General features: G+C 49.6%; 5 protein-coding genes and 2 long non-coding RNA genes across 10 annotated transcripts in view; 4 read left to right on the top strand and 3 right to left on the bottom strand.

Annotated features, from left to right (window-relative positions):
- Nucleotides 1-24,401: 24,401 nt before the first annotated feature.
- On the bottom strand, nt 24,402-66,402 carry LOC113958978. Its single transcript, XR_003531668.1, has 4 exons — nt 66,283-66,402; nt 52,270-52,384; nt 50,327-50,416; nt 24,402-24,680 (listed from the first exon to the last, which is right to left on the bottom strand). It is a non-coding gene; the product is annotated as an uncharacterized LOC113958978 (long non-coding RNA).
- On the top strand, nt 41,905-60,570 carry LOC113958979. Of its 3 annotated transcripts, XR_003531670.1 has the most exons (4): nt 41,905-42,045; nt 55,590-55,685; nt 57,463-57,537; nt 58,392-60,570. It is a non-coding gene; the product is annotated as an uncharacterized LOC113958979 (long non-coding RNA). The 3 variants fall into 3 exon arrangements; XR_003531671.1 differs by lacking the exon at nt 57,463-57,537; XR_003531669.1 differs by having other exon boundaries at nt 57,463-60,570.
- Nucleotides 65,458-85,794, top strand: DELE1 (DAP3 binding cell death enhancer 1). Its single transcript, XM_027667649.1, has 12 exons — nt 65,458-65,637; nt 65,719-65,815; nt 65,959-66,079; nt 66,400-66,543; nt 73,248-73,303; nt 75,029-75,122; nt 75,816-75,958; nt 76,841-76,999; nt 77,963-78,055; nt 81,408-81,564; nt 81,974-82,235; nt 85,680-85,794. The coding sequence occupies exons 1-11, from the start codon at nt 65,531-65,533 to the stop codon at nt 82,225-82,227; spliced, it is 1,425 nt and encodes a 474-aa protein (XP_027523450.1). The 5' UTR covers nt 65,458-65,530; the 3' UTR covers nt 82,228-82,235; nt 85,680-85,794.
- On the bottom strand, nt 83,993-95,738 carry PCDH12 (protocadherin 12). Its single transcript, XM_027667650.1, has 4 exons — nt 92,871-95,738; nt 92,299-92,393; nt 90,997-91,148; nt 83,993-86,057 (listed from the first exon to the last, which is right to left on the bottom strand). The coding sequence occupies exons 1-4, from the start codon at nt 95,736-95,738 to the stop codon at nt 85,693-85,695; spliced, it is 3,480 nt and encodes a 1,159-aa protein (XP_027523451.1). The 3' UTR covers nt 83,993-85,692.
- Nucleotides 95,739-103,901: 8,163 nt separating this feature from the next.
- Nucleotides 103,902-104,303, bottom strand: SMIM33 (small integral membrane protein 33). Its single transcript, XM_027667648.1, has one exon. It carries the CDS (start codon nt 104,301-104,303, stop codon nt 103,902-103,904), a length of 402 nt encoding a protein of 133 aa, XP_027523449.1.
- Nucleotides 104,304-107,224: 2,921 nt separating this feature from the next.
- Nucleotides 107,225-128,802, top strand: ECSCR (endothelial cell surface expressed chemotaxis and apoptosis regulator). Of its 2 annotated transcripts, none has more exons than XR_003531674.1 (11): nt 107,225-107,345; nt 118,544-118,585; nt 119,115-119,165; nt 120,784-120,906; nt 121,387-121,440; nt 123,261-123,329; nt 123,870-123,956; nt 124,695-124,790; nt 125,401-125,437; nt 127,338-127,514; nt 127,972-128,802. XR_003531674.1 is itself a non-coding variant. In XM_027667654.1 (11 exons), exons 1-11 carry the CDS (start codon nt 107,294-107,296, stop codon nt 127,978-127,980), a joined length of 720 nt encoding a protein of 239 aa, XP_027523455.1. In that variant the 5' UTR covers nt 107,225-107,293; the 3' UTR covers nt 127,981-128,802. The 2 variants fall into 2 exon arrangements, 1 of the variants encoding a protein (XP_027523455.1); XM_027667654.1 differs by having other exon boundaries at nt 127,338-127,437.
- Nucleotides 128,803-131,317: 2,515 nt separating this feature from the next.
- The window catches only part of DNAJC18 (DnaJ heat shock protein family (Hsp40) member C18), a 14,593-nt gene continuing 5,932 nt past the window's right edge, over nt 131,318-139,978 (top strand). The window contains exons 1-6 of the mRNA XM_027667653.1: nt 131,318-131,435; nt 131,512-131,657; nt 133,003-133,188; nt 136,152-136,264; nt 137,526-137,635; nt 139,490-139,662. Of these exons, the coding sequence (XP_027523454.1) occupies nt 131,398-131,435; nt 131,512-131,657; nt 133,003-133,188; nt 136,152-136,264; nt 137,526-137,635; nt 139,490-139,662 (766 nt within the window). The 5' untranslated portion in view covers nt 131,318-131,397. The remainder of the gene's footprint in view (nt 131,436-131,511; nt 131,658-133,002; nt 133,189-136,151; nt 136,265-137,525; nt 137,636-139,489; nt 139,663-139,978) is intronic.

Below are 139,978 nucleotides of genomic sequence, written 5' to 3'. Positions count from 1 at the left end.
GACAACACTCCTCCTTGGGACAGTGAGGAGAAGCAATGCCAGAATTAATCCTGAGCAGGCCACAGGGCTAATTTAAAATGCTGTTACTGAAGAGCCCCTCTGTAAAAGTATCTGCAATGGGCTTAAACTCAGTAACATTGTAGGAATTTAAAAATAAAACTGCAAAAGTTCATTGCAGCTTCATTTCAAAAAGGTTCTCCACATAAAAGGGGAGAGACTTGTTAAAAAGAAATTAAAAGCAGCCACCAAAAGGGTGACATTTTTCCAGGGGACACAGACATTGTTTAAAGATCTTCTATTAGATGATGAGAGCAAATCTATGCAATTATCAAAAGAGACTTTAAAAGGGCAAAAAATTAGCTGTTCTCATTAAAGGACCAACCAAAAGAGCCTGTCAGAGGTAAAATAGCATCCTTCAAACAGCAGAAGTAGTGTTCAAATGAGGCAAAGGAGGAAAGGAACGTGAGATGACAAATTAGGCGTAAAGCTATGACAGAGGAGACAAACCCTCTTTTGAAGAGAAGCTTTCTAAGGTGCAAAAATCTAATAGTAGACCCTTTTTGTCAACCCCCTCAGCAGCTGTGGCTCTTCCCACTGTAGAGGACTCATCCCAAAATCAGGGGGTCGAGGAGCAACCTGGAAAAATTCAAAGTATTACAAGGAGAGGATGGAATTCACCCCAGAGCCCAGAGGATGTCTCGTGTGAAGCAGCTGTTTAGTGGTGGTGAGAACTAAAAAAATAAAGTTAAAAATAACGTGTAACCAGAGGAGCTGGAGATGGGAAACAGATTGATGATTCCAAGGAATCCGGGGGATGGCCCAGCCCATCTCTGTGCTATGCAAGCACTCAGAAAAATATCACAAAAACAACAATAAGCACAAGAATAAATATGAAAGAGTGGGGAGGAGTCACTGCAGGTTTTGCAGAAGAGAGTCCTGCACTGTGAGTTCTTGGAGCTGATGAGCTTCCAGAGCAGGAGGTGCATCCAGCAAAAACTTTGGAAAAGCGTCTTCATCAGAGGTTCTTAAAGGTGTTAAACCTCGGTGGTGTAAAGGAGAAAGTCTTCCTCTGTTTAATAACTGTGTAAGAGTGTGAAACACAAATAAGGAAAAAATTAGCCCTAAACAGGGTCTTACTGCTCAGGAAAGGGAACATTTTCCTTTCAACCCCACATTGCAGGTGGTGTTAAGAAAACATTGCCTCAATGATCTGTGATGGCCTAAAAAGTAAATTGAGTGTGGAAATTTTTAAGGGAAAAAGTGTTAAACAAAACAGAAGAGATCAATTTGTCATTGCACAGATCAATATTTCACCTGCTACTTAACTACTGTTTGCAGATCTGTTCCCTTTACTGGAGGAGAGGAAAAAAAAAAAGGGGGAAAAAAATAGAAACTAGAAAAGATGAAGAGAGAAGTGGGAAAGATAAGGGTTGAGGAACAGCCCTGCAGGTGGAGAGATTACATGGATTGGAATTCTTCATCCTGAGGGAAGTGTGAGTGATGGGCAAGGGCTGGCACAGGAGAGATGACTCACAGTTCCCTGCAGCACAAAAACTGGGGGTATCACCCACTGGATCAGGACATTCACAGGATCACAGAATGGTTTGGGTGGAAAGGGGACTTAAAGACCATCCCATTCCACCCCCTGCCACAGGCAGGGACACCTTCCACTAGCCCAGGTTGCTCTAAGCCCCCTCCAACCTGGCCTTGAAAGGGGCGAGAAGAAATGTCTTTGTTCATATTTTGTGTCACTAAACCCCCTCCCCAGCTATGGAGAGGTTTGGGTGGGCTGCAGGACCACTGACAGCTCGAGGGGGAGCATCTCCTGGGGGACACAGAGAGGTGCTTTGGGCCCCACTGGCCTCCCAACACCTCCCCAGGGGGGTGGTTTTTGCTTTCCTGAATTGTATTTCTGGGTTTGAAACTCCACGTAGGAATTCTTCGGGAAAATCCTGAAACGGGTGACCCGGGCCAAGCTCTAATTTGAGGTCAGAGGAGGATGAGGGGGGGTCTCCATGCACATTTTTCTGCATACCTAGTCCAGCCTGGAAACTCATTCTGCCTTTCATGTAGGACAGTGGGATTTAAGGTTGAAATACAGGATTTTCCTGACTGTAGGGGACACCCAGCTGCTTTTTCAAGAGGATTCTGCACTGTACATCATGCTCACCTTCCACTATGGTAAAGCACAGAATGAGGATGATGGTTTATATCCCTGAACAGATTTAAAATTCATCTCACGCTCCAGGGAAGCCCCAGACGAGCATCAGTGTTGCTGCACCCACGGAGGGAGGTGGCATCTCTGGGATGATCCTTCCACCTCTGGGATGAGGTTTCCATGGGATCCTCTGTGGGGCTGTGCTTGGTGCCAGCTGAGGGCAGGAAAAAGAAAACAGGTCACAGCTTCAAAGCCCATTTCTAAAGCCAAGAAGAACTCAAAGCACATTTCCACTGCAGCACTGGAGGGGGAGGAAATAACTCTATTTTGCTCTCAGCCTGCAGTTCTGCCACGTTCAGGTTGGAACCCTCGGCCACAGAGCACTGGGGCATGAAGGCAGCACTGCCATTTGTCACCCAACTGTCCTGAAAATGGTTAAACCCTCATTTGTTCAAGGTGAAACAACCCAACAAACGTTCCTCTTGTGCTGAGTAGAAATAGGCGGATTTTCTGCATGAGAAGTGAAACCCATAAAGTTGTGAACAGTTCAAATTTGAACGGAAACGCTCCTGGATGCCGAGCCCCGCCGGTGACGTGCTGTGCCGGGGAATCGGGGCCTGGAGCAGCTCCTGCCTGGAGCCCACGGGGGAAAAGAATTTCTTTTCTCAATGGAAATTCATTTCAGGGAATGTCATTATTCTCAAATCAATGTAAACAAATGGAATGGCAGATGAGAGCAACCCTGCAGCATGAGGAGCAGCAGCACGGGCAGAGCTGAGGCAGCCGGGGGGACACGGAGGGCACCGGGGCAAAGGTTTGGCTCTGTCCTTCTGGCCTGTGGATGTCAAAAAGCACATATTCTTATTTTACCTACTTTTCTGAACTTCCCAGAGCATTTCATGGCATACTCTGGACAGGAATTTCAGAGAATTATAGAAAATCTTGGGTTGGAAGGGACCTTAAAGTCCATCCAGTCCCAATCCGTGCCATGGGCAGGGACACCTCCCACTATTCCAGGTTACTCCAACCTGGCCTTGGACACTCCCAGGGATCCAGGGGCAGCCACAGCTTCTCTGGGCAATCTATGCCAGGGCCTCCTCACCCTCACAGGGAACAATTTCTTCCCAATATCCCACCTAAATCTCTCCTCTTTCAGTTTAAAGCCATTAAAGGTGTAAAGTCTTGTTTTGCATCCACTCTGCAGGGTAACACCCATCCAGATATATGAATTTATAATCACTCGAGATCATGACTGAGGAAATGAGGGTGATTTTTGGTGCTGAGCCCAGGCCAGGGTGCAAGAGAGCCCCCCCTGGATTAACCATCCAGTTTGGATGCAGGAATTAGGGAGAAGCCCACGGCAAAATCTGCCCAAATCTCACACACCCAGCACTTTTTTATGGCTCTCTCCACTGATCCATTGGAAAGCAGAAATTTCTCAAATTCTCCCCGAAATAAATGCCTTTTGTTTCGCCTCCTCCTTGACAGGTATATTTATGATGATCACAAAGAAAAGATCACAACAGAGTCAAAAAAAAAAAAAAGGCAAGATGAGCGAGCCGACCTCCAGATAATAAGTAAGGGAGGAAGAAAATGGCTGTGATTAAAAATTAGACACTATGAAGTAAAGAACAATGGATATGAGAAGTAAAAGTATCCATTAAAGAAAAAAAAATCCATATCTAAATGTGTTATGGACAACAAGAAAATACTTTGCATTAGCTGGAACAAAAGAAATTTTAGCAAAATGACGATGTTATAGATCTGTCTTTTGATAGGTGCAGTAATGCCATCAATAATGGTGCAGATGATGCAGAGGAGGCCAAAAACCTGCTCTGTGAAACAATGAAGAGAACAGATTTCCAGCTCTCATCCCCCATCATTTTCTATCCCAGTGCAGCAGCTCCCAAATTGTTAATGCTTTAAAAAATGTTAAGCTGCAAGCTTAATTAACCGAAATAATTATTAAATTTTAAAAGCTTGTGATTAATTTTTAAACTAGTTTTCACCTGCAAGATCAGCCAAGTTGTTGCTGAATTTCTGGAGAAAAATCACTAAATATTTTAAAAGAATAAAGCTGGTGTCATGGCAGTGTTGAGACAGTGAAAAATGGGGCTCTGGTGTGTCATCAACCAGCTTGGGTGTCACTGTCCCCCTAAGGATTCTCCCCCTCCTCCTACTCCCCTGCCTCCTTAGGCTGGGTCTATGTTATAAACTCCCCTTCTTTGTTTTCCCCTTGGTATCAAACATATTTTTTTATAAGCTGTGAAAAAAAAAAAAAAAGTGTTTCCAAAAGCATCTTGTGTTCCTGGGGTTTCTCTTTCATGCAGAAGTTTATTGTCCTTGTTATTCCAGGAGAAGTTTTGAGCTGGTTCAGTTTGTTGGCTCACAGTGTGTAAAGGATGATGCAGAAGGTTTGATTCAGGATTTGTGAGATTTTGGGGTTATTTTGGGCATTCTGGGGGTTGCTCTCAGTTAAATCATCACAACTCCAGAAGAATATCAGCAAAATAGTTGCGGAGTCACTGTGCCCCTAATTTTATTAATAACCCTGAAGCCTCCCCAGTGAACTGATGTTTAAACAGGAAGATGATGAGTTCTGCCCCTGACTGTGAAACACGAGTAAACAAAGTGAAAACCAAGTGATCTGGATTCAAAACCACCATTTTTAAGGAATAACTCCCTCGAGCCTTCACAGAAACACAGAATGGTTGGGTTGGAATGGACCTTAAAACTCATCCCCGCCATGGGCGGGGACACCTCCCACTGGCCAGGATGCTCCAAGCCCTGTCCAACCTGGCCTTGGACACTTCCAGGGATCCAGGGGCAGCCACAGCTTCTCTGGGCAACCTGTGCCAGGGCCTCCCCACCCTCACAGCCAAGAATTTCTTCCTAATATCTAACCTAAAATTCCCCTCTGGCAGTGTGAAGCCATTCCCCCTTGGCCTGTCTCTCCATCCCTTGTCCCCAGCCCCTCTCCATCTCTCCTGGAGCCCCTTTAGGCCCTGGAAGGGGCTCTCAGCTCTCCCTGGAGCCTTCTCTTCTCCAGATGAACCCCCCAGCTCTCCCAGCCTGGCTCCAGAGCAGAGGGGCTCCAGCCTTGGCAGCATCTCCGTGGCCCTCTCTGGCCCCTCTCCAGCAGCTCCACATCCCTGTGCTGTTGGATCCCAGAGCTGGAGGCAGCTCTGCAGGAAGGGGGGTCTCTTCCTCGAGCATGTCCTTCCTTCCAGCACAGCACTTCTCTTGTTGGCCTGGCTGGGGAGGTTTTGCTGTAGGAGAGGAATGACTGGCAGGACTTTGCTTTGCCAGGGCACTTATTTGGGTGAGAAGGAACATTTTGTTGCTGCTTTGTTTTTGCCCGGGCGAGCCTGGACTGTCCTGTGACCATTCCAGTGTGCCCAGCTGGAATCCAGCTGCCAGAAGGAGCACGTTATTTAAGATTTGCCTAATCTCAGCCTAATTGGGCCGTGAACTGTTCTGGAAGGGTCCCTGCACTGCTGGAGAAGGAATTAACCCCCGCTGGCATCCGTACCTGGAACAGGAGGCTCTTGGCATTGCCTGTCCTGTATCTCAGCTAGGCTTTGCACAGCAGGTCCTGCCTAGGAGCACCATGTGACACCTGGAGGGACATCAAACATCCCCAGGGCAAAGCCGGGGCTGCGGGAGGGCACCACAGGGAACACGGAGCCCTCAGGACCTGGTGATATTCCGTGACTCGGGCAGTACAGACCCAGCAGGGTCTTTGCCACACCTGCCCTGAGGTTTTAGATAAACCTGAGCCCGGGCCCAGCTGCAAGTCCATCCAGGTGAGTCCTGGAGAGATCAGAGCAGGGATGCACATGCTGACACCAAAACTTCAGCACATGCTGGTGGGCCAGACCTGCCCAAAGCACAGACAGGACAACAAGGCCCACACCTGGATCCCAAGTGGCCACCAGCGCCGTGATCAGGTCCCCAGCACCTTTAAATCAAAGAAAAATGCACCAAGACCATCATTAGCTGGAAAGTTTCTCTGGGTTTTAGCAGCTGGTCGCTCTAAGTTTATGCTGAAGACATTCAACTTCTTTTGGCAAATGTGAGCTTCCCAAGGCAGCCCGGGCACGTGACATCCTTCACTTGGGTGCAGCACAAACATTAGAGAGTTTTTTCCTTCCTTCAACATAATGGGTTTCATTTGGAATAGAATTTGCTGAGTCAAAATATCATTGCTAGCAGGCAGAGATGTTTTAGTGTGCAGAAGGCAGGAGAGGAGGGGAGGGTGCATTTCATGGAATCTCAGAATCCCAGAAACCCAGATGTTGGAAAAGCCCTCCCAGATCATTCAGTCCACCCTGTGCCCCATCCCCACCCTCTCCCCCAGCCCAGAGCACTCAGTGCCACGGCCAGGCCTTCCTTGGACACCTCCAGGGATGGGGACTCCAACACCTCCCTGGGCAGCCCCTGCCAGTGCCTGACCACCCTTTCCAGGCAGAAATTCCTCCTGATGTCCAACCTGACCCTCCCCTGACACAGCTGGAGGCCATTCCCTCTCCTCCTGTCCCTTGTTCCCTGGGAGCAGAGCCCGACCCCCCCGGCTCCCCCCTCCTGTCAGGGGGTTGCAGAGCCAGAAGGTCCCCCCTGAGCCTCCTTTTCTCCAGGCTGAGCCCCCCCAGCTCCCTCAGCTGCTCCTGCTGCTCCAGCCCCTTCCCAGCTCCATTCCCTTCCCTGGACTCTCTCCAGCCCCTCAGTGTCTTTTTTGAAGTGATTTCAGCACCTGCACCCTGGGCTGATGCCTGGAACTCCAACTGTGGCAGAGTGGGGGTGTGTGGTGGGCAGAGCTCTGGGGTCCCCAGTGCTGGAGGGGATGGATCAGCAGTCCTGGCCAAGGGAGTCATGGAGATGCCACTGGATGAATATTTGATAAGGAACTGCACAGCCTGTGTGCTTCAGCTGGTCCCCAAGGAGCAAATTGATTTCCCAGGATGATCCTCAGTGTCTATAAAAGAGCTATTTGTCATTATTGCAGCTTCTCCTTGCAACTTGCAGCACTCTCCAAGCTCTGAAGGCAGAGAGGGACATTTCGTGGTGCAGAGGGACTGTTTTTTGGTTTGTGGACCTTTGTGCAAGACCCCTGTCCTCAGCCACCTGTAGTGTCACATCCCAGTGCTTTTCTAGAAGACACAGGCAAGGCTGTGTCCAGAGTCCTTCCAGGTATGGAGAATCCCAGTTCTTTGTCCCCAAACCTGCCCCTGGGGGGAGATCTGCACTAAGTCTTCCCCACAGTAAAACCTTATTTCAACCCCTACCCCACTGGTATTTGAAAAGTGGACTGGCTTGGACTCTCATCTCCCCACTTCTAGAAGCCCAGGAGAAGAGCTCAGAACCCATCAGCTTCTGCACTTCCAGCCTGGCCAAGCTCCTGGAAAAAAACCAGCAAACCATAAAACCCATAAAAATGGCAATAAAAATCAGAAGTTATGCAGCCCCTGCAGCAAGGGCTGTTCCTCCCCATCCCCAGTGGATACCTCAGCCCAGAGGCCCCTGCTCAGGTCACACTCCAGCAGTGCCCACATGCAGCACCAGGGAGAGCAGAGCTGGCAGAGGGCTCACACCATGCACAGTGCCACACCAGGGTCATGCCAGGGACATTGCTTTTCCCTGGCACTGCCTGGGCAGGGTAGGGGTCTCCAGCTGGGAAGGGTGAGCAGGGGGCACTGGTGCTCAGCAGAGCCCTTAAATTCCCACCGGTGGGGCACTTTGAAGTAAGTTGGGGCAGGTGTGGAAGGACATGCTCCCCCTGGACGTGCTGAAATATTTATTTTGTGCTCACAAGGACCTGGCCTGGCTCGTTGGCCTGTTTGCCCAACTGATGATGCCCTGATAGATGCAGCAGGGATATTGTTAATTGAATTCCAAAGGGACTAATTACAGCAGGAATAACAGAGCTCTCTGTCATCTCACAGGTTTTTCCACACATCTGGATTTGAGGGAGCTGCAGGAGCTGGGACCTGTTGGCAAGAGGAGCTGGAAGAGCTGTGCTGCCCCAGCCAGTGGTGCTGGGCACCCACAGGGGCAGATGATTCAACCCTTTCCCTTCTCCAGGCACTGCAGAGGTGCTCAGCTCACTGGGAACACTGTGGTGAGTGGGAGGAGGTGGGTGCAGCACACAGACCCCTCCTGCTCTGGGGCATTCCAAGTCCTGTGGTGCTGTTGGGGCTCCTGGCCAGCTCCTTTCTGCTCCTTTCAGCTCTTTTGGCTTCCTCAGCTAAAAGCAGCATGAGAAAAGCAAGCAAGGAGGTGTGCAATGCCCCAGGTTCAGGAGAAAGGGGACCTCTAGTCAGGGGGATTCCTGGAACCAGCCTAAAGCACAGGCAAATCCATTAAAAATTGATTTCTTTTGTATCTCTACACCTGTCTCTAACTTTAGTCCCTTCTCTGTTAAATGTTAGCTGCAAGTAAATTCACTCTTTGCCTTTCTTTTCCCCAGCAAGGTGTTTCCTACAGGTTTGGGATCTATCCCTCTTACTGCCCTCTGAATGCAGGAATCCTTTTGGGACACAGCCCTTGGCTCCTGGGCAGGGCTTTTGTGGTGCTGAGTGAATGTGGGGGGCCCTGGAGTGAGACCCCTGGGCTGACCCTCATGGTGACAACAACCAGCCCCATGCAGATGGGTTTGATCCCCCCTGGAATGACTGAGGGGTGACTGGATATGACATAAGGACCCAAACAACGACAAAGACTCATCCCACTGGATCACTGGATGTGGTAGAGAGTGTTTGCATGTCCATGAGCTCCAGTGTTGCTGCTCTCCCAGCCCCTCTCCTTGCTCTGCATCCCACCCAGCCCAGCTGTGGAGCTGAACCCTGGGGATGCAGAGAGAATTCCCTGGGTTTAAAAATACTTGTTTTGTATGTGCACATATATGAACACAATCATTCCTTCTGCTCCCAGCACTCACCACTGACTCCAGCTGTGCCAGTGAGGCAGTCCCAGGGCAGACCTGCAGGCACAGATGTGTTGCCAGGGAAGCAGGGGAGGGGGGGAAGGGTGTGCCCAAAATCTACAGGGCTGCTGCCTCCTAAAGCAACCCCTGGCCCTGCCTGTTTGACAGCTGTACTGACTGACAAACCATGCAGAATAGGATTCTGGGTCATCAAAAGGTTTTACAGCAGTCAAGGGGTCAAATCATACCCAGGATATGTGTTTTCACCTGGTCCTGACTGTGTTTTAGGGGTATTGTGGCAGTTTGGGTGCCTGAGGGCAGGTGCCCTGTGGACCAGCCACAGAGTCCTCATAGAATGGTTTAGGTTGGCAGGGACCTTAAAGCCCACCCAGTCCCACCTCCTGCCATGGGCAGGGACACCTTCCACTAGCCCAGGTTGCTCCAAGCCCCGTCCAACCTGGCCTTGGACACTTCCAGGGATCCAGGAGCAGCCACAGCTTCTCTGGGCAACCTGTGCCAGGGCCTCCCCACCCTCAGAGGGAACAATTCCCTCCCCACTACCCAGTGCTGCTGCTGAAGAGTGCAAAGGGATTTTTTCCCATGGGATAAGGAGAAGACTGCTCCTCCCATATCACCAGAATAAAACTGAATTTCACCTCCTTCCACCAAACTCTGTGGCAGCCTTGGCCATGATCCCACTCCTGACCCTGGGCAGGGTCAGCTCCTCTGCCAACCTCTGTCTGTCCAACCTGAGTGTGCTGAACACAGCAGATTTTGGGTCCTCCCGGTGACTTCAGGCCTCTGGAAGACACAAAAACCTTACATGATTTTTCTGTGTCCCTAGGAGTGACAGCAGGGCTAAAATATGGCTCCCTTTGTGCTACTGTCATGTCCAACCTCATTCAGTGTCCCTGTTCCTCTTAAGAGCAGGCTACAAATGTCTAAACAGCTTGAAAAGTGAGTTGCTGGAAGGTTTTTGGGGTGTTTGGCAGTGGGGATTGTTGTAGGCTGCTGGTCCCCCTGATTTCAAATGTTTGGGAAGAGAAGAGTGCACAATACAGCCCAAACCACCCCCAGCTGTGCTTCCCATTTGCATGACCATGGTGGATTGGAAGTCCCCAGAAGAGGCAGATTCCAGGCTATGGAAGCAGGGTGGGGAACTGCAGCAGCTCTGGAGAAACCTCAGGCAAGAGGAGTTCTCCCCAAAGGTTCAGATTTTGGCAGAAGGAGCTTTGGTGCAGTGCAACCTCCAGCAAATCCCCCAGACCATGGGTTTGGAGTGCAGGAGTGTCTAGAATTGCCTGTTTTGTCCTGGGGTAGAGGCAGAAGGAGCTTTACAGGCCCGTTCCCAGGAGCTGCAGTTCCCAGTGACTCCAGGAGGCTCAAGGGTAATAAGAGGGATAAATCCTAAAAATATAGGAAACACCTTGCTGGGGGAAATAAGGCAAAGGGTGAATTTACTGTAGTCAGAGTTTAACAGAGAAGGGACTAAAGTTAGAGACAGGTATAGAGAAATACAAGAATTTTTTTTTAATGGATTTACCTGTTCTTTAGACTGATTCCAAAAAGCTTGGAGTGAGGCAGCAAACAAGGTAATAAGTTGCTGAGATATTTTTACTGCTGGACAGGACTATGGCCAGGATATTCATTGGATTTGGAAGCAGTGAGAACTGCGGATAAGCTTCCATTCCTTGCTTTGTGGTTATAAGGAAACTCAGGTTATTTTTTCCCCAAAGGTTTCCTGTTATTTCTGATCCAGGGTTTTTGCTCCAAAGGCAAGAAAGCGGCTTTTCCTGGGAGCCAGCGGGGCTGTGTGGGCACCCAGAGGGGGTTGCAGGATTGAAAACCAACCTGAGAGAAAGGACCTTCCTGCCAGGGGAGAATATTCCCTTCTGTCTCATTCTGTGTTTTCTGTAACTGAGGAGGTTCAGGCGCTCAAATAACCCCCAGCTCTGGGGTTTTGTGCTTTCCCTCGGGGAAAGGTCCAGGCTCAGGGACCCAGGGGGGTTTGCTGTTGGGAATCAGTCACAAAATTATGGGAATGAAACATCTCCAGGAGCTTCAGGTTTCATTGCTCCTTCAGCCCTCCTGTCCCAAAGGTAAACTGAAGCATTGCCAATATTGAGAGTAGGGTTGTTTGAAAGTATTAAGGCTGCAGTTCATCAGGGGTCAGGTTTTATTGGATTTGGGCCAGTTGGCAGTTCCCTGTGTTTGCATCTCCTCCTGGAAGTAAATGTCTCCTCAATTTCTGTGCCAACGCCAGCAGCAGCCAAAGGCTTCCCTTGGGTGGGTGGAGGGGGATCTTTACTCCCAAGGGTGTCAAACAGGAGATCTGAGCCCCAATTCTGTGTCAGATCCTTTCCCAGCACCTCTGGTTTCCAGGCTGGAATACCTGAATCCAACCCTCAGATGGAGCAAAACTCTTTGAAAGCAGCAGGAAAACTCAATTTTGTGGCCAGAGCCCTCAGCTCCCAGCAGGAATCTGTGCCAACACAGCCATCTAGGGACCTGGCTTGCCGTGGACATGCAGCCAAAGCTCACAGGCACCTGGAGGAGGGGTTGGGATTAGGAATTTTCAGCAGCTGTGAAGGTGCCTTCCAGCACCCACAAGGGTCTTGGAGGTGCCCAGCATGTTTCCTGTCCCGGGAAATGCTGGAGTTTTTCCAAGCCAACTGTCTGTGAGCAATAGTTCCAACCCGAGCGTGCTGAACTCATCAGCTTTCGGTCCTGCCAGAGAAGTCAGTCCTCTGGAAGCCAGGAAAACCCTACAAGATCTTCTTTCTATGTCCTTAAGAGTGATAGAAGACCTAAAATAGATCGATCAGGAGCCAAGAACAGAAGTGTTTCTGCCTCTCCATCTGAAGAGGATGGTTTCCAAGCGTTGGCTTTCAGATTTATTTAAAAAATCCTTATCTGAGAGAGGGCAGGTATATTCCATAAATTCAGTATTGCCCAAAACATGACAGGAATTCTCCATTTCAAATAACCAGCACAGACCACTCTGGAGCAGCACTGTTGTGTTCCCTCCTCACAGGACTTCCTGAAATCCCAACCACTGCATTGGGAATCACCTCTCCATCTCCATCAGGGCTCTTTTCATGACACAGGTTATTGTCAGGGCCGCTTTGCATCCCTTGATTTCTGACTGATGGTTGTTGCTGTCAGCTGCTCTTATCCCATTTGTTCTATGGGTTGTATTATTGGGTTTTATGGCTTCTTCCACCTCTCAGCTCATCAAGGTGCGTTTCCTCATTGTTTTTGCAATCAGTGTGGCTTTTTGGAACACATTTGGGGCATCTTATGAAGAGGTCTTCAACAACTCTAAATTAATCATTCCAATTACTCTGACAATTTCCCTCCCAGTCCCCAGATGTTCTCAGCAGGGCCTTTCCCTGGATGTATCAGAGTCCAGGCACAGATGTGTTTGGGCAGAGCAACAAAAATCATGGGAGATAACTGTGAATAAAATGTTTTGGTGATCACTTCACCCTAAATCATCAATACCCTGAAAATAATGAATACTTTGAGCTGGAAAATAATCAGGGTATGTCTCTGAAGCTTCAAGGGGGTGGCATTAGGAGCCACCTCTGATGTCCCAGGAGCTCTGCCTGGAGCCACCACAGCGAGGAGCCTCTTTATTCCAACCTCCAACCACAGTGAGAGCAGAGTCAGTGGATCTCCACCCCTCCCTTTAGGCCACAGTGTAAGGACAAGGAGGAAAATCCTCCTCCTTTGGAAGAGGTCACTCAGACCTCCCCAGCCCATGGGTGCAGGCTGAGGAGCTGCACGTGCCTGGGGGGTGTTTTAGGGGCTATCTGGGTGTTGTCTCCTGGCTTAGAGAGAAAATAACTCTTGAATTACGTTGTTTTCCTTTCCAATAAAGCTGCAGGTTCCCAGATGCCTTGGAGCTGATAATCTGCCACGGTGCTGTGCTCCTGTGAGTGTCTGTACCTGGGTGTGCTGGCTCTGCTCTCCACACTGACAGTGTTCTGTTGTTGTTTTCCTACCACTCTGGTGTGTTCCCAGAGCATCACAATAAAAAGAAACATGAAGGTAGGCAATTCATCATAATACAAAAATAAAAGGCATAATAATGTAAATTATGCACATCGTTAACCCCAACTGTTGCTCTAAAATGGACACAAATTCGGCAGGAAAACCATCTTTAGGCTGTGCTGTGACAATTTTCTCTGAAGGGTTTTCTTTCAGAGCTGGAGGAGTCCTGTGCCCTCTTCTCTGGAGGTTTGGAGCCCTGTTAATGCGCTCACAGCAGGATGAGGTGCCTGCTCCTCCTCGGGGGCTGCTCTGTGATGCCCTGGAGGGGCTGCAGGACCCCCAGGAGTGTTCCTGCTGTGCCAGTACATCAGCAGCAGCTCAGGGAGTGCAGGCAGTGTCCCTCAGGCTGTGGTGGCCATGGACCTGCCATCCTTATCTTGTCTATTCGGGGTAGATGAAGCCACCCAGCTCACCCTGCAGGAGGTGTCAGGTGAGGACAGGTGAGCCACATCCCCCTAGAAAGCTGCATGTCCCCTCTGGCCCTGTAGGAACCCCAAACTCAGACCCCTCATTTGATGTCCAACCTTGCCAAGGTGAATCCCAGCCCACGCTGACGTGTTCTCCAGAAATATCAGAGGAGGAGCAGAGGGGAATTAGTCGTGAATCCTTCCTCCTTTCCAATTTCTCCCACTCCTTTCTGCTCACCCTTTTTCCCTCTTCAAAGAAGGAAGAGTCGTTTTAAACTCTTTCATCAGCCTTTTCATCAAAGGCAAATGGGCTGGAGCCTGAGTGGGATTTCCCAGCCCCCTCCCATTGCCCAGATTCCTGAAGCTGGTTTAAAGAGACTTAAAAAACCTTCCTGTGTAGAATTTTTCCTTGCAAAAAAATTAGACCTCATGAAAATAAATAATTCCCAGAGGAAATTTCAATTTGATTACAAATATTGACTTGCTTGAGGAAAGCTTTTTTTAAACAAAAATCCATTTGGAATCAACATTTTCAAATTAAACATGTATGTTCGCTCTGTTATAGTACTTAACTAGGAAAAATACCAATTTTCTTTCCAGTGGTTGGGGATTTTAGGAGTTTCTTCCATCCATATTTTTCTGCAAGAGCTGAACAAAAGAGAGGCCTGAAAATTGGGCAGAGCGGGGAAAAGATTTGTTTTAATTTTAAAGGATTAAAAAAAACGCAATATGAAATGTTGTACATCATTTTCACGCTTCTAAAAAAACTCATAAAAATGCATAAATATGTTGTATTAAAGCTGTAGCCCCAGGAGATGCCTGAGCTGCAGAAGCACCAGGCAGAGCAGACACAGCGGGTGCTGTTTCCTCTTGGATGGTCTCCATCACCTCTCTGCTCCCAACTCCAGCAGGTCAGGAGGGATTTTGCATGGATTTGGAAGCCAAGAGATGTGGGATGTGAGCAGACAGGTGGGAAAACTTGGTGGTCCACCAGCTTGGTGGTGACATCAGGCTTTGCATGGGCTGGGTTGAAGCCCATCAGCATCCATGGAGAGCATCCATGAAGACCATCAGCATCCAGGCCCACAGCTGTCTGTGCACAATCCCTGGGACTCACAGAATGTTTGGGGTGGAGGGGACTTGAAAGCTTATGTCATTCCATGGGCAGGGACACCTCCCACTAGCCCAGGTTGCTCCAAGCCCCATCCAGCCTGGCCTTGGACACTTCCAGGGCTGGGGCAGCCACAGCTTCTCTGGGCAACCTGTGCCAGGGTCTCCCCACCCTCACAGGGAGGAATTCCTTCCTAAATCTCACTTAAATTTCCCTCTTTCAGTTTGAACCCCAAATGACCAGTCTGAGTCACTGCACTCGGTTCAGGCTCCACACCCCACCCCAGGTACTTCAGACACCCCTTGGGCCCTTCTGGACTTCAAAAGAAAGCAAATCCCAACTGCTTCCAACGTGTATTTGTGTATTTATTTCTCTCCAGATTCTCTGTTTCTCTGTTGGGATTGATCCTTCTGCTCTTGGAAACAGTGAGGCTGAGCTGAGACACTTGAGATACCTCACACACTTCAGGACATGGGACTCTCAGGTGTGAATATGCTGCCTTTGTCACTTTATGGATTTAAAAAGAAGAAATTGGCTACATGCGACGTAGGAGCTGTGTCAGGGGAGAGGGGCAAACTGTGTGTGAGAAGAACATGGTGAGCTCTGTGTCCTGCTTATTTTTGGAGGGGAAGCAGTGGGTAGGAAGAAGAAAGATCTGGAGGAACAGCAACTTTTGGTCTAAACAAGGTTTCCACACACTGACACTTGTCCTGAGAGAAGTAATGAGGGGATCCAGCTTTCAGTCATTGCCTCTGCCAAAATAAAACAAACCCCTTGATTTCAAAGATGAAATATAAGCATCACAAGTGAGCCTGTCCAGATCTGGGGGCTTTGTTGAAGCCTGAATTGAGTGGCATAGGGGTTAAGTGAGGGATCACCCCAGCTCCCCATCATCCACAGTTTCTCTGGACCCTGCTGGGGATGAGCTTTAGCAGAGATGCTGCTGGCTGGAGGCATCCAGGTATCCACCACAAACGACTCCAGACAGCAGCAGTGCTTTTAAAGAGCATTTTATTAAGAGATGCACATGAGAAATAGCTGATAATAAATGCAGAAAGCCCTGGGACTAAAGGCCTGTTTGCCCAGGCAATATCCCCACGGAGAACAGCAGCCAGTCAGCGCAGCGGGAGGTGCCGGGGGCAGCTCCTTCTGCATTCCCACATCCGAGCAGGAAAACAATGCTGAGCTGTTTGTTTACCACAGCAAAGGTGCAGTTTCGGCACCTTCCCAGCCATATCTTACAGAGTCACAGGATATGCTGAGCTGGAAGGGACCCACAAGGATCATCCAGTCCAACTCCTGGCCCTGCACAGGCCCATCCCCAGAAGTCAGCCCCTGTGCCCCAGAGGATCAGCCAAACCCTCCTGCAGCTCTGGCAGCCTTGGGGCTGTGCCCACTGCCCTGGGAAGCCTGGGCAGTGCCCAGCCAGCCTCTGGGGGAAGAACCTTTGGCTGAGATCCAACCTGAACCTGCCCTGACACAGCTCCAGCCATTCCCTGGGGGCTGTCCCTGGTCCCCCCAGAGCAGAGCTCAGTCCCTGCCCCTCCTCTGCCCCTGCCCAGGCACTTGGAACTGCGCTGAGGTCTCCCCTCAGTCTCCTCTGCTCCAGCTGAACCCACCAAGTGCCCTCAGTGTCCTCCCATGGCTTCAAATCAAGGCCCTTCCCCATCTCCCTGTCCCTCCTTTGGACACTCTCCAATGGCTCAATCTCTTCCTTCCATTGTGTTCCCCCAAACTGCCCCAATATTGAGGTGAGGCCGCCCCAGGGCAGAGCAGAGCGGGACAATCCCCTCCCTGATGCCCCAGGACAGGGATGTCCCTCCTGGCTGCCAGGGCACTGCTGACTCAGGGACAACTGGGTACCCACTAGGACTCCCAGGGCCCTTTCTGGCACTGCTTTCCAACCTCTCATTCCCAGTCTGTCCATCCAGAGTTGCCCCATCCCAGGGGCAGAATCCAGCACTTCCCCTTGTTGAACTCCCTGTTGGTGATTCCCAGCCCTCGGATCTGTCAGCTGTGAGCCCAACATTCAAACCCTTCTGCTCCCAGGTCGAGCGATGCCTGAGCCTGTCTCACACCACAGAGGCCCAGCAAAGCCTTGGGACCCATTGTGGTCTCTCATGGTGCTTTCTCCATGATTCCTCAATACTTTTCCCAAACAACTGTGCTTTAAATACCCCCTGCAGACATGATGAAGCTGTTTAGGACAACGGATGTTGCCAATGAGGAGAACCTCTCTTAAGGTTAATTAATCATTTGTAAACTGACCTTTGGGTGGATGCATTATTCATCAGTGCTCCTCAGCTAACGCAACACGGAATTTTCATCCACCTTTTATTTTTGTCAAAGTCTTTAGTTTTTCCATAACTGAGGTAGAGGCAGAGCAGTGCCCCCAGGTGCCACTTCCATTTGGGATGCTCCTGCTTGCCCATCATTTAGACCACAGCCAGGGCTTAGGTTGGATCACAGCCAGGGTTTAGGCTGGTCTGCCATTGCTCTTCCCCACCTGCATTTTTCTTCCTTGAAGCCTGACTGACCTTAAACTTGCTTGAAGACTCCTCTCCAGGAGCCTGACATTTAAGAGTGCAGTGACAGGAAATAAGTTCCTCTAAAAATACGTGTAACTTATTTACCAGCACAAGGAGAGGGGGAGAGGAATTCAGATGAAGACATACATATACATCACTCTGCTTGGTTGTGACTTCTCACTGATGTTGTGTGGTAGCATCACCTTGTCCTCCAGCAAAGCTGCTCCCTGTGTTGTGGTGGCATTCAAGGCCTTTCCACCACATCCAAACCTGGGACTGGCTGAGCAGGAGCAGGGATAAGGAGAAGAAGGGTCCTCACGTCCCATCCTGGGCTCAGGCTCCAATCTTGGGGGACCAAGGAGATGATTTAACATTTCACAGCCTCCAAAAGTGGAAGGTAGGAAAAGACAAGCCACTGAGAAAACATCTCATGCATCATTCTTTGTCAGGTTACATAAATGAAGAAGGAAAAAAAAAGAGAAGAAAGGAATCAAAGATTAAACACTGCACAAATCTGTGAGCGCAGTACACAGGAAACTACTGATTTCCACAGGGAACAGCTTCCTGCACCCCATATTCCCCCAGGGGAGAAGAGACCCTGCCCAAACAGGCTCTTCACCCCCTTCCCCATCCAAAACTCCAGTGTAGCCCTGGGGGTGTCTCCTGAACGTGAGGCGTTCATGTATCTTTAATTATTGTTTCAACCACATAAATCCAAGCCGAATTAAAATTCATGATGGTTCTAGGGTACAAGTGCAAACAATTTGTTCGGTAAACTTTGCTCTAATTGCTATTCTGAAAATTTCCCGTTAATCAAGCCCCTTGGGCTCGGTTTACCAGTGTAGTTGTGCCTGGGAATGTCAGTGCTCGGAGGGTGCAACGCGTGGATGCCGATTTCAAGGGTCTTTATACGATATTAACTCGTACACTTTGTCCTCACATTAATTTGCAAGTAATTTTTTAACAACCTTCTGTGGCCCTGTCTTTTGTCTCGCTGCTTCATTACTCGAGGTGGGCGGGCGAGCGAAGAGCATTTGTAAAACCTGAAAGGAGATTGCACTCGGAAATGTTTGGGATCCCAGAGCGGAACGCCCCCGAGGGCGCCTGGAATTCCTCCCTGTGAGAGCTGCCTTTCCAGTGTCTCCTGACTGCAAGTAGTGACAGGAGACATGAGAAGATATTTGGGCCAGCCTGGTAATGTCAGGTGTGTGAGCGGTGACATTGCAGGGACAGTCCAGCCAGGCCCCCCCAAAAACATGGATACAGAGGTTGGGAACACCTTGGTCCTCCTGAGCTGAGGATACATGAATGTATCATGAAATGTAACATGAAAAGCCAAGGCATGAGCAGAGCTTGTTTCTCATCCCATCTCCATGTGCATGGAGAACATCAGAAACAACTGTAGGAGATGCCAGGGGCAGTCCTGCTGCAGATCCCCACTTCCCACACATAGTCCTACACAGTCCAAGTGGTCAGTTCACAGAATCACGGATTTGTCAGGGTTGGAAGGGACCTCTGGAGATCACCCAGTCCAACCGCCTTCCCAGGCAGGGTCACCCAAAACAGGTGACACAAGAACATGTCCAGGTGGGCTTGGAATGTCTTCAAGTTGGAGACTCCACGTCCTCCCTGGGCAGCTGTTCCAATATTCTGCCATCCTTAATGGAAAGTTCTTCCTCATGTTGAGGTGGAATTTCCTGTGTTTTGGTTTATGGCCATTATTCCTTGTCCTCTTGACACCTGACTGGATCCAATTCTGGATCTCTTTCCCCCAGGAACACCTCTCCAGAGAGATGCCCAGTCAGTCCCACCCAGGAGGATTCCAATAGTTTTCAGACTCTTTAGTTTTGTGCTGTTATCAGACTAGTCCTTAACTTGAATCCCCAGAGATTTGGGAATAGGAGAAGCTCTGAGACCTGAGTGTCTCTTCCCACCAGCAGAGTAAGGTGGAAGAACAGAAACAACAAAATAATGAGCATCTGACAGCGATCAGGGGCACGGTGGAGGAGCTCTCCTGGATGGAAATATGCAATAAGGAAACATCTGAGAACTGGCAGTTCCCAGAAGAGACCAAAGATGGTGCACAACAGCAAACTGCTTCCCTGGGAAAGCAGATAAGAAGCATAATTAGGCGGCATTACAGCAGCAGGGCCTGGAAGCTGGAAAGCAGTTGTATGGAGAGTGGAAACTGGCACATGCCTGGGGGGGACAAGAGAGGGATAATCCAGGTTCACAGCGTGAGAGCAGTTGAGATGGGCACACAAGGTTTGGGAGGGTCTGCAAATACATTGGATGCAGAAGGAGAACAGCAAGATGTGGAGGGGTGCACAGAGAGCAGACTGAGCACTCAGAGCAGGGATCTCTGCTGCTCCATTCTCTGTTGCTCCATTCTTTCTAAAATTGTTAATTGTGGGTGAAGCTTAATGAAGCAGACTTTGAAGGAGAAGGCCAGTGTAAGGAAAGGAGTTTAAAGCCATTTGGATATGTCAAATATATTCAAATGAGAGGATCTGATGAAATTCACTCAAGAACACGGAACCCTTGGTCGTTATCTTCCAAATTGATGAAGGTCCCTTGAGATGAGAGAAAGCACCTCCCTTTGAAGAGGATACTTGGAGTTAAAAAATCCTGAATAATCATCTAATATCAATTCCCTAAAAGAGGCTGGAAGAAAGTCTTAAATGAGCAACTTGTAAAAGGATGAATAAAATCAAAGGACATGAGTTGGTCAAGAGCCAGTTGTGTCAACCCAATTTAATTTCCTTCTTTGATAAGGCAACAGGGACACTGGATGATAGGGAAGGAGAAAACAGGAGTGGGGAAGTCTTTTTCATTTTCCCACTGGAAAGGGAAAAGAGGGACAGGGAAAAGAGTCAGGGAAAAGAGGGACACCCTCTAAAACCAGTCACAGCTCAACTGGCACAGAAACCACTCTCAAAGAGGAGGGACCAAGGGAGAGGGAGGTTTCTGCAGCCTCCACCATGGCTTGAGAGGAGGGGATGTCAACCTTCCCCTCTTCCAACAGGTCGCCTTTCTCCAGTTTGGCAATCCACAGCTTTGCCCAAGGACAGCTCCTTGGCCAAGGAAAACTGAGATTAAACCTCAGTTATGCTGATTTCCAACATCCAGTATCAGTTTGCCCTTAATTTCTCCATGGCATCAACACCCCTCTGTGTATTTAACTAGAACCACCCCAACACAGCATTATCATGTATTAATCTCAGATACTTAGCGTAGAGAAGATGCTTTTGGTGGAGCTTCAGTCACTCCACCTGGTTTGGAAATGGTACAAATCTCTACAAAGAGCCTGTGAAACCTGAGTGTGAACCTGGAGGCTTTGCCACCCCACTCCTGGCCCTCTGGATGGACCGATGGACTCAGGGATGGGGACTCTTGCAAGCCCCAGCCAAGGGACTTTGGGAGCTGTAGGAATGGCTGCTGGAGGATTGCAGGAAGAAAAGCTTTTGATGTAGTTTCAAACAATGTGTAATTATCAGGTAGCTGAAAATTAGCCCATCTGTGCCTCGGGAGAAGACAATGTGAAGTTGTGTGTTACTAATGGCTGAAAAGCGCTGGCAACACAAGACAGGGAATTCTCAGGCAACTTTTTTCTTCAGGTAATGTAATTACACGGCATAATCCCCAAATCTCCTGACTTTTTGGTGGGTTTTGATAAAGCTTATGAGGTCTCCATCCTCCTTTCTTTTCCTCTCCTCATCAGCAGCATAGTTCTGGGTGTCCTGGGCAGTGCCACCACGTGCAGCAGATGTGACATAAACTGCCTTTAAAATACACAGCTAAACACAAGTCCCAGGTTTTTCTAAAGCAGATTGTAGATTCCCACTTTGCCTTTGCCACAGCCTCATCATCTGAATGCAAAGCACCAGAGCCTGTAATAGTATTTGGGATAAAATTTCTGTGCTGGTGGAGTTGGCTGGCCAGAGCCCGAGTCCCCGTCCAGGTCAGTGCACACACAAGCAGCAGCATGGTTGAAGATTTAGGACCCAATTGTTTTCTCTGCTTTTGGTCCCTGCTGATCCAGCATGCAACAAAAAAGAAAAGATAATCCCCCAAACCCCATGATTTCTCAAAATGCCTCGAGGATCTGGTGATAAAGGTCTTTGGGGGTCAGTGAAGCAAAACTGGGATAGCACAAACCTCGTGAAAACAGTCCAGTCAGGGTAAATAGCTCATGATTTTTTTTATTCATACTTTTGTCTGCGGAATAACTGGGAGCAAATTGCTTTTTCCTTGCCTAGTCCAAATTATTCAGAGAATTTTTCTGCTGATTTTTACTCTTCTGCCTTTCGAGAGCCTTTGCTCTTGAGCAGGGCCTGCTTAGCTCTGAATGGAAAGCAAATGTTGCCTTCACCTTCGGTGAACTTCGAAGCAATTGATTTTTACCAGTGCGAAAGAAAAGCTGCGAAGTGACAGCTCATGGGCTTTGGGAAGGATGAGTTTTGCCATTTCAGGGCTGTTTGCAGGAGGACTCAGCCATCCCAGCAGCAAGACGACAGATGCTCTTTGCTCTCCTCCCTTCTCAGCCACCAGCCCTGGCCTCTCTCACACGTGGGGTCCCCGGCCTGGCAGCGGCTCCGTGGCCGCCCAACAGAAGCTTTAAGCAACCCATAACGGGGAGGACTCTGAGGGAAATCATTCCTGCTCGCTTTTGTCTGGTAATCTGAGGTCAAGAAAACAAACTGCTTCCTCTCCAGTGCCGTGGTGAGAAATGCAGCCAAGCCCCGGCACCCAGAACAAAAGCCGAGCTGGCACAAACACAGGAGCTCCTTAAATGGTTTTGCCATTCGCCGGAAGGGCTGCAAATTGAAGCGAAGATAAGCCCCTTAGCATTTCCCTTCTTTAATCCCGGCTTCATAAAAGCGGAGATGTGTTCCTATTCAGCGGGCTTTATACAGAGGCAGGTATTTCATTTACCCAAAAAACCCCTGGATCGGATAAATTATTAATGTTATTTATAAAGGCAATTCTGCCATTCAGCAACTTCTTTTGGATGCCTACGCTTAATCTCGCTGCTTAGCATAAGATACACTCCAGTTAAAAGGCAAAATCACATTCTCTTACAAGGCCTGCAAAATAACGGAGCGCTGAGGTGCCTGGAAAAGGGTTGTAGTTTAAATTCCGCTCTAAAGACTAATACATTTATCAGTGGCAAACATAAGCCCTGATTTCCACTTGCTTGTACCCTCCCTGTGCTGGATGGGGCCTCACTCACACACGTCGAGAGATCTTTAAGCTACTCAGCAACACAGTGGTGCTTATAGAGCCTCTGCAAGGCTGGGTGGTGGCTGGGTGGAGCCACAGGGGGAGAGGGGAATTGTGGAATCACAGAATCACTGAGGTTGGAAAAGCCCTCCAAGGTCACCAAGTCCACCCTGTGCCCCATCCCCACCTTGTCCCCCAGCCCAGAGCACTGAGGGCCATGGCCAGGCCTTCCTTGGGCACCTCCAGGGATGGGGACTACAAACCTCCCTGGGCAGCCCCTGCCAATGCCTGACCACCCTTTCCAGGCAGAAATTCCTCCTGATGTCCAACCTGACCCTCCTCTGGCACAGCTGGAGGCCATTCCCTCTCCTCCTGTCCCTTGTTCCCTGGGAGCAGAGCCCGACCCCCCCCAGCTCCCCCCTCCTGTGAGGGGGTTGCAGAGCCAGAAGGTCCCCCCTGAGCCTCCTTTTCTCCAGGCTGAGCCCCCCCAGCTCCCTCAGCTGCTCCTGCTGCTCCAGTCCCTTCCCAGCTCTGTTCCCTTCCCTGCACACGCTCCAGCCCCTCAGTGTCTCTCTTCCATGAGGGCCCAGAACTGGACACAGCCCTGGAGGGGCCTCAGCAGGGCCAGCACAGGGACAGTCCCTGCCCTGGTCCTGCTGCCACACCAGGGCTGGCACAGCCCAGGGGCCATTGGCCTCTTGCCCCCTGGGCTCACCTGGGCTCATGTCCAGCCCCTGGCACTGGCACCTCCAGGGCCTTTCCCAACAGGCACTTCCCAGTCCCTCTGTCCCAGCCTGGAGAGATCCATAGGGTCCTGCACAGGACCATCCCCAAGAGTCCCGCCCTGTGCCCCAGAGGATCAGCCAAACCCTCCTGCAGCTCTGGCAGCCTTGGGGCTGTGCCCACTGCCCTGGGGAACCTGGGCAGTGCCCAACCAGCCTCTGGGGGAAGAACCTTTTGCAGAGATCCAACCTGAGCCTGCCCTGACACAGCTCCAGCCATTCCCTGGCTGCTGTCCCTGGTCCCCCCAGAGCAGAGCTCAGTCCCTGCCCCTCCTCTGCCCCTGCCCAGGCACTTGGAACTGCACTGAGGTCTCCCCTCAGTCTCCTCTGCTCCAGTTGAACACACCAAGTGCCCTCAGTCCCTCCTCACACCTTTTCTAATTGATGCACGAGGTCCTGGCAAGGCACTTTGGAGCACAACCAAGATCACAGATTGGAAAATACATAATAAAATAATAACCCATGGATCTTAAAGAGAAAGGAAGAGGAAAAAAGTGTGGTCGTCCCTGCCTTGCCTGGTCTTATTTTCAGAAAAACCACTCACAGAGGACAAGGACTTTTTCACAGAGCAAGGAAGAGTGGGAGGAGCCCAGGACAGGAAGGATTCATTTTGGGTCAGTGCCACTTTCCTCCCTCCAGACTATATGACATAAAAGAGGGAGAGCTCACATTAAAGAGTCATGAACTAACCCTGATGCTGGAAAGAGTAACACAGGGATTTATTCCTAATACCCTTCTTAACAAATTTCTCAAGCTTGTCTCTGTGGCACTGTTGCAATTCCATGTTTTAAGCCGCTGCGGTTTTGTTTGCTAAACTCACCCAACCTTCTCCCAGCAGGGTTACGACAGGAATATGTGTTTTCCATCAATGGCATCAGCCCTTGGGATGTTCAGGATCCTGTTTTTTCCCTGGGCTGGGTGGTGGGGCCGAGCAGTGGCTCACGGGTGGTTTGCCTTTGATCAGCCCTGAGCAGGGAGGGCTCCTGCAGCTGCACTCCGAGCTGGAGATGTCTCAGCCACGGGCACCACAGAGAAACACACTTTCATGTCAAAATGACTTATAATAAGATTTTAAGTTGGTTCAGGGAGCTGGAATGAAATATTTAAACCCAGCATCACAGTAGCATTTTATTCTCATGAAAATGCTGAAATGCCATTTGCAAATCAGAGACGTTTTAAAATTTTGCTTTGAAACAGCGGCGTCTTCGTGCAACTGTTTTGTGGCTTTTTTTTTTTTTCCAGGAAGAAACAAATTGTGGGGAAAAAAGCTGAGATATTGGCCATTTCCTCCCAAATCAGATGTCTGCTCTTCAGTCTGTGCTGGTGAGTCTGTTTGGAGCCATCATTCCCATTTGGAGCAGGGAGAATCAGCCCAGACAGCAGCCTATGCTGTTGCATCCAGCATTCAGATTACATTACCTTTGTTTCTTCCACTGACAACGAGACATTTAGGCTGGAGAACTCCACTGGGCATTAGTGCTGCTCTGAAGGGTCTGCATGATATGAAATAAATGTCATAAAAGAAACAGCGAGTTCTGGTATAAAAGCACAGCTGTCCTACTTTTTTTTTTTATTATCGGGTTAGTTTTCCCTTTCTTTAGGTACAGTTTATTCATTTGCAGTCCTTCATTTCCCTTTATATATATAATATCTTGTTAGACACAAGAAACCAGTCTCTCCTCAAGGCTCAGGTAGTTCCTTATCCAACTCCTTGCTGTCCCCAAGCAGCACATGGCTCTGGGCAGGTGATCCAGAACCACCCAAACTCTTCAGTGCCTGGGTGAAGATGATGTTTTGGGCCATACTGAAAATCAGTCTCTGTAATTGTCTGTATTTTGAGACATAAATTAAATTATTTTCAGTGAGAAAAGCAGGTTTTTAGGCAGTTATGGCCAAATTCAGCATTTGAGGTTCAAACTGTTATTAAGAAAAGGTTGTTCTATAACAGTGACCAAAATATAGTCAAATTCAGTATCTTAGGATCAAAAAGCCCCAAATCCCTTAAGATGATGCCTGACTTAAAAAAAAAAAATAAAAATCTTGTGGTTTGTGTACAGTTTGCTCATAGGGAGGTTTTAATACAAAATTCAAAGAACTGTAAGGAGAAAATGTTGGCAAGCAGCATAAAAAACTGCTTAAAAATAACATATGAATGTGTCAGAAGAAATGTGTATCATTTATCCAAAACACTAAGGACCCAAAATAGCTGAAAGAGGAGCACAGCAGGAATAAGAAAAATCCTTCCAAGCTGAAGGCAGGTCTAAACAGAGGGTGTACACATGCCATGATAGGATAATGTCATGACAAGATAAGATTTTAAGGCACAAAAGGCCGATATGGGAAGGACAGAGCTGGGAATTTTCCAGTTCTAGGAGAAGCTCTGGTGGTCCAAGGGGGTTCTCTTTGGATCAAGCTGTTCCATACAGAACCAACATTTAGGAAGGCAGCAGATCTCCAGCCTGCAAATGTTGCTCTGCTAAATCCTCCCTCAGATTTGATCCAAATGAGCCATTGTGAAGTCTCTCAGGAGTTGTAAATGCAGAGAAATAAGAGAAATAAGAGAAAATCATAAAATCAGCTTCTTTGAGCAGTGCAATAATCAGGAGCTCACACTGTCTCCAGCTGATCCCCATTTCCCCCTTACTTCACCCTTTCCCTGAGGGTTCAGGCCCTGCTTTTCTGATGATGATGCTCTCACAGCTCCTTCCAGACCGCAAACCTGCACCAGCCTCTGCTGCTGCTTCTCTCAGAGCCCACCTGCACAGAAGGACCCCAAGGCAAGTAAATTCTCTCAGCCTGGAGAAGGGAAGGATTTGTGGAGACTCTATAGCAGCATTTCAGTCCTTATGGGGGGCTTCCAGGAAGGCTGGAGAGGGACTTTGGACAAGGGGGAATGGCTTCCCACTGCCAGAGAGCAGGGTTAGATGGGATATTGGGAAGAAATTCTTCCTTCTGAGCTTGGTGAGGGGCTGGGATGAAATTCCCAGAGAAGCTGTGGCTGCTCCTGGATCCTGGAAGTGTCCAAGGCCAGGTTGGACAGGGCTTGGTGCAACCTGGTTTAGAGGAAGGTGTCCCTGCCCATGGCAGGGGGTGGAACAAGATCATTAGAGACCATTCCAACCCAAACCATTCTGTGATTCCATGAAATCTGGCTGTGATTCCTTCTGCCCTAAAAGCAGACCCTGCTCAATATTCCCACCACACTGTTGGATCAGCATTTAAGGCACAGCCACACCTGGAAAGCTCCACACAACTGGGGGGTGTTTGCTTCTGTGCCTTCCTCCCTCACCTGCCTCTTGCTGCTCCAAGCAGGGAGGCAGAACCCTTGTGAGCCTCGTGCAGGTGATCAGAGGGAATTGCTCTTCCTGGATCCAGCTCCTGCCTTTTGCCTGCTGGGAAGCTGCCAGGGAGAGGGGAGTGTAGGCACAGAATGAAGAGCAGAAGAGATTGCAGGTAATTATGTTTCTTAAGCTGTTAACAGGATTGGCTATTTGATAAATGAGAGGATTTGGGAATGTTTTGTCACTGACAAGCCATTGTAAGATCCGAGTGGAAAGGGGAAGGTTTCTCTTGCGTAGCAGGAGCAAGAAGGAAATTCTCCCAGGATGTTTATGCACCATGAAATCCAGCTGAAACCTGGGTGCCAGCACATGGAGTTCAAAGAAGAGATACAGGAATCCTGCTGAAAAAAACCCACCAGGTGTCTTCCATGTGCAATTAATTTGGTTGTGGTGCCCCTCCCTTGCCCCCAGAGGCTTCTGTTCTTTTATGGTGAGCCCCCACCTCCCTCCGTATGGAATTCGGTGACACCAGGGCCCCTCCAATCCCTCCATCTGCTTTTCAGCACTCTGAATCCCTCTGTCTTCCCTCTGGTCCCCTCAAGCTCTTGGTTTGCTTTTGTGTTCCCAGCTGAGCTGGAGAGGCAAGAGGGAAACCAGCCCTGCTCTGTTGGTCCAGCTCCAACAATACCCCTCGGGTGGGTTTGGGCACCTCTGGAGCCTTTCTGTTTCTTCTACAGATCTCTTGTTTGATGTGACTTTCAGGGGGTCTCAGAGCTTTCAATCTGATTCTGGTGCCCCCCACCCCTGGAAATCCTTGCTTTGGTGTTCTCAGGAGCTTTCCGCGTGCTCCGTGGGCCCTCGGGACTATCGGTCTCATCTCTCAGCAGGGAGGGAAGGGCAGGACCCAATGCAGCTCCTGTTTGTGTGTAAGAGCAAAGGAAAAGGGGAAGGCTCTCCCAAATCTCCACCACAGCTTTTGACTTCTTTGCTTCACCTATTTTTTAGCAGCCAAACTGATGCAGGAGCTGTGGAACAAGCCGAGGACGAGGAACAGGGCAAGTCCTCTCCAGAGATCAAGTAAACAATGCCCTGAATAAACTAAAAGTCATCTTGTCTCAGTTGTGGCTTGCTCTACTTCTGATTTCCAAGAAGAAAACCATCCCAGTGTGATGCCAGCACACTTGATTCCTGCTCAGCACTTCCTGTGGTGTGACCCCCCTGCAAGGGCTGCAGGAAACAGGTTTCACAGACCTTTCCTCCTGTGGCAGCTCCTTAAGGGGTAAATGAAGGCAAAACCCAGTTCCTGCCCCTTCAAAAAAGGTCTCTGGAAAACAAGGTCACTCACTCTGTGCAGCTCAAGCTGAAGTCTGAAATGCTGCCCCAAGCAGCTGGTGGAGGGCAGGCATGAGGTGAAACAGCAGCTATTCTTAGTAAGAAACACTTAGGAAAGCAGAGAAACAGCAGGAAAGGAACTCCAGGCACTTTTCCTCTACAAACCATAGGACTCAAAGCCCTGTTTTCACCCAAGCAGGAGCAGATGTGCCCACTGGATTTGTGCCCACTGGATTTGTGCCCCCTTGCTCCAGCACCCCCCAGCCAAGCCCAGGGTTTCCCTTCTGCCCACACAGAGGAGACAGAGCTCCAGTCACAGCTGGGCAAGGCAAAACCTCTCCCAGGGCACCCATGGGCACTCAAGTGCACACTGAATGGGCTGTAGTTCAAGCACAGAGGTGACTGTTCTTGCCAGCAAAACTGGGAAAGGAAGATGGTTTGCCAATCCTCTCCTGGGGCAGCACATGGATGAGGGAGAATTCCCAAAGTAACCTGACCCACAGGGGCAGCCTTGGCCATTTATAAAGCCATTTATAAACCCCTTGCCAGCCTTGGAAACTGGAGTGATCAGGAAAAGCTTTCACCTACAATGAGGAGCATCTGACAAGGGAGGCTGAGCCAGTGCCACCTTTGGTCAGAGCCAGCCCAGGACATTCCACAGGTACCCCCAGTCCAGGAGATGGTCCCAGTCCAGAAGGCAGCTCCAAACAGCCCCAGTTCAGCAGCCCCCACCAGGATGTTACCCCCAAACAGAGACTGGGAAAGGAACTCTTCAGCTCAGATTTAACTCTGCTCCTGCTTGTTTAACCCACACCAGCTTTTCCCATGGGGACAACACAGTCCAGCTCCCACAGCTGCAGGGCAGGACTCTGTGATTTCACTGCAGAGACCTGGAAACAACCCCAGTGCCACCACCTCAGTCGCGGGGGGCCCTGCAGAGGCAGCTGGGATCCCCCTGCCTCTGGCACCAGCAAGGGATCCCCTCCAGGTCCCCTCCTTCGGACCTTCTGGGCACAACTGACTCCCCAGCAATGGGGTACAGAGGCCCCCAAAGCCTTGTTGATGTTTAGTTTTGGTCACTCACCACTTCAGGACACTGACGTAACGTTTCCCCTGCCCAGATCCTCCCTTGCTGCCCACATTGCCAGAGCTCTGCTCCCACCAGGGATTTCTGAAGCTTTGTGGCAGCAAAAAGCATCATTTGTGCTGGAAGAAAAGCTCTTCATCAGTAAATGAGGGCACATCAGAGCAACACAGGTCTCTCCCACACCCCAAGGCCCAGGTCAGCCTCCTGCCATGCAAACTCCAAACTAAAAAGTGCTTTTTGGGAATGGGACTGCAGGTGAGGAAGAGCCTAAAATCCCAGCAGCTTCCCCAGATGGAAGGAGCTCTCCCACTCCAGTGCAAAGGTGCCCATGGCAGCTCCATTCCCATCTCAGGGACCAGACCAACACCCTTTGGAGAAGAGGATGACGCTCCTGGTGCAGTCACTCCTGGGCTCATCCACCCTCTTCTCTGCCACTTATCCCTGCAACCCAAAAGTGCCACAGACCCTAAGAGAGCACCAAGCATCACACACAGAGGACTTCAGCTCCCCATGTCTCAAGACAAGTTGGGAAGAGTAATACACCAGCAATCTCTTTGCAGCCCCCCAAACCCTGGCCCTACATTCCCCACACCCTGTGCCAGCACATTCTAATTGTGCTGTAGAGTCCAGGCACCTTCACAGCCCCAGAGAAAATCCCTAGAGAAAAATGTGAGGGGCTAAAGAGCCTCAGGCAGGGAGGGAGAGCCTCAAACCACAACATTAGGTGAAAAATGGGAAGAGCCTGTGCCAAGACAGAGGGATGTCTGACCCTGGGAATGGAGAAGCTGCTCCAGGTCCAAGGTGAGATAATTAAAATTATTGCATTTTGCAGAGACAGAAAGAAAAGGACAAGCACAGACCCCTGATGCTGTAGCTGCTCCAGAGGGGCAGTGGGAACCTAGAGAGGGCATGGAGGGGAGAAAGGAGCCAGCCAGCAAGGCCTTGGAGGTGAGACAATTAACTGGTTAATTTTTCACAGAGGAGGAAAAGGCAATAAAATCAAACTTGCTTCCAACAACATATAAAGATAAATATAAGGACTTGAAAGGGCACAGGACAGACTTACAAACATCAGGGCTCTTTCCCTTCAGCAATTGTTTCTGGAAAAGAAGGAAAACCCCCTCACCTCCATCTCTCCCACCAGCAGCTCTGCACAACCAGAGCAACAAACCCCACTGGAGGATGTGGCTGCTGCCTCCAGCCCTCAGTGCTGCCCTTGGCCTCTCCTCAACCACAGCAGCTCTGGCTCCATCCTGCTGCAAAAATCACACGGTCACATTCTATTCTCTTTCAGTAAAACTGAGGTAGCATTAAAAAAAAAAGAGCTGCAATTAAACTCCTTCTTTTTCTCCCTCCACATCCACCAGCACCACCGCCAGTTCTGGTGCTGGAAACCTTCTCTCTTTCAATTCCCCCTGTGGTTCAGTTCCAAGATGTGAGTTCCCTTCCCTTGGAAGTGCTCAGTTCCAGATCTGTGTGTGTGCTTTTCCATACCAAGGTCTGTAAGTAACTTTACTCCAATCTATTTACAGTTTTTTGAAGTCACTGCCCAGGTTAAGCTCCATGTAGTGGTCAGAACTGGGCACTGAGATTAAGGAAGGACTTTGGCTTTTTAATGTTTACAAAGAGAAAAGGGAGGAATTCAAAGTATTTTCTTAATTTCAAGTGACTTTTGGTGCCCCCCAAGCCTTCTCTGAGGCTCTGAGCACAAAGCAGAGCCCTCTGTCTCAGTGTCTACCCCTCCAAGGCTTCCGTGTCCATCATGGGTTCCAAAACTTGCATATGAATATTTTTATGCCCCATGGAAAATGAAGGTATCACAGAATTCTGGAAGGGTTTGGGTTAGAAGGGACCTTAAAGACCATCTAGTTCCAATCCCTTAATTAAAGGGCTGTCTTAGCAAATAGACACCGAGTTGGAAGCCTTTAGTGAGATCATGAGGCAGCATAATCTGAGGGATGAGCAAAATGAGACAGGAAAGAATTACAATTTCATAGAATCATGGAACGGTTTGGGTTGGAAGGGACCTTGCAGACCATCCCATCCCACCCCCTGTCATGGGCAGGGACACCTTCCACCAGCCCAGGTTGCTCCAAGCCCCATCCAACCTGGCCTCGGACACTTCCAGGGATCCAGGGGCAGCCACAGCTTCTCTGGGCAACCTGTGCCAGGGCCTCCCCACCCTCACAGGGAAGAATTTCTCCCAATATTCCATCTAACCCTGTCTTCCCTCAGCTTAAGACTATTCCCCTTGTCCTGTCCCTCCATCCCTTGTCCCCAGTCCCTCTCCAGCTCTCTTGGAGCTCCTTTAGGGCTCTAAGTTCTCCCCAGAGCCTTCTCTTCTCCAGGTGAGCCCCCCCAGCTTTCCCAGCCTGGATACACAGGAGAAGTGCTCCAGAGGAAGGCCCAGCCAAGGCAGCATTCCTGGTGCACCAACTCTTTTCCAAACACTCTTCAGCCAAGGCTAGAAAGGCCAGGATGGTCCCTCCCTCCGGCACCGCAGCACTCCACGGGATAACTGAGATTCTCGATTTAATCTACTGGAAAGAATTTTGAAACAACGAGAAGGGAGCCCCATGAATATGCAGCAAATACAGTGGGGCCCTGCTGGCTGCTGCAATGGCTCATTACTGCTGCACAGCCCAGCCAAGGATCCTGAGCTGCTGCTGCTGCTCTTCCCAGGGAACGTGCCTCGGTCAGACCATCGGAGCAGCACGGAATGTGTCACCCCATATGGTTTGCCTGAAGAGGCTGTTTCACTTAATGGTTCTCATGTTTCCATGGAGCCTCAATATTCCCCAGCAGACACTCACTGGAGCACTCGGGAGCAACCTTGGTACCAGCAGAGTGCTGGGTACTTACAATTAAAAGTGGATTACAGAAAAATAATAATGAAGTTGATATTTGAAGAGAAGGATGCATGAAATGTTCTCCCTGGAATAAGGTTGGTACACCTAACTCCCCACGATTTTATTTTTTTTTAATGGCAAGTGTCACTCACAAAATAATTTTATGTGCCTGAAAAAAATTAATCAAAATCACTGGAAGGAAAGCAGTGCAAGATTAAGTATCCACAAAATACGTCTGGGAACCAGAGACCTCTTGGCAGAAGGGATGGAAGGAAGGAACTGGGACTCACATTCCATCTGCTAATAATGAAAATGAAGAGATACACTGGTGTGAGAACAAGGGAAAGGTTCACTAAGGAAAAGCCCTGCAGCTTGGAAGTTATAAGAAAAGAAAGCCATGGGGCTTTAAGGTATAAAGAACACAAAAATCATCCTACTCAGGCAAACCAAAGGGCCTTGGACTCTCTTTGCTCACACCTGTAGTGGCTGCTATGGGAAAACCTTAAAGCAGAGGAGAAAAATATATCCCTGGAAGTGTCCAAGGCCAGGTTGGACGGGGCTTGGAGCAACCTGAGCTAGTGGGAGGTGTCCCTGCCCATGGCATGAACTTGGAACAAGATGAGCTTTAAGGTCCTTCCAACCCAAACCATTCTGTGGTTCTGTGATTGTCTGGCAGTGGTGTCGGGTGGGAACAAGAGGTCACAGCTCTGATCAAGGAATGAGGCCCCTGCCATGTTGTGAGGAGGCCCCAGGCACAGGAGGGCCTGGGGAGCAGGAATGGCTTTGGAAAGAGAGGGCAGATGGGCCACCTGAACGTCAGTGATCACAGTCCCTGTCCTGCTTGCCTTCCCTCCAGCCTGCTGGTGTTGTCCCAGGGTGTCTCTCCGGGTGGGGGAGCACAGGCAGCCCTGCCTGGACAGAGCTTTCCCCACCTGCTGCTGGAAGAGAACAGCATTCCAGGATCCTCATCCCCTTCTGTGGTGTGGGATCTACAAATAATGAGGTTTATGGTAAGAGCATGAGATTTTCATCCTTTATAGAGACCTTAAATACACTCAGTCTGAGCACACAGGCTGTGCTGGGGGTCTCATGTATTTACTGCCAGCCCTGGCTGGTGCTGGGCTCCATTCCACCCTCTTAACAGGCATCACTCTTGAACAAGCACCAGTCTCTCCAGCTCTATTTTCCCTGGTCCCACCTGTGCCTGTTCAGCTATTTCTGCTTCTCTTCCTACCTTGCATCTGTTTGCCTTCCAAGTCCTCCCACCTGCCTTGGTTCTGAGCTCTGGCAGCACCAAGTCTGGCTCCTCTGCTCAGCACTGCAGGTAAAACCTGCACCAGGAGTGGTGCCCGTTGTTGGACAAGGTCTCTGTAGGTACAGAGCTGAACATACTGACACAGAGGGAGACTCAGGACACAGCAGATTTCAAAGGAAAAGAAAGAAAGGCACATATTTTTCACTGGGGTTATTCCCTTCTTAAATTTCAAGCCCTTAATTCAAATACTAAGACTCTGATTTGTCAAAAGTGGATTATATGGCATTGCTGTTGGGGGTTTTATTTATACACATATTCAACATTAAACATAGAATCACAGGTTTGGGTTGGAAGGGACCTGAAAGACCATCCAGTCCCACCCCCTGCCATGGGCAGGGAGACCTCCCACTAGCCCGGGTTGCTCCAAGCCCCGTCCAACCTGGCCTTGGACACTTCCAGGGATCCAGGGGCAGCCCCAGCTTCTCTGGGAAACCTGTGCCAGGGCCTCCCCACCCTCACAGGGAAGAATTTCTCCTGTATCTGACCTAAATGTCCCTTCCTCCAGTTTGAACCCATTACTCCTTGCCCTATAACTACAGTTCCTGATGAATGACATATAATAACTTATAATACGAAGAGATATATATGTATTTAAAACATTGGGAAAATGGTATCTTTCTCCTAATCCTCTTGCCATTTTACCTGACACTCTAAAAAAAATATGAAAAATATCACAGAGTCAAACACTCAACATGAAACCTTAAAAAAATTGACTGATGTAGTCAAAGTTTTGTAGTGACATCAGCAAAGGAAAACAAAGCCTGAAATGTCAAACAGCAGAATGACACAGAACTGGAAGTAAATCAATTGCCAGGAAAACTCCTGACCTATATGAACAGGAGCAGGAAACAAAGGAACCTCAGCCTAAAATCCATGGCTGACAGAGCTTAGCACAAGAAAGTTATGTTTGCAGAAGAAATCCTAGCAACAGTACGGGGTCACTGCTCGGTGCAGGCAGGAGAATTGGGGAGGATTATGCAGAAAATGCAGAAGTGTTCAAACAGACTTTTAGTCGGTATTTGGAAAGAAGGATGATTTGCTTTCATTGCTTGAAGATGATGAAATACTTTCCAGTCTATTAGTAACCGAGAGAGATGTTGGAACCCGTCAGCAATGAACATTTTTAAATCAGCAGGCTCAGGAGCCCCAGCACTGTTGGCAGAGGAGCTCTGGGGCTGCTGATGGTGAATGTTAATCGCAGCAGATCTGTAAATGCCCAACTTATCAAAATCTATTAAACCCGAAGGGAATCAATGAACCGTCAGAGGAAAGAGCAGCTCTGGGTCACAGCAAGGGAGGGGATTTTTTTCATCTTATCTGTCATTAGTGCAACTTGGAGTCACAGAGAATCACAGGCTGGGTGAGGCTGAAAGGACCACAGTGGGTCATCTGGAGCCACCTCCCTGCTCCAGCAGGACCATCCCAGAGCACACGGCACAGGATTGTGTCCACATAGGTCTGGAATATTTCCTAACAAACCAGAGCCACCGTCTCTCCCAGGTTTGTTTAACCTGACAGCTCTGAGGTACAGAGGTGTCACTCAGACCAAATTTTTTTTCTCCAAAAGACAACTTTGACTTCTGGGTTGGACTGAAACCCACTGGAGGCAAGAAAGTCAAAAAAAAAGGGATCTTGGCTCAAGCCCTGCTCCATCACTGCCCACATGCCAGTTTTCTCACCAGGATGTAGTTTTTGTGAAGCTTTTCCTGAGGTGTGACTGGGCACAAGAAGAGCTGGATTATGGCCATAAAATGTCCCAAAAGGACACACAGAAAGCCAGGAGTGCTGAGATGTGGCTCTCCAAGCCAGGAGCACTCCCTGTCCCAAACACACAGGGATCCACACCTCTGTTGGCTTCAAGTGCCAGCAGGAGATTTACATTAAACAACCTTAACTCCCTCTTCTTTCTAGTAAGCAGAATTAGAAGGGAAGTGAATTAAATCAGTGTATACTTTACACCACTGTGTGAGTTACTCACAGGTCTAAATGGGGCTAGGAAGCCTTATTAGTACCAGATTGTCTTCCTGCTTCAGGGGAGCACCACAGACATCACAAAGGCACAAAACTTTGTCTTTGGAACACAGTGATGTTTTCAACCCCTCCCAAAGAGCATTGTGCTAAACAAGCTTGCTCATAGCAGAAGTTGTAATACTCTGTTGGATCTCCCATTAATGTAATGAGGCCTCACTGGAAATAGAAGAGCAGGAAAAAAAAAAAAGATTAATCAAAATCCTACGTGAATTTATTTATGGATCACAAAAAATGTTTCTGGAATATCCAAGACATGGTCGAGGGATAAAGTTAGATCAAGTTCGGATTTATCTCGATTACCTAACCTGGCATTAAAATCCTTTCCACTGATCAGCAAACAGAGGGATAAAAAGATTTCAGAGACATTATGTAGGTCTGGAATAATTCCCAATACGGGTTCCTATAAGAAGAGGAATTGTGGGAGGAATACAAATATTAATCAGAAGAAAAGGTTCTAAATTGGGAAACTGCTCTGGCAATGAGACAAAAGGCTAAGTCATTAGTGTAACAACCTCTAATCCCTATCAGAGCAGCCAGTCTCATGACAGAGATGGACGTGAAATGGCTTTCTCCATAAATATTTCAGTTTTGATTAATTCCAACATTCTATGTCTGGACGTAACAAATATGTTGTGAAACATATCATGAAAAAACAGAGACATTTGGCTGAACAATCCGAAACCGTGTAGAAAACTCATTTTCTAGGAAACGGAGAAACACATTTTAAAGCTGTTTTCTTCTTAACTTGATGCAGAAAATTCCCCGGTGCCCAACTCTTTAAAATAACTTCTGCCCAAAAAAGCAGCCTATCTAATTAAGTCCAGAACCACGCTACCGTTTTGACCCTGATTTCCATTGGCAACTCCCTGACAGGCACCAAAATACCTTATTAAATTTTTCTAGGGATGGCAATTTGGATTTATAAAAAAAATAAAAATAAGTAAATATTTTCTAGGTCAGAAAAGGCAAGAAATGGCAGGAACAGTCCTGCAGTCCCAGAATTCACACTGAGCATCAGGCAGTAAGCTCAGAGTCCTGCTTTGGTGACAAGTACTCATGTAAAGCAGATCATCCCTACCCAGAGACTGAAGCACATCCATATGCATAGCAAAGCTCCCAGATTACTCCCAGCACTCTCTTTTTCGCCTGTAATTACAAATCTTTTCCTTTCAGAGGCTGTGCCTGTCTGAGAAGCTCCTGTGACAGTACAACTGTGTTGGGGCTACAGACGGAAGTGGATCCGAGTGGATCCCAGGAAAGATTATGTTTTGGGAAGAGTATTTTTTAGGCAGCTCCCCCTGTCCCAGGTTCCTGGGCATGATCGTGATCCAAAGGGACTGGGGACAGAAAAGGGTGAAAACTGCTGGATTCTCACCCTGGCAGTGGAAGAAATGGACCTGTAATCGTGGTCTGTGCTTGAGGTGCTTAATAAAGCAGGAATTTCCTGTAGGAGAGGGAAGCTGCAGTGCTCTCTGTGACCAGGGACAGCAGCCAGGGAATGGCTGGAGCTGTGTCAGGGCAGGCTCAGGTTGGATCTCAGCAAAAGGTTCTTCCCCCAGAGGCTGGTTGGGCACTGCCCAGGCTCCCCAGGGCAGTGGGCACAGCCCCAAGGCTGCCAGAGCTGCAGGAGGGTTTGGCTGATCCTCTGGGGCACAGGGGGTGACTCTTGGGGATGGGCCTGTGCAGGGTCAGGGGTTGGACTGGATGATCCTTGTGGGTCCCTCCCAACTCAGCATATTCCATGATTCTATGGTTTTACCATGTTGCAACTCGACCTACTTTACAATAAAGGATATAAAAGTTGCCATCAAATTTTCCCTCACTTAAAGGTTTTCCACTTCTGACGTTATTATGGGTTTCTTATGTAATGCTGAAGTGTATTTTGAAGACAGATGCATTAGGTTCCAATTTTGCTTTTAAGTAGTGCTCCCAATCTAATTAAATCATCATTCCCTGAGATTGCACCTTGCAGATGAGCAATGCTGCTTTCCAGAGCACTCCATGTCCTGAGCACTGTGAGCCAAATTCATGGCTGCCTAAGCACACAGAAAATACCTGCAAGCATTTAAGAGCCAGGTGGAAATACCCTGGGGAGAGTCAGCAGAGTAACTCAAAACAGAAACAAGTGTTTCTCTAAAGCATGAAATGAAGGAGGAAAATATATCTGAACAAACTGGAAAATGAAAGCAGGATTGAAAGAGGAAAGTTTGGCACCACTACACACAGTTTTATACCAAACTAAACTGAGCTACAGGGGCAGCCACATTCATAACTCAGTTGTCCCCCATATCAAAGAGCTGCCTCTCCACAGCACTGCATATCTTGTCAGCTACTCCTGAGAGCCAGTTCATCCAAATTCTCCCTGTTTGGGTCATTTCTGATGGCATTCAGGATCCCCTCAGTAACAGGAACTTCAGGACAGGCTCCCCAGGGCAGTGGTGGAGTCACCACTCCCGAAGTGTTCAAAGAACGAGCAGACGTGGTGCTTTGAGACATGGTTTAGTGGGCATGGAATGGCAATTCTGGGGCTGTTCAATCAAAGGTTGGACTTGATGGTTTTGGAGGTCTTTTCTGCCCTTAATGATTCTGGGGTTCAATGACTGAAACACCAGAGAAACCCAGAGAGTCTGGACAGAGGGAGCTGACTCAGCTGAACACAGGTTTTAGCAATTCCAGCCTGAAAAACCCACCAGAGCATTGCTCTGGCAAAGACTGGAGTCAGCAGGGGATTCCAGGACCTCCATTTCAAGCCCCAGGCAGGAGTGCATCCAGGCAGGAGCCCTGGGAGCAGCTGGACTGCTCGTGGCCTCCAGGACTCCTTTCCTTCAGGGAGCTCTGAGGTGCTGGAGATCATGAGCTGCAAAAGCTGTTCCCTGTTCTGGGCATTACCTGTGCCAGTGAACATTGGTTTATGGCTATCAGCAGTCTTCCCTCATTTTTTAAAATTTCTGCACAGGATTTCTCTCCCTCCCTTTCCTTCTCCTTCTTCCAAGTCCATGTTGGAGCATCCCACACTTCTGTTCCTGAGATCCCAGTCGTGGTTCTCTCCTTGTGGTGCCCCACTGATACAAGGACAAATGGTAGTTGGGTGCACACCAGTTTCAGGCTCACAGTCTCTGTTCTGGCCTAGAAATTGCCTTTATTGTCCTCCTTACCTGCCTGGAAGTCCTTCCCAGGTACCTCCACCTGGCTTTTGACAGCTGAAGGAGCCTCCCTAATTCTGTTTGGCAGGACAGTGACTTCCCAGCAGCCTCCCAGCAACTCTTAATTCATTTATACTTTTGACCTCCACAACAGCCTCAGGCAATAAGTTCTGCAATTTAATAATCAGTTATATGAGAATTTATGACTTTCTGATTTAGACCTGATGCCCTATAATTTTATGGGCTATCCTTAACTTCTCCTATTCTTAAAAAAAATAGCCACCTCCTCTTACTGTTTCCTAACTCATGGTCTCTGTCCCATGGCTGACTGTTTTCTGTCCTGATACAAAAACCATTCTGTCCTCATCTACTTTCTGTGGGTGGAATTCAGATTAAAAAAAAATTGATTTAGTGCTGGAGTTTAGGTATCTACCTCATAGATTGACACCTACAGGTAGAAACCTAAATTTAGGTGTCTAAATCTCTGAGCTAAATAACTCCCACCCACCCTTTTTTGTTCTATTTTGTTCTGTGTGAAGACAGGATGAACAGAACTGTAGATATTAATCAATAGGTGGGCTTGCCAAACATTTATACAGTGACATAATCACATAATGGTGTTTTCCTGTTCCTTTTTCCCTTTTCTAAAAATGTCTCTCATTCAGCTGGAATGTTTTATTGCTGTGGCCGTTGTACCAATCTTTTCATGGAGTTTTCCTACAGCAGCTCCATTTCTGGGTGATAACAATGTTCTGTCCAATCCATAATTGAGGGAATACAATATAGGATTGAGTATGTATATTCCCAGACAAACTACTTTGCATTTATTAGCGTTGACTTTCCCATTCTCTCCTGACACGGTCCCTCACTGCCACGAGAACCATCTGCTTCTCTTCCCAGGGTCAGCCTGGGCTGTCTCAGCTCGTTTCTTGTCATCCACAAACTTTATCACTGCAATATTCACCCCCCTTTCCGAATCCTAAATCAAAGAGTTGCATGACTAAGCTGCAGAGTTCCTTTCACCAGGAAAACCCATCTTTTCTCCCACTTTTTGTACCATTTTGTCTCCATCTTATTTACTTACAAGAGGACATCTTATTATCCCAGCTTAACTACTTTAAGAGTCTTTGAGGAAAGACTTATTGACATTTGTTTGGGAGTCCATGAGCACTTTATCAACAAGATCAGCCTTACCTACAAGCTTGTTGACATCTTCAAAGAGTACAAATAGATTTATGAGACACAGGCTCCTTCTGCAAGAACTGTAATGACTTTTTCTAAATAAATCACACTTATGAAATTGCCTACTGGTTCTCTTCTTTATTATTGTAGTTTTTACCCACTTATTCAGTTTGGAAGTGAGATTTACTGATCTCTGCTTTTCCACATTTGTCCTGGAGACCTTTTTCTCAAGGCTGAAGACACATTTGCCACTTTCCATCCTTCTTTTAGTGTGGTCAACTTAAATGACACTTTTCATGCTACATTTAGCTTTCTCTTAATCTAGTGTTTGAGGTCTTTCAGAACTCTTGATTGAGTATCATCTTATCTTGGTGCTTTCTGACTGCTCATTTTATTGATTTGTTCCAGAATGTCCTCTGCTGGAACTTCATTTAGGGACAATTCCTCATGCTCTCCACGGCTTCACCACTAATGCACCCCTTTCCAGCCTTCCTCTGTAATTTGTTCCCTATTATTACAGTTTCCTACCCTTCTGCCAAGTTTCTGAGGCATTTATTATGTCAATAATTTCCTTTGAAATCAGTCTAGTTCACCTCTTTTGAGCTTCAGAGTTACAGCCCTTGTATAGATATACTTTTACATTTTTTATTGATCTAATTGCCCATTTTTCAAGGGACCTGCTTAGCTGGGGCTTTAATTGCTGAGACCATTCTTTGCTATTTCCTTCCTGCATGCTATTGATTTCAGTTCTTCCATTTTTCTACATTACATGAATTTCCTCATTTCTCTGGAAGAGCAGTTGGATCTGGAGCCATGTGCAGTTGTTTATTTGGTGAGTTTCCACAACTGTCAACTATAAAAATACCTCATTGCTTTTGAATGTTAAAGCCTAGTTTGCAATCTAGTCCATGTTGATTTATGTAGCTTATCTCTCTTGTAAAAGCCACCTCACCAACGACTCGGAATCTGCTCGTCTGGTACTGTGAAAATTTATAACAGTGATTCCACTTTCAAGTGTCTTTCCTATTCACTCCTCTCCTCAGTACCCACATCACTCACACCACCAGCTCCCTCTAGCACCAAGTGTGGACACAAAAGTCCAGCAGAGCCCTCAACAGCACTGCAGAAAATGAGATTTTCTCCCGTGTTTTATAATACATTCCATTAACACTTCCCAGTATGAGATTTTTGTGATTGCTCACTAATTTTTTATTTTCTCTAATTCCCATATCTGTTCCTGGCAAGCTTCAGGCGGACAGTTGTACCTTTTTTTAATACATTTTGGTAGATGTTTGCTCTTTCATAAGTGTGCCACAGAGCACTTGTTTCTATTTATTTGTTGATTTCTGCATCACTGTCTCTGGTTTCTCAAGCTCATTAGAAATCTGATCTTGACCTTCAAAGTGCACCCCGGTTTCTCCAAAAATTTTATGAGTTAAAACATACAGGTCATTAATTAAAAAATTGCATAGAACTGGGGACAGGACACACACAGGCAGGGCTGCAGTAAAACAGCCTCCCAGTCCCAGGGACACGCTGCCACCCACGTGATCACCAACCATGGGAAGGTCAACAGGGGGAAGTGCCAGATTCTGTCTGGGATGGGGCAACCCTGGGTGTTTGTACAGACTGGGGATGAGAGGCTGGAAAGCAGTGCTGGGAAAGGGCCCTGGGGGTCCCAGTCAGTGCCCAGTTGTCCCTGAGTCAGCAGTGCCCTGGCAGCCAGGAGGGACATCCCTGTCCTGGGGCATCAGGGAGGGGATTGTCCCGCTCTGCTCTGCCCTGGGGTGACCTCACCTCAACATTGGGGCAGTTTGGGGGGACACAATGGAAGGAAGAGATTGAGCCATTGGAGAGTGTCCAAAGGAGGGACACAGAGATGGGGAAGGGCCTTGATTTGAAGCCACGGGAGGACACTGAGGGCACTTGGTGTGTTCAGCTGGAGCAGAGGAGACTGAGGGGAGACCTCAGTGCAGTTCCAAGTGCCTGGGCAGGGGCAGAGGAGGGGCAGGGACTGAGCTCTGCTCTGGGGGGACCAGGGACAGCAGCCAGGGAATGGCTGGAGCTGTGTCAGGGCAGGCTCAGGTTGGATCTCAAGCAAAGGTTCTTCCCCCAGAGGCTGGTTGGGCACTGCCCAGGCTCCCCAGGGCAGTGGGCACAGCCCCAAGGCTGCCAGAGCTGCAGGAGGGTTTGGCTGATCCTCTGGGGCACAGGGGGTGACTCTTGGGGATGGGCCTGTGCAGGGCCAGGAGTTGGACTGGATGATCCTTGTAAGTCCCTTCCAACTCAGCATATTCCAGGATTCTGGTAAAATCACACACCTTCTAAATGATGGAGTGCAAGCTCTGAGCTGTACAGGGCAAGCCTGGACAAGGAATTTGGCTGTGGTTTCTCCCTCATTCCTGGATCCAGAGTCCAGCAGGGGGGCTGCTGCTGGACGGGCTATTTTGAGCACAGTGCAGAGCACTGTTGCTGGGAGCTCACTCAGTGCCTCTGATCATGGCACTGTGAATCTGCCCACACAACTGCAATAAATCTCCTTGCCCCAGGACACTCTGGCTTTTCTCTGCTTGCACAATGCAACCATCCATTAGAGGAAGGGCTGCAACAGATGGGCTCTCCCTTCTCCAGAAACAAGGTAAGTGTCTCACCCAGCCAGAAATACTGGGCGCACTGATACAGACCATATTTCTTTAGTCTGCTTCTGAGAGAATCATGTGGAACAGTTTCAAAAGCTTTCCTAAAGCAAAATATGTCCCATCTGCTGCCTCATCTTCATCTACTAGACATTATTTTCTCAAAGAAGGAAATTACAGTAAGATCGCACGATTAATTCTCGGTAAATCTATGTCCTTTTTTCCCCCCCTTTTATCTTCTATTTGCTTTAAATTGATCATGTAATATTTTTTCAGACTTATTTCTGGGAAGAGTGGTCTCTCATTCTCTGGTTTCTCTTTTTTTTCAAGAGAGTTACACTGTGTTTGCCTCTCGACAGTGCTCAGTGATCTCACCTGCCTTCCACGAGGCAGGGCAGTCACTAATGCTCCAGTAATTGCTTCAGCTCTTGCCTGCACTGCCCACATGGCTCTCACAGCACATTCCCAGAGCTGTCTGAGGCCAGAGCTGCTAATCCGGAGAGACAAGGAGAGAACAAATATAAAGCACAAAACCAGTGTAAAAGGACATGAGGGATAAGACTCAGCTCAGAATATTTGCTCTGCTCTCACAATTGATGGTTTAGTACAGAATCATGGAATGGGTTGGGTTGGGAGGGAGCTTAAAGATCATCTCTGCCATGGGCAGGGATAACTTCCACTACGCCAGGTAGCTCCAAGCCCCGTCCAACCTGGCCTGGAGCCGTTCCAGGGACAGGGCAGCACATCAGGACACTGTATTAACACAGCAGGACGGTGCCTTCCAGCCCAGGAAAATCAAGCTGCCAACTCCAGGAAGGCTCTACCTGAAAACACATTTTCAGCTGAGAATCTTCGCTCCCCTGTGCTGCTGGGGGTTTAAATACCAGGAGCACAGTGGCAGCTGCACACGTGATGACAGATTTGCTGACTTAACAGGGAGACGACGCCGGGGCCTCTCACCAGACACCCGAGAAGTGCTGGGGAGGAGCACGAGGTCCCGCTGCATGTCACACATTTGCAAGGGAAATGCGAGTGAAGGATCCTGGAAGGCAAAGTCAGGCTGCTGGCTGGAAGATTTAGCCCCAGGGTGCTGTTGACAGTTCCTCTGAAATCCTTCCACTTCAACACGCAGCTCCAATTAGGCACCGGGGAAGGAGCCGCTACCGGGGGTGATGGGCTCCATCAAAACTCCGCAGTGAAATCAGGCTTTTCGCAAGGAAAACATGCATGATGAGTTTAATTAAGTGGGAGCTGGGGGAAATCTGTCATGAGTTAAGGGTAAACAGATTGCTAAGGGTTGGTACAACACAAACACTCTTTGTATCCCTGTAGTTCAGAGGAAGAGCTTAGTACAGGGGTGGAAGAGCTCCCAGGTGAAATTTATTGTATCAAAATGGACTAAGAAGCTAAACAAAGCTGCCCCCCAAATTAAGAACTATAAATCTAAAAAATTGAGGTGTGGGGGGGTAAATTAAAAAAAAAAACCAAAACACACAAAACCAAACGAAGTAAAACACAGGTGATAAAATCAGCGGCAAATAGTAAATCCCAGTGACAAAACTAACAATATACTACAGTATATGGCCATAAACTACAGAAAAGAGAGTATAAGTCATAAAAGGGAAAGGTTCTTTTTTTATATCAAAGAGAATGTTTTAAGGAATCTAGTCAGGCTAAAATTCTTACTGGAAAAGACTATACACTGAAAGTGTCTGGCAGTAAGAATGTAAATATATGAGGCGAGTTATCCCATCAGTCACCAGAGAAAGAAGACTGAGTGCTTAATGCTGAGAGGTGAAATACTAAACATGGGCACCTCTATTATTCATAAAATAAATCGATATAATGGCACAGAGGGAAAAAAAAGGTTAGAGAACCAATTTATAGAAACAGAGGCTGGCTGCTCTGCAGAGCTCTTGGAGCCTGAGCAGCCACAGAGAGGCTGCTCTGCTTAATCTCATGCAAGGTACAAGAGGAGGGAGTTCAAGAAGAGGCAATCAATGAACCAGCAGAGAATATGGAACACAAAACTCCATCCTGGAGTGCAATGGTTATGACTCGAGAGGTCTCAGTGGCCACAGAGCTCCCCACAAATGCTCAGGGAAAGCGCAATGAGACGGGAGGAGTGCTCAGAAATAAGGAACCCACTCCCCCAGCACAGCAGCACTGAAAGCACCAGTGGATCTAATTCTGGTGTTCCCATTCAATGCTGTTGAAAGATTAGACTGAGGGCAGAAAAGAGCCATAAAAAGAATATGAAGAGAGAAGAACATGTAACTGGGAAACTTAAACAGCTCAATTGAGGGGCCACTCGATAAACACCTTCACAAGGGGGAAATATCAACCAACGCTTTTTAATCTCACAGAGACAGAAGAAAGACTAAGGGCTGAAAAATGAAAGTGATTCAAACCAGAAATGAAACACACATTTTTTAACAGCAGTGATGATTAAATTTGGGAACAAACTACCACCTGAAGTGATGGATTTTGCAACTCTTGACATCTGGAACATATGTTCCTGTGAAAAGTTCAAGTTTTGATAAATAAGAATTTTTTCTCCCCTGAAAAACAATTTTGTCAGAAAATTCCTAGCCACTATTCGGGTTTCTTGTCTACTTAAAAAAGATAAAAGATGAGACAGAGAAAGAGCTTTGTACATTGAAAGTTGGTCAAAATGATAATAGAAGCAGAATAATGGAATTCCTAGATAAGGAGTATGATATGGTAGGAGTTAATTATCACAGTGTCTCTAATGGAAATTTTGCATCACTAGTATTTCAGAATTATTCGAACATATCTTTATAATAATGATCAAAAGGGAACTGCTTGACATAATCTACTTGAACACTCAAGAGCCTCCCAATAGCGTTTTTCAGGCAGGGCCTATTCCAGAAGAATCCTGCATGGATATTGGGGATGCCCCAGAAAGCCAAAGCACAGCCCAGTCCCCTGCCTGGTGTCCCAAACAGGTATTTCCCTGCAAGCTTGGGCTGTTCTGGGGAGGTGCTCAGTGGCATCATTCCAAGTCTAATTTCTGTAATTTCAATCAAGGCCCCAAGAACTCCTGCAGAAGTGCTTTTAATACACTACAGGAATGAAATATGACACAGAAGGTGCTGACAACTTGTAGAGCATCATTAAACATACCACAGCCATTAACAAATGTGCCAAGGCAGGCTGGTACATCTGTATGGAAGGCAGGCGGAGGAGCTGGGCTCCACATTGCTTTATTTTTTGACTAAAAAACACTTTAGAAGTCTCCAGCTTATCCTGAATCAATAGAATGTGAAGCATCACTGCAAAAAAAAAAAAAAATCCTCTTGGGAATTTTTAGTGGACTGAGAATTGTGGCACTTCTCAGTAAATGTCAGGCTTATCAGAGTTGTGAGTAAGCATCAGTTAGCTCTCAAACAAGCTGACTCTGTTCATTTCTCTCAGAACTGTGTGTAATATTCTCCTGGCAAGGAACAGCTCTTTTAGTAGACTGCAGCACAAATTTGTAAAAGAAGCTTGTCTCAGCTCTGATCCAAAAAGCAAAAGAGATCTCGATTAGATGCCTGTGGAAGGAGCTGGTTTTTGACTACAAAGCCCAGATCATTTGGAGTTAAAGGGATGCAAGAAATACAAACTTCTCCTTTTCAGATCATAACAGATGCAGCAATTGTAAGAAAACTTTCTTCCTAAGCCTGGTTTACCCACTTCAAATTACATCAGTAGCTTCAAGTATATTTTGACCCAGGAGTGGTTAACAACATCAATCTTTACAGCACACATTCATCCCTTTCTAAAGCCCCTCTCTTTATTTCTACCATGCAGCTTTTCTCTTTATATTGCTGGATGAGACTCTGCAGCATCGTGGTGAGATCTTCATTAGCATTCAAATCAAAATGCATTGTTTGCTGATGGAGTGGGGAGAGCAGTTCAGCCTTCCCTGCTCGTGCTCGCTGTGCTCACCGCTACCATCACAAGTGTTTACATCCACAGATGGGTTTCATTTTCTTTTGACAGAACATAACAAAGGCTGTGCTGGGTCAGAGTGAAGGTTCCTCTGCTCCAGCAGCTGTTTTTCAATCCAGATGCCCGGGGAAGGAGTTCAGGAACACACCAGGCCTGCAGCGGTGCTTTCTTGGAATGTTACTGTTTTCCAACAAAATGTGTCTTGGGACTTTTTGAGTCACAATGCCTGGTTTTACTGTTTAACAGGTTATGCTTTAACTCCTCTCCATTAACTTCTTCTCTTACCCCCCGAGCACAAGTAAACTTGGAGCATCCATAATATCCCATGGCAAGGGATTTTACAGCTCAATTACAAGTTTTGTCAAGAACCATCAACCACATTATACTGATTTCTTGCTGTTGCTTTGGAAGAGACACGAAAGGGGCTTCTCAGTTTGGAGAGAAGGCAGCAAGGGGGATGAGTGGGACTTACAAAATTATGGTGAGGCCATGGTGAGGTTGCATCTGATGTCCTGTGTCCAGTTCTGGGCCCTCATGGAAGAGAGACATGGAGGAGCTGGAAAGAGTCCAGAACTGGGAATAGAGCTGGGGAAGGGGCTGGAGCAGCAGGAGCAGCTGAGGGAGCTGGGGGGGCTCAGCCTGGAGAAAAGGAGGCTCAGGGGGGACCTTCTGGCTCTGCAACCCCCTCACAGGAGGGGGGAGCCGGGGGGGGTCGGGCTCTGCTCCCAGGGAACAAGGGACAGGAGAAAAGGGAACGACCTCCAGCTGTGCCAGGGGAGGGTCAGGTTGGACATCAGGAGAAATTTCTCCGTGGAAAGGGAGGTTAAACATTGGCAGGGGCTGCCCAGGGAGGTTTGGAGTCCCCATCCCTGGAGGTGTCCCAGGAAGGCCTGGCTGTGGCATTGAGTGCTCTGGGCTGGGGGACAAGGTGGGGATGGGGCACAGGAGGGACTCTGTGATCCTGGAGGGCTTTTCCAGCATTAATTATTCTGTGATTCTGTGATTTTTATGGTCACAGCCTGGAAAGGTGATCAGATACACAGACCATGGTCTGACCCACCAGATCATTTCTTATGTATTTATGACTAAGGTGTCTTAGTGCCCCCTCAGGACCCTTCCACGAGCTCTAACAAATTTTTGAATTGTGGTTTCTCACTAGAAAAACTTTCCCTAATATGTTGGGGTTTATCCATTTCTGCTTTTTTCCCCTTACAATTTCTCCTCATTGCTCAGCACGGACTCCAGTGTGACTGTCTGCAGTTCTCCACTTGGTTCCTGGGGACTTTCTCAGGGATTGTTGTCACATTTCCCATCTCCCATCCCTCCTGCAGGGACACTGATTTAAGTGACATGTTACACACTATTGTAGCTCCATAATTGCGTATTTGTTTTCCTTCTGAGCTCTTGAGTGATTACCAGATGGTCTTGGTAATTTCTGACTCTTCATCTTATCAATTAGTCCTAAAATGAATTTTATTGTCATTTAATTTGAGACGGTTCCTTACACTTGTCCCCATAAGTTTGGCTCTCATGGGAGAAGAACCTGCCTCAACTACAGTGAGCACCAACACAGAGCTGAGTTTACTTTAAAGCACCAGTTTTCTCTTTAACTGTAAATCCTTTCAGAGACTGGTCATCTGTTATACCAAACCTCTGCAAATATAGGATTCTGGCAATTTTGAAGATATTTTTACTAGTATTTTTATTATTCCGTTAGTGAGTTTGCACCTTAAAATTTCCCCTTGCCTGCCCTACAGGTTTAGCTTCACAGTTAATGCTTTTTTAAATTTTTTTCCAATAGTTTCTTTATTTGCTCAGAAATCCCTGATTTTGAACACTCTCCTCTACTCTGCTGTTAGAATATTGCCTTTTGGTCCCTTGTAGAATTATTTCACTTACTGATATATTGCTCTGAGCTTCAGATAGGGTGGTTTTATCTAGTTTCTCATCTTCTTCATCCTTAAAGCAGCTGCTTTTAATTTCCTTTTAAGAAGCTCCCCTGCTTTTGAATAGGTCCCATTTTTAAGTGAGGTATTACAGTGAGGTGGTTGGGGGGAAATCAAATACTCCTAAGATATTCTCATGAATCCCTCTGGGAAAAATGAGAGGTATCCATCAAGGTTTTTCCAAAGAAGGGAAGCTGTGGATGTGTAGCACCTCCAGCTGGAAGGGGAAGGATGGGGAGGGCTCCACAGGGAGCAGGGACTTGGATGCTGGGAGAGGTGGGCAGAGGAACCTCTAGCACCAAGCTACAAAAGGGCCTGGCAGGAGGCTGTCTACGGCCAAGTAAAAAACAGGGAGGGAATGCAGAAATCCCAAAGGAAAATTCATCTTCAAAGGCAGGAATGCACCTGTGTCAGCAGAGTGATGGGAACTCACTTGCTCAGAGAGGGGAGTTGGAAAGACCTTCTGTAACTGCAGGCTCCCTGCACTCACCCAGGCAGTGTGTCTGGAGCAGAACTGTCACATGTGACCTCTCCTCAGCATTCCAGGACTGGATTTTGTAGGCAGACTCTGGGGAGGCCGTGGGGAGTTTGGGGTGAGAGCCCAGGAGCATTTCCCCACACCACAGCTCCCAGCCCTGCAGTGCTCAGCACCTTATGGCTTGTGGGAACCAGTGACTCAGGGATGATGGAAAAACACCCAGGTATCTTTTTGGGGTGGCTGGCATCCAGTTCCTTGGAAAAAACAACCTTCCACCAAAAAAAGAAGGGCCAGCATGGGATGCACCGAGGTCCATGCACCTCTTCTGCAGGGCAGGACAGCTCTTCAGGCTGTCACTGGCTGGTGTCATCCCACACGTGGGTCAGAGAATATGCTGAGTTGGGAGGGACCCACAAGGATCATCCAGTCCAACCCCTGGCCCTGCACCGACCCATCCCCAAGAGTCACCCCCTGTGCCCCAGAGGATCAGCCAAACCCTCCTGGAGCTCTGGCAGCCTTGGGGCTGTGCCCACTGCCCTGGGGAGCCTGGGCAGTGCCCAACCAGCCTCTGGGGGAAGAACCTTTTGCTGAGATCCAACTTGAGCCTGCCCTGACACAGCTCCAGCCATTCCCTGGCTGCTGTCCCTGGTCCCCCCAGAGCAGAGCTCAGTCCCTGCCCCTCCTCTGCCCCTGCCCAGGCACTTGGAACTGCGCTGAGGTCTCCCCTCAGTCTCCTCTGCTCCAGCTGAACACACCAAGTGCCCTCAGTGTCCTCCCACGCCTTCAAATCAAGGCCCTTCCCCATCTCCCTGTCCCTCCTTTGGACACTCTCCAATGGTTCAATCTCTTCCTTCCATTGTGTCCCCCCAAACTGCCCCAATGTTGAGGTGAGGTCACTCCAGGGCAGAGCAGAGTGGGACAATCCCCTCTCTGATGCCCCAGGACAGGGTTGGCCCTCCTGGCTGCCAGGGCACTGCTGACTCATATGTGGCAGCAGTTGGTCACATTTGGAGTACTTGGGATAGTGGTGTGTCCAGGCACAGTTTTGCTCCCAGCTGCAGGTGTCCCAGCCCTGCAGGACCCTGCCCATGGGGACAGGCTCCCTCCTCCCACAGACAAGCTTTACAAAATGCAATGGAAATGGAATATCAAGCAGGCAGCTGGCACGTCCCAGGCAGGCTGCAGAGCCATGATGACTCACAGAAACAAATCTGCCAGATGTTCCAGCCCCACAAGGGAGCCACACGCTCGTCCTACTGTAGGAATTGTGGTTTGCCTCCTGTCGTGTTGCTTCCTGCAAGAACGCTGGAAAATGGTGCTGGCTCGAGAGTTACTTTCCCTGCCTAAAACTGGTGCTGCCATAGGTTTGTGGAGTTGGTGACTATCAATAAGAAATAACTCAGAGCTCAGAGAAATGCTGTGCTCCCCTCTTCCTCCAGCGTGGCTTGTTTACACCCTGTGCTGCAATCTGAAAAATGCCATCTCTAATGAATACTAAATAGTGGGAGGCTTTTCCTCAGCAGCCTGTTACTGAACCTGATTGCTGTGCAGGATAATGTGCTGGGAGAGAGCGGGGGCTTGGCTGTGTCTCTCTGTTTCATGCAGTCATAGAAACTGTCAGGCTTAGGTGGCTCTGTGATCTCCAGGCAGCAATGTCTCCCTGCACTCTTTCCCAGCTACCCATTTATTTTTAAAATGTTCCATTGTTACTGTCACTCAGCCCTTTCAGCCAATTTTCATGTCATTATTATTTCCGTCTCTTTAAAATTTATCTACTTATGCAATTTTAATCTTTTTTTTCTTTTTCCAAGCCAATTCATAGTAATATGTTAACAGCTGCCTTGTAGTGGAAGTCACTGGGAGTTAATACTCCAAAGCCCTCACTGTTAAGAACTGACTCACCTCAGTGTTGTAAATCTGCACTGCCTTGCACCCCTCCCCTCAGAGCATTCTCATGTGTCTGCTTATCACCAAGAACATTCCCGACCCTGCCTGTGGAGGGCACATGAAAAAAGCAAAGGATACCAGTGAGCAAGGAATCTTTCCCCACACAAATGACATCTGAAATATTTCTACAGCTCCTTAAGCTCAAAGGACCAGGAAGCAGAAGGGGTCTGTATTGCAAAAGACCAGGAATAAAGGAGGGAGAGGAGGAAGAGTTGTAACAGGGTCCTTGCTCACATTTCAATATTCCTGCAGCCAACATGGAATACAGCTGCCTCTATTTTGGGAGTGTGATGACACTGTTGATTTCCCTCCTCTGCCAGCAGTTCCATCTTCCCTGTGAGGGTGAGGAGGCCCTGGCACAGGTTGCCCAGAGAAGCTGTGGCTGCCCCTGGATCCCTGGAAGTGTCCAAGGCCAGGTTGGATGGGGCTTGGAGCAACCTGGGATAGTGGGATGACTCCCTGCCCATGGCAGGGGGTGAAATGTCTAAGGTCCCTTCCAACCCAAAGCATTCTGTGATTCTTGCAAACAACCCAAGGCATGACCATGATGATAATTCTACATAACAGCACAGCAGGAAAGGTACTGACCCAAAGCCTTGTTAATGCACAACACAGGTAAGAGTTTGTTGGGTGGTATTTTTTTGACCCTTTTTAGATATTGAATTCAGGCAAAATCAATGTTTCTGAATAACAACAAATCATTCATACCCATTGCAATGGTGATCTTTTCTCCCTTGACTCATACACAGGAGTGCTCACATAAATATACATCCACTTCCCATCCACACAATATCAAACACCCCAGAAGTGCTACAGGATGCAGCATAATACGTTGGTTTGGGAAGATCAACCCTGCAGTCACGTGTGTGCACTGAGAGGAGATACTAAAGCTCAGCACACAGGCACTGCTGGCTGAGCTGTGCAAAGGTCACCCTGTGCTGTGAATAAGCTCATGTCAACACTGTGAGTTTATGAGTGCAGAAGACACTTTGCAGAGGAGATCCAGGCTCTCTGGGTTAAAAGGTTATGAAATTTAGTCTAATCTCTATTTCTGTTTTCTTAGACGTTCACTATCAATCTATTATAGGCAAAGAAGTCAGTGCAACCCAAAACTAGGTTTCCCAACTTCTTTTACATGACCCTGACCATATTTATCATAGAATCACAGAAGGGTTTGGGTTGGAAGGGACCTTAAGGATTCCACTCTCCTGCCACCCCCCTTCCACTAGCCCAGGTTGCTCCAAGCCCCGTCCAACCTGGCCTTGGACACTTCCAGGGCTGGGGCAGCCACAGTTTCTCTGGGAACCTGTGCCAGGGCCTCCCCACCCTCACAGGGAAGGATTTCTTCCTAATATCTAATCTACAAGACAACTTCTACAAGACTGTTCAGACTTGTAGTTCAAACTGCTCAGAATTCTCCCAAGCTACCCTGAAATCTCTTTTTTAAATCACACTGATTTGCATCATCATTTCTCAGACTGAAATAAAATAATTTCTTTTTGCCAAAACATTCCTTCCACCACTCCCTTGAGAACCACTTGTGTCTCTGTGCTTTATCACAGGAGTTTCACATTTGGCACAGGCCTTCTCCTGGTGAAAGGTTTGTATCTGTTGCCTTCACAACTGTCCACAATGTTCTTATACACTTTCAAGCAACTGGAACCACTCACAGTCATCTACAAGTCAAACAGAATAAGCAAGATACCAAAAGATTTAACACCCAGGAAAAGAAAATCACCAGAATAATCAGAATGATTTCTAAGTACATAGAAACTAATAAGGAGATGAGCACTTGTCAACATGAATCCCTCAGGAACAAAACAAGCTGATTCAGTCTAATTTTGTTCTCCAGTGCATGAGACTTTGTGGGTAAGGAAGAAGCAGCAGATTCCACACACCTCAATGTCACTGAGGCTCCTGACATTGTCCCACGTGGGTGAAAAATGCGCTGGCTGAAGTCATGACACAAATCTGGTTGGAATCTGCAGTCTGAAAGCAGTTTCCAATGGTTCACTGTGAAATGCAAAGGACAAATTGAATGGTTACTCAGCTGTTCATAAGATCCACTCAATATTTTATTGATAGCCTGGATGAGGGAATGGACTGTGTGTTTATTAAATCTGCCAAGATTAAATCTGCAAAGAGTGGCTGCAAATATATGGGGGAGAGTGGTATTAGAAACTTTTGACAACTTGGACAACTCTATAAATACAGGAGCCATCTCAATGGTAAAAAGCATTGTGGTTTCACTTAGGCAGGAGTAAAGTGCACAAATACAGGACAGACATCAGCTGGGCAGAGAGCAGTCTGGAAAGAAAACCAATCTAAAGGTTCTGATAACAAGCTGAACAGGGGTTATTGTCTGAGCAGAGAGAAAACACTCCTCAGGCATATTAGCAGAAGAATTACCTACAAGACATCTTGCAGGTCCTTTTGGTGTTCTCAGTGACACCTCGGTGCAGAGGCACATCCAGCTTTGGGTGCTGCTCCTCTGACAGGGTAAGCAGCAACACGAAGGGTTGGAGGGCTGGAAAAAAACATGGCCTGAATCAGGAGACTGAGAACAGAATATGCTCAAAAGAGAGAACACCATGGAAAGATGCAGTAACAGCCCTGACAGAGCAGGATCAGTGCAGTAACAGTCCTGGAGCAGATCAAAGTCTGCTACAAAATGGAAGAGAAACAACCGCTTTGCACACGCCAAGAGTATCATCAGCAGATCTGATTGTGTGTGGAAGGAGGAGATGGAATAAGTGATCGGCTGAGATTTCTTCCAACTTCACTTTTCAGTGATTCTGTGCCCAGCTGAAGACGATTAGAGTTTGTCTGTACCCAATTTGCCCTGATGTCCCCCAGTGCCTTCACACAGCAATTGCTCATGCACATTTGCATCATTTTTGAATTAATGTCTTCATTAAGGTTAGTGTTTTACGTTCATCCTACCATCCTAAGACTATCTGTCTCACAAATACCTTATCAAAATGTTATTTGCCAAACCATCCTGACTCACAACTCATTCATCAAAAGCCATTTTAATAATTAGTCCTCAAATCCTAATTCAATAAAATCTTCATATCTTGATTTTCCTTCCCACCCAGCACAATGGGCAAAATGGTTTGTAATCCTTTGGCACCATTACTTTCAGACTCACAGAACCCAGATTAGAGCTGCTGGTGCCAGTCTCCCTTTCCAATGACATAATTTTAGAAATTACTACGATTTTAGAAAAGAAAATGTGGACATCTTGGGCCTCTCAGCTGCAGATTCTTACAGAAGACACTGCTGGGGTCATTAGTATCCAGTCCAATCCCTGGCACAAAGGCAGGTGTAGCCCTACCTGTGTCCATTCTGACATCAGAAAAAATCTTAAAATACTTGAAATCTTCCAAAACTACCCATTTCAGTGATTCTACATCCTGTATTAACTGCTGATGCCCCTGCTAGTGCAGTTCAGCCTGTTATCTCCAGCCATTTTCCCATGGAAAGCAGTTTAAGCTGCAGTGGCCAGGCAGGGCAGCTGATAAATATGACACTTTCTTAGTCACCATGACTTCTCAGGGTGCCAGGGGAAAGCTGTGCTGCCTTATCCAATCATTATAATCAATGATCAATATTGATCAGAACCAGCTATAGCCCAGCTTCCTGCAGGATTCTAAATGGCTGGAAACTGCTGGAAGGACAGCAAAGATCCTTGTGAAATTGTGCAGGTTCTGAGATTTATGGAAGCACACCTCGATTTCACTGGCATACATTCAGTTACATCAACATTATATAAAACTTCATATATAAGGTTTCTTATATAAAAGAAATCATGCACACCACAGACCTCGTTAGCTCTGTGTACCCTGTTAAATTGAGTTGATATGTCAGAGAGTAGAAACCCAAAAGATTCCTGATTTATCATCTTAATCCTTTACATTTCCTCTCAAGAATTCACACTGCTGTCATTTTCTCCTCCATTCCCATTACCTTCTTCGTAACATATTGGCCTTCTTACTTTTACTGAATAATTCCTAGTCTATTATATCTATAATTATACTAATAATTAAGCATGCCTTTTCATCAGCTAGCAGCTAATTACTTCTGTTCCTACCCAGCTTGCTCAGAAAACAGTCAATTCATCTGCATCCCCATCACTCTCCCCGTTGCTAAGCAGTCAATGCCACTCAGCAGTGGCACTGCAATGGGGTGGGGTGACTCGTCCTGCATTAAAGGTGCTTTGTGGCACCTGAGTGGAGCTGCCTTTCACCCTCAGAGGAGTTTTTCACCTGAGCAAGCTTTAGTCACCTTTGCTTGGCAAAGCTCCTTATCCCAAACAGCTTTGGAGCTGCCTGGAAGCAGCTCCTGCTCACTGCAAGGAGTAGTTTGTCATTGGAGAGACACAAAAAGAACTGCATCCTAAACCAGCCTCTGCCAATTCAGTCTTAGGCCTTTTTTCAGTCAGACCATACCCAAGATTTTGTTAGATGTGAACTGAAGCCATGAAGCCTTCTAAGCTCTCCATTATCTGGACTTCTGTAAAGCTTTTCACGTGGCCCCCCACAACAGGATGGTGAGAGGGATGGAGCAGCTCTGCTGGGAGGAAAGGCTGGCAGAGCTGGGATTGTTCAGCCTGGAGAAGAGAAGGATCCAGTGTGACCTAATTGTGGCCTTCCAGTGCCTGAAGGAGCCGACAGGAAAGATGGAGAGAGACTATTGACAAGGGCCTGCAGTGACAGGACAAGGGGGAATGGCTTCAAACTGCCAGAGGGCAGGGTTAGATGGGATATTGGGAAGGAATTCTTGGCTGTGAGGGTGGGGAGGCCCTGGCCCAGGTTGCCCAGAGAAGCTGTGGCTGCCCCTGGATCCCTGGAAGTGTCCAAGGCCAGGTTAGATGGGGCTTGGAGCAACGTGGGCTAGTGGGAGGTGTCCCTGCCCATGGCAGGGGATGGAACTGGATGATCTTTCAGGTCCCTTCCAATACAAACTCTTCTGTGATTCCATGACTCTCCAGTGTTATCACAGTGCAGAACCACTGGCACTCACATGCTGTTTATCCCATCTGGATCATTCCTGTGTTTGCTGCTGTGACAACTGGACATTGTCATCCTGACTCTGCTGCTCACTCTGCCCCAAATCACTCATGCTAATTAGTACCAAACTTCAGTGAAGTGGTGAGAAATCAGCTCAGATTGATTTCCGCCCCCCCCCCAATTACCTGTCATTTTGTCTGTTGTAGGCTGGAGAGAGAAGCTGCTGTTCCAGGGCAGGAATTCCCACCATCACCAGCCTTGGCAAGCTGCTTCCTTCCCTGTTTCTCAGTTAATGAAATCAGGTAAATTAACGTTAGTGAAATGTTAATGGCTGATATTTGTAGGCTTCCCAGAGACTGGGCTGGGCCAAACCCCTTAATCCTTTTAGCTGATTCATGACTGCGTCCTCTGAAATGAAGAAATGTTGGCAAATGCAGTGATTGTGCTTGATTCCAGAGAAAGGGAATTCGAAAATGAGGAAATTTGTTAAAGAAAATGCTCAGAGTGGCAGCCAGAAAGGTAAAATGTTTTCAGATGGCAGGTAGACTATTTTAGGATTCTATATTGGAGGCTCAAAGCAAATGCATATAACCTGTCAAAAAAAAAAGACTTGAGAGGAAAACAAAAAGCTGGCATCATAAAACAGCAGGATCAGGGAGGCTCTTGGAAGTTAAAAGGTATCCTGCAAAAAGCTGAAGTTGTGTCTGAAAAAGGAAAACTAAAAAGAACATAAATTCTGGCAGACTAAATGTAAAAGCACAATAACGTAGAAAGAGTTTAGAAGCAGTTTGCTAAAGAAATAGAAAAGTATGCTATAAATCCTTCCTGAACACATCAAGAACAAGAAGCCTTGGAAGAGTCAGTGTGAGGAAGAAGACTCAGAAAAGATGATGCCATCACAAAAAAAATCCCAAGCTCTTTTTTTTTTTTTCCCCAAATCTCTCTTCACCTGGAGAACCTTGAAAACTCTCGAACCAGCACCTTGTTTGTAAGGCCTTCAGAGAAGGCTTGTCTTAATTTCAGGGTGTTAAGTGGAGATTACAGACCAGATAAAATGAATAACAACGTATCGCTGTACACGGCCAGAATTCAGGCAGGGTTTTTATTGAATGTTAAATATGAATCATCTGACCTAACACCCTCAGTATGTATGTAACCTTTTGCTGGAAATTGCTGTGATTTTCAAAGGGCTGGAAGGTAACGAGTAAGAAATCGGGTTTTTTAAATAAATCCAGTGGTGATTCAAGAAACCACAGATCAGTAAGTTTAATGTCCATATGGGTCATATTGGCTGAAGCTCTGGCAAAGAACAGAATCAGCAAGCATATGAATAAAAGTAACATGTTAAGGAAAAGTAAACATGACTTTTGTAAAAGGAATCTGAGCCTCCTGAATCTGCTGGAATTCTCTGAAGGACTCAAAAGCATGTAAATAGCAGAGCTCCAGCTGAGAAATTTTCCCTGCATTTCCAACTCACCCCAAGCTTCCAGAAACCTCATGCGTAGAAGGTCCCATCAAAGGCTCTTAAACAAACTAAACAGCCAGGGACTGCAGGTAAGGACCTCACAGAGTTAAATAAGCATTTAGTACTGGAAAAAGAAGATTATACTAAAGGATGAGTTTTCACAGTAGAAGATGATCATCAGGGGAGTCCCACGGGGATTATGGTCCATGGTGCTCAATGTGCTCAGGAATGATTTGGAAAGCTGGTGGAACAGTGAAGAAGATTTCTGATAAAAACTAAATTAATTAGGATAATATTTACTACAAAAAACTTCAAGATCTTACAACACTGAGCAAGCCTCATGACAAAGTGGAAGATAAATTTCAGCCCTGACAACCATAATCTGGCTATCCACAAAAAGCAACACTAACTTTACACGGGGAGTGATGGGCCCTGAGGTAGTTTGCACAATTTAGGAAATGCATCTCAACATCGTAACAGCTTGTTCTATGAATATATGACCCCATTGCTGAATAGCAGGCAAAAAAAAATTCCAAAGCTTAGCACAGTTTGGAGAGAAAAGCACAACCTTGCCCCTGTACAATTTATGGTGTCTCTGCTTCTCCAAAACAAAGCACACTTCTGGTACCTTCACCTGAGACAAACTGTAACAGGCAAAAGAAAAGATACGTGGCAGAATGACAAACACAGTAAGTACAAAACCTCTTTCATGTGAAAAACAAAGTTAGCAGGAGAAGTTGAATGGGAAGGGATCACTTGGCGTTTGTCGTTGCCAGTCGTGCCGAGCAGGCCAGGTGCCAGGGAGGGGGGACGGACACCGTACAAGAGCTCTGTCTCGTGCCTCTTTGTTCAGCTGCTGAAGCCTTCTATGCTGTCAGACAACGATTTCAAGGGCTGTGGGAGAGCTGTGACAGCTACGCTCCATACATAATCCCTGCATGTTTTCAGGAAAAAGAATATAAGGGGGGAAAGGAGGAATAAACAATTGCTGTACTTGCAGTAGTTTCTGTGCCCGTTAATTCATCATTCAATAGAGGTCTCTACTTCTTTTCCCATCTGCCCTCCTCCTACCACATTTTCTGAATTAAAATTTAAAAAAATAATAATAATTAAAAAACCACAATTAAGCAGCATTTATTAACATCTGCCTGTAGTGACCCAGCTGTTGTTCACCAGCCTCTACAGTGATGTGTTTTAACATCCTCCTCTCACCTTTCTACGCTTCTTTCCCAGCTCCTTTGAGCACAGGGGGTTCAGGCTGTTAACTCAGCTCCTTCAGGGACAGCTCTACCTTTCAGTCACTTGTGCAGTGACTTGTACCAATTGGTCCCAGCCCTGATCACAGCCTTAAACTCCTGGCGAGCCATTAATAATACACAGCAATCATTTTAATTGCAACCGGGTGTCTGGAATTTAGGAGCTGTGCACAGACTTCCTTCTATCCACAATATTATTGTCCCATTGTGCATTTTGGAGTTTAGCTCTCATTAAAAGTAATAGAGGGAAATAGTCTGTAGCAAACTGAATGTGTTTGTTTTCACAGTTCACCTCCTGCTCCTCTGCACTAAAACACTCTCGCTCAGTGACAAGACCACAGCTGTTGCCATCGTTTCCTTACCTGCAGAGTGCAATATTTAGCTGGAGGGACACTGAAGTTTTCTGTTTGTTAGTTATCATGTCAACAACTCTCACCTTATCACTTCAGTTTCCATTCTGTTGATAAAACCTGTCAGCCTTCCTTGAGTGGTTCCAGGCCCTCAGAAGAAATCACATTAAATTGGCACATCCAAGTAAATCTGGAAGCGATGTGCTCCTGGCTCACCAAAGGAAATGGGGGAGGGCTTGAATTTCTCTCCCTCTTCCTCCCTGCACAGCTCCAATGTCCGAGTGCTTGGAGCAGTGTTGAAATCCTCCCTACGGACTCAGCAGTTCAAGTCAGATCAGGTCTTTGAATATGGCCCAGAGGAGACGTCTGTGGAGCCGAAATTGATATGTTTAAACGTAAGAGACAATAATCATTTCTTCAAGTATAAGCTAAAAATACCCGGAAAAAAATGGAATTCATAATGGAGATTTTAAAGATCTGTGACACACCAGAGCCTGCACAAGGGTTTTAATGAGAGAGAAGCCAATTTAATTGGTCAGTGCGAGCAGATGCTTTGCTGGGTGAGTGGGCTACGAGGTCTCACAGCCCTGGTTAACGCCAGGAGCATCAGCCCTGTCCTCAACATGGCTGTGACAAGCCCGTGTCACAGCAGCGCAGTGTCAGAACCAGGGAACCTCGGTAATCAACGTCTCCACGGTGTCAGATCACAGAGCCACGGGGAGAGAGCACTAAAAGGAGGAGGCAAAAGCTGACAAAGGAACATTCCTGAAAGTAATTGCAGGACTGACCATCTCCTCTTGTCGTTTGCTTCATTATCACTCTGGGCATGAAGCTGAACCAGCCTGTTAAGTTTTAACGCTGCGTTAACAGGGAGCTGCCGAGCACCAGGGCTCAGGTTTACAGGCCTCCCCTGTGAAAACTCTTCTGCAGTGTGTGTCACCGTCCTAGGAAAGCCAGGAATAACTTCCGTGGCCCGTTCAATTACAGACACTCACACCCAGCTCCCTCTCCTCGTGGCACAGCTCATCAATCAGGGCCTCTGTCACTGTGTCTCTTCTCATCGCAGTCACCAGAAGGCTCTGAGCTCCCTCCCAGTCCATGCGACATTTACTGTCAGGGGCTGTCAACACCAAGAGATTCTCCCAGGGCCTCCGAGTTCATCACAAAGCAACAAGATCTATCCCCAAAATGCGCTCCCAGTTCCAGCTCTGGATTACAGTGACTGACTGAGGGGCTTTGCAGCACTCAGGGAAGAGTGAAACAGCAGCACGAGCTGCAGCTCATGCCCAAAGACCTTTGTTTTCTTATTCTCTTGTTAGAAAAATACAACTGCTTTAAGAGAGGTTTCAGGCTAATGATTAATTAAGCTTCCTCAACACCATCCCTTATAAACTTATTAAGGGAAAGCTGAGATTGTTTACTTGGAAATTTAGCCTTCCCATCTTTAGCATTGATCCTGCCTTCACTCTCTGTTTAACAACACAGTGACCTAGTGGAAAAAATTTATAAAACTTAATAAATTGCAGTAGGCAATATTGACAGAGTGTGTATATGCACATTTGGGTTTGTATGAAGTATTATAAGAAATCTAATAAAGTAAAACAAACACATTTGCTTTGTTTGTGAGCTGTGAAACAAGATCCCTGTAATTACAATGTTTGAAGCATACTTGGTCAAAGGGGTATGGTGAGATTTTTGGCCGTATATTTCTGGTTTGAGATTGAAGAACAACTATTGTTTATCAAGGGTTACATGTTGCACAAAACTGCTTTGCTCAAGATGCAGAAAAATAAAAATGTTGATGAAAACCTAAGTTAGCAGAAGACCTCTATGAGACCAGAGGAACCAGCACCCAGAGAATAAAGTTCCAGTGGCAAATGTGTCTCGAAGAAACAATGAAGGACTTGGAGATATGTTCATTTTGCCTGACCTTTAAGGGGGAATGGGCCTTAATGAGTGTTTAAACCAGTGACTGAAAGAGTGCTTTCAATTGCAAGGTTTTTAGAAGACCATAGAATGTATACAGCCTTCTAGAACCTTGATGTCTATTTTTAACTTGCTTTCTACTACAAGCCTGGTTTCCTCTTCCAATCAAAATAAACATATTTCTTAAGGAGCACAGTACTTATTTCCCTAAGGAGCAAAGTATTTATTTCCCTAAGATTACCGTGGTAACAAATAGAGTTTTCTCAGCCTCTTCTGGTACACTCACTGTGCTCAGCCATGGATCACCACCATCTGAGTCCAACAATCCAGGCCATTTTCCATCCAATTTATAGCCCATTTACCCAATCCATACCTCACCCACCAGGTTGGTAAGATGACACTATGAGTGCCCATGTCAAAGTCTTGGTAGACTCAAGGTAAGCACCATTCACATGTCTCCCCTTGTTCTCTGAGCCAGTCCCATCATCAGGTTGTTTAGGCAGATTGTCCTTGTCAAATCCATTGTGGCTGTTCCAAATTACCTCTTGCTTAAAATAGTTTCCAGGAGAAGATGCACCATCACCTTCTAAAGAGCCAGGCTAAATCAAGTGGCATAGAGTTGCCCAATCTTTCTTCTTACCCTTCTTATAGAATCACAGAATGGTCTGTGTTGGAAGGGACCTTAAAGATCATCCAGTCCCACCCCCCTGCCATGGGCAGGGACACCTTCCACTAGCCCAGGTAGCTCCAACCTGGCCTTGGACACTTCCAGCAATAGGACAGCCACAGCTTCTTTGGGCAACCTGTGCCAGGGCCTCACCACCCTCCCAGGGAAGAATTCTTGAATAAGTGTCTGGTGTTTGCCCTCTTTCAGTCAGCAGAATCCTCTCCCAATTATTGTGGCATCAGCCACTTCCTCCAGCACCCTCGGGTGCATGGAACAAAATCCCACCATCAGCACCCAGAAAAGCTGCACTGACACACTCTGCACCTGCAGCAATTCCTCATGGCTTGTCACCTCTTCCTTCTCAGTGTCCTTCCTACTCTGCAAGGACACAAAACAGCTGAGCTGGTCAGACCCCACAGTAGCCCTCGCTGACCATCCTCTTGCTTTAGCCACTCTCTCTTCAACATTTACTCCTTTACCCCCGTTACTCCACAGCAGCTGATACCTCTGGGCTTTGCCATCTCAGCTTTGTCTTGCTGTGACAGTTCCCTTCACAGAATCACGGGATTCTAGAATGGTTCAGGCTGGAAGGGCCCACAGTGGATCACCTGTCCCACCTCCCTGCTCAGTCCCAGAGCACACGGCACAGGATTGTGGCCAGACAGGTCTCGAATATCCCCAGTGAGGAGACTCCACACCCTCTCTGCTCTCTCTCCAGGGCTGGGTCACTGCCCAGCAAAGAAGTTCTTCCTCCTGTCCAGCTGCAACTTCCTGGGCATCAGTTCCTGCCCGTTCCTCTTGGGCCATTGCTGGGCCCCCCGAGCAGAGCCTGCTCCATCCTCTGCCCCCTCCCTGCAGCCCCTGACACCCCCTGGGGAGGGCCCCTCTCAGGCTCTGCTCTGGAGGCTGAACAGCCCCAGCTCCCTCAGCCTTTGCTGCTCCCAGAGCTGCTCCATCCCTTGGGCATCTCCGCAGCCTGCGCTGGCCCCGCTGCAGGAGCTCCCTGGCCCTGCTGTGCTGAGGAGCCCGAGCTGGGCCCAGCCCTGCAGATGTGCCTGGCCAGGGCTGGGCAGAGGGGCAGGATCCCCTCCCTGTCCTGCTCCAAGGCTCTTCCTGATGCCCCCAGGATCCCATTGGCCTCCTTGGCCCCCAGGACCCACAAGTCCTTCTCTGCAGAGCTGCTTCCTCATCCCTCAGCATCCCCATATCATCTTCATCTGAAGATTTTCCCTTCTGCAGTGTCAGACACAAACTCACCACTGCACCACGGACACTGTGCAGCTCCTGTGGAATCCTCACAATGTAAATCCAAACAGATCAGCTCTGTTGTTGCCTTGCCAGTTGCAGAAAAGACAGAGATCATCACTCATCAACTGGCTGGGGACTTAAAAAAGGAAACTAGGACTAACAGCCTTAAAAATACAGTGATTAGCTGAGAAAACCTTGGAAGAAGCAATACCAACAAATGCAGGTTCCGAGTTTGGAGCATTAATTAATGGTATCAACCTGATGAGCGAGAAAATTAAGGCAAGATTATATAGTGGAGATGCTGATATTTCTATTTTGCATGTAATTTTCATCCCCAAACAAACTGTAGTAGCTTAGCAAACACCGGCCTACTAACATGAGACAATTACAGACACATTTAGTAAAACAGGCAACTAAATTACTTTGTAATTACACTATTAAGCCAAATCTGGGGTGAAAAGGATAAAGGATTTGTGTCCCATATAACATCACTAAAAAAAAAATAAAAGCTGTGGAAAACCTAGAGAAACTTGGTAGTCTAAAGTAGGTGTTTAGGTTGATGAAGGAGAGCGATTATGAATCTCTGGGAAAGCCACACTTGAAGCTAAACTTGCAGCTATTGAAGCATAAACCACAGATAAAACTGAACAAGAACCCTGAGTTCATAACAGGAATTACCAGCACAGATGGTTTGAAAAAAGAAAGACCAAGAATTTCTGTGCCTCTGGAACAAAGAAATAAACAAGAAAGTGGAGTGTTCAGCTGGAATGAGCACGGCAATATTCCTACTGCTGAAGGAAACCACCAGGGAAGGAGGACATAAAGCTGATTTTTCCTCCCGCTGCCATGGCATGGTCTCCGTTGGGAACTCTGCCATCTCCTGTTGCAACACTGCTGGAACAAACACAGCACATAAAAACCAAGGGAGCCCCTGTGAGCACCATCAGCCACAAAGCCAGGCTGAATGGGACCAGAGGTGGGGGGAGATCCACACACAACCCAAACCATACCCACGCCTTAATGCATTTATTGCACTTTTCCATTCACAACTGAAACAAATGTTTTGCATTTATACCCATGTCCCAAATATAATTAATCATGTCACTGATTACAGGATGAGCAACTGATGGAGTTTCTGATCACACCTGAAATGACTTTCTTGTGTTGCAATCTCCCCTTGTCCGACTCGGGTGGAGCACCCAAACTACCCCCTGCTCTGCAGGTACACAGTGGGTGAGGAGTCACAGACTGGGTCAGGGTGGAAGGGACCACAGTGGCTCATCTGGTCCCACCTCCCTGCTCCAGCAGGGCCATCCCAGAGCACATGGAACAGGGTTGTGTCCAGACAGGTCTCGAATATCTCCAGTGAGGAAACTCCACACCCTCTCTGCTCTCTCTTGAGGGCTCAGTCACGTCACAGCAAAGAAGTTCTTCCTCCTGTCCAGCTGCAACTTCCTGGGCATCAGTTCCTGCCCGTTCCTCTTGGGCCATTGCTGGGCCCCCCGAGCAGAGCCTGCTCCAGCCTCTGCCCCCTCCCTGCAGCCCCTGACACCCCCTGGGGAGGGCCCCTCTCAGGCTCTGCTCTGGAGGCTGAACAGCCCCAGCTCCCTCAGCCTTTGCTGCTCCCAGAGCTGCTCCAGTCCCTCGATCAACTTTGTAGGAAAAGGCACAGTTTATTTGGTTTATAATCACAGGTTCAGGAATCCTTCAGCACTTCACACTACTAATGTGGTCCCTATATTTAAGGCAGGGCTCATCTCTGGGCTCAGAGTGTCTTCAGAGACACCCCAAAGCTGCAGGGACAACCTGGGTCCAGCTGGCTGGAAGGGCTGTGTCCCCCTGCTTGTGCTTTCCATGGGGTGTTATCCCCCCACCCTGAACTACAGGAGGTCACCAGGGACCTTCCCTGCTGTTGTCCCAAAACAGCCTCTTTCCCTCGGTGTGCAAGAGGTTGATCCACACATAGAGTGGAGGTATTTGATTTATTTACAGTTCTGCAAAGCAAGGAGGGGCTGAGTGGTAAATCCACAAAGTCAGCAGCACCACTACCAAAACTTTTCACTATTTTTATATTTTAGCAAACACAGGCATTCGTGTTTAATGGCTGCAAGTTGCGTAGTTCTCTTATTAATTGTGTTCTATTTTTTATTGGTTAATAATTCTCTCACTTCTCATTGTAATTAGTCCACATGCTCAGTCTTCCTTTTCTTTTGTTTGGGTGGGTTTCTTGGGGTTGGTGGCCATGAGATGGTGGTCACAATCTCCCCTCCAGAATTACCTCTAACGCAGTCGGAGCTGATTCAGCACAATCACTGAGTTGTCTCTATTAATTTCTTCCTTATCTTGGGGGTTCTACCAGATGTCCTTGTAGCCTGCAAATTCTGCATCCTCTGTGTCCACTCTCAGTGGTACATCCTTCTTCCCAGGCTTTGTTAACCTCCCTTAGGCCTGAGACCATTGAAACATGTCAAACCCCAAACCTTCACAGGGCAATTCCACCATCAAGTAATTTGTACTTCTAACACTTGGACATCACTTCGAGCTTGTGAGCTGCTCTATGGTTTGCAGACTAAATGTCCCTTTGATAAGGCTTGAAAGTACACCAAGATCAAACACCAAAAAACAGCCCAGCCCTTTTTAAGAAAATTTTTTAACATTCCACATTTTGCAACAATACGGCAAGACCCTGTTTCACAAACCCCCTTCTGACCCCCTGTAACACTCTGGGCAAATTGTTAACTATTTCTGACTTTTGAGATGCCAGCACCATTCACAAGGCAACTCTACCAACAAGAAATTTGTTTTTCGAACACCTGGGCATCTCTTAGAGTTTGCTGGCTGCCGTTTCACGGGTTAAATCTCCCTTCTTGCTCAGCAGGCTTGAAAGCAAACAAAGACCAAACACAAAAGAACACAATTTCTTAAGAATTTCTTTTCAATAGTCCGCATTTTGCAAGACCACGACAGCCGCCCTCGGGGCCCGCTCCGGCCGCGCCCTCACGGCCCCTCAGCGCGGGCCTCCCGAGGGCGGGGGGCGCTGTGTGCCCGCCATGGCGGCGGGGCCGCTCTGGCCCCGCTCTGTGCCCGCCCGCCGCCCATGGCCCCGCCGCGACCCCGCCGCCCTCACCCGCCGCTCGGCGCCGGCCCCGCGCGGTCCCCGCGCTCCCCGTAGCCCCCCGCGCCGTCCCCCCGGCCGCTCCCCCGTCTCTATGCCCTCGGCGGGGCGGCGGGCGCGATGTGGCGGCTGCTGCTGGGCCGAAGCTGGGGCCGCTGCGGGCCGACCCCCGCCCGGCCCGCCTGCGCCCCCGGGCTGGGCCAGGGCCGGGGGCACAGCCCCGAGCGGTGAGTGCGCGCCCTGCCCGCGGCTGGGGGGCCCCGCGCCGCAGCCCGGCCTCACGGGGCCCGTGTTTGTGGTTGTTCCAGGGCGCCCGCGTGTGAGGATGGCCCGGAGCGAGGAGAGAGGCGGCAGCCGCTGCCCCGCCTGGTGCCCCGCTACTCCGTGCTGGAGGCTGTCACCTGGGTGAGGAGCGCGCCCTGTCCCTGCCGGGGACACCCCGGGGGTGGGAGCCCCGAAACAGAGCCGGGAACGAGGGGTTGGGTGGAAGCGGGCCGGGAAGAGGGATCGGGGCTGTTTTCCGTGATTTTGTGTGTGGTTCTGTGCAGGGAGCGCTGGGCGCGCTGCTCCTGCAGCTCGTCAGGCAGGTGGCGTGGCTGAGGTCGCTGCCGGACGCGCGGAGGGAGCGGAGGTGTCCCTGGCTGTCCCCGCTGCCCCCCCAGCACACAGGTCAGCTCCCGGGGGGTCGTGGGAGGCAGCCGGGTAGAGTTTGTGCCTCGTGGTGTGTTAACTAAGGCTCAGAGGGAGCCGGGAGAGGCTGACAGATTTCAGGCTCTCTGGGAGGAGTGAGGGCTGGTATCTGCCAGGGGAACCTCTGCTTCTTAACGATTTGGTGCAATCCCACTTTGTTTATTCTTTTGTTAATCCCTTACCTTTGTTTTCCGCCCTGAATTCCTCTCCATGAACTCTCCTCCTGCTTGGCTGTGAGGACACTAAGTAGATCCGGTGTTGTTGCCTAAAGCAGACAGTTTTTGTGCTCTGTGTTACAGTGGTGACTGAAGCCTCAAGCAGCTGTCCCAGTGAGCAGCTGGGGTCCCAGTTCCTGCAGAAAGCAATTCCAGAGGCCACAGCAGAGAATTCATCCTCAGGCATCCCCTCAGGGCAAGGAGAGAGCCAGCCCTGGGCAGAAGTAGGTATGTGCAATGTGCTGCAGGGCAGGGTACTTGTGGCAGGAGGACTTTGGAGTTTCCCCAAGGCAAAGCTCGAAGCCAAGGAGTGTGTAGCCACTTATTGACCCTTGAGGAGACAGGTGAGAGTGGGAACACAAAATTTCAGAGAGATGAATCAGGAGTCCAGAGACAGGAGGAAAAAGTTCTCCTGAAGGCAGTGACAAGCCTGTGCTGTAGCTGCAGGTGACAACGGCTTTGCCTACACTGCTCTGCCTTAGTGGCCTGATTTTAGCTCCAGTTCTGTCCTTTTATTATTGTGGACAGATGTCTGCAGCCAGAAGGATTCAGGAGGATACTGCACCACTGATCTGGGAGACTTGTGTACATGGTGTGAAACTAAAGGAATTATTTCCTTCCTGCAAGATGAGGATGTATCTCTGAGCGCTTATGGTGTAGATAAGACAGTGGAAGGAGGTATCAAAGACATTATTAAAATGAGTTTTATAAAAATAGAAAGATATACTCCAACAAAATTGAAGTGTGTCCTACATAGGAAATTCAAAGTCACACCAAGGGAGATCAGATGAGACCTACAGCAGGGCTACTCACTAGATATATAAATACTAATGATGGCCTCAGGAAAGTTGTTAGAAGCAGGAAGGCTGCTGGAGCAGGTAAAAACGGGGACAACACATGATCGTGGTGTAGAAGAGGCACATAAGAAAACCAGCCAGGAATGTTGGCTAAATCATAGAATCACAGAAGGGTTTGGGTTGGAAGGGACCTGAAAGATCATCTCATTCCATCCCCCTGCCACGGGCAGGGACACCTTCCACCAGCCGAGGTTGCTCCAAGCCCCGTCCAACCTGGCCTTGGACACTTCCAGGGATCCAGGGGCAGCCACAGCTTCTCTGGGCAACCTGTGCCAGGGCCTCCCCACCCTCACAAGGAGGAATTTAAATAATGAAGGTGCTGCAGAAAAGGTCAGAGGTGTTCCCAATTTTTTTGTTTTCTTTCAGAATTTTGGCTTTCTTCTGTGCTCATTTAAGCTCTTGCCCATCTCTGCTTATCAAACCTTTCACCTGCCAGAGGTTACCATTCCCATCAGTTGGCAAATGGAGCATTTTGTTTCCATGTCTCCTAATTAACTCCAGGAAAACAGCCAGGTTAATTTACCTAAACTGCCAATTAGGCTGTTTAACCCATCTGCTTTTGCCTGGAGCAGATTAAGAAGCACTCAGACACTGCCAGGTGACTGGACACGGACCTCTGGGAGGAGTGGTGGGAAGAAGTGGAGACAGCAATGCCCTCACTTGGCACAGCTGAACGTTCCAGAGTGAATGTGTGTCTGACAAACAGTTTCCTGCTGAGAGTCAATAGGAAGAGCTTTTAGGCAAACTGATAAACTGAACAGTGACAAGTCACTAAGGCCACGTGGTCTTTGTTCAGATGTTCTTCAGAAGCTGTGAAATGGCTGAGCCTCCAATGATGATCTGTAATCCTGTGCTCAGATCTGCTCCATGAGCAGAGGAATGAGCACTGACAGATTGGACTCAGGCTTTTAAAAAGAGGTGGGTGTGTGTTTGTTTGAGCCACAGAACTGCAGAAAAGGTAATTCTAATTTGATGGAAAATCTGATAGGGAGTAGAGGTGTCAGATACCAGGATGAGATAGATACCTATGATGTGCTGAATAAAAGATTTTAGAAGGATTTAGGAAGCCATTTCTCAGGCCAACTTGTTCCCCTGCAGAGACTTAAGAGAGTTGTAAATCTATTAAGAGTTCTTTGGAGAAGTCAACAGGCATGTGGAGCAAGATTATCCAGCTTTTAGCTTTCTGAAAATGTTTCAGACAGGACCTAAACCAAAACTACCTGGAGAATTCAAGATGATGTGAGGGAATACGGAGGGGCTGCTCTTAAGCTTGTAACTCCTAAAAGCACAAGGAATAGTTTTCACCATGCAGAGCTGTTCCTGGTGAATTCCCCACAGTCCTTTGTTGAAACCTGTTCTGTTCAGCACAGTCAGCAGTGATTTGGAAAAAGGAGGTGACAAGTGAGACGACAGAAGCAGCAACTGGTACAGAATTATTCAGCACAGTCAAATGTGAAAGTCACAGCAAAAGACTGCACTAGAACTAAACCCAGGGTAATCCCAAGGGGGATTAAATGAGTGTACACAGGGGAGTGTGCTGTAAATACACGTGCAGAATGAGGAGTGTCAAATTAATAATTATGTTGCAGGGGGAACACTTGAAGATGTGCTTTTGATAAGGTTAAGTCAGTGCTCGGCAGCAGTGAGGCCAATTAAATGTTAATTATGGTAAAGGAAGGAGCTGAGGACAAGGCAGTGTCGTGGGTTTGTGTGATGCAGCCACGTCTTGAACACTTAAAGAAAAGACACTGAAAAACAGGGACAAAATTGGCAGAGAAAAGAGTGACAAGGAGACAATTACATCCAAATAGAGACTGACTCTTCAGCTTAAAAAAAAAGAAGTGGCAAAGGGTGTGTTTGCTGCTGCTCTGTGAAACTAGAAGCGTTGAGAGAAAGTGAATGGGAACAATATTTTTCATAATCCACACAGTAATAGCAGCACAGAAGTGGACAGCTAGCAAGTTTGGAAAAAAGCAAAAGGCAGTAGATGCTCGGCCAGTGCACAGGTAAATTGTGGAAGTCATTGCTACAGACCAAAGTACAAGTGGGTTCCAAGAAGTGATTAGGTAAAATTGCACCTTCAAATTAGACTTAATTGGTCCAGCCAAACCTCCTGCTCAGATCACAGAACAGCTGATTGCTGGAAAGTTCTGCCAGGGAGAGCGTGACTTTATAATCCCTGTTCCTTACCCTTTCTGCCCAAGCAGCTCCAACTGTCAGTTGTCAGAGATAATATATGTCAGAAATAATTTGATTTTGCTCAATACATAAGTCCTCAGGTTCCATTGCACATTATGCTGTATACCCATTTTGTGGGAATTTATTGAGAGAAGTCAGGGTGAAGAGATTTTGTAATTTGCACTGAAGAGCCTGAAAAATTGCATAGTTTTGCCATGTGAGAAGTCCTGTGAATCTTTCCATGCAAAGCGATCCCTTTCTCTCAGAATATGTTTTGCTTTCTACAGGAAAACGTAAGCAAGGTATAGGATTTTTTTTTTTCCTGGTGCTTAGCTCCTGAAAGAGGGTGAGGCTGGCAAAGCCAGAGTGTGGCAGGAAGCTGGGGAGAGCAGAAGGAGGGGAAGGACAGACGCCTGGCAGATGACGCAGAGGAATCTGGTGGCAGAGCCTTGCCATGAGAGAACAGATCTCAGAACTCTCAGTGGAGCAGAATGTACCTTCCCTGCCCCAGTTTGCTGTTGCCAGCAATGGCAAAGGATCTTCTGCAGAGAATTCCATGTCCTTCCCCTTTCTCTCAGGGTTTCAGTTCATTTCCAGACCTGCTGGTGCTGCTCTCCATGTGCAGAGACAATCTGCTGTTGCTGTCGCTACCTCCAGGAGCAAAGATCTGGGGGATGGATCCCAACATTCCAGCCTTGCAGACGAACCATTCCACTTTTAATGTAACAAAATGCCGTAGAATTTATTGCTGCAGTGTGTTTTAAAAGAAAACTTTGGGAAATTAACTTAAAAGTTGCTTTAAATAACACTCTGGCTATTGCTATCAGCAAGTCCTCAGCTGTATGTTTACATCCTTTTTTTTTTTTTTTTCATGCAATTCCTGCCTCACTTGAAGCCTTTTTGCTAGAAGTTAAAGGCACAGAGTGAGCAAGCAGGTGATTACAGCCAGTCTCAGTGTTACAGCAGCTGAATGCTGCCCTGGGGAGTTGTATTTTACCCCTGGCAGAACTGTAAAATTCGTTATTTCAATTCCAAGATTACAGACATTGCAAAAGTGTGTTTTCATTTCAAAGCACAATGAAACCAATTGGAAACACTGAAATTTTCCATGAGGCAGAAATGCTGGATTTTGTCCAGCTCTTGTTGTGACTTCATTCTCATGAAGCCTTTGGATGTTTTGGGATGAGCAATCTAGAACTGTCTCTGAGAAGATTATTAATTCCTCATTTGGAGCTAGATGTGAGCAACATTTCATTAGTCCAGGATGAACAGTGGGGAAAGGCAAAAATATTTATTAACTGCTGAATGTGTGAGCGTTGGGCATCCAGAACACTAAAAACAGGATGTGTAGTCATGTTACATCATAGCATATGTTTGTAGAAGTAGAAATAAATTGCACAGAAAATTCCAGCTGTGGAATTCCCAGCTTTTGCACGTCCGACCTGAAGAATAATTTAACGTGGTCCTGTGTGAACAGTATAGCAGTGGGTTTGTTCAGAGGCTTGGAAGTTCTGCTGGAAGCTTGAGAAATAAGAAACAGTTGGGTTGGGTGAACTTGTATTAACTAATGCCAGGTTGAAGTTTAATTTCAGCTGGTTGTCTCATTCTGCTGAAGGGATTCTTTGCTGCTGGGGGTGTTCTTGAAGAGTTTTGATTTGAGGCTTGCCCAGCCTCAGAGGTGAGTTCTGAGGGAATTCAGGCACAGGTTGCCCAGAGAAGCTGTGGCTGCCCCTGGATCCCTGGAAGTGTCCAAGGCCAGGTTGGATGGGGCTTGGAGCAACCTGGGCTAGTGGGAGGTGTCCCTGCCCATGGCAGGGGGTGGAACGAGATGATCTTTCAAGTCCCTTCCAACCCAAACCAGTCTGGGATCCTTCAGGAGATGGGGCTGGGTGTCAGGATCAGTTGGTTCCTGTGTTTTCTTCCAAATGCTCTCTGGGAGGGGTAACCCTGCTCTGGGGAGATCACTGGGGTTTGAGTGAGGAGGGGTTTCCAGTGGGAGAGGGGAACAAGGTGGTTCTGCAGGCTGACAGAATTCAGAATTAGTGGCTGTTTATTTTTCATGGTTTAATGGTTTGCCCAAATTACAGCATGCTTTCCTCTGATTTAGGAGTAGATATCTGTGCAAAATGTAAGGTTTCCTAAAAGCATGGAGGTACTAATGTTGTTTAAACAAGTACTGGGAGAATTCTTAAACAGACAGATTTTTTTTCATGGGATTTGCAGTTGTATATGTGGCAAAAACCCAAATTACATCACGAGGGAGATACCTGCACAAGAGATAGAGCCTTGCAGTGAGGAAGATCAGATAATTTGGTGCCTGATCTGAAAATAAATGGAAAGCACAACTAATAAATTCACAGATTATGCTACTTTTGGTGGAATGATGCATAGAAATCGTGTTTGCCAGAGCGATGTTGCCTGTTGGGTGAGTGGGGCTTGTTCAGATAAAATACATTTTAATACAGCCAGAGGGGAATTGTTTGTCTGAGAATAATGAGGCTGCAGCTGGCACAGAGGCCACGGCTTCCTGCACATTGTGACATGGTCCAGGCACTGCAAGGAGCAATCCTGCCTGTTGCACCCCTCATTCCTGCTGCTGTGCTGGCACAAGTGCTTGAGTAGCCAAATAGTGCCAGGAATTAAGGAATCAGGCCCTAAAAGGACACTTTTTTTTTGCTTGTGTTGGCTCCCTACTCTGCAGCTGCACAGCTTGAGGGGGGACAGGAGGATGTGGGGAGGGCACAGTGATCCAGGGTCCAGCACCTGGTGTTAAATGTCCAGTGGGATCCAAGGGGGGTTGGGGATTCAGGTTAAAAATACTTGGGGGGATTTCAGGTTAAAAATACTTGGCCTTGCCCATGCTCTGTGTGGAGGTCACTGTCCTCTTAGAGGAGCTGGAGTAAAATGCCTGTGTAATCACTACCAGCACAATTCTGTGCCCAGCAAGGTGGCTTAGCTTGTGCTGGAGATGCCTCTGTTAGATAATTCTGATTGAAACTGGGCAGACAGTGGCTGGACACGTGGTTGTACCAGTGTATCTGAACTGATAGAGCCCTGAGCTGGGGGGGATAGGGAGGTGATAACCAGAGCCTGCATCTGATGCAGCCAGATAACGTGTCTGATCATCCCCCTGCATCCCCTGGGAAGAAATTACCTGGGAAAGGAGGTAGGGAGGCAGGAACCTCAGCTGAGATGCCCTGGGCATCACAATGGGGTTCCAGTGGGAATTGGAGCACAGTTCTGATCCGTGCAAACCAGGCAGCTAGGAATTTGCATGTCCCCCTGTGACACTAGTGAGAGGGTCTGTACTTCAGTAACAATGCTCAAAATTCAGGAATAGCGGCAGAAAGTCATAAAATTAATCAACTCTGGCAGAAAAGTACTGCAGTTAAAAGACATGAACTGCACAGACTGTTTAGAATCACAGACAGGAATCAAGAGGGGTTGATTAGTCGTGTCAGGGCTTTCAGAAGGAGGAATTGGCTTTTTAGTAAAGAGGAGAAAAAAACCTAGAAGAGCCAGTGCCTGGGAGCAGAAACCAGTTGTATTTTAATTTGAAAGGAAGCACAGAGGTTTGAAGCAGCAATTGCAAGTTAGTGGAACACACTTTTAGAAGAAAGGGGAGATCCTCAACCTTTTGGTGTCTTCAAACCAAAGCCAGGGCCTTTCTGGAGGAGCTCTGTAACCAGCTGCAGCCACAGGGCTGGATTCCTGTGGCACGTGGTTGCTTTGCTCCAAAGGTCAGATGGGTTGGTGTTCTCTCTTTTTTAATGTCCCTGACTGATGGGAGATCAGTTCTTCAGGAAAGACCTATGGAATAGAGAGGATGAGAAGAGGCAAAGATACAGCACTGCTTAACCTTGCTTTTTTTATCCTGTGTTTGTTTTTTTTATGTAGGGGAGTTCCAAATCCCTGCAAGTTCCAGTGTGGGGCCTCTTCTCCACAGTGCAAAGGTATTGTTTCATTGTTCACACCCTCTATCTGCACCCTTCCTGAAGGAAAAAAACCCAGGGCCACCCCAAGCACAGCCTGAGCAATACACTCACGAACATGACTGTTTTCTGGAAAAAGAAAGGGAGATGTGATATGCTGCCCTCTACTTCAGCCAGAGCAAAGTTCCAGGAACTGCACTCTGGCATCCCCATCCTTTCAAGTATCTGTGTAAAAGGGCTGCTGGTGGTGAACCACTGAAGGAAAATGGAGAAAACCACCAAACAAACAAACAAATAAAACCCCTCCAAAGAAACCTAATTCAGCAGCACCAGTCTGTGCTTGTGTATTTGCATTTTGATGCAATCTTTCACTAGGTGTTCCTGTGCTGTTCCTGTTTTGGTTTTTACCAGACAACCCAGGACTGGAGAAGGTGGTGTCATTCCAAACACTGCAAATCAGGGCTGGCTCTTGTCTGTTGTAGAGGGGCTTGAAGAGAGTGCATCATCTTGAGATCACAAGGCCATAGATTATGTTATTGTTCTTGTGATTAAACCTGCTAATTCCTTGCAATTCACAGTCTTAGATGCAGATAATTCCCTGTTTTAATCAGTCAGCTGAACAATTGCTCAAGGACACTGGGAGCAGAGCAGAGGTAAATTTAGCATTTAGCAGAGTAGGTTCCTGAAAAAGGCACCAAAAAGGCTTTTCCTTGATCTGCTGAGGGGGTGAGCGTGGATGTGCCCGTGCTGGGAGGTGCCAGTGGTGCAGGGCTGCAGGAAGGGCCTGGAGCAGGGAGGGGAGCCCCGAGTGCTGGCTCGGCAGTGGGGCTGTGGTGCTGAGGGGCAGTTCCCGTGCAGTGAGCGCTGCTGCCACTCGATGGCACTCGGGGTGTGCGAGCTGCGGGCCCGGCTGAGCCTCCTCCCACCTCCCGGGGCCGTGCTGGAGGGAAACACGCTGTTCGTTGTCTCTGCCGGGCAGGGTTGCATCCCTGTGCAGTGTTCAGGAGGGCTGGGCTCGGCTGGAACTGGGGAAAGCACGGACAGATATTGTGAGCGTGTGTTGGCAGGGACTGTGCTGTGGGCATGATGTGGGAGAGGGAACAAGGGGTAAGGTTAATTTTGGAGGGGGAAGTTATCACAGAACAAATGTCCTGAGTTGGAAGGGATCCACAAGGATCATGGAGTCCAACTCCTGGCCCTGCACAGACACCCCAACAATCCCACCCTGTCCCTGAGAGCGCTGTCCAAATGCTCCTGGACCTCTGTCAGCCTTGGTACTGTGCCCACTGCCCTGGGGAGCCTGGTCAGTGCCCAGCCACCCTCTGGGGGAAAAACCTTTTCCTGAGATCCAGCCTGAACCTGCCCTGACACAGCTCCAGCCATTCCCTCCATCCTGTCCCTGCTCACACAGAGCAGAGATGGAGCTGCCCCTCCTGAGGAAGCTGCAGACTGCAATGAGTAGTATCAGGTATTTGCTGAATTCTGAAAGATCTGATGATGTCCGTGAGGCTGCACCAAGCTCCCTGGCCAGAGGGGAGGTGAGCAGTGTCCATAGAGCTTCCCTAGGTAGATGGCTGTGTAGGACAGGGAGATGTCTTTTGTGGACACATGACACCAGATGACATCACCCCCCTGGTAACTGTAATACAGCACAAACGGCTCTCACTGCTCTGTTTCCAAGCAAGAGTCTCCTGTAGGGTTGATATGATTTTGCTGCCTTAACAGCTCTCTTCTTTGACTCCTCAGGGTGACCCAGCTCAGCGAGGGCATTTAGAGGAAGCCGCTTTCCAATTGCAGCAGATTTTCCGGATTGATATTTCCATTGCCTTGAATATCCTCGGTAATGTGGACTTGGGTTTGTTTTGCCCTTAAACCACAGGTTTCTCATTTTGGAGGACCTCCAAAGCGTTGCAGGTCTTGTGTGAAGGCAGAGATGGCATATACCCAAGCTGAAGCCTCCTTTCAGCAATTTTAACTGTGCTCCAAGAGATTTACTGCCCTATGTCCCATCCTGCCACCAGATTTATATCAGCATATTTCAATCCAGGCTTGGTTGAAGCCTGCACTCTTGTCCTGACATCTGTAGTGGGAAATTAAGCTATCTCTGTCTTTTTTGCAACACAAGATGTCACATCCTCGTATCCTTTTTTTATTGTATGAGCTCATGGTCTTTCTGGCAAGCTGAAAAAGCAATTGCAGAATTGCAGCTTTAAGAAAGGCTGAGGGGAGATGCAGTGATCTAAGTCCCTGCCCCTATATACAGCACTAGTTGCAGCCCTGAAGAGCAGTGTGAGCCATACGCTGTGTTAGCCCATGATCCCTCTTTGGAACGAGGCTGGAAAAATCCCTAAAATGCAGCATTGCTGTTTTTCTTGTAGAAACTGTGGAGTGAGGATTCTTAAGCCAGCTGGAAGTGGCCCAGAGCCCTTGGCTTGAGCCAAGGAAGGCTCAGTGGCTGAGGGGGAGGTTGCTGCCTTCGGGGCTGAGTTGTGGCCGTTGCGTTTGCCCTGTTGTGACATTGTGTTCTCCTCAGGGATCGAGAGCATGAGGGCAGGGCACTGCAGGACAGGCTTCACCTGCTTCAAACTGGCTGCTGATCGAGGCTACAGCAAAGCCCAGTTCAACGTGGGCCTGTGCTATGAGCATGGCAGAGGCACAGAGAAAGACCTGGAAAAGGTATCCACGGCTTGTGGGGTTGTGTGTGTGCAGCACAGATCAGGAGAGTGGTCTCTGTTGGGTGCTCAGGAGCTTTTTCCTTTGAATGGGTGTGACAGTCATGGAATATCCTGAGCTGGAAGGAACCCACAGGGATCAAGTCCAACCCCTGGCCCTGCACGGACACCCCAGCAATCCCACCCTGTCCCTGAGAGCGTTTTCCAAACACTCCTTGAGCTCTCTCAGCCCTGGGGCCATGACCACTGCTCTGGGGAGCCCGCTCCAGTGCCCAGGCTCTGAAGACTTAGTAGAAACTGCTGGAAATAATATAAATTGTGGGTTTGCAGAGCTGACTTCAGTGCCATCGATCTCCTCAGGGATGTGCTCTGAGATCCCCTTTCCCACAGCTTCTGAGGGCTTCTCCAGGTGCACAGGCTGTGCCACCAGCACCCAGGAGGGCACCAAGGAGAAACCTGTCATGTTACTGTATTTAAGACACCATTGCACATCCGAGGGCTTCCTAAATCTCCAGTTTGGGAATGGTAACTACAGCCTGCCACCTAGTGCAGGCTGGCTGCAGCCAGCAGCTCCTGGAGCTGGGAAGAGCTGCAGAAGCAGCTTCTTTTGAGTAATTGTTGGCCCAGTGCCACCCCCTTCAAGTTGGGGAGGTTTGAGTAGAGCAGGCAGGGTGGTTCCAGGGCTCTGGGGCACTCACAGCCCCCTGTCTGGTTTAACCAAGCTGCCATTCCTCAGCAGGGAGGGGTGGGAGAGCTGGGGGGGGAACCATGTGCAGCTTATGATGGATCTAAACAGGAGTTAAGCTTGACCTGCCCAGAGAGGGGTCACATCATGTTGCAGGGCATGTATTACCTGGCTCCCACGGGTGGGTTTCTGTCTTTGCAGGCAGCTCTTTATTACTGCCACGCTGCCAGCAGCTGCCACCCCATGGCCCAGTACCGCTATGGGAGGTACCTCCTGCAGCACAGCCCTGGCCAGCAGTGGGACAGGCTCCAGAGGGCCCTGACGTTCCTGGAGGGAGCAGCAACGGCTGGGATCACAGAGGTCAGTGTCTGCAGCCTGGGGGGTCACAGGAGAGAGCCAGCAGAGAACCCTGACTGAAGGGCTTGAGCCACAAGACATCCTAGAAAGTATCGTTTGTGGGACTAGAAGCAAAATTCTTCCAACGTGCTTATCCCTGCTCACAGCAGGGGGCTGGAACTAGGTGATCTTTAAGGTCCCATCTAACCCAAACCATTCTGTGATTCTCTGATTATATATTTATATTCCTGACAGTGTCTGAGAGACAGCCCTGCCTGCACATGGGAGCTGGGAACCAGCTGTATCAGCACACTGAGTGTCTGTTTTTAATGTGGCTCTTAGCTCAGAGCCCTGGCTTAAGAGAACTGACCTACAGTTGAAAACATAGCTCAGTGTTCCATCTCCTCTCAATTCCAAGTGTTGCTTTGCTGGAGGAACTTCCACGAAATGCTTGAAGTGAGAACAGATCCTTACTTTGTAGCTGTGACTTGGCAATGACTCATCCCTGTGGATCTGTGTACCCTGCCCTCCTTTCCCTCTCTCCAGGAGATGCATTTAGGCCCATGTGCCATCTTCTGCTGGGAGTGCCAGTCGTGCTGGCAATGCCTGTGCCTCCTGTGCCACCCTGTTCCAGGAAGTGCACCTGCTGGATCTCATGGACAGCTCACGAGTCGGAGCCATTCCCTGGCTCTGCCTCCCACAGTGCAGTTTGAAAGGATATTCTGGTTTTTACAGTGTTGGGATGGTGATGAGAACTGTGTGTGTGGTGGACTTGATAGATAAATGGGATTTCTTTGTGTGTTTACCATGTCAGGCTGATTTTTCCTAGGACAGCCCCCCTTCTCCCAACAGGCTCTGCAGCAAGCAGGGTCCTTGGGACACTTGTCTTGCCACAGCATTTGAGCAACTTACAAAATCAGCAACAGAACTGGAGTAATTAAGGAGAAAAAAGCTGGCTGATCTGTACCCTGTGTGGTTTTGTTGCAGGCACAGGCTTATCTTGGAGTGTTCTACATGAGGGGGCTGCAGCCCCAGGAAAAGAGGGGTCTGAAGTACCTGCTGCTGGCAGCAAACAGTGGTGTAAGTAATCCCTCTGTAAACTCTGATTGTCCTCAGTTTGGGATTGTTTCAGGTTACAGGTGGCAAATTCCAGGGCTTCTTGGAAATGGGAGCAAGTGTCAGGATTTTACTGCACAGTGTGAAAGGACAGAGGGGAGTCTTGGTGCATCTTGGAGAGGAAACAGGCCCCAGGCACAGACCCTACAAAGCATGAAGGTAAAGACAGCCCTGTTTGGAGTTCTTAAAGCACCTGCTTGTATCCACCCAGCAGAATGGGACATGTTTCCCATTATGGAGCATCTGCACCCTCTTCAGTCAAAATCTTTCATTACTTCATCATTTTTAGAACTTCGTTGTGTCTGTCTCAAATCCGTTCTTCAAAATTGGCCCATTGTTTCTTGCCTTCTGTAGAGAGGATGAAAGGACTATTTCAGGATTCATTTGTTTCTTCAGGGACCTTTAACATACTTAAATACTTGACTCTCCTTTCACCCTCCCCCATTATTGCAGTTTCTGCTCACAGGTCATGTTGTCTACATCTCCAACAATTATCTTGCTTCCACTTTCTCCAAGTGACCCAGGCTTGTTTTCTTTGAAGGGCAGTGCCACAGTGTGGGCACAATGCTGCTCCTGAACCCTCAGCAGCACTCAGAGGAGCACAAATGTGCTATCCCACGTCTTGCAGCCACGTTTCTGCATCCCACAGTTCTGTTTCCTTACAGCACTGCCACGCTGTCCCCTTGTTTTCAGCTGCATTGTGAGAGCAAGTTTTTTTCTGAAGAACTTGCTCATTTTAACTTCAGTTCCCACGGCTTTTGTGCAATGGAAAATAATGAATAGCCATTCCCTGTTCTGCTGGCTAATAGTTCTGGTTGTGGTGCCCTTTAGTGTGTCCTCTCTGAGTCATTTCTTTTGCAGGCTGCACAGCTCTGGTTTAGTTTGTCTCCCCGTGCAGTTATGCTATTTTACTTTCCTTGTCAGCCTTCTCTCTATTTTTCTAATTCTCCTTTGACCATTTTAAGATGCTTGGACTAAAATTGGACTCAGGATGGACGTATGCCATGGATCTCACATAATGAGATCCTCTGCTTTGTTCTGTATTCCCTTCTAATAATTCCTAATACTCTTTGCCCTTTTGCCTGACACTGAGCAGTGATTAGATGGTCTCAGGGAACTATCACAGTGTGATATCACAGATTTCTTTCTATAAGCACTACTTTGCATTTGGCAATACTGTTTCTTTTGTGACTCTGTTGCCCACTCTTAGTCTTGTGAGATCTTCTCTAGTTAATTCTGTATAGTAAGTTTGACCACTCTGAACAACACTACATCACTTGCAGACTTTGCCACTTGGGTTTTCACCCTCTTTTCAGAGTGCAGACACTGTCAGATCACTGGTGGGACTAGGCCTGACCAGCCACAGCAGCTCAGACATCCTGGTACACAGTATCTAGTTCTAAATCTGCTAAAGATCTCTCAGAAGCTGCATCACTGGCTCCTTTCTTCCAGCCTGGAGTCAGATGTGTGTGCTGCACAATATCACACTGATTTATTAAACAGATGATTGTCATTTACTGGTAAGCCCTTAGCAACACAAAATCTGGCAGGTACCCCCCAGGAGATCAGTGTTTGGCATGTTTTGGTCACAGCCATGGCAGTTCTCAGACCCCATCCACCCCTCCCCATCTCTGGTTCCCAATGGATGCTGGCTGTGGATGTCCCAGAGCCTCAGCTTTCAGGGCCTGGGCTCCTTGGGGTGGAACCCCACACGTTCCCCTGCAAGAAGGGTCCATGGGTGTGTTCCTTTCCCACTGCCCTGGAGTATGAATTGGTGTTTAGTTGGTTAAAAGGATGCTGGGTACGGGTGAAACAAGGACAGCCCCGTTTAGTACAACTCCAGAGAAAGGCACAGGAAGTCCTGGATTCAGTGTTTCCCTGGTTGTTCCTGGGTGCTGCAGCGAGCAGGGAACTCTGACAAGTGTCCTTCCAAACACTGCTCTGCAGAGAGCTCTTTTCTACTTTGGTTCCCACTTTTTATCCTCCCTTATTTCATACATGCAGCCATAGAATATCAAACCCGTGTTAAAGAGTGCTGTGGAGAACTGAGCCTGACCTCCACATTTCCAGGGATATCTCAGTCACTTCTGCCGTGCTAATTTGGGGATCTCCTCTCCTGGCAGCCTCGTGTCTGAGGTGCTCATCCGGGGAGAGGTGGTTGGTGCAGCACTTCTGATTGAACCCTGTCTCTTGTCACAGCTGAAGTGCCAATCCTTCAACAAGTTTATCTCATCTCTAAAGGAGTTTATTGCTGTCATAAACTGAGACTTGCAACATTTTGCAAAGCACCCACTCACTGAGTTCTTTACTTGCCTCTACCAGCTACGTCCCAGACAGCAACACTTGCAATATGTTCTTTTCTCGTGGCTTTATTAAAAAACTTGCTACTTGATTTTTCCCCTTCTTTTCTTATCCTCTCCTTTTCTTTCCTTTTTTTTTTTTTTTTTTTTGCAAAGCCTTGTTTAGATCATGTTTCTGGCAGTCATACTCTTCAGGTTGTGCAGCTGGAAAGGTCTGTGTGACCACTAGCCCATGCAGTCTTTTTAATGTCTTGATTTCCTGCCACCTGAGACCCTTTTCTTCCCATTGGATCTCAAAGATAAAGTGCACAGTCAACACATAAACATGGCACAGGTTTGGATTTGGCTTCACTGATCCATCTGCAGCGACACCCTTTAGTTTCTAGTTCCATCTTACCCATGTCTGAGGGGTTCAGGTGCTTTCTCTCTCAGTGTTTACTTGCTTGATTTCATTTCTGCTGCTCGAGATTTCTTCTGCAGTAGCATCAGGTGGGGCTGAGCAGGACAGTGCAGCACTGGTGTGTTAAGGGCTGCCAGGGGGAATCTTCCAGCCCTTGGCAGCAAGTACCTCTGTGGCATTTGTTAGTTTTTACAAGATTTCAGTGTGAACTGTTGCAGGGCAGTCCCGGGGCGTGCTCGGAGTCTGGGTGGGATCAGGATGTGGGTGCAGCCAGGGCTGCCCAGATCCTCTCAGCTCTGACCCCTGAGACAATCAGGATGCTCTGCAGACCCAGCTGTTCCTTTGTTCCCCTGACACAGACCTGAGTGTTGAAGGGAAATCGGTGAAATTAATTGGAAAGGGATGGGAAGGAGCAGAGCCAGAGATAGCTGGGGGGAAATTCTGCTTTGCTGTGTGCTCGGAGGAGGGACTAAAATACTAAATTACTGAGGGATAGAGGGGTAAACTTAAGAGGGTGACCAAAGATAGAGCAGTAAACTTTAAAAAAGGTGTTAAAGACTCTGTGCTCTCCTTTCCTGTGCTGTTGTCACTTCTCCTGTGCTCTCTCCTGTGCCAGGATGCGCAAAGCAGGTACCACGTGGGTGTTTGCTACGAGCAGGGCCTTGGGGTGCAGCAGAACCTGGGAGAGGCACTGAGGCACTACAGGGAGGCAGCTGCTGCTGGGAACAGGCACGCCCAGGAGAGACTGAAGCTGTGGGAAGAGGAGCTGGAAGGTACCACAGGGTGGTGGAGGGTGTGGGCCTGCAGGGGGACTGACCCCATAATAGTGGGGCCTGTATTGCCAGAGGAAGGGTCACATAGGGCCATGGCACTAAGGAGTTCTTTTGACTGAAGGGAAGGGACTACTTTTCCTTTTCAGTTGTTTCCACTTCTGACCAGCTCTTTCCAGTCCAGCTGAAGTGGAGAAGCCATTCCCATAGTCTGATGTGTCACAGAATCATTTAGGGTGGAAAAGACCTCTGAGATCATTGAGTCCAACCTTTCACAGGTTGGATGGGGCCCTGAGCAACCTGGTGTAGTGGAAGGTGTCCGTGCCCATGGCAGTGGGGTTGGAATGGGATGATCTCCAAGAACCCTTCCAACCCATTTTGTGATTAATATCTCGTTTTTCTGTCCTTTCAGATGTGGCAGCAAAGCATCCATTCCCTTCAGGAATACGAGCCTCTTCCTCAAGCCCCAGTTTCTGGGCTCTGGAGCCTGTGTCTGCAGATCTCCACAGCACCCAGCCAGGATGTGCCCTCACCCTGCCCCACTCTTGGAGCACAGACAGACTCCATGTGATGCTGCTGAGCAGTGCAGGATGGAGCCGTGCCTTCGGACACAGGACAGTGCCACTGGAAAGGCAGTTCTGGGAGCCCCACGGCTGCTGTTCCTAGAGCAGGCAGTAAGTGACACCAGCACAGGAGAAGGCAACCTTTAGTCTGTGTGGGGCTGGAAACCCTTAGTCTGTGTGGGGCAGGAAGCAGACTGGCAAGGATTGGAAAGGGAAAGCTTCCTGTTCATGAACAGGAGCCATTTTTAAGTCTCAGGGGTTTGAGAATAAACTTTGTGATATTCCTACACCACCATATCATCTGATCCTCTTACCTTCCAATACAAGGATGTTGCTTTATGCACCTACATTTCTGTATAGAGCAATGTATAGACTCATGGCACAGGTTGCCCAGAGAAGCTGTGGCTGCCCCATCCCTGAAGTGTCCAAGGCCAGGTTGGACAGGGCTTGGAGCAATCTGGGATGGTGGAAAGTATCCCTGCCCATGGATGAGCTTTAAGATCTCCTCCAACCCAAACCATTCTCTGCCAGCGACCATTCACTGTGATGTGATTTGGGGTTATAATTCCAGTAGCCCTGCATGTCCTGCACAGTCCCCCAGTGAGGTTTACAAGCCACCATATGGTGATGTTGGCAACTAACCCTGTGATGGGTCTGGCCCACACTCTCTGAGGCAATTTGCTGTCTCTTGAAGGCAAGTTCCCACAGTGGCTCTGCTACCAGCACAGTCTGAGCTCAGCTCTACGTTGCCAATTTAATCTGCTTCCAAACCTGTGCAAGCAAGAGAGTGAATTCTCATTATTAGGACACAGGTTTTTTGGGATATGACCTGTACCAGTGAGAGTGACAGCTGCCCTCAGCCATCCTGCACTGGGCCTTCAGTCCCCAGTTGTCATTCCTTCAGCCCTGGCAGTGAGCTGCTCCCATGGGTACCACCCTCTGAGTCACAGTGAGCAAGGTTTGCTTCAAAATTTATACTGGACATGTTTGCTGAGCACGCCAGCTCGTTTCCAGTCAGTGAATAAGGGATGGTCCCAGCGGGAAGGCACCACTGGCAGGCAGCAGCAGGCAGCTGCTGGGATAATTCCTTCCACTGGGGCAGCTGGATCCGGAAAAAGGCATTTGTCCACACCAGTTTAAACTGGTTCAAGGGCATCTGTGCAAACTGCCCAGCTTCCTGTGGCCGTGGTGCTTGGTGCTCTATGGATGAGGCTCTGGAAAACAAAGGCAATGGCCCCATCCTGAACTTGCTGTGGTCTCCATTCAGCAAGGGAGGGGCACAGCTAGCCCTCAGCACATCTGATTGTTCTTCTAGTCTGGTCTCTCTGCTCAGACCAAGCTTTCTTCGACCATTTCCTTTATCAAGCAGGATACAATTAGCAGGAAATTCCTGGGGTGGATTTCCTATGCTGTGATAACCCACAGCGTGCTTACGCACTGGGCAGCTCGGGGCAGGGGCTGGGGGGTTGAAAGCAGGATCAGGAAATTGAGCCAAGAGGGAGGAATTTGTCTCCTTTTTAATTTGCTTATTATAAGGTATTTCGGTGTAAAGATTGTCCTTTAACAGGCACATCAAAGCAACTCTGCAGAGGAAGGTGTGAGGTTTGTCCTCTCCGTGTGCTCCTGAGATGCTCCCACAGGGCTGCATCTCCTCAGTCCCAGAATGCTTCCCTTGTGGTTTGCACAGCTGCAGCTCAGTTGGAATTTGGCTCCCTGTCATTGTTTTGGTGCAGGAACCTGTTTTGTTTGTAAAACAAACCAGCAAGAGATTTCTGTTAGCAAACCCAGGACGAACCCATCCGTGTATAGATGCCAGAGATGGGCTCATCTGTGCAAGCATTTCGGAGGCTCCAAACACAGCAGTGGATATTTTGGGTGTTAAACAGTCCACCTGGGGAAATCTTACTCTGTTGCTCTTGTCATTTGGTTCCAAGAGCAAGAGGAAGGGATAACTTTCTCATTTACTCTGCTGTAAATGATCTGTATGATTGTCTGGTGCTGTGTATACACCTAAAGCTGGGAACTGTCACCTCCAGGTGCAGGGAAAAGAACACGGGTTGGACACTGTTGAGATGGTCAAGGATCGTGGTGCCTGTTCTTTTTCAACTTAACAGCAAAATGCAAGCCAGAAATATCACCCAGAGACCCCTGATGTGACAGCAAATGAGCAAATCTGCTTTGGCCCTGTACACATTGTGAGCTGGGGTGTCTGTGGTGAAGTCAGAGCAGTGTTTTTGCTGTGAAGATGTGAAGGGAAGCAGGCAAAGTGGTGAGAGCAGTGCCCTGTGTCACCAGTGACACTGCAGTGCTGGCAGGGAGGTGATGCTCACCCTCATTCCCATCTTTGACCCCCCTCCCACCTACACAGCCCCTTCTCCAGCATGCCCCAAATCTTTTCTGGTGTTTTATACCATAGCTGGAAGGCACAAACTCTGGTACAGGGAAGAGTCCCCCGTGTGTGCAGGATCCAAAATCCCTTCCCTGCCATCCACACACTGCTGGGGAGCCTGTGGATGCACTGCAGCTGCCTTCCCATTCTCTGTGAGTGCAGATCCGCCCTGGGGAAGCACAAACACCTGTGTGCTTCCTCCTTTGTTACCAATATCTTAGTTTTCCCACCCATGCAATTATCCCAAAACTGTCTTACAGCTCACACACAGACAGATCAAAGTGAAAACCCATAATAAGGGTGAAGCTGGAGACTGAATATTTCAAAACAGTGTTTTCACGCTTCCCTTTTCCCAGGTTACCTTTGGCAGACTCCAGCCATCTGTTGTCTGCTTCTGGATAAGGACTATGCTCCAAAATCCAATGGCCTCCAAAGAGAATGAAATAGAACAGAATCATTAAGGTTGGAAAAGACCTCCCAGACTGAGTCCAACCTTTGTCACCACCCTGTCAACCAGACCAGAGCACCGAGTGCCACATCCATTTGTTATGAGGAAGGAATTTGTGAGCACCTGGTGCAGCCGTAGGAGAGATGCCAGTGCTGATTTTGGGGTGTTTAACAAAATGCAAATTCACAGTGGTAGAACCACAAAAGCTGGAAGGATCAGTGGGAGACAACAGGCACATCCTCGCCTCTCCCAGCTGCCATTCCAAGCTTCCTGCACGTTTGTCAGCTACACTGCACCTTGTTCCAGAGAGGATAATGTTAGAAAAAAAGAGTTTTATTTAAATAACTGAAATCCTGGAGCCCAACTCTGCAGCACATGTCAGAGTCCATGACAGGTATTTGAACGTCCGTGGTGCACAGTCTGATCATGTGGACGTTTCTTGCTGTGATGTTGTTCCAACAACCCCCATCCCCTCAAAGCCTGTCCTGGGAGGAAGGGGTGACCTGAGTGTGCTGGGAGGCTGGAAGGGGAGGAAGGCAAGGACAGGCAGGTAGAGGGCAACTAAACAAGGTGAAATCAGTGATGGAGAAAGTTGATGGGGTGAGGCAAAGGAAGGACCATGCCTGTTGTGATTGTCTAGACACGGGCAATACAGTGATCCTGCTGGAGCCCACGTGTGCACCCAAAGCTCTGTCTGACTCCCATCTCCTTCTCACAGGCACCAGCAGAACCTACAGAACAGCAGCACTGTCCTCCAGCCCCAGGCCCTTCCCACGTGCCGACAGCTGCCGCAGGAGCCCCGCGCCTGTCTCACTGTGGACTTGGACCTTCTGGGACAGAATCATTTCAAAGAGGGTGCTCATCTCCGAGAGGAAGGTGCTGGTCAGCCTCGTCCCAGCAGCGCTGGAGTCAGCCCCAGCACCTTTGCCAAAGGTCTCAAAGGTCCTTGGTTTCTCCTGCCTTGCAGCCTCCTCCTCCTGAGAGGAGTGGGGGTTGTCGGGGGAGAAGACGTTGTCCTTGTAGCTGCTGGTGAGGGGGAAGGAGAGCCGGGCCATCCACGCTGGGTCTGCAGCTGTGAGCCTCTTGAGGGCCAGCTCTGAGGGAGACAGGGAGCAGAGGAGACCACAGGAGAGAAGAGAGGAAAAAAAATCAAATAAATAAAATTATTGATTAATGAGAAGATCTGAAATCACTGAGAGAAGTAATTGTAAACAGGTCTAGAGAGAAACTACCAAATCATACAACCCAGCAGCTTAGTAAAACCAAGCAAAATAGAACTGGTTTAAAACTATTGGGGTTTTTTGTTTTGTGTTATTGTAATAACCATTAGAATCACTTTGCTTCCTCATTTGTTGCAGCCTGGAGTGGCACTTCACTAAATTGTTAGCAAAGCCAGAGAGAGGGAGGGTTTAGGACTGGCTAAAGGGGAGCTGACAATGGAAAGCTTGCAAGGGGGAAGTATTGGACACAAAGATAGTGGACTTCCCTTCAGGGTCACTCCAGGGGGGAAATTTGCTGCTAAGCAGGCAGATTGAGACTGAGAAGAAATGGGTTATTGTGAAAACAATAATAGCAGAATGAAATTCTGGATTATAAAATGCACAGCTGGGTGGTTGAGCACTAGTAACAAACAATTGAGCTATAAAGTGGTTGTTCCTCGATTGGAAACAGCTGAGGAGCAGTGGGAGCCTGGGCTGGGGGTTGGGGCAGGCTCCTTAGTGCACCAGTAACGTGATTTTGTCCCAGAAATGGAATCATCCAGTGTGTTGGTCAAGGTATGAAGGCATATCCATGGTATTGTTACCGGGTCTGGCGAGACATGATTAGGAGAATTACACACAAATCTGATTATCCATCCAGGAGAGAGGAGCTGGAATGACACCAGGGCAGGGAAAACTCTGGGGATGAAAGCAGGAGTGATCCAGGACGACATGATGGACACTCCAAGAGTGGGGGTTACTGCTCCTAAGGAAGCAAGTGCTCCCCAGGGCCCTGCTGCAACCTGCCACTATTTTGAGGAGACAAGCACCGGCAAAGGAAATCTTTAGGCTTAAAATAGTGCTGGCAAAAGAAGAAGTGGTTACAACTGTCCATGAATAAACATCTCCTGGAAAAGAAAGGAAGGACCCCATAGCAGGGAGAGCCTGGAATAGCTTCCCCGTCAGACGGCAGGAAAGGAAACGGGGGTTCTTGTTTTTTGAGGTAGTTGGTAAACAAGAGTCCGTGCTGAGGAGCACAGAGCTGCCTTCCAGCCCCACGTTGTTCCTTCCCAAAGCATATCCCAGAACCCCTGGGGGTTGGAGGCAACCACCTGGTTTGTGAAACACTTTGAGAGCAGTAAAACAAGTCACGGGTGTCTGGTAACAAAACACAGCAGTCCCAGGGTGGCCAGAGCTGGTGTCACTAATAATTGTGTGGCTCTGACTTGTACAGTGACCTCTGGAAGGAGGGTCTCCATTCTGATGCAGTTATCCTGCTGCTTCCAGAGGATAATCAGTATCCTCTCCCAGCCCGGGACACAGGGTCCCCCCCCAGTGACTGAGACAAGGCTCCTTCCTCAGCCAACCAGTCCTTTTTCTCTGAAAAACTGCTTTCCTAGCGTGGAATGGGGGTGAGAGCTGGGACTCAAACCTGGTAAGGAGAGAAGGGCAAGTACCTCACTTAGGTTTTTGTTTCAGATGAAGCCCCAAAATTCTTTTGCGTTGCTTCACTTCCAGGATTTCTTTCTGCAATCTCAGTACTCTTTCAGTCACAATGACTGTTCCTTAACACATCACCCAAGAGTGCTGCAGCCCCATAGTTTTGCTCTAAAACACCCAGTTTTCTCCTCCCAGTCTGCAAGAAGCCACTGCATTCCCTGAATATTTGGATGCCTCAGCTCTGGAGCAGGACACAACCAGTCTGCTCCCTGCCAGGAGAGCCACGGCTCCGTGGGCTGATGGTCCTGTGGCCATGAAAGATTTTGATTAGGTTTGTTTAATTTGACTAATAACTCTTTACTGCCTTGTTTTAATGGTGCTTTGAGAGCAGGGGTTGTTTTTATCATCAATAAAGTTCTATCTCTCATCTGCTGCTGGGAGAGGCTGTGCTTGGCTGGTGGGGGTCGGCGTTAACAGAGGGGGCCGAGTTCATCCCGCAGCATAAACAACCCCAGAGCTGCCTGGGACTGATTAATCCCACAGTTCCTCCTGCTGGGAACAGCACAAAGGCCCAGACAGCCTCAGCCAGCTGTTAGGATACTCCTGAGCACAAGCAAAGCTTCCTTCCTCCCTCTCAGGATGCAAGTCCACTTCTCTGTTTGTGTTTGGGAGAGGAGGAAGGAGCCCGGCAGCTCTGGCGTCTGCGCCCTGTCGCCTTCTCGGGAAGCTCTGGGCTCATGGTGAGGGTTTTTCACCACTGGAACAGGGCAGCCTCCTTGGGAATGGCCAGCAGGATGCCACATGGGCACAGCCTCAGCATTCCCTGCTGGCATTCACTGAGAAATGGAACACGGTTCCTTCCCAAAAAGAACCAACTTGACATTGTCATGATGGGGAATCGTGCTCTGCAAACTTGTCAGGGTCTGGATGAAGAGTCCTGGATAACTTTGGACAAGGGCATGGAGTGATAGAACAAGGGAGAACACACTGACAGACAGCAGGGTTAGATGGGATATTGGGAAGAAATTCTTCCCTGTGAGGGTGGTGGGGCACTGCCCAGGGAAGTGGTGGAATCATCATCCCTGGAAGCGTTCAAAAAACGTGGATGTGGCACCTGGGGATAGGGGTTAGTGGTGGACCTGGCAGTGCTGGGGTGGTGGATTCAATGGTCTGAGAGGGCTTTGCCAGCCTTAATGATTCTGTGAAGTTCCAGTACTTTGGCAAAACGGTTTTTTCCTACCAGATCCAAGAGTGATGTGAGATGGTATTTCATGGATCTGCCCCACCACAGCATGGATTTTCTAGGATGCTCCTTGTGGGCAGGACTGGATCCAGACAGAGATCACTTTAATGGGATTGGTGCCTGTCAGTGCACCATGAGATGCACGTGGGCTCCTGTTCACTCCCTGCCCTTGGCTGCAGGACCTTTAAATCCAAAAACCTTTCAGCTCTCATTTCACCCAGCCTTTCCTTCATTTACTCCTTACCAGAACAAAACAGCAGGAAGGCAAATGGGGAGAAGCAGCAGGTTCTCTCCCTAAGGAAGAGCACCAAAAATGCCCAACTCTGGAATTAAAACCACCCCAGCAGCAAACCTCAACGAGTTCCTCTTCTTCCACAATGAAATTTCTGCTACAGGACATGAGTCAGCCCAACTCTTTCAAATTGAAATGCCAGTAGAGGAGATTTTTAGAACAAATCAATAAAAGGAACATGTAGAAAATGTCAGGCCCAGATGGTATTCACCCCAGAGAGCCAGAGGAACTCAGATATGAAATTGCCTGGTTTATTAGCTGCTGTTGGTTAACTACTGCTTCAAATGAACAGGGATCAGAGGAAGGGAAGGAGAAATTGTGACAGGAGTTTTTAAGTGTGTGAAGGTGAATCTGGTGCAGGCAGATTCATAGAAATCCTCCTGTGCCTGGCTCAGCACAGGGACAAGGAGGTGCTGTTCCAAAGGGAACCAACGTGACACTGTCAAGGCAGGGAATTGTGTTTTGCAAAATTGTTGGAGTCTTTGGAAGGGCTGGATGAAGAGTCCTGGGTGACTTTGGACAAGGGCATGGAGTGACAGAACAAGGGGGAATGGCTTCAAACTGCCAGAGGGCAGGGGTAGATTGGATTTTAGGAAGAGATCCTTCCCTGTGAGGGTGGGGAGGCCCTGGCACAGGTTGCCCAGAGAAGCTGTGGCTGCCCCCGGATCCCTGGAAGTGTCCAAGGCCAGGTTGGACGGGGCTTGGAGCAACCTGGGCTAGTGGAAGGTGTCCCTGCCCATGGCAGGGGGTGGCATGAGATGATCTTTAAGGTCTCTCCCAACCCAAACCATTCCATGATTCAATTCTATGATGACAGAGGACACCTGAGCTGGTGGAAAAGCACCAGCCAGGCTCTCAGGGACCTGAGCTGTCCCTGAATCAACAGCCAGGGACTAATGTGTGTTAAAAGCTGGGAAGTGAGGGTAGGAATAATTAATCTTCCCCACCAAGAGAGGTCATTAGCAGAGTCCCAGAGTGATAAATATCATCACAGTGATAAATGACATAGAGAAGGGGACAGTGTTGGTGTTGACTCTACTGAAACACCCAAAAGCAGAGGGTTGTGAAGGACCTAATAATGCTGAGAGCCATGAGTAACACGTGCCTGGTGGACTTCTGTGTCACCAACTGTTGGACAATTGTCCCAGGGAATAACATATGTACTGATGACTCTCCCACCATGCAGAGGAGGGGTTTGGGAGTCACCTCAACAGTCTGGTGACAGAGCTCATGGGGAGCTTGGGCAGGACAGGAATGAAGAACAAACCAGAAAACCTCCTTATACCCCCAGTGGCCCCTAAACACTGGACACAATTCTGGTCACCACATCTTAGTAAAGAGACACTAAAATTAGCAGCAGGTTGGTCACCGGAGATGAGACTGGATTAGAGGAAAGGGGAGCCTGATGGGGCTTGACAAGGACAACTCTCCACCTTTCTCACTCTGCATGGACTAGGAGACCATGAAAAGGAGGGGCTCGGGTCAGGGTGGGAAGCAGATCAACAAGTGCAATGTTAAACTGGACTTCACCCCTACACAACAACAGAGCTCAGCCTCACACACCAGCTAAACAACAGCAGAGACATCCACAGGAAAGGAGATCTTCCATAAACACAGGAACAAATCCAACGTGAAGCTCAGCAAATGCCTTTTTGCTGGGCACTGCCTGGTACTGAAAGCCTGGGATAGTCCAGCCATGCTGTCCCAAGCATCTGCCACTGTCAGAGCCACTCCAGGAGACGAGATGTCCCCAGGCCAGCCAGTTTGACCTCCTGAATGGGGTTAGTGTGTTATCTGAGGAGACCCCAGTGCCGTAACCCCCACCAGCCCCAGCGTGCTCCCAGTGGCGAGGCCACCTCACCTGCCTGTGGCTCCAGGAGGGTCTCCAGCTCCTCTCCCACCAGCTGTGGCACCGAGAGCTCAAAGCCGCTGTCGGAGTCGCGGTCCTCGGCCTCGCTCTCGCCGTGCCCGCTGTCCTTCGTGCTCTGGCAGTCAGTGTCCAGCCCTGCAGCCCTGCCAGGGGACACAGCACCCGAGTCACTTCAGCTCCCACCACAGCCCCTTGAAGGTGTTTGTGTCAGTCCCCCACAAAATGACCCAAGGAGGGGGTGTGGGCACCCTCTCAGAACCGAAGACACAGTGATTTCAGTCCCCACTAAAAAATCCATTTGGGGGTTGTTTGGGTTACACAAGGGGCTGCTATACATTTCTTCCCTGAGATGGGGTTTTGTTCTTCTTCAAGGAGATCATAGAATCACAGAATGGTTTGGGTTGGAACCAACCTTATAGCTCATCATAGAGACCTTCTGCCGTGGGCAGAGACACCTTCCACTAGACCAGGTTGCTCCAAGCCCTGTCCAGCCTGGTCATGAATACTTCCAGGGCATATCCATAGCAAACAGGGAGCTGGCTCCTCCCTATAAATTCAGAGGAGCTTCCCACCTGCAGGACCAGGTGAGGAACATCACAGCTCTGACCCAGCAGCCCTGGACCCACTGTCCCTCCCTCTCCATCCTCAGAAGATGCAGATGAGAAAGGTGGAGAAAGTTGTGTCTGCCCATGGCTTGGGCAGGTGTGGATGGGAGGACATCTGGCATCTTCAGGAGTGTTCACCCAGAGATGTCAACAGCATAATTTAATGGGAACACCATGAAGTTTGGCTCTGGGAACATCTTTGGCACACAGCTGGGATATCTCAGTTCTTCCATACCTACTGGCATTGTTTCCTTCTCTTGCCTCCTGGCACAAGGAGAGGTGCCCCAAATTCATGTCAACAGTCAGCAGCATCTCTAAGAAAGTGCCCAAAACCATGGGAAAACTCATCCTTGTACTGCTGCCTCCAGAGCTGGGACCCTCTGTGCTCCTGAGTGTCCTTGTCCATTACACTGGAACCCACTGGTTCCCTTACATTGTCCATTACACTGGAACCCCTGGCAAGGACAGGATGGAACTGCCAAAGGTGCCCCAGGAAGGAGGCCAAGGGCAGTGGAATACCAACAGGAGCACGGCCATCCCCTGCAGGGAGGACCTACCTGCCCAATCTCAGGGCGTGAGGCTTTGTGCTGCCCTCGGAGGCTGTTGGGGTTGGTGAGGCTGAAGCAGAGGCAGCAGAGTCACGAGGGAAGGGGGTGTGGGAGAGGGAAGGGCCGGGATGCAGCCTTACCTGCTGCCGTTCTTGGCCGTGTACTTGTTTCCCCTGTAGTTTGTTTTGGGCTGGAACTGGCCCTGGTGCAGCAGGGAGAGCAGCTGGGAGATTTGCTGTAAGGCAGGAAAAGCCTGTTGAGCCCCGGCGGTCGCCACTCAAGCTGCTTCCTGCCAGGACGTCCCCGCGGACCCCCCGGCCTTTTTATAGCGTTTCCTCCTCCTGCAGATGGTTCGGCAGCCCCGGGCAGGAGGAAAAACAAGCGGCCGGGAGCCCACCTGGCCCCCCTGCGCCATCTGCCTGCCTTTCCCTGCCCACACACTCCCCTGGGAACGGGAGCACGGGACTGTCCCCTTCTCCCTGGGACAGACACCCTCCCTCCCAGCTCCCAGGGTGTTCTGGTGAGCGTGGGGAGACCCTGCCCGTGGTGGGGTGGATGTTCATCCCACCCAGCACCTCTGCCCAGGGCCGGGGAAGGAGACCAACCAACGACCATCAGGGTGCACATTCCCACCACCCCAGGGTGGGCAAGACTCATGAAAGGAAGGACTGGAGGGGTGCACAGCTCTGAGAATGCCCAGGGCAGCTCTCACCTGCACTGGGGGTGACTCCATGGCAAACTCCCCTGTGGGGCTCTGCTCTGCCAGGGCCACCAGCGACAGCCGCACCAGGCTCCGGAGAATCTGCTGGTGGGGCTGGGGCTGCCCGGGCCCTCCAGCACCCACGGGCTGCTCGGGTGGCAGCTGGGGCTGTGCCATGGGTGGCTTCACCAGGCTCTTGCTGTGCTTTGGTGCTTCCGGGGGGCTCGCGGCCTCTTTCCCCAAATGTTTGGGTCTGTGGGGCTGGCAGGGCCGGCGCTGCAGGATGGGCAGCTCGAAGGTCTCCTGCTGCTCCTCTGAGTCTTTTTGGGTCCTCTGATTTCTCAGGGTCCTGTAGAGAGTGGGGGTGAGGTGGAGGGGAGGCTGTGGGTAGCCCCCTGGCACAGGGGGGGCTGTGCCAGGTGGATCCTCCTGGCAGGGCTGGGGGGGCTCAACCTCCCGAGGGCGGCCCCGGAGCAGCGGGATGAGATGGATGTCAGTCTTCTGGATCTGCCTGGGCGGCTTCTTGAGCTGCTGCTGCCTGTGGGCATCCTCTGCCTCCCTGCAGTTGTAGGCCATGCCATCCTTCTTCTCCTTCTTCCGCAGAGACAGGGTCAGAGCCAGGAGGAGAAGGCACCCGCCCAGGAGAGCAGCCAGACAGATAACCACCACCACGGGGAGGCTCAACCACCCGGGGTCCTGGGCTGAGATTTTGGAGAACGCCCCGTGATGCCGGAAAACCAAGCGGAGCCGGGCCAGGGTGTGCAGGGGGGTGTCCCCCTCATCACTCACCCGGACCAGCAGCTCCCGCTCGCTGCCGGCCAGGCTGCTGGCATTGCTGGCATTGAGGAAGACCTGCCCGGAGAGAGGGTCCAGGATGAAGAGCCCAGCATCATCCCCCCCCACCAGATCGTACCGGAGAGCCCCGTTGCTGCCAGAGTCCACGTCCCTGGCCACGATGGTGAAGAGGAAGGGAGTGCCAGCACACGATGCGAGTGTTGTGTTGGTCTCTGCTGCAGCCCCTTGGGTGCTCCTGTTCCCAGGGACCACCCAGAAGCACCCTGTCTCCACACTGACCAGGACAGAGAGCGTGGCTGCACCTCCCACCAGCGCTGGCATGGTGATGACGGGTGCGTTGTCGTTGCGGTCGAGCACGGCCAGCCTGATGGAGATGTTGGATGCCAGCTTGGGGTGACCTCCATCCTCCGCAGTCACCAGGAACTCCAGGCTCCTCACCTGCTCGTAATCAAAAGCCTGGAGGGCAAAAACATCCCCAGTGGTGGGGTCGACTGAGACCAAACCCGAAGCAGAGGAGTCCGGGATGCTGTAGGTGATTTTCCCGTTGAAGCCCAGGTCGGGGTCAGTGGCACGGACGGTGAGCAGGAAAGCAGGTGCTTCGCTGTTCTCAGCAACAGCAGCCTCGTAGGTGGCCCTGTCGAAGGCTGGGGCGTTGTCGTTGACATCGCTGATGCAGATGGTGAGGTGTTTGAGCACGGCCAGGGACAGGTCCCCCAGGTCCCGCACCACCAGCGTCAGGTTGTACTCGGCACGCAGCTCCCTGTCCAGCGCGGCGTTGGTCATCAGCACGTAGCTGTGGCTGTTGGTCCTCTTCAGCCTGAAGTGCTCGTCCCCTTGGCTGAGGGAGCAAAGCACTTGCCCATTGCTTCCTGAGTCAGGGTCACTGGCTGTCACCAGAGCCACGAAGCTGTCCTTGGGAAGGGCTTCGGACAGCACAGGCACCCGCGCGGCCCAGGTGACGTGGACATCGGGAGCGTTGTCGTTGACGTCCAGGACTTTGACCAGGACCTTGCAGTGTGCTGGGATGGGGTTGGCACCCAGGTCCCGGGCCTGCACATCCAGCTCGTAGGTGTGGGTTTCCTCGTAGTCCAGAGGGTGCTTCAGGATGATGCTGCCCGTGCGGGCGTCAACACTGAAGGTGCTCAGCACCTCGGGGGGCGCGTGTTTGCTCAGGCTGTACTCGATCTCCCCGTTGGGACCCTGGTCGGGGTCAGTGGCCGTGACTGTCACAAGGAGGGTCCCGGGCAGAGCATCCTCCCGAACCTCCACTGTCAAGGAGCTCTCTGCAAAGATGGGGCTGTTGTCATTGGAGTCGAGGACAATGACTCTAATTAAAGCAGTACCTGATTTTGGTGGCTCCCCGTGGTCAGTGGCTGTCAGCTCGAGGTCAAAGGAGGAGTGCAGCTCCCGGTCCACTTCTTTAACCACGACGAGCTCCGCATGCCTCATCCCATCAGAGCTGGAGATGACCTCCAGAGCAAAGTGCTCACTGGGGGAGAGGGCATAGGAGCAGAGGGCATTGGGGCCAGCATCAGCATCCAGGGCTCGATCCAGCGGGATCCGTGTCTGCAGGGACGCGCTCTCCGAAATCTCCAGCTCCAGCTTGGGCGTGGGGAACCGCGGCGCGTTGTCGTTGACATCCAGCACTTCAACCTCCACGTGGATCAGCGCCAGGTTTTGGGCAGCCAGCACGTCGAATGAGACCCAGCAGGGATCACTGTGCCGGCACAGCTGCTCCCTGTCCACCCGCCCAGCCGTGCTGAGCGCCCCGTCCCCGCTGCCCACACGCAGAGGGAACCTCCCGGGGGTCTCCATCAGCTGAAAGGTCTCCTCTGTGTCGCCGCTCTCATCCCCCTCAAAGTGCTCACGCAGTGTCCCAATGACCGTCCCCGGTGGCACCTCCTCGAACACCCGGTACTGCACCGTGAACGTGGCGACCTCCTGGGCGTCGGCGCAGAGGAACAGGTACCACCAGAGCGCCGGGAGCTGCAGGGCAGAACGGCCCAGCAGGAGGATGCTGCTGGCAAAGCCCAGTGTCCCCCTGCACCGGGGCACTGCCGGGGGCCTGCCCGCCCTCCGTCGCATGGCCACGGAGTCCTCACGGCAACCGCGAGTCCTCGGCATCCTCTCCCATCCCCAAGTCCCACAGGCACCGCTCAGTGGTTGGAAAGGAGAAGAAATCACAAGCCAGTCTGGTGGTTTTCCCCCTCTCTGCCATCACCAGCAGGCAGTGGGGTGCTCCCAACCCGAGGTGCTCCCCAGGCTGGAATGCTCAGCCCGGAGCGGAGGAACCGCCACCGGCAGCGTCCGGCCGGCTGGGAGCCGGGAGCTGGACCAGCCGACCTTCCTATGGAAACCACTCCTACAGGAAAAGGGAGGACCGGGCTGGTACAATGCTGGGGCGGGGTGGGGGCTCATGGGGCAGCACATGGCCCAGCTGGGAGAGGGGTGTGGACGTGCCCTCCATTCCCAACCTGAAGGGACCATCACCTGCCTGCTGCCACCTGCAAAATGCACTGCACTGAAGGTGTGACTCCTGCAGACAGTCCCTGACCTCCTATGAACCTCTTGTGCTTTGGGAAGAGGTCTGCAAGTACCAGCTGTGATGGACAAGGCTCCTGCATTGCCCCAAAGCCTTGCTCCCCACGCTGTTACATTTCTGACTTGGATTTGCTCTCATTCTGTCCAAACCCAGAGTGCAATCCCTGCTCCTTGCTCTGCCTGTTGAGGGCCCACATCACCTTTCCCAGCACACAGCTTTGGATGATGTCACAGCTTCAGTTTCAGCTGGACACACCAAATTGAGCTGATGAATCACTGGGAGTGTGGCCACAACAAACACAGGCAGGATGGCACGAGGGAAGGAGGGAGGCGCTGGCAGACATGAGCTGTGTCCTGTCAGGCCTCTCCCATCCCCTGCATCAGTCTGTCCTGGCCAGTCCTGTCTTGGCACGTGCTCCACCCCAGCCTGGCTCAGCACTGATTTCCCCAGTGTCACTCCTCACCCATCACTGATCCTACACCACCAAATCCCTTCTTGGCCTTATTTCAGCCCCTTACTCCCAGCCCCCCTTGGAGCAGCCAGTGTGAGGCTGCACAGCTGTTCCACCCATACCACCACATCTGGCCAGCTGTGCACAGCCCGAAGTTGTTCCATGTATTCCTCCTAAGCAGGGGCTGCAGAGCCCCAGTACCCCAAGCTGGGTTTCCTTTGGCCTCAAGGTGATTGAAGGCATTTGGGACAGGGAAGGTCATGTGGAATTCCCCTTGGCTGTTATGGACTGCAGAGCATCCTCGTGGTGTGGTTGGAGCCCCAACATCTTTGTGGCCCCCACATCTTCCAGGCAGCCTCCAGCAGCCCTGTGGCTGCCATTGGTGCCCTGTGCCCACCTTGCCCTCTCCTCCTGCTTTTCCAGCCTTGATGAGCACCCCCTGTATCACCATCCTATTCCCATCCCTCCCAGCTCCCCTCACTGCTCTGATTTTCCCAGCTGAGGTTCCCCATCACCTGCTTCCCTGCTTTCATCATTTGCCTTTATTATGGTGAATTTTAATGCCCCAACAAGCAGCAAAACCAAACCCCCCCCCCCGCCCAGTGCCACTGGCCTGGCTGGGTTTGCGCCATCACTCAGCACTCCGGGAGGAAGGGACAGTTCAGGGGGGTGGCAGGAGAGCTGGTGCTATTCCTGGGCTCCATCCCAGCTCCAGGTGACCTTTGCCAAGTCATTTCCCTGCTTTGTGCTGTTGCTTCCTCCCGAGCCGAGCACAGCCAGCCCCGGGCTCTCCGGAGGGATGCTCCCGCTCCCGGAGCTGCAGATGGAGCAGTGGATGTCTCCCAGCCTGTGCCCTGCTCTGGGGGGTGGAGGTGGGAAGGCTACTTCCTTCTGGGGGGGAGGCTTATCCTTCCACCTCCTTTTTTTTTTTTTTTTAATGCTTTCACTTTTCAGGGATGGAGAGGAGCAGAACCACATTGAGACATCACGAGGGAACTGTGGTGGTGCATCACACCCCAGAACTGGGGGAGTTCCCTGAGGAGCCCTGCACGGTGTATCCTTCTCCCATCGCCTCCCAATCCGTCTGGAGAACAAGCCAACCTCACTGAGTGCCCTGGGTGCACTGATGTAAACAGGAGGTGAATCCCCCCAACACCAGCACCCATGTGCTGACCCCACCCCGACACCCCAGCTGGAGGGTTCCCCTTCAGGCTGCTGCAGCCCCAAACTACTCCTTTTTCTCCCCAAAGGCAGGGACCAGGTGGGATTTTGAGCACCAGTTTGCTCAGCCACCCCAGGAAAGACTGGGAGGAGAAGTCACTGTCACCGACACAGGAGCTGTGACCCCCCAGCACTCTGCCCAGTCTGGCTGCACAGACACAGCACTGGTGACAGACCTGCACAGCCCAGGAGAGGAGCTGGGGGAGCTGCTGCTTTAATCGTGACTAGACTTAAGGAATAAATCCCTACAGACCAGGCCTGTGACCCCCAGCCATTGGAGCATTCTCAGCTGGCAGGAAGATGCTGCAGGGCTGCAGTAGCATCACTGGGCTGCAAACCAGCAGTGCAGGGAGATGGACAAAGCAGTGCTGCAAAGAAAAAAGAAAAACGGGGTCAAGTGAGACTTGCCAGGAGCACAGGCAGGAAAATAAGATCTGGTGCTAAAAACAACACACGTCTCCTCCCGTTTCCTGTTCACACCCCAGCAGGTTCCCACCATGCAGGTGCTTCGGGACCTCCATGGGCAATGTGGTGCCTATGGACATAAAATTCCTCCCCCCTCAGGTTCTATGATGCATGTGAATCTTTTCACTTAAAGCTCAGAGAGTGCATCAGTTACATTCACTTATTGCAGCACTATTCTTCAGCTCCTGTGTGATGCTGTCAGTGCCCAGAGCAGCTGTAAATGCCATTTCTGGGATGAAAACCTGGCTCCTCTGTGGCTCAGGGCTCTCCAGCCTCCAGAGCAGACACTGGGGACACCCCAAGCTCTCAGGAGTGCAGAGCTGTGCTGGAGGCACCACATTTGCTGTCCATCACATGGCAAAGAGCAACACCACCAGATTATTTTGAGGTCTTCAAACTCTGGCATTTTGGGCTGGTTTGGTGTTGGGTGGGAACCATGAGCTGTGCCATAACACAGCAGGGAGTGTAGGGCAGCTGAAAATGAGAGGGAGGAGACTTTTTCATATCTAATAATCATCCTCTGCTCTACAGCCAGGCTGGGAGAGCTGGGGGTGTTCAGCTTGGAGAAGAGAAGGCTCCAGGGAGACCTGAGAGCCCCTTGCAGGGCCTAAAGGGGCTCCAGGAGAGCTGGAGAGGGACTGGGGGCAAGGGGGGGACAGGACAAGGGGTAATGGCTTCAAACTGCCAGAGGGCAGGGTTAGATGGGATACTGGGATGGAATTCTTGGCTGTGAGGGTGGGGAGGCCCTGGCACAGGTTGCCCAGAGAAGCTGTGGCTGCCCCTGGATCCCTGGAAGTGTCCAAGGCCAGGTTGAACGGGGCTTGGAGCAACCTGGGTTAGTGGAAGGTTGCATGGCAGGGCTGGAACCGGATGATGTTTTAGGTCCAACTCAGACCATTCTATGGTTCCTTGACTTTAAAAGACAACATCAAAAGGAGAAGAGTTCAAAATGAGCCCCACTGATGACACACCAAGGTTTGGCCTCATTACGGTTTTTAGTGTTTATAATATCCTGTGGACTCCTCAGGGAAGCAGGACTTGGTCCAATCTCTGCTCTACAGCTCATCCATGGGGTGGGAAAGGGTGTCCAAGTGTCACAGAGGCCTAAACACAGGAGGGACCCTGAGGAGGAATGGGCTCTTCCAGGCTCAGCTCCACATCAGAGCAGCGTCCTCAGCAGGAGAGCAGCTGGAAATGGAGGTGGAGCAAGGAAAGGCACGGCTGCTTCTCACCAGCTGTGCCCTTGCACCAGGATCAGGGGTTTTTCCCTACACTGGAACTGCACTGGGGCAGTGATCACAGCCCCAAACCTACCAGAGCTTAAGGAGCATTTGGACAACACTGTCAGCACATGATGAGGTTGTTGGGTGTCTTGTGCAGGGCCAGGGGTTGGACTCGATGACCCCTGTGGGTCCCTTCAAATAATCCCTCTCTCTGCAATAGGTGTGTGAGGAGTTGGGTACAGGTGCAGCTGCACAAGGTGGCACAGAACCTTCCCCATCCTCAGATTTGGGAGGCTCCCAGGGACCTTCCTCCACATGAAGGAGATGATTCCCGCTCACACCAAACAGCAAACACCCAGATCTGCAGGAGATGGAGGGACCTTCTCTCGGAGGGGCTGGCTCTCCCTGTGCTCATCCTCTCCGTGAAATCAGAAGGTGACACTGGCTGAAGGTGACCTCCACCTGCCACCTGGTCCAGCCTCCCACAGCTGGGTCCCCTTTGGGCTGAGCTGCTCATCCTTCACCACAGTGAAAGCTTCTCTGTGTGTCCTCACAGGCCCCTCCAGCGATGCCTCTTTCACACCAGGGAGCCCCAAACCAGGCACATCATCCCCGCGGGGCTGGCGGGGCAGGAGCAGCCCCGTCCCCGCGCGGTTCCTGCCGTGTGCAGTTGGCTTCCTCCACCACTGGAGCCCACTGCTGCTCCGCGCTGGCTGCACCGCGCTCCCCGGCCCGGCCCGCACCGCCTGAGGGGCAGCGGGGTGCTGACCCCCGGCCCTCCCAGCAGAGGGGCTGCGACCACCCTCCCCCAGCGCAGAGGTGCCGGGGGGCTCAGCCGGCTCCCTCCGAGGGATGCTGCAGCTCCCTCCCCTCCAGCCTCTGCGGATGCTCTGGGTGCCTCCCTCGGGTCTGCACAATTTTTCGGTGCTTCCCTCAATTTTGCACAATTTTAGGCAACCCTGCAGCGTCATGAGCAGAGTCACCTCCAACTCCCCCCGCTAAACCCTCCGGGGAGCCACGGGCCTCTGGGAGGGTGATGAAGGTGCAACACCCTAATTAGAAGGGATATAAAAGGGGGTGCAGGCAGTCCCTGATCAGGGCAGAGTTAATAGGTGGTGCAGCAGCTCCTGAAAGCTTCTCAAACCTGGCTTTGAGCAAAGCAAAGCCTCTGCAGCTCCTGCTTGGGGTTCTCCAGGAAGCTGCCCTGTGCAGAGGGGATGATAAGGAGAGTTATTGTTGCTCTGTGTTCATAAAAGGATTATTATTAAGGAGGGAAAGAAAGTTTTAAGTGAAGTAAATCGGGACAGGCTCGGTGTTTGAATAGAGAGGAATAATGTTATGGTAATGGCATGCACAGCTCTGCTGCTCACAGACCCTGATGTGTTTTATAAAGCCCTGTGCTGGAAAGAAGAAATTCTATGAGCTGAGAGCTGGACAAAGAGAAACAAGGAGAATCTGTAAAAATGATGTTTTATTGTGCAGGAGAAAGCAATGAGGAGCAGAGTTGAGATCTAACCCTTGATGTCCTTCTGGAGGAGAAACCTGGCAGCATATTGTCACTTGCTTGTATGATTTAATTTGCTATTCTAAGCCTTACAGTAATTTCTTTCCTGTATTCCAAAAGATTATATCTAAATATCTATTTGCAAATGAAATACAGGGAACAAATTTTGAAGGCTGGAACTTCAGTACTACATCTTTCCAGAGATGTTCGTGTAGGAGGGAGCTGCTGGCAGCTGCTGGGCTGGAAGGATCAGAGCACAGGACAAATGTGAGGCCACTGGAGCCCCAGCAGCACCACCAGTTTTATTTGCTTTTAGTTTGACAGCCTGAAATACCTGAGCAACAAGCACAGCAGTGGGTTCCCAGAAGTGATGGATCTGGGCCACGGCACAACGTGACATAAATCAGACCTTTACGAGTCCCCAGCGGCTGCAAATCAATGAGTGCCAGCAATAATTACCCATTTTATCTCTCTCTTTATTAATATTTAGACTGTTTTAATCTTTTCTTTCTAAACACACTGGTTCCCTGCTGTGTTTGTCCTTTGGTGGGAGCTGCCATGAAAGCTCCCGTTTCTCCGATTAAAGGTTTTGTCTCAATCCCAGCTGCTCCTGATCCCAAATGGCACAGCCACAAAAGCTGGGTGACAACTCCCCTGCTTCACCCCGGGTGGGTGACACCTGTGTGTGTCCCCGAGAGGTGGGTGCAGCCTGTCTGGGGGCCACAGGGCAGATCCTGTGATGGTTGTAGGGGGTTCTTCAGCTTCAGACACGTGGTGTGGGTGGCCACAACCTACAGATGTTGTTTGAAGAGGTTATGGAATGGTTGGGGTGGGAAGAGACCTTAAAGCCCATCCAGTCCCACCCCCTGCCATGGGCAGGGACACCTCCCACTAGCCCAGGTTGCTCCAAGCCCCCTCCAACCTGGCCTTGGACACTTCCAGGGATCCAGGGGCAGCCACAGCTTCTCTGGGCAACCTGGGCCAGGGCCTCCCCACCCTCACAGAGGAGAATGTCTTAATTAGGAGAAATCCTTGGAAGGTGATTATCTCTTCAGGGGGTGCTAATTAGGGATGTACACATTACAAACTAAGTCCTATGTTGACATGCAAAGCAGGGTGGGACTCTGATTTTCAATGGAAATGACAGCTCTTATCTCCTGTAACTCAGGAGTGGGAAAGCTGATAACTGCACCATCACCTCTGGAAAACAAAAAGGAAAAAAAAAATCAAAACAGAAAATGCTCTCCCCCCAAAGGTAATATAAATTATGTTTATTGTTGAGACAAAAAGTTTCCAGCAAGTCCAACCACTACCCAGCTTTAAAGTAAGTGAGAAAAGAGCTGGAAATAAGTGAGAAGAGAGATGTTGGAGCATCTGCCATGTCAGAAATACTCCCAGTGCCTGGAGAAACAGGTAAAGCCCCATTTCTTGTCCACCTGTGCATAGAGGGATCTGTGCTGGGGATGCAGCAAAGGGGGACACGGACCTGGCTTTTGTGGGAAGGGGAGAGGTGGGAACCATATTTTGACTTCTGGGACTGTTCAGCAGCATAAATCCTTGTGGGTGATCCCAGGGGCTGTGCTGCTTCCCCAGGGAGTGTCTGCTGAGCCCCTCACTGAAGACAGGCCTTGATGTCCAGCTTCCACCTGAGGCCAAAGAGGTGCCCTCCAGCAGCAGAAGGGCCCCCAGGGCTCAACAGCTACCACAGTCTCATACCACCAGGAGCCTTCAGGGCTCAGGAGGTTTCACCTCTCTGTCTGCTCCCTCTGTGCCACCTCAACAAGCTCCCACCCAGGGTGATGGAGTCACATCAACATCCTCCTCCCTGTGGCTGACTGTGCCAACCCCACCATCACTCCCTCCTTGGCTGGGACATGCCTGGCTGCTTCCAACCACCCGAGTCCCCATGCCCTGAGCAGAGCTGCCCTTGGCCCAGGGACAGCAGCCAGAGCTGGGGACAGTGAGGATGACCACAGTGAGGATGATCTCAGTGAGGATGACCTCAGTGAGGGTGACCTCAGGTCTCCCCATCCCCGTGCACAGAGATGCTGCAGTCTCTGCCTGTCTCCTCTGGTGCCAACACCTCCAGATGTTCAGCCAGCTGTGATGTGCCATTATCACCTCTCTTGCCTCTGCTGTGTCACCACTCTTCTCTCACACACCTCCCCTGGGGAAAGGACACATTGTCCCCTGTCACTGGCTCCACCAACACGGGTTGAGGAGCTGCCTCTTCTCCTCTCCTCTGGCTGTTTGCCCCAAGGACTGAGCCTGCTGCCAGGGCTGCCAGGGGGGAGGATGGTGTTTCAGCCCTCTGACAGAGGAAAAGGGGCTGTGGCACAGAGGAAAAGAGGGATTGGAGGCTTCTCTGTGACATACAAATGGTGTAATGAGGACACTGTGAATGAGGAAACATCTTTCATCAGGAAAACAATTCCAGATGATGTAACTTCCAGCTCCTGCCAAGGGGCTGAGCAGAGCCCCAGAGCTCCCCAGCTGGGACAAGGACCAAGACAGCTCTCCTGACCACTCCCAGGCAGCGTGGGACAGGTAACACCAGGGTGAGGAAAGCCAGAACTGATGCTAATGCTGTCTCATGAGGGCTGACCCAGCCCCAGAGCCCAGGCTGGGACCCAGCTCCTGAATGGGGACAGCAGCAACCCCCAGGCTGGACTGGTGATGGGTCACTGCTGTGACACTGAACCTCCTGGCTGAGCCTTCCTGGGGCCAGACACAGACCTGGGCAGGTACAGCCTCTGCCTGGGAACCGGTGAGTCTCGGGATACACTGACATCCAGTCACTGCTTTTCCAGTGGGACACAGTCTCAGGTGTCCCGGGGCCGTGTCACAGGTACGTGACCTCAATGACGTTGGGCTCAGCGCTCCCGCTGGGAAGGTGGTGCTTGCAGGAGCACTGGCAGCTCCCTCCAGCCAGATCCATGCCAGGCAGATCCCACCTCCTCTGAGGGTCCAGCTGCTTCCAGTGGGTGAGGTGCACCCCGTTGTGCAGGTCCTGTGGCAGGGGCTCGTGGTACAGGGTGATCTGCACGGTGCGGAGCTGGGGCCCGTAGTGCACCACGAGGATGATGAACACGGCCAGGAGCACGAAGACCACCACGATGACCGAGATCATGGGCAGCGCGTCCGCCTTCTTCGTCACGGCCCTGGCGACTGACACGGGGGTGACGGCGGCCACGTCCTGCGGCTCGGGGTGTCTCAGCTGGCTGCTGGGCACGGAGCTGTTCATGGCTCAGCGGGCTGACCTGGCACAGGGAAACCCGGGGTGACCCCCAAGCAGAGGCTGTTCCTGTCCCTATCTCCTGCCCTCGAGGCCACAGCTCCCGCCTGCACTTGCAGCTGCCAGGGAATGGGATGATCCCATAAGTGCTCCCTCCCTCAGGCTCGTGGAACAGGATCAGTTTTGGTGGCCGTCTCTGGGCTTGTAGGATGGTTCCCTGGACACGTTCAGCCAGGGAGGAAATGCCCTCTGTCTCCTCACCTGGACACCTCTGGCGTGGGGCTTTTCCTCCCCACCACACCCCTTCCACCCTCCCCTCTTCACCCCCGGCCCCACGGCGCTAATCCAGGACCAAACGGCCCCACGGGGACCACCCTGGGAGACCCAACCCCATGAGTCGTCCCTCGCCACGGCGGCGAAATCCCGTGGGAGCCAGCACGGCTGGGAGCAGGGGCAGTGGGGGGAGAGGAGGGACGGAGAGCCCTCCCAGCCCCTCAGGGGTACCTCGGCTTTCCTGCTGCCTGGGAATCATCGTCTCCAGCGGCGGGGCTGGGAAGCGGACGGCGGGAGCAGCAGGAACAGCTCCGGGATGATCTCCGGTGTAGGTGCAGCCACACTCACCTCGGAAGCTGCCACGTCACTCCTCGGCCCCACACCCCCCCCGGGATGCCCGGGGCACACGAGGAAGCGCCTGCTCACCCCGGGGCAGGAGCTGCTCCCATTCCCAGCCCGGTGCCACCTCAGCGCTGCCGCCCCCTCCCCGCTCCCGCCGACCCTCCTCTCACCCCGCGCAGGACAAGGGCCCTTTGTTTGGGGACAAGCGCCCACCCCCCCTTCAGCTGCACCCAAGGCAGGAAACTTCCCCGAAACCACCGGCTCGGCGTGAAAATGTAACGCGGGGAAGAAACAGGGGTAAAAAAAAGCCCCCTCTGCACGTGAACTCTGCACAGCCCGGGACAGTGAGTGTATCCACACAGAGATCCCGGCGGGAAGGACCCTCGTCCGAGGGAGGGAGCAGCCCCAGAGGTGATTTTCTCCGGAGCAGCCCCAGAGGTGATTTTCTCCGTCCCACTGCTGCGGGAGGAGCACTCCCAGCACGGCTGTGGCCAGAGGTGGGAGTGCCTGGGGAAGCTCTGCACCCTTTGGACCATCAAGTTGGATGGTCCAAACCTCTGTGCAAGGTTTTCTCCAATGATTCTGTGATTCCATGACCAGTGCCAGGGCAGGGCTGGCACATCTGTCCCCTTGCACGGCAGCTGTGCCACAAGGCTGGCAGGGATACCCTCCAGGAATGTCCTCCAGGGATATCCTCTAGGGATGCCCTCCAGGGATATTCTCCAGGGATGCCCTCCAGGCTGGTACATCACCCCTGCACTCAGGTGGGTACCATCCCCCTGGGCCAGGGATGCTGTGTGTCAGACCACTGGGAATGACCCTGAGCACATCTCCGAGCGGAAAACATGGATCCCCTCGAGTTTTAGTCAAAACAAAGCACATTCCCCCATCCTCCCTTCCCCAAACACCACTGCTCTTACCTGCAGGCTCTCAGCACACAAGCTCGGGTGAATATTTGGGCTCTGTCCTTCCTGCATGTGGGAAGGACAGGGTGGGAAATGCCTTTTCCACCATCCAGCCGAGCATCCAGAAGAGATTTAACTGCATGTGAGAGCTTCTGGGAATTTGCACTCATTTCAGGATTCAGTAAAACCTTAATCTACAGCATAATCTCTGAGCGTCACATCTGTGCAAGGGACAGAGGAATGGGGGGAGCTGCTGGCAGGGGGTTTGTCCCAGCAAAGGCTGCTGGAGAGGCCACTGCCAGGGGGGCTGGTGGTTTGTTTGGGGGGCTGGAGGGGTCTGAAGACCCCCAGAAACATGAGGAGCTGCCCAGTGCATGGGGGATCTCTCCTTCCAGGCCTGCCACCATCTCCCAGCTGTGTGAAGAAAGGACCTTGGTGGCAGCAGCAGTCACCCCTTGATGCACTCAGTGCTGTGAAGGAGCAGCTCTGTTGCCCTCAGATGAAGCTCTGTGGCTTTTGGGGGTCTGTGGGAGGGGGTTGGACCAGCCCCTAGAGCAGGAGACACAATCCTGTGGCTTGCATCCTGAACACCCATATGGACCCTCCAAGACAGGCAACCTTTCCCATGTGAGGACACTAGAACCCTTCTCCTCTCCCAGACACCCATTTAAATCAAATTATTCCCTCTGGAGTTCAAACTATGGACAGGCAGGACCTGCACAGAGCAGCACGTCACAGGGCTGCGGCCAAGAAACAGCCTGAACCCCTCGGGCTGGATGGGGGCCAGAACTGGCCCAATATTCCGGTTCCTCCCCTTCTCAAGGAGCTGGGGAAGGGGTAAGTCAAAGCTGTGTATCGTGTGGGAAGGGATGCTGCTGCTACCTGGAGAACTGCATCCCAAAGGTGGCACATCCCGGTGCCAGACAGGCTGGAGCTGCACAGGGAGGCACAGGGTACAGGGCAGATCCAGCTGCTGAGTTACCCTGGCCCCACAAGGAGCAATTATTCCAAAATCCCTCATGGAGGTACTAAGAAATCCCCCCTCATGTGGGGGGGAGCACCAGCTCCTCCTGCAGCTCTCATCCCACACAGCCTACAGCCCTCACAGCTGATGCGGGGTGGATTGGAGCTGGGGGCACATCCTACCACAAACAAAGCATCTCCCCAAAAACCCAGGCACCATAAGGAAGCTCCTGAGGCCCAAAGCAGGACTGTGACTCCGCTGTCCCCCACCAGAGGAGTCGAATCCCCCACCAAAGCCACGGCGAGGTTTCCTTTGCTGCCTGAGCTATGTCTCACATCCTCCCCGACCATAATGGGCTGAAAAACACAGTTCCCCTGTGGATTCAGCCCGTTTCCTTCTATTCTTTAACAGGAAGCTCTGTGAGAGTCAGCCCAGGCAGGCAAATCCTCGCCCTGCGCTCCTTCCCGGCATGGCCAGAGCCTCGGCGGGGCTCCGGAGCTGCAGCCGCCGCAGAGATGCTGCTCCCATCCATCCCTCTGCTCCTCTGGCTCTTCCTGCTGCTCCCAGGTGAGCTGCTCCACACTCCAGGGAGCGGGAGGTGGTGCTGGATGGGGGGATCTGGGGAGCTGGGCTTCCCAGGGGGAACCAGCCAGAGCTTTGGAGCTGCCATTGGAAAGCTCGGCCACTCAATTCCGGGGTGGAAGGAGGCAGGTTGTTGGGAAAAACGTGGCCATACCAGGTTTGCAGGGTTTGCTTGGAGCTGCTGGAATATAAGAACTTGTTTCCTGGTTAACCAAAGGAGTGTTTGGGCTGAGGCATCTGTAGTAAGTGCCTTTTGTCAAATAAGAGTAAATGTGGAACATTTAAATGTACGGGACATTATTTTCCTCAAAAATATTTTTTCCTTGACTATTTTCCATTTTTCCTCTCATTGATATAAATACAAACCCCATGTGCAAGAACATGCTATAATAACTCTGCTCCTTCGGGGTAATTCTGCTCTGACTTTTTTTTCCCATGTGAGTTGAGGTGTGGGATGAAGGAGCTGGTTTCCTGCTCCAAAGGGTGACAGGTTGTTTTTTCCTGCATCATCAGACACCTCTTGCACTGCTGACAGCTGTAGTAGCTGGAAGCTGGAATACATTCAAAGGAATATGAAATAATGTGTCTCCAATTCAAAGGTTTTATCATTAAACCATAGAAGTTGCCCCGGGTTACAGCCACTGTGCTGGTGATAATGGGATTTTTTAAAAGGTAGAGAATCAGGGAATGGTTTGTGTTGGAGGGGGCCTTAAAGGTCTTCTCATTCCATAGAATATAGACACCAATTCCAAGAAGTAAGAAAATGACTCTTCATTAGAGGGCAACGCTGGCTTCAGCAGCGGGGGGATGTGTGTCTGGGATCAGCCTCAAGGATCAGATCAAGGGGCTTTGAGGCCCCTTGGCCATCCTGTGGCTTTCCCTAATGCCCACCTAGAATGCTCTTTTCCTCTTAAAACCATTGGTTGGGTTTTTATGGGACAGGAAAGGCAGGAAGGTGTCAGGCCCCCTCTCTGGCTTGACTGCCCCATGCCAAGGTCCAGCCCCTGCATGGAGCAGGATTCCCAGGAGCAATGCCCAAAGAGCCACCTTCCAGGTGGACCTGGCTGCTGCAGCATCAGGTGGACAGGATGTCATCCTCCATCCTTCAGTCCTGTGGGCATCACTTGGTCCTCTCAAAGCAGGTTGCCCAAAATCAGGGGGCAGGGACCGTCCAGTTGATGGTCAGGGCACTGCTGGTGCTCGCTGGGCATCGTCACCTCTTCAGCCTCCCTCAAACCCACCCCCTGTCATGTGTCCTGCCCCCCTTTTCTATGCTGATCCAACACCTCTGAAATGGCTTTTTTTATTTAATTAGTGATTTTACAGCAAGTCCCCGAGGTGCTGCAGTACCTGCTTCAGCACAAGGCAGAGCAGCAGCTCAGCGAAAGGGGCAGTCGGGTCCGTGGTGCTGCTGGTTCCCTGGCACACAGGCACCTGGAAAAGGGAATTAGGGGCTCTGGAACAAGATAGAAGAGCTGAGAGGTCTCCCTGCACCTGGGGAGATGGAGGTCACCTTGAGGAGAGGCACAATTAGCTTTGGCTGGACACTGCTTTTTGCCACACAGGCCTTTCTTGCTTTTACTTTATGCGGGTTCAGTAATTTATTAATTTATCATTTCCTAAATTAAGCTTCTAAGCTCTCATGGTTATTTCTAAAGGGAGGTTCAGATACTGTTATTTTGAAATAGCTGAAGGGGGAAGGATTGGAACATTTCCAACTTGTTTTTCCTCCCCCCAGAAACACTTAGCAGAATATTTGTCCAAACAAACCTCTTCCTATGGACCGTTTCCATTACAATGGGCAGGCATTTTCCAGACAAAAGATTTCCACTGAAAAATTCCTCCTCAAAGCTGTTGAAAACCCAGCAGGATTTTCCCACTCTTGTTGTTCCATCCACTGCTCTCCTTATCTGTGCCACAGCCTGTGGGTGGATAGTGCCATGAGAAACGTGGTGTATCCAACCCAGACATGTATATTGGGATATATTTTTGATATAATCAAGAAGATGGGATGCAGCTAAAGGACAGGCATTCAGATTCCTGATACATCCTTAAACCAGGCCATCCAGTGCATCCTAAAGCCAATTCCTTGGCCAAAGGAGGGGCCAGCCCAACCCTGTCGTGGTGGTGAAGGAGGAAGAGAAAGCAGGAGGTGGTTCAGAGAAATGTTTGTTCAAACAACAAACTGCTCCCTTCGAGTAACACGAACCCCCTCCGATGACTCTGCAAATCTCACCACAGCAGCTTCCAGGAATTATGTCCCATTTACAATAGGTGAGTCAACAGCAGGTGTCCTTGGAGGAGATGGTGCTGGAAACCCAAAGCCCCTGCTGGAAAAGCCAAGCTGGGCAGGGGAGAGCTGTGGGTTGTGTAGCTGTTAAAGGCCTCAGCTGGGAGCTCTCATGGCTCCACTTCCCAGAGGAGCCCCCTCGGCATGACCCAACCTCCCCTCTGAGTCCAGAGGAGGTACCAAGAGGATCAGAGGGATGGAGCAGCTCTGCTGGGAGGAAAGGCTTGGGAGAGTTGGGATTGTTCAGCCTGGAGAAGAGAAGGCTCCAGTGTGACCTAATTGTGGCCTTCCAGTGCCTGAAGGAGCCAACAGGAAAGATGGAGAGAAACTATTGACAAGGGCTTGGAGTGCCAGGACAAGGGGGAATGGCTTCAAACTGCCAGAGGACAGAGTTAGATGGGATATTGGGAAGAAATTCTTCCCTGTGAGGGTGGGGAGGCCCTGGCACAGGTTGCCCAGAGAAGCTGGGGCTGCCCCATCCCTGGAAGTGTCCAAGGCCAGGTTGGATAGTACTTGGAGCAACCTGGGCTAGTGGAAGGTGTCCCTGCCCATGGCAGGGGGTGGAACTGGATGATCTTTCAGGTCCCTTCCAACCCAAACCATTCCATGATTTGGGCTTTGCTGGAGACTTATGAGGAGCTGTTTTGGCAGCAGTGGGGGTCCATGGAGGTGTGGAGTGTGTCCATTCACATCCCAGAGTAACCCAGGCAACCCCTTCTGGCACTGGGGACAGCCATCACTAATCTGGGCAGGAGATGCAAGGTGGGTGTCCCCTACATTTCCCACCATTGTCAGGCACAACTGCAGACTCATCACACTCCTGAGGGCAGCACAGCTCGGAGAGAGCAGCTCCACACATACAATTCAATAAGCTCCTCTTGTACATTAGCTGGAAGTGACTCTGGAGTTGCTAAAAATCTTGGAATCACACTGAAATTAGTGTGGTGAGAAACGTGGGAGAAACATGTCCCAGCTGACGATGCACTGGATGGAGACACAGGAACACTGGGGTTCGTGTCTGCCACTTCTCACAGCCATGCAACACTCTTTGCCTTGTTTTCCCCAGGTATGAAATAGGGATAATAAAATGATCTCTTCCATAAATCAGAGAATTACAGGATGTTCTGGATGGGAAGGAACCTTACAGAACCATAGAATCCCAGAACAGTTTGTGTTAGAAGAGACCTGAAAGATCATCCAGTTCCACCCCTGCCATGGGCAGGGACACCTTCTACTAACCCAGGTTGCTCCAAGCCCCGTCTAACTTGGCCTTGGACACTTCCAGGGATCCAGGGGCAGCCACAGCTTCTCTGGGCAACCTGTGCCAGGGCCTCCCCACCCTCACAGGGAAGGATTTCTTCCCAATATCCCATCTGACCCTGTCCTCTGGCAGTGAGAAGCCATTCCCCTCTATCCTGTCCCCGCATTCCTTGTCCCCAGTCCCTCTCCAGCTCTCCTGGAGCCACTTTAGGCCCTGGAAGGGGCTCTCAGGTCTCCCTGGAGCCTTCTCCAGGTGAACCCCCCCCAGCTCTCCCAGCCTGGCTCCAGAGCAGAGGGGCTCCAGCGCTTGGAACATCTCCATGGCCGCCTCTGGACTCACTCTAGCAGCTCCACGTCCTTCTTATGCTGTTCCCCAGAGCTGGAGGCAGCTCTGCAGGTGGGGGTCTCACCTGAGCAGAGTAGAGGGGCAGAATCCCCCCCTCACCTGTTGCCCACTCCTCTTTGGATGCATAAAATGCTTTGAAATCTGGGAGTAAAACCCAGGTGATCTCACCAGGTCATTCACCTAAAATCTGGGCTCACCTGAAGGTTGTCAGGCCAAGATGCTTCACCTGCTCTGGAGCTGCTGCTCCTGTGAGACTCAGCACCTGGGGCAGCAGCTGCACGGTGCCTTCCCAGCCCTGGAACAACTGCTTCCAGGCAGGGACATCCTTCTTCTGCTCCCCTGGGGCTCAAACCAGGACACTAAAGAAAAGCAGGTGGAAAGAACAGGAGTTACAGAAATGCCTTTGCTACCAGCCCCTTGCACACCTTGTGTCCTGAACCAGTCCCAGGAGACCACGCTCCTGCATGGTGGTTCTAAACACCACACAGCAACACTCCAATAAACCTGGGGAGTCTTGGAATTCCTGGAAAGAACAGTCAGTTTGGGAAGAAACTTGGAAAGTCTCCTCTGCAAAGTGCTTTATGCTCTGCTAATGAATAATGTTATTTTTAAAAGCTGTAGGAAGGCACAAAGCACAGGCCAGGCTCCGGGGCCCAGCCAGCCAGGATAGGTGGTTCCCCCATTTTCCATTTGCAGTGGGCATGGAGTGATTTCTCCTCCAAAATCCCAGCCCCGGTGCCAAGCCCAAGGAGCAGCACAACCAGGAGAAGGGCAGCACTACAAACACCAGGAGCAGACACAGAGCTGTAAAACGAGCAGGTCACAGAGGAAACTGGAACCAGTGCACAGCTGGGAGGGTGGCAGTGCAGCAGTCCTGGGGAGCAGGTGGCTGTTCCCCAGACACCACAGAGCAGTGGGGGTGCAGCCAGGAGAAAAGCCATATTCCTTTTTGCTTCCAGGAGTAACCACCTTACATGATAAAACCAGCCCTTGGCACCTCATTGATGAGGCAGATCCCGCTCTGTGCACGTAGTTTCCCCACATTGTTTGTCTCCCGGGTTGTTTTCCACATCCAAGTGGTTTTTAATTGCCTTCCACTAAGATCTGGCTCACCAGAGAGGACCATGGAATGTGATGCTTGGAGAGGATGCCCAGGCCTGGGCACAGCCCTTGAGGATGGGCAGAGGAAGGCAACATTTTAATTTTTTAATTTTAATTGCTGATGAAATCTGGGATTAATTCCTGCCTCTCTAAACTTTCCATAACACTTTGGCTGAGTCATTACAATTCAGAAGCACTTGGCAGTGAGTTGCCAAAACCCACTGTGCCGTTTGGGAATTAAGACACTTGAATGCCTCTGTGGATGTGGGACCTGATTTAGGCTGTCAGTTATCCGGCACTTTTCTTCTCTCTCCTCCACAATTTCCACCTCCTCTGTTCTGCTGTGAGACCCTCAAGGCAGAGACACCTTATTTAGGCACTTAATAAAACAGGACCTAGGCTTTTGCAGAGCTCTCTGCTTCTCAGGTTTCCTCGCAGAGGATTTTTTTCCCACATGAAAGTCCTAACAATTGGGTGGTGTTGCTTCTGCTGCCATTTGCACCCAGGAAACAGCTGCACCTGCATTAAACGGTCACTGTTTTCTTTCTCATGTTTTTTTTTTGACAGAAGTGCCAATATACAAATTGAAAAGGCTATTTTTAGGTCGCTGGATCTCTTTTCTGCAAGCCTTTGTCCCTGCAGCCTGCAAGCACAGGGGGACACTGAGGGACAGCACTGCAAGCACAGGGGGACACTGAGGGACAGCACTGCCCACGGGCTCTGCAGCTCCTGCTGCCACATCCCCCCAGAAGTGCCAGGGAAGGGAAGAGTCCAGGGCTGCTCGTCATCAGGGGTAGACAGTCCCTCTCCATCAACAGTTCTGGGTGGACAGAACCAGTCCCTGCAACCCCACACTTGTGCCAGAGCTCCTCTCTGGTGACTCCATCCCTCTATGGGCACAGACTGGACAGCACAAGCCCGTCTCGACCCTGATATAAACCTTGCTGAGGCCTCTCCAGCTGGCCCAGGGCTCTATAGGAGGCCCTGGCAAAGTTTGGGGTTTTTAAAGTCAGTCCCTCTCTTTGGTCAGCATCTGGAGAAATCATGCTTTAAATGTCTACAATTGCCTAAAAAAAATACCAAAGCAGAAATGCCTAAAATTGACCTTTCTTTTGGTTTTACATCATCCTCTTTTTGAGCTGAGGAGTGGGGTAAGCTGCTGGCTGTGGGAATATCTCAGGTGCCGTGAGAGAAGGCTCCACGGAGAGACCCCTCTGCTCTCAGTCTAACACACATCTGACCTCACAGAACTACTGCAAATAACAGGAATCCAAAATTCATAGAATCACAGAATCATAGAATCATAAGTTTGGGTTGGAAGGGACCTGAAAGATCATCCAGTTCCAACCCCTGCCATGGGCAGGGACACCTTCCACTAGCCCACGTTGCTCCAAGCCCCGTCTAACCTGGCCTTGGACACTTCCAGGGATCCAGGGGCAGCCACAGCTTCTCTGGGCAACCTGTGCCAGGGCCTCCCCACCCTCATAGGAAAGGATTTCTTCCCAATATCCCATCTGACCCTGCCCTCTGGCAGTCTGAAGCCATTCCCCCTTGTCCAGGCCCTTGTCAATAGTCTCTCTCCATCTTTCCTGTCGGTTCCTTCAGGCACTGGAAGGCCACAATTAGGTCACACTGGAGCCTTCTCTTCTCCAGGCTGAACAATCCCAACTCTCCCAGCCTTTCCTCCCAGCAGAGCTGCTCCATCCCTCTGATCATCTTGGGGCCTCCTCTGGACTCTCTCCAGCAGCTCCATGTGCTCCCTGTGCTGTTCCCCAGGGCTGGAGCAGCTCTGCAGGGGGGTCTCAGCTGAGGGGGCAGAGGGGTAGAATCCCCCCATCCTGTGCTGACCAAGCTGCTTTTCAAAATTCTCCTGGGAAAATGAACCAGGGAGCACTGAGCTGGAGCTGAAATGCAGTGGCAGATCCGAGGTGCTGCTGTGCAGCTCTGGTGGGTGACTGGGAGTTTCCCAGGACAGCAGGAGCAGAAATCCACGTTTCCCATCGTAAATCCCTCAGTCAGCTCCCCATCTCCACCTAGAACTGCCCGATCCACTGTGAATCACTGGCACCCAAACACACGAGGAATCTCTTGGCTCTGCTCACGCTCATTGAATGGCTTTGATGTTTATTACAATTCCAGCTGCGTCCTGGTTATTACTGGGAGCTGTTTATATATCCAGGGCTCTCTGTGGAGGGAGCAGGGCCATGCTGGCAGCAGCACTCGCAGGGAATATTTTCCAACACCAGAGTCCCCCGGGATGTCTGCGTGGAGCCGCGACACGTGGCGCTGTTTGTCTGTGCCCGTCCTGCTGCCCAGCCCCACAATGGGACTTGGGTCCCTTCCTGCTCTGCACACATCCATCCCACTCCAAAGCAATCCAGTCAGGATGCTGAGCACCCTCCCCTAAAGAAAACACCCCATTTAACAGGACTTTTGATTATTTGAGTTGGCAGGGAAGGCATAACATGCAGCAGTGGCCAGAAGTCAGAGCCAGAGCTGCTCTGCTTGGAAATGATGTGTGGATGTATTTAGAGAAGCCAAGGTATTTTATTCTGGAGCAAAATGACAGAAGGGGATCTCCATCCCTTCACAGCAAGGCTAGGCACTTCTCTGCAGCAAAGCTCAAACATGCAGACCAGGGGGAGCATCCCTGGTGAACTCCAGGACCAGAGTACTGGGGGGAAAGTGCTTATTTACAGCAAATCCAAGGTTTAGGTCTGCAAACTTCTCAAGTTCTCCAGTGTGTCCCTCAGCAGCAGGCTGAGCTGTGGTGGAAGAAAGCCTTGAGTATAATCCTCTACCTCCTGCCCCAGCACCAGGGGTGTGCCAGGGATGCTGGAGCTGTCCCATGGCAGCACAGGGCAATGTCACCTCCCTTGCCCTCAGCTTCCTCCCATCCCTAGAGGCTCTGTTTAAGCTTTCAGAATTCTCCTCATCTGCACCAGAAATGGTGGAATTAACAGCCAGATCATCACCTTTATTCCCCTCTTCCTTTGGCAAAGACTAAGTGCAGACAACAGCTCTTTCTTCAGCGATTCTTGGTGCTTTCATGTGCCACGTACACGAAAAAGCACCTGTGATCATTTCAGTTATCATGAGCAGCTCCTTCTCCCCACAGGAAAACAAGACAATGTCTCCTGCAAGGGAATTTTGGAAAAAGAGGAGCTGTTTGAGTCTGGCAGTGGCTGAAGGATATTGGCCCTCCATGATGATCTCAGCACGTTTATTTTTGTGTTGAATGTGTAGAGTATCTTAAGGCATTTGCAAATCAATGTCCAGAATCACAGAATTGTTTAGGTTGGAAAAGCCCTCTAGGATCCTCAAGTCCAACCATTCCCCCAAGACTGCCAATGCCACCATGTCCCCAAAGTGACACAGTTGTTAAAAACAGAAATGGGGTTGAGAGCTGTTTAAGAGGAAGCCCAGAGACAAAGAGAAAACTTGGCAAACTCTTGGGATCGATGGAAGCAGCCCAGGTCACCACATGTTCTCCATGGAGCCAGCTGTGTCCCTGGGGAGCAGGAGTGCCCTGCACCATCCCAGGGGATGGGTCTGCAAAGGGGTGCAACCCCCTTCCTCAAAAGAAGTATCTCTACCTCTTTAAGAAGGGCAAATGTGTGCCTAAAATATCCTTTTTCTCCTTTAATCCTGTCCGTTATTAGTGTGATGCTCATTTAACTTGCTCTTCAAAACCCCTAGAGAAGGCTATCCCATAAATTATCCAACACAATTCACTCCTAGAAACTCACTGCCCTTATGTGAAGGCAGTTTCCTATTGCCCAGCCTTCTTTTTCTTTACTTCCTTTTCTGGTCCTGTTCCCAATGGATTTAGAAAACCAACCAGTCCCTTCCACTCTGTGAAATCAAAGATCTGATCATGTCTCCCCTTTCCTGGGCTGACAAGGACAGTTTTGCCAGCCTGCTGCTCAGTAAGCTGGAAGACAAAAACATGGAAAAGATCTGAAAAGTCAGGACTGATTTTCACAGCCAAACCCCATCTGGAAATAAAACACATTTTATTAAGTAGTCACCGTAGTTTACACACTGTTTTACTTCCTGTTTGGCTGAGATCATTGTCATAAAGCCTCAGACACAAAAACAATTATGGCTTCAAAGTAGTTACTTGAGGAAAAGGGGATCAATCAGGAGCTCACTGCACCCAGAGGGTCCTGAGGGGTGAGCTCTGAGCTCCTGATAACCCCACACTGGGTGTGAGGGTCTCATTCCAGACACACAGCACTGCCAGGACACTCAGACAGGCTCTGCCAGACACCAACAGCATAAGGGCCAACCACAAAATTCACCTCCATCACCTCTACAGCTCCCAGTATCAAATTAGGGCATCCCAGAATGGTTTGGGTTGGAAGAGACCTTAAAGCCCATCTTGTTCCACCCCCTGCCATGGGTAGGGACACCTTCCACTAGCCCAGGTTGCTCCAAGTCCCGTCCAACCTGGCCTTGGACACTTCCAGGGATCCAGGGGCAGCCACAGCTTCTCTGGGCAACCTGTGCCAGGGCCTCCCCACCCTCACAGGGTGGAATTTCTTCCCAGTATCCCATCTAACCCTACTCTCTTTCAGTTTGAAGCCATTATGGGGTGTTGTAGGCAGTGGCTTCTCCAGCCACAGCTGGAGAAAGGTAGAGATCCAAGACAGGTCAGAGCAACAGCACATCAGGAGTTCCTGGTCCCCTCTTTGGTGACAAATAGGACCTGGAGATGCTCTCTGTCCCAGGTGCTCCTGAGTGATGTGCAGAAGCAGGTGAGATGCATCTCACCCCCAGGGAGGACAGGTCCTGGCTGAAAACAGGCACATGAGCACTGCTCTGCCACGGCTGGTGCTGCCTTGCTCCCCATGCCACCCCCTGCAAGGGCACTGCTCCTCACAGACCCTGTGGCAGTGCAGCTACGTGGCATCAGGAGGGGACAGTGTGCTGGAAGGATTCAGCCTTCCCTGCTGTCCCTTTCTGTCCAAAACCTTTAGCTCCCCTGGTGAGATGGATCACTGATGGGATCAGACTCAGCTGCTTTCTGTACCTGTATTGTCATTTCTTTCATTAATCTTAACCACAGAGAGCACCAGGGTCACCAGCAATAACCATTTTAAAATCCCAATTAGCTTCTGCCTTTCAACAGTAGACTCAAAGTCACCTTCCCAAAGTTAAGCCACAGAATCACAGAACATTCTGAGTTGGAAGGGACCCACGAGGATCAGTTGGGTTTGATTTGAGCATTTAAAGTGCATTTTACGTTTTCCAGGTCTTGTCCCCAAGTGTGAGAACTGGACATATCTTTTTCCCATTTTCAAGGGCAGCATTTGTAATTGGCATCTCATCTCACCATTGGGGGTTGGACTAGTTGACCTTTAAAGGTTCCTTCCAACCCAAACTGTTCTATTCCATGTTTCTATGGTCACAGGAGCTGGGGCTTAAAGAAAAACACCCGGGATGCTGAGAACAGGCAACATGGGGCACTGGGGCAGGGATGCCTTGTCATGAACCCAAAAGAAAACCAACCAAACAAAAAACCCCAAACAAAACCACCTTTCAGTTGAGAAACTGGGGACTCAGAGCAACACCTACAACCTTGCATGGACCTGCAAGACTACCCACTCCTTCAGGGAAGGTAGCACCAAGTCAGTCCCCAGGGCTGCAGCCCCCTCCAGACATAGCCAAGGCTTCATCCAGCATCCAAGGGTACAAATATATGGGACAGAAGGATCAGAGGTAGGAGACAAGAAGCTGAACAGCCCCATTGGCCACTGGAAGCCTTTACAAACTTTGTCCATCCATGCCTTAAGGTCTTAAGGGAATAAAGCCTTTAAACATGTACTCCAGAGTACAAGTCACATACCCTTCTCTGCCAAGACTGAGCTGGAGGCAAACCATGGATTTCTGTGGCCTTCTATTTTTCCCCTGTAACAGAGGCAGATGGCCCCCCAAAGGGTTCAGCTCCAGCTGGGGAGGAGGACACTCATCCTGGCTGGATAAACTCCAGTACTAATTTACAGAACCTGCACTCAGTGTTTGCTGCTTCTTCTTTGCAAATGCTTTTGGGAGAACTACCTATTCCAAAGCCATTCCCACAGAAGATGAGGAAAAGCCAAACCACACAAGGAACAAGAACACCAGTGCAGTAGTGACAGTCACAGATTAGCACCACTAACACTCTTTACTCTTTCATTCCAGGTTCCACAGCCTCCACAAACTCCTCCATCGATGCTGTAACAGGTACCTGCCAGGTTGGGATGTGCTTTATGTGTCTGTCTGGATGTGGATGCACATGGAAACATGGGGATGCAAATGGAGAGCCCACAAATGGGGACCTGATTCCAAACTGCTGAGGCACCTTCTCCCAGGATCCTGCTCTGTGCACATCCACCACCACTCACCCCCAGATCTCCAGGGACATGGGGGCCACTGTGCCCCAGAGGGTGACCTGGTTTGGCCCCCTGATTATCTGGAAGAGAGCAAGGCTGTGTTCCAGAAAGCCTGGAGAAAGAGGGATCCTGCCTTGTCTTTGCTCCCTGTTTCCCCCAACTGTTTCGCAGCACGTTATCCTCTAGGGATCCAAGGATCCTCAGCCATGGTCCCTTTCCCTGCTCGTCCCTACAGCCACACCAGTGACAAACCCTCTCCATGGCATCTCTTGCCTCCCTCACCCTTTCAGCTCTTCTGGCCCCACCCTGATCCTGTGGGATCACCAACATGGAGCACATGTAAGACACGTCACCTCCATGTCCCTCTGCTTGTGTTACAGGTCCACCCCAGCCAACAACACACAGCCCTGAAGTGAAGAACCACACCTCAGGTAACACTCAGCTGGAGACCCAGGGAATGGCTGGAGCTGTGTCAGGGCAGGCTCAGGTTGGATCTCAGCAAAAGGTTCTTCCCCCAGAGGCTGGTTGGGCACTGCCCAGGCTCCCCAGGGCAGTGGGCACAGCCCCAAGGCTGCCAGAGCTCCAGGAGGGTTTGGCTGATCCTCTGGGGCACAGGGGGTGACTCTTGGGGATGGGCCTGTGCAGGGCCAGGGGTTGGACTGGATGATCCTTGTGGGTCCCTTCCACCCCAGCACATTCTGGGATTCTGTGAGCAGAGCAGCTCAGGGCATCCCAGTTTGTAACTGGTCTGACCCTCAGTCCAGCTGGGCCATCCAGCAGGAAATGGGGCTGTGCAGTGGCAGGTTAGATGAGGACAGTGGTGGGGAAGAAGGAAGTTTTGTGGTGTAAGGCCTTCTGATCCAGCCAACTCACCCCAGAGGGATCAAGGCACAGGTGTGAGCAAGAACAGGGGAAGAAATTATTAAATTGAATAGGTAGGCTGAGATGGTTGTAGAGCAGAATCATAGAATGGTTTGGGTTGGAAAGAACCTTAAAGCTCATCTCGTTCCACCCCATCCTGTGGGCAGGGACACCTTCCACCAGACCAGGTTGCTCCAAGACCCATCCAACCTGGCTGATCTTTAAGATCCCTTCCAACTCACCTTTCTATGTTGCTGTGCCATGTACACAAAACCAATGACACAAGAAATTATCTCTGCAACTCCAGATCCACATCTGTTAGTCCACTTGGATCTTTGGAGATGGATCTGTTCCTAATATGTTTTGGGGAAAAAAAAAAATCTAAGCATAGTTACTCCTCCAAAGGGACCCAAATAATACCCAAGGAAAAATATCTAAAAATATCTGATGATGCTTCCAAGCTTTGCAGGAAAAAAAAAAAAAGAAACTTAGAAGAAACTTAATCCTAAATTCTAATATTTTGGTGAAGGATTTGGATAAAAGGAAAAAAACTCCACACTAACCTTAAAACCATTTTCACTCTTTTCTCATTTTATTGAAAAGCCAAGAGAAGTCTAGACAAGGAACTTGCCTATCCCAGCTGGTGATCCTTGCAGAGGGATTATTGAAAGCTTTTTCCCCCACATCTTGCTCTGGACCATGCTCTTGCTGTGCAGCTTGGAGTAGCAGGTTGGGGCAGATGATGGAGCCTGCAGACCACTTCAAGAGCTGAATGATTTATTCCTGGAAACTCTGAGTGAAATGAAATGTAAAAGTTGGCATTTCAGATAACACGCAAATGACCACGTGGGTGCCAGGCAGCTCCAGGCAGTTCAAGTGTCCAGTGACAAAAATACCTTCATTTCTCAAAGCTGGGAAAAAAGCAGTGGCAAAACCCTGACTTTCTCCATGTGTTTGCTGAGCTCTGCCAGCTCAGCACCTCCTCAAAAAAAAAAAGCAGAAGTTAATCCCAAAGTACAAGAGCTCCTTGAGTCTGAGCAGGATGGAGGCTGTTTCCATGTCTGTGCTTTCCCTAGCAGATTATTCCTAACTCTCCAGGGCTCTTGAGGGCTCTCTGTAATAGCTGTGCCCTCCTCCAAGCTGTTTCTGAGCAGGGCTCTTTGAGGTAACACTTCACTTCCCCTGCAGAGCCGGCAGTAAAACCAACAACACCCCCCAGACCGAGTCCCACCTCTGCGGGTCAAACTACTACAGCCACACCCTCCACCACCACCACCACTCCAACAACACTGCCAGCCTCTACTGGGCAAGGTAAGGATGGAAAACTCAACCTTTTGCTCATGCAGGACCTGTTTGTGCCTCCCTGCTTATCTAAGAAAGACTGGGGACATCAGAAACACTGGGCTAAGTCCACACCATGCTGATTATTCAATAATTCAGCCAATATTGAATTTCTTTGAGTCTTTGCTGAAAGAGCAGCTCAGTTCAGCTCCCTAAAAGCACATGGCTGGACACAGCCAGGACAAGCCTGTATTAGAAAAGCCAGGTCATGCTTTATCAAACAAAGCTTCCCAGAGGAGCTTCAGCCTCCCCAGACCTGTCCCAGCTCACCTCTCAGGTACACTCTGAACTGGCTGCACCCCTTGCTAGGTGGGCATCTTGATGTTTGTGTGGAGGAAAAGTTCCATGCAAGCAAAGGTTTTTACCCCCTGGACACCCAACAGCTCCCCATAGCAGAATTAGTAGCAGCTTCAAGAGTTAATTCTCCTTTTCCATGTTTTCTTTATCTAGATGATAAGTCTAGTGGAAACAGAAGCACAGCAGCTACTTCTGCAACTCCTCAAGGTATTTGTCCTTCTATAGAGTAACAATAACTTAGATAATGTCATGGCAATCAGCTTGCTTGGCTCTCATGGCACAGGTTATCTGAGCACTAGTCCTTTGGGGTTGAGCCACCATTTGCACCCAAAATCACATCTGGTATCCTTACAAGCAGTGATAAAACACAGGATCAGATGGTCTGCTGGGATGAACTTGAGCAGTTGAATGATGGATCTACGTGCAGGAAAAGGGAGCCCTTTTAACATCCTCTTAAATAAATATAATTTTGCTTTTGACAGCTTAACACAACCTGTAAGCACAAATTAAAGAATTTAGTAAAAGTTTTCTCAGGAATAAGGGTAGAATCCCAGAGGCTGGGAAGACTGGAGTCTGACAACTGAGCTGATTTCCCATTAATGGTTCAGCCTCAAAAATCTGCAATGGTCAACACAGAAACTGCTCTGCCTCTCCAAGTGCCTCTCAGATCTCTAACACAAGCAAGATTAGAAACCCATGGTCAGCTGTGCCCACCCAGATGGCTGTGCCCACCTAAGGCAGGAGCCCTTTGCCTCAGAGCAGCTTGTTCCTCATCACAGCCCTGATTTATTGCTGAGAAGCTCCGCACACCTTTGCTGTATGGCTGCTGATGCTTCCAAAAGCCAGATCTCCTGTTGTGTGAGACCCAACATCTCCCAGGGATGGAGTGTCTGTGCCAGGCTAAGCAAACCACAACTTCTGCCCATGGCTAGAAGAACAATTTCAGAATAAAACAAAGAATGTGATGAGCTGTGAAAAAACCATACAGCAGGAGTCCCTGTTTCTCCAGACTGTTCTGCTCCACATGGCTTCTGACCCAGTTAGATTTGTTATTTCATGCCTTTTCCCCTTTTTCTTCTGACTTTTGGCAAAATCAGATTCCAAAACAGTGATGGTTTGTGTGGGACAGGAACCCCAGGGCAGTGTCAGGAGCTGTGCACACCCCTCCAGGCACCACACACTTTTGGCCAGTGCTGCTGCTGGGAAGGTGGGGATGGGAAAGGAGGGAAGAAGATCCTACTTGACATGCAGATGATCTTGTGAAACTCTGAAGTATCATTTCTAGTCTCCTGACAGGGCCTGCAGCTGTTCCTTGAGGTCGATGCAGACACTCAGGCCATTCAACACTCAGCCTAGAGGCAGCAGAGGATGTTTTTTTCCCTTTACAAGTGAAACACAGGGACTGGCTTTAAATTTCCTTGTACAGGCACTGGAGCAGCTGTCACAAACCAAACAGCTTCCTACAAGCCAGTTTCTCCCACTCAGAATTGGAGTCCTTGCTCAGACAAACCTCTGTGCTGCCACAGCTAGACTGCATGTGGGATACAAATTAGCCCAGCTCAAATAAGCTTAACTACTTCTAGATAACCCAGGACAGCACACCCACCCCCTTCAAATCCAAAGACAAGCCAAACAGTCAATCCACACCCACACTCTGCAAAACTTTGTCCTCTAAGTGGATATTTTTCTTTTGAGTCTCAATGTTTATGAGCTATAGAAAATCTTCCCAGTTCACTCTTCCAGCCTCCCATTGGGGTTTCTGCCAAAAACCTGCACCTGGGATTGCAGAACCTGCAGAGTTTATACAAGGGCACTCGAATTTTGGTTCCCTGGATTTCTATTTGGACATGGGAAACAGTACAAAGTATGTTTGGTGGGAAGCTTTTAGCCTGAGCATGAATTCCATGTTTGCCCAGGTATCACCAGCATTACTGTGACTCCATTCTCCCCTCCAGGTGCCCATTGATTCCTTTGGTTATGAGATGACACTCAAGGACAAGGCTCACATTCTGTGTTTCTCTCTGCAGATCAAGAGCCGACGAAAAGGGAGAGAACCACGACACCAGTGCCTCAGGGTGTTCCCTCCTCCCAGAGAGGTGATCCCTGCTATGGATTTTACAGCCCTTTACTCAGCCAACAGCAAGGCCATCACACCTCTGTCTTGATGGCAGTAGGAGAACAGCCCACGAGTCCCTGAGGGGTGCTGGCCATCCCATCTAGCCCTTGAAATGCCTGTAAAGCTCTGCAGAAGCAGCATTTGGGGGCAGCCTGGGAACAGCAGGTGTGGGTCACAGCAGGAAAGGTGCCACTATGGGAAAAGGTTGGAAAAGGAGGGAGAAAAGACAAACTCCACCCTCAATCCCACTACCAGGGCAGATCTTCACCTGCCACACTCAGCTTCCTCCCTGGGGTCCCAGCAGGGCCCTGTGGGAGTTCTCAGCTTGTCCATAAAAGGGGCAATGATTTCACACAGGTCTTGGTCACTTTGCTGTTAACATTGATGGGCCTGGCCAGGATCCAACCTCAGTCTGTTCAATAAAGTACAGGTGTGAATTAATCCTCTAGCATTGCTGGGAATGCTTTTCCCAACTTTGGAAGGAGGACTTTGACATAAAGTGCCTTTTTCCCCTCTGTAGGCCCCTCAGAGCCTGTCACCCCCATGCTGAACTCCTCTGAGCCCGCCCCGACGGACGACGGATCACCACTGACAGTGGCAGCTTTTGGTAAGTTCTTGTGCAGCCTGGGGAGAACAGAGGGGGCTGTTTTGCCAGGACACATTGTTTTGGACTCTCAGTTTCATGAGGCCTTGGCACAGGTTGCCCAGAGAAGCTGTGGCTGCCTCTGGATCCCTGGAAGTGTCCAAGGCCAGGTTGGACGGGGCTTGGAGCAACCTGGGATAGGGGAAGGTGTCTCTGCCCATGGCAGGGGGTGGAACTGGATGAGCTTCAAGGTCCCTTCCAACCCAAACCATTCCATGATTCTAAGTCCTGGACCAGTCTTAGCAGGACAAGATTCCTGGGCAAAGAATAGTTTGATTTGTTGAGGCCTGGTGTCAGAATCCATTCTGCACTTGGCCAGAGCTTTATGAGACATTTAGCTTGTCTCTCCCTGGTGCTTTGCTTTTTGTCTCACTTAACACACCTTTAGGGTAAGATTTCCCAACTGCAGTAGGAACATACTGACTCCTGTCAATCCCCACTGTAATCAGCTGACTTCTGCCCTCCTGGCACTGCCTTATCAATTAAGTATTCATCAATTAAGTATTCAGCAGCAGCCCTTTGAAGTTAAAACACAAGAGGATAGTCATTCACTCTAGTGACTATTCACTTCTCTGCCATGATCACATTAATGAAAACATTGATTTCCTGCCCAACTTTTGATGACAGTCAAAGTCTCTCTGCTACCCCAGGATCCAGGATGTTCTTCTGTCAATCTCAGACAGTTCTTTGCTCCATCTCCAGGTGTCATCAGCTTCATTGTTATCCTGGTGGTGGTGGTGATCATCCTGGTCAGTGTGGTCAGCCTGAGGTTCAAGTGTAACCGCTCCAAGGAGGAAGGTATTTGCCCAAGGGGATCTGTCTTTCCCTAATCCACAGGTCACCAGTTTCCATGTTGGATTTGGCAATTCCTAAAAGATGCATTTGAAAAGGTTTTGAAGCCAAACTGGAACACAGATGCAGCAGTCGGGAATGCAGTGTGACCTCCTCTCTAGAGCCCCAGCCCAGCCCCATCTGCACAAAGACAAGTCTCAAGTTTGCTGCAGCTCAGTGGGCAGATTCCCAGACATGGCAGATTCCCAGACATGGCAGCTCTTCCAGCAAAAGTCATGGAGTTTGACACTCCTTTTCCCTAGGAATCCCACTTTCCACTAAGCAGTGCCCACCAGAGGGCAAGGCTGCTCTATGATAAAACAGATACCTTCCTGAAGTCCAAAGGACATTGGTGACTGAAGAGGCAGCAAGGCCATCAGGTCCTGCCTGTATGGCCCATTCATTGAAAGATTTTCCCTCATCAACTCTCAGGTTTCCCCCATGGTGTCTCTTATCTCATTCAGATTTCATTTATGTCCCTGTACAACGTAATTCAGAATAGAGCTGGCTTATTCTATGGCTTAGCTGTGATGTTTTCTCGCCTGTGTGTCACCAACTCCAGCTTTTCTCCCTCCAGACAAACAGAAACCAGGAAGCTCCATGGTATCAGAGAGGTAAGGCTGCTCATGCTGTCTATGTCCAGTTCAAAGTGCCTATTTTATTCCAGAGCTAAAGAATCTGCTTTGGTTATATCAGGTGGAAGGAAGCATCTCAAAACATCTCTGATAGCTGATAGAGACAAAGGTAGACAGTCAATATTTCGGGGCCTCTTTTCAAAGCTTCCCTGAATCTCCAAAGACTCATCACCTTCCCAAAGCAGTGTGCTTGTCTTTCTTTGCCTAGATACAGACTTGAGGTCTAAACTTGAGTTTCTGATTCTCAAAGCAGTCTCAGGTATCTTCCAAGATGCTTATTATTACTGTTAACCCAGAGAGAGTAGGATAAGGGGGCCCCAGTTCAGAGACCTTTGAAAAAGAAGCATCAAGTGGAGAATGGTCTGTCAGAACCCCATGGTCCATCATTGCTACCCCAGAAGAGAGGCTGAAGGTGGGAAAACAGCAGGAAACAAGAGCTGGAAGGGACCACAGCATGTTGCTCCTACTTTTCTATCTGATAGTTTCCTACCAAAGTAATAAACCCTGCTTTGGAAAGGGGCAAGGGACACAAAGCATTTAGGTGCCAAATTTTCATCAACAGCAGTGTTTCCCAAATATCCTTAATGATCATGATCCAAGTGATCTGAAGCCACTGAGGCAGAACATGCCAGAGCGAAGGACAGAGCCCTGGGGCACCCTAATCCCCAAAGTCATCCAGTCTCCACTGGCACTAAATGTGTATCCCATTCCTCAGGGTAGGAAGAAAGGGGAATTCCATGTTCTTAAGGCTTGTAACTGACTCTTGAGAGAGACACTGACAATAAATACATGAGCAGCAGCATTGGAAGGAACAATACCCAGGGCTCCCTCTGTATGACAAATAACCTTAAGGGCCTCGTAGGAGAAATAAATAACCTGGTTTTATTACAAGCAAATGAAGTGAGTAGAAAGGTGAAAGGGGGGAGGGGCTTTTATTAACTGAAGAGGAGTTCCTTTTTCTTTTTTAATTAAAAAAGGTGTGGCACAGAGTAGTAAGATGAATGGTTCTGTCTGAACCTGACACCAGGGAACTTTTGCGGTGGGAATAGGGAAAAATATAAAAAGTAAAGATGTAACTAAACAAAGACCTTCTCTGCCTATTGTGTCCAGGGGGTACATCACAATCAATCAAAAAGAAGGGTAACACCCCCTCCCTGGGCAGAGAAATAACCTTTTAAGGTAAAACCAGCATTTAATGAACATGTAGCAGTTTATGTAACCGAAAGAACTACAAAAGGTGTGGTTTTCAAACTGGTCCTGTGCTTCCAGACCCAAGTGGCTTTGGGACACAGCACACTGAAATTAAACCTTCTGTTACACTTCCTTTGTCTCACAGGTTTTTGCCGTCTTTCCAAATTCGAAAGAAGGATTTTTCCCACACTAGGACAGGGCTCCCAGTAATGCTCTCTTTTGTTCCAGTTCTGGTGAGGGCTGCAGGGCTGGCAGGAAATCCATTGACTGGGAACCAAAACCAAACTGCTCCCTGACTCTGCCTACAAGTAGTGACACAGGGGACAGTGGTGCTTTCTGTAGGGCACACACAGCTTGTTTGCCCAGAGATCTGGGAATGTGGCACCAAGGATGGGCCTGAATCAGGACAGCAGCTCAACAGGCAATGGAAACCACCCCTGGTCCTGTGTACCAGACTCAGCCTTGCCTGTTTACCTCCAGCTGTGTGCAAACAAACTTTGTCCTTGGAGGTGTCCTAGGAGTGACTGGACATGGCACTCAGTGCTCTGGGCTGGCTGACAAGGTGGGGATCAGGCACAGGTTGGACTCAATGATCTTGGAGGTTTTTCCCAACCTAAACGACTCTGTGATTCTGTGATTCCCTCTCTTGTTTCCCAGAGCAGTTAATACCACCTTCTCTCCCTGACAGCTGCTCAGCAGACACGAGCCAGAAGGACAACAGCATCACTCTGATCTCCATGAAGAACATCAACATGAACAACAGCATGAGTTACCCACCATCAGAAAAGGTGTCCCTTTTCAGCCTTGCTTTTTAGGGCATTAGCTGGGGATCATTTCTGTGGCTGGATAAGAGCATGCCTTTGAGGTACTTCTTTGGTCTCTTATTCCTTCAGAAATATAACAAAAAAACAGCTGCCATCAAACTCCTAAATGTCCAAACTGGTTCCAGTGAGCCCAGTGAAAAGTTTGGGTGCCCATCTCAGGTTTACCTGAGCTGCCTGAACTCGAGGTGTCAAATATACCTCATGTATACAGGTGACATGGCCTAAGGCCAGCCAACAAAGTGGTTTGTCATTAAATGAAGAGGTCAGCAGCCTTTGAGAAATCAAGGTCTCACTCTCCAGCCCAAGCTCACCCACTCCAGCTCCACAGGTGGTTGAAGCACATTCCCTTCAGTGCCCTCACATCCATCCCACACGAGGATTTCACATCATTTTCACTTGTTTTAAAGCTGGGATTGAGTTTGGGAGAACACAATGCTTTGAACTCCCTCTGCCAGCCCAAACAGGCTGCTGATGCCCCATGTCCTGTTCTTTTGCCAGGTGCTATGAAGAGCCCAGAGAACGAAGCTGAGACATCACAACCAGCAGTGACTTTCTAGGTTCTTTTTCTTTTTTTTCCTTTGTGGAAAGAGCGAGGGTGGATTTTATATATAAATTATTATGTCCTTTCTGATCAATACATATAGTGTCCTACATAGCTTCCCCACCTGGGGCCTAAGGGCTTTCTCCAGTTACGGCCTGCCATGCTCAGTGGTTGATATCTAACTCTATTTTTGAGATGCCTTCAAACACTCAGAATAAATCCAGCAGCAGAAAGCACCAAGGCACCACCTACTTCACTAATGGCCTTTACAGTCTGTGCCAGGCAGTCACGGCTCGTTAATCAGCGCAGCCCCACGTCAAGTCAAAGCTGTGTGTTAGGAAAGCCTGATCTGAAGACCTGAGGAGACTTAAATGGCCAAGTTCTAGGTCAAATCCCAGTATGATAATCCAAGCCCCTTATCCCTGGTGCCCTCGTTGTCCCCACAGTGGTGGGGATGATCACACCCACCTGCCTCACAGGGTTGTTGTGAGGCTACAGTAGTCCATGTCTGTACAGCATTTGGAGAGCCGTGAATTAAAGGTGCTGCTGAAATACAATTTGCTGTCTTAAAGACTTTATTATTAATACCTGAGCTTCAGGCAGGCAGATCACTGCCTTCCCATGTGCTTAAACACTCATCTGAAGTGTGAGGAATGAAGTCTCTGCACAGACAGGGGTTTAGCTGAGTGTAAAACCCAGTGGCCACAAGCAACATGCTGAGCTACTTGAGTTCCTGGAGTCTGGCAGCGCGAGTGTGCTTGGGAGAGCTTCCATCGTCTCCACCACTGCTTTCCCAGAGCTTCCTGATAGACCAGAAGAGCAGCATCCCCATCCAGCCAGGACCCCCAGCTCAGCACAGCCCCAGGAACCACCAGTGCACCCCAAGGTTGTAGGGGTAAATACCCTTTTTCTGGAAGATTTCACTTTGAGGACATTAGAGCTTAATTAGATGTTTTGCTTAAGGAGACTTTCTGCCTAAGAAGAAACCCCTTTTTCAAAGAGAGTTGGATGTTTCTTTTCCTTCTGCATTCCAAAGAAAGCTACAGTCTTTCTCTCTGGTCTGAGGAGAAATAAACCCTCACAGTGTTACAGGCCTTTGCTTTGGGGAGGGCCTGGGGGAGGACAGAGAAGATAAGAGGCCTGGAAGGGAACAGGAGGCTTTCTCAGGCCCAGCACTTTTGCAGCTGCTGCAGGTTCTCTTGGGGAGTTTTTATCATTCTCGACTTCAGAATAAACCTTTTGGATTCTTTTCACTGCCTTGGCAATTTTGGGGGTACCTGTGTGTATCTTACCACACAAAGGCACCTCAAGGACAGCCCTTCGTTGGGTTCCCCAGGGCAGTAGCTCCTGTTTGGAGCCTGCTGGTCACAGCCTGAGTTGGTTCAGCCCCAGCCATACTCACTCACCACCTTCAGCAAAATACTCACATGAGGAGGGTGGGGATGTCCATCCCTAGCATCCACGTGAGAGAAATGATGCCCCACTGGGTATTTCTGGAGGTCTCAGCTGCCTCATTCAGCAGAGTAAGGTACTGAAGCACTAACCCTGCACTACCTCTGCCCATCTTCACCGTGACTCCTGCTTGGAAGCTGCATCAGTTCCAGCAGCACAGACCTTGGGAGAACCTTGTCTGTGCAGCAGCAGCACAGTGAGATACTGGTTCCCCTAACAGGAGCAACATCATCCATCAACCCTGAAGGTAAACTGTGACATTAAGGAAAAAAGGACCTAGCCAAGCACTCAGAAGGGATATTGCTGCACACATTCCCCTGCACAGTTCAGTGAAAAATTGTAATTGAGCTTGATTTAATCTAATAGGATGGATAAGAGATGTTTGCTGGTATGGGCAGTGTAGGAGGTAGCTGTGCTTTGCAGCTGGCAAGGAAGCGTTCAGCAAAATACATGCAATGTTTTCACAACTCATGCTAAGAGCCAACACATTTTCTACCTTTAACATCTGCACCAGGGAGTTTGATAAGTTGTTTTTTAATAAATACAGCTTTTCTGATAACATTCATGAAAAGTAAAATACCATTGCTCACCCAGCCTCTGCCAGACTGGTGAATTTGCTTAAACATGAAGTCCCAGGTGATTCCCAGTTGGGTGAACCCGGAGCTCCAGATCCCAGAGACCTGTGACTCCACTCATGGAACACCACAAGTAGGTTTTTAGTGAGTATCAAGCTTTAACACATCTCTGCAGACTCCTGAGATCCCATGGGATCTTGCCACTGCTCAAGTTTTCCTTCCTTTGACCTACTTCTTTCCACAGACCCTTGAGAATCTTACACAGAGGGTGGGGAGGCCCTGGCACGGGTTGCCCAGAGAAGCTGTGCCTGCCCCTGGAAGTGTCCAAGGCCAGGTTGGATGGGGCTTGGAGCAACCTGGGCTAGAGGAACGTGTCTCTGGCAGGTGGGATGAGGAAAAACCAGCAGCAGTATTAGCAATGATAAAGGCAGCTGGGAAATGTCTTCCTTGCCGTGAGGGGCCCAGAACTGGACACAACCCTGGAGGGGCCTCAGCAGGGCCAGCACAGGGACAGTCCCTGCCCTGGTCCTGCTGCCACACCATGGCTGGCACAGCCCAGGGGCCAATGGCCTCTTGCCCCCCTGGGCTCACCTGGGCTCATGTCCAGCCCCTGGCACCAGCACCCCCAGGGCTTTCTCTGCTGTTGGAGAGTGTCCAAAGGAGGGACATGAGGATGATGAAGGGTCTGGAGAGACCACACAAGAGCGGCTGAGGGCACTTGGTGTGTTCAGCTGGAGCAGAGGAGGCTGAGGGGAGACCTCAGTGCAGTTCCGACTGCCTGGGCAGGGGCAGAGGAGGGGCAGGGACTGAGCTCTGCTCTGGGGGGACCAGGGACAGCAGCCAGGGAATGGCTGGAGCTGTGTCAGGGCAGGCTCAGGTTGGATCTCAGCAAAAGGTTCTTCCCCCAGAGGCTGGTTGGGCACTGCCCAGGCTCCCCAGGGCAGTGGGCACAGCCCCAAGGCTGCCAGAGCTCCAGGAGGGTTTGGACAATGCTCTCAGCGACAGGGTGGGATTGTTTGGGATGGTCCTGTGCAGGGCCAGGGGTTGGACTGGATGGTCCTTGTCAGTCCCTTCCAACTCAGGACATTCCATGATCCCATGACATCCCCAACGCTGCCATCCCGCTCTCAGCGCTGTCCCCGCCCGGCACACACCGTGCCCGGTCCCACACAGGGTCCCCCCGCCCCGGGGCCGCTCTGACGTCATCCCCCGCTCCCCTCAGAGCCTCTCATTACGTCACCGCCGCGCTATGACGTCACGCCGCCATTCCCGGCGGGGCCGCTCCCGGCAGCCCCCGCGTACAAGATGGCGGCGCGGGGCGGCGGGCGGTGAGCGGGGGCGCGGCCCCGGGCAGACATGACCTACACGGCCGAGCAGCTGGACGGGGTGCGGCGGTGAGCGGGGCCGGGGGGCGGCGGGGAGCGGGGCCGGGGGAGCGGGCCCCGGGGATAACCGTGTGTCGGCCGCCAGGATCAAGCGGTGCCGGGACTACTACGAGATCCTGGGCGTGAGCCGGGACGCCGGCGAGGAGGAGCTGAAGCGCGCGTACCGCCGGCTCGCCCTCAAGTTCCACCCCGACAAGAACCGCGCGCCCGGGGCCACCGAGGCCTTCAAAGGTGAGGGAGCTCCGTGAGGGGCCCGGGGGGCTCCGTGAGGGGCCGAGCGGCCGCACCCGCAGAGGCCGCGGGTGCCGCGGACACACCGGCGGCCACACAGAACCCCCCCGCGGCTCGGCAGGGTTGGCATTTTCCTCCGCACAATGCAGCATTTCCATCAGAAACCGAGGGAAATGTACCTCAGGTCTCATTCCGAGAACTTCTGAGGGATTTTGCAGTGGCACGAGGTGACAGGCCAAGGAGGAATGGGTTCACACTGACAGAAAGCCCGGCTAGATAGAGTATTGGGAAAAAATTGTTCCCTGTGAGGGTGGGGAGGTCCTGGCACAGGTTGCCCAGAGAAGCTGTGGCTGCCCCTGGATCCCTGGAAGTGTCCAAGGCCAGGTTGGACAGGGCTTGGAGCAACCTGGGCTAGTGGAAGGTGTCCCTGCCCATGGCAGGGGGTGGAAGGAGATGAGCTTTCAGGTCCTTTCCAACCCAAACCATTCCAGGATTCTGTGAAAGGTTCAAAATGAGGCTTGGAACTAACACTGGGCATGCAGGAGAATGGGGTGTTGTGTAATCAAAAACTGCTCCTTGTCAATAAATTTATATGTTTATCTATGCAAGCATATCAAATTTAATCCAATATGCTGTGTCTGGACTTCTCAGAAAAATTTCCGTTCTGTACTGACCCTGTTGCCAAAGGATCCTTTGCCCTTTCCATGCTGTGTTGCAGCACAGCACTAGGAAAGCAAGTGATTCATTCATAGTCTGTTAAGGAGCTTCCAAAGGGCTTCCAAAGGGCTTTTCTTTGTTTGTTTGTGTTTGGGTTGTAGTTCTCAATGAACTTGTTCTGTCAGAGATCAAAGAGGAAGATGAACCAAACAAATACTTCTGGGTGGTTGGATGTAAAGTGTGAAGTAGATGTGCTGCACAGCTTCAGGAGCACCTCTGCCAGCAGGAAAAACTTGGAATATCACTCTGCATTTTTATTAGTCTCTCCAGTTATTAACTTTGTGTTGACTGTGTGTGGTATATGGAGGTGCACTTCTATAGCAGGGCTTGGTTTGAGCTGAGAAAATGTTGCATTCTCACCCACTTTCTTGGCTGAAGCAGGGGCTCACCTCGGTTTTATGAATGTTTCAGGTCTCTCCATATACTTTAGCACTTTCTCTTGGCATCAGGGGCAGCAGGAAGTAGTTTCCATCACAGGTAGTTCCAGTGCTGTTCTTTCAAAAGTGACTCAATCTTTGGTCAAGCATGACTTTTCTATGCTTGTTTGGGGTTTTTTTTGCTGCACTGCTTATAAAAGTCAGAGCTCTGGAAATGTTAATTAAAATGCTTGTTTTAATTCCCTCTCCAGCAATAGGCAATGCTTTTGCAGTTCTGAGCAACCCTGAGAAGCGACTGCGATACGATGAACTGGGGAGCGACCAAGAGCACGTCAGCACTGGCCAGGCCAGGCACTACAATTACTACACAGAGTTTGAAGCAGACATTACACCAGAAGAAATATTCAATGTGTTTTTTGGTGGGCATTTTCCTACAGGTCAGTGGCTGTGAAGTGCAGTGGGCTGACACTAAACCCCAGGGAATGGCTGGAGCTGTGTCAGGGCGGGCTCAGGTTGGGTCTCAGCAAAAGGTTCTTCCCCCAGAGGCTGGTTGGGCACTGCCCAGGCTCCCCAGGGCAGTGGGCACAGCCCCAAGGCTGCCAGAGCTGCAGGAGGGTTTGGCTGATCCTCTGGGGCACAGGGGGTGACTCTTGGGGATGGGCCTGTGCAGGGCCAGGGGTTGGACTGGATGATCCTGGTGGATCCTTTCCAACTTGGGATATTTTGTGATTCTGTAAACCATAAAGGAAGGTCAGCTTCCCTTGGGACTGCTCATGGAATTGATTATACATTTGAAAAGAGCAGAAACCTTTTTGGAATTGTTTTCTGCCTTTCTTTTATTCCCTCCATCATCTGAAGCCAGCAGTGGTATGGGAGATAAAATAAGGTGTGAATGGGAAGAGATGTCTTAGGTGATGGCTGGACTCAGTCACCTCAGAGGTCTTTTCCAACCTCAACCATTCCATGATTGGGTTGTACTTGAGGCACCTTCCAGCATTCCAGGCCGGCATGGCACAGCTGCTGGAGTTGTGGTCTCAGTGCCTCTCTAAGCAGGGAAGCTCCTGTGCCTTTCTGGCACGTTCCCGTGTGCTGGAATGAAATTCAAGCTTGGGAGCTCAGCAAGTGCTCCCTGCCAGGATAGACTGTCCGTGGATATGCAGGATCCAGGGGATATGCAGGATCCAGTAACACAGCAGTGGAGCTGCACCTGTAGTAGCTCTGGGCATGTATCAGTCCGGTCTTGGCTTTTGTATTTGTAGGAAAAATAGAAAGATGCCACAAGATCTGTGGATTAAAAGTAAATCTGAAAGGTGTGGTGAGCTCAAGGGTGTTCCTGGCAGGAACATTTAGCATTCCTGTAAAGTTTTCCCCTCCCAGATGTCACATAAAGTGACGTACACACCACTTACTACAGCCTGAAGCCACAGACACAGGTAGTTACTTACAAGCTCCCCATAACCTTAGTTTGAGTGGTGCATCTTGCAGCCAGGGGACCTCAGGTTGTTCCTAAATTTGCATCAGTAAATGTGCAAAGTGAGCCAACCCCAGCATGGTGTAATTCCATCCAGAGTCTGCAAGTTTTCCATTCCTGGCTGTGCAAGGAATTGCACCCGTGTGTGCCTTTTGTGGAACATTGCCCTCGTGGAATGGGACTGCTTGGTAGCGTGGGGGACAGGGATGCTTGGAACTGAGGACAGGAAACTGAGGAGCTGCAGAGGGAATTTGGGTACTGGGCATGGCAGGTTTGTCAGGGAGAAAATGGGAATTTTGAGCCAAATGGCAAAGAATAAGGAAAGAAACAGGTATTTCATAGTAGTTGGTGTTGGTAGGAAACAATGGTTTCCTCACCAAAAAAGTGTGTGGATGTAAATTTGTGTACATTTTCCTAATGTAAAAGTCAGTTTTAAGTTATGGAAAATTACCAGTTTAGCAATTTTCCAGATAGGGAAAGTCCTGACAGATTCTATTTAGCAAGAGAATTGCTAGTAAGAGGTAGCTGATATAAAGAGAACATTTTTTAAACTGCTGTAGCACTAAGTAGGACTTGCCTGAGCTGAAGTTTGTGCTGGTTTTTGTTTTGTGACACCTTGCTGTCACCAGGCTCTCTGGAAATCCAAATTAGAGGTGTTGGTGTCAACTCATTTGTGTGGCATTTGTGGGCAGGTTTATGGCTTTGTTTTTACTGTGCAGTTTTCCTCTGTGGATATTCAGTGGAAAAATATTAAAAGTTAAAATGTTAACTGTGATAAAACTTAAGGGAGACTCCACATGGCACAGTTCTAATGGGGAGAGGCTACAACTTGAATGTCCTTCTCATGAAAAATAAATGCACATGGAAGGAAAGAAACTCCTGGCAGAAATTCTTGGAGAAACTTGGAATTTTGGATAACTCTTTTCTAGGCACCCTGTAAAAGCCATTCTTCTGTTCCAAAACTTGCTTCTTTTTTCATGGCTTGATAAAATACTGTCTTTTTTCCAAAAAGAAAGTTTCCTCCTTGGAGACAGCCTGGCTTGGAGCTCTGATGGCACACATGCCTTGGAAAAATCCTTGAGCAAGCAATGGAACAGAGGTTTGACACAACAGCAAAGGTCACCTTCGCCCAGGTTTCTTGCAGAATTCTTTGGGAAACTCAAAAAAGGACAGTGGAAGAGTATAAAATAATGTGACATCTTTCCCAGGGCTTAAAAATAGATTTGCATTTCTGTTGTGATGATAAGCCATAGATTTCCAATTCTCTAACACAAAGACATGCTGAATTTCAAAGGAGGAGAGCAATGCTATTATTAAGATATTCATATGGTGATAAAATCAGAGTTAGAGCTTCAAATCGAAGCAGCACATGCAATTCTTTCCTCATTTTAAGGTTTTTAAAAATAAATCAACTGCATTCCACGTGCAAGAAAGGAAATCCTGAATTGTTCTCCTTTTTTCACTCAAAAAGCTATTTTTTTAAAATCTCTCTCCTTATGATAAAATAATTAAATGAAACCATTAATGGCTTGAAGGCAGAGGAAATAGAAATGAGTAGAAAAGCACATTCAGTAATTATGGGAGGCTGTAATTCATGGCCTGAGCCTGGAGAAGCAAATTCATTTTCCTGCCACAGCCTTGCAAGTGAATGTGACAAAACCAGCATTAAAATATGAGATACAATCATAAAAATCAGAACATGTCTCTGCAGTTTGATTTAAATTAAGATGGACTTGGGGCACACTTTACAATTTCTCTGGTAGGCTTTTTGGAATGACATGTTGTTTTGTCATTTCAGTCAGAGGTTGGCTGTGCTTTTTGGTGTGAGGTCTGACAAATGTAACCAGGCTGTGTAGTGTCAACCTGGATAGTTAAACAGAAACTGAGGAGTACAGGTGAGTGCCATGAAACATGACTTTTCTTTTACAGGAAATATCCACATGTTCTCAAATGTAGCCAGAGATGCACATTATTACCCACGGAGGCACCGGACTGAAAGGGCATGGACACAGGAGCAGGAGGAGGAAGACAACAGGCCACAGGTAGCCAGGAGGAGGGATCTCCTGGCCTTAAATATCTCACCAGGCTGAGGGAGACCTGAAGCCAGGGCAAACCTTCCCATGCTTGAGTGCTCAGTGTTTATTCTCAAGCACTGCACCCACAGGGGATGTTTTTTACGTGACTGGATTGGCTTTTATTAATTGCTGCTTTAAAAATACTTTGTATTTATAGGATTACATGCCTTCCAGTTTCTGTCATCCAGGGGTTTGCTGCTGCTTCTTTTTTCAAGCTGTAATGTTTGGTAATCCAACAACAATTAGTCCAAATGGGGCCTGGTAATGGGTGTGGAAGCACTGGCTTTTGCTCTTTGTCCTCAAGGTGTATTTAAGCCTTCAGTAAATGAGCACCCAGGTGCTGCACAAGCCTCTCCCAGCCGGGGGCAGGATGGCTCTGGGATACGTTTCTGCCGACTGAGACCTCCAGGTGAGACAGGGTGTCTTTCGTTGCCAGTGCACATACACATGTGCCACCTGCCTTGGCAGAATCTCCCTCTGGAGACCATCTGTTAACCTCGGGGGATCATTCTCCAAGCAAGATGAGTTTTCCCTTGTGAGTCTCTTAGTCAGCCTCTGAAAAAAAGAAATGGATACAGCTGACAGCAAACACAGGGCAAATGAATTCCACCTACATCAGGAATCCTCGTATATCCCAGGGCAGAGGGTGAAGCCTGAGTAGGTGCATGCTTTATTTTCCTCCTCCTAGCATTTTAGAAGCCAGTTTAGAAAGAAATCAAAAAGCAGGAGGAAAGATCTGTGTTTTCCCTTTGATACTTTTCCACTCTCTTGTTGCATTTGCATCCTGTTCCAGCTTACAGCATATGTGGTCTCTTAACCCTTTACTGCTCAGCCATTAAATCCAGTGCTTGAACAGAGGTTGAGGTCTTTAGAATGGGTGTAACAAACTTCAGAGAGTGCCTGGAAAGCTATAGAACATGAGAATTGCAGTGTTGGATTGTCAGCTGGGCACTGACAGTGCTGTGGGTGTCTATTGCCTTGTGAAGAAGGGGGTAGAGGAAAAGATAACTGAAAGAAAGTGGTTGTCAAGAGATGTCTGAGATTATTAATAAAGGTTATTTTGAAATTACAGTGTCATCCCTCTTGAAATCCCAAAGTACTTCCTCTTTTTTTCAGTTTACACGTAATACATTGTTGATCTGTGATAGGTAGCCTGGTTTCTGTGAACAGATGCCTCTTTTTCCATCTCTGTCTTCCCTTGGCTACTAATTCTTGTTGTTCTTTTCAGAATTCCTATTCTGCATTTATCCAGTTGATGCCAGTTTTCATCATCATAGTAGTGTCAGTGATAACCCAGCTGATGGCCACCAACCCTCCCTACAGCTTATTCTACAAGTCGTAAGTGCTTTGAAAACACGTTTTTCTGCTCTTACTGTGTGCAGTGTGGAGGCAGAAGGCAGTTGGATTTGATAGCAGAATTCATGTTAATATTCTGCTCTTTCCAGCAAGTGTTATCAGCTCATAAATAGGGAAATATCAACAGTCTGCCCTGACGAGTTCCCCTGAGCTGTGAAGTTACCTGTGGTGAGCTTTATTGCTGAACAGAGAGAGACACCAGACCAGAAACCTTCCTCAGCTGGCGTGAAATGGTTTTGCACTGTGATACAGGAGGATAAATGTGGGTGTAGATCAGCCTCTGGTCTGCCCAGCCCCTGGAATCTGTGGACCACCACTGAGGTTCCTCTGGAAAGCAGTTAAATAATGAAGCTTGTGGTTTGCAATATGAATCCAAATCTGCTCTGGAGCATGAATTCCACTGGAAGCTCCACAAATCATTAAAGCCTTGAAATTCCCTGGTTTAATTTCTGTAGAGGAACAGGACCCTGGGGAGCTGGTCAGCTCTGGAAGCAGAAGGACCACCAGCAGAGCTGCTGTAATCTGAGTTTGTGAGGCAGGGGAAAAAACAGTGCTGGGAGGGAGGAAGGAATCTCTCTAGTGGGAAAGAGCTCACCTTGACTGGCTCTTACTGAGCCAGAAGTAGGATTGGCAGGTTTTGGGGAACCAGCATAGAGCTCCAAACACACCCCTTGCTCCCTTCTAGGAGTTTAACTCCTCAGGTCCAGGGCTGTCCCCTCCCTTTGCTGTCAGAGTAGCCCAGCACCCCTCATCATTTCGCCACAAGATGTCAGTGTGAGGCCCTCACAGAGGAGCAGGAGGGTGATTGTTTTTTGGTGGTTTTTTTTTTTCCAGGGAGTGTTTTTGCTATCTGCCAGTCCCATGTGGAACCTCCCACGCTGCCCCCACAGCAGCTGATCTCTCCTGCTTTTCTTTACTGCCTCCCCTTCTCCTGCTGGTGTGAGATAGTCAGGCCTGAGCCTGGCACACAGTTAGGTCATTTCTCTAAATCATAACTTTAAAAAACAGCTTAAAAACTAGAAGCAATTGTTTCTTTAAAGAGAGTGGACACCTCTGAGACAGCGAGAGAGAAGGAAAAGAGGAGTCCAGGAAGAAGGGGCAAACAGGATTCCATTGAGTAGAGTGTAACCTTTGTGTTTTGGCTCCCTGCCTCTGCCTGTGGGCAGTGATTTGAGCAAATGCCTGGGTATCTTTGCTCAAATAAGGAAATTCGGTCTAAGAGTGGAGTTTGATCCAGTGGCTGTGTCAGAGGGGCTAATTCTTCCCCACTTTACTTACTGATGATTATAAAACCCTGAAGAAAAGTGTAATTAGAATCTCCCCTGCTAATTTTTAGTTCTACTAAAGGATCCAGAAAACAGGAAAATCCAGATCCAATTGCATTGTGCCCCAAGTCTTCATAATCTCTACCTTAGTTGTCAATCCCCGTGGATTTCTGGACTGAGTTTGCCAGGAATCCCCAGCAAACAGAAGGAAGTGTCTGGAGAGTTCACAGTTAAAATTTGCTCTGATATTTTGGAAGTGTCTTGAGCGAACTGTTGGGAACAAACACGGTATTCAGAAGGAGCAGTGTCAGTTCTTTGTAGGTATTTCCAAACATTAGATATTTTCCTGTGGTTTTAGCAGGGGGTGGATTCTGTTTGTAATGCACAGCTTGCTGTGCCCGAGACTTGTAATTTCCCTACTGGATGGTTGAGGGAGCCATAATCCTGCAGAAATTAACTGTAAAAACATGGCTCTAAATACTGTCCTCTGGAAATGCCAGTGTGGAGAAACAGCTCTTGATTTCTTTAGGGTTGAACTGCTCAAACATCTGGTTTCTCTGTGTGTCCACAGGTCCATCGGCCACGTCATTATCAGAGAAACAGAGAACTTGCAGGTGCCTTACTATGTTGATAGGAACTTTGAGAAGAATTATCAAGGAGCAGAACTCCAAGAGCTCGAGAAGACGGTTGAAAAGGATTACATAGACTATATTCAGACCAGCTGCTGGAAGGAGAAACAGCAAAGTAAGTTCTTTCTGTCCCAGGTGTGTGCCCAGGACACGCCGGGGCCTGGGCGGTGGCTGCGCCTCGCAAAGTGCTGCTGGTTTTAGCCTCAGTTTGCAAAGCTCACATCTCAGCCTTGCCCTGCTTTGAGGTGTCTCACATCTGCTCTTAACACTGAATTGGCTTTTCTTGAGATCTGTCAAAATACATTTTAAGTGATGAGTGGAAAGTAGATTTCACCATTTGAGACTTTTTTTTCCACTCGGTTTTTATGCTCGAATAACCTTTAGTGATGATGTTTTCAACATAGAACCCACCACATTTATCTAGCCCTGAC

This window comes from Corapipo altera, unplaced genomic scaffold (genome assembly GCF_003945725.1).
Source record: "Corapipo altera isolate COAL_440 unplaced genomic scaffold, ASM394572v1 160, whole genome shotgun sequence".
Lineage (NCBI taxonomy): Eukaryota > Metazoa > Chordata > Aves > Passeriformes > Pipridae > Corapipo > Corapipo altera.
The sequence above is the reverse complement of the archived record's forward strand: the minus strand, read 5'-3'. Positions and strand labels throughout refer to the sequence as shown.

Coding starts and splice junctions, on each gene's coding strand:
- ECSCR (XM_027667654.1), top strand. CDS start 107,294: ATGCTGCTCCCATCCATCCCTCTGCTCCTCTGGCTCTTCCTGCTGCTC. Junction 120,907..121,386: donor GCCAGCCTCTACTGGGCAAG/GTAAGGATGGAA, acceptor TTCTTTATCTAG/ATGATAAGTCTAGTGGAAAC. Junction 123,957..124,694: donor ACTGACAGTGGCAGCTTTTG/GTAAGTTCTTGT, acceptor CTCCATCTCCAG/GTGTCATCAGCTTCATTGTT.
- DELE1 (XM_027667649.1), top strand. CDS start 65,531: ATGTGGCGGCTGCTGCTGGGCCGAAGCTGGGGCCGCTGCGGGCCGACC. Junction 65,638..65,718: donor CGGGGGCACAGCCCCGAGCG/GTGAGTGCGCGC, acceptor TGGTTGTTCCAG/GGCGCCCGCGTGTGAGGATG. Junction 66,544..73,247: donor CCAGCCCTGGGCAGAAGTAG/GTATGTGCAATG, acceptor TTTTTTATGTAG/GGGAGTTCCAAATCCCTGCA.
- SMIM33 (XM_027667648.1), bottom strand. CDS start 104,303: ATGAACAGCTCCGTGCCCAGCAGCCAGCTGAGACACCCCGAGCCGCAG.
- PCDH12 (XM_027667650.1), bottom strand. CDS start 95,738: ATGCGACGGAGGGCGGGCAGGCCCCCGGCAGTGCCCCGGTGCAGGGGG. Junction 91,149..92,298: donor ACGGCCAAGAACGGCAGCAG/GTAAGGCTGCAT, acceptor GTCCCCTGGCAG/GGCTGCAGGGCTGGACACTG. Junction 86,058..90,996: donor CCTCCTGGAGCCACAGGCAG/GTGAGGTGGCCT, acceptor TGTCTCCCTCAG/AGCTGGCCCTCAAGAGGCTC.